The following is a 144,179-nucleotide window of genomic DNA, read 5'->3' as shown; positions in this document are numbered from 1 at the left end:
TGCCAGAGAAGGAAACACATAAGGAAGCCGAAACTGCGACCAATCCTGAACTAAGGCGTCTGCCGCCAGAGCTCTGTGATCTTGAGGTCGAGCCATGAATGTTGGGACCTTGTTGTTGTGCCGTGACGCCATTAGGTCGACGTCCGGCATCCCCCAGCGGCAACAGATCTCCTGAAACACGTCCGGGTGAAGGGACCATTCCCCTGCGTCCATGCCCTGGCGACTGAGAAAGTCTGCTTCCCAGTTTTCTACGCCCGGGATGTGAACTGCGGATATGGTGGATGCTGCTAGCAATGAGGTCCTGCGCAGGCTCAGTATTGAAGTCTTTAACCCTTCCTCACTCCTGCACATTGCAGTACTTTGATCTGCCGTTAGCAGGACTGCAATGCCGCTTGTGTGGCTGATGTAGACCCTGCATCCACATTGGGCTGTAAAGAAGGAGGATGGAGATCGCAGCTGAGAGGAAGTGACAGACCATAGAGAGGAGGCGCCAGACCGGAGAGTAGTGACACTCATTGGACCGGACCACCTCCTAGATGAGTATTATAAAAGTGTTATTTTTACGTTATACAGCGCGACCTGGGCTCTTATATACAGTATTCTGAAATGCTGTATATACAGTGCCTTGCGAAAGTATTCGGCCCCTTTGAATTTTTCAAACTTTTACCACATTTCAGGCTTCAGACATAAAGACAAAAAAAATGCAAATTTTATGGTGAAGAATCAACAACAAGTGGGACACAATTGTGAAGTTGAATGAAATTTATTGCTTATTGTAAACTTTTATAAAAAATAATAAACTGAAAATTGGGGCGTGCAATATTATTCAGCCCCTTTAAGTTAATACTTTGTAGCGCCACCTTTTGCTGCGATTACAGCTGCAAGTCGCTTGGGATAGGTCACTATCAGTTTTGCACATCGAGAGACTGAAATTTGCGCCCATTCTTCCTTTGCAAACAGCTGGAGCTGAGTGAGGTTGGATGGAGAGCGTTTGTAAACAGCAGTTTTTAGCTCTTTCAACAGATTCTCGATTGGATTCAGGTCTAAACTTTGTCTTTGCCATTGTAACACCTGGATACGTTTATTTGTGAACCATTCCATTGTAGAGTTTGCTTTATGTTTGGGATCATTGTCTTGTTGGAAGACAAATCTCCGTCCCAGTCTCAGTTCTATTGCAGACTCCAACAGGTTTTCTTTAAGAATGGTCCTGTATTTGGCTCCATTGATCTTCCCATCAATTTTAACCATCTTCCCTATCCCTGCTGAAGAAAAGCAAGCCCAAACCATGATGCTGGCACCACCATGTTTGACTTTGGGGATGGTGTGTTGAGGGTGATAAGCTGTGTTGCTTTTACGCCAAACATATCGTTTGGAATTGTGCCCAAAAAGTTTGATTTTGGTTTCATCTGACTAAAGCACCTTCTTCCACATGTTTGGTGTGTCTCCCAGGTGGCTTGTGGCAAACTTTAAACAACACTTTTTATGGATATCTTTGAGAAATGGCTTTCTTCTTGCCACCATAAAGGCCAGATTTGTGCAGTGTATGACTGATTACTGTCCAATGGACAGACTCTCCCACCCCAGATCTTTGCTGTTCATCCAGACTGATCATAGGCCTCTTGGCTGCATCTCTGATCAGTCTTCTCCTTGTTTGAGATGAAATTTTTGAGGGACGGCCGGGTCTTGGTAGATTTGCAGTGGTATGATATTCCTATAATTTCAATATGATCGCTTGCACAGTGCTTCTTGGGATGTTTAATATTGTGGAAATCATTTTGTACCCAAATCTTTAAACTTCTCCACAACAGTATCACAGACCTGCCTGTTGTGTTCCTTGGTCTTCATAATGCTAACTGTGCTTTAAACAGAACACTGAGACTATCACAGAGCAGGTGCATTTATACGGTGTCTAGATTACACACAGGTGGATTATATTTATCATCATTAGTCATTTAGGACAACATTAGATCATTCAGAGATCATCAATGAACTCTGGAGTGAGTTTGCTGCACTGAAAGTAAAGGGGATGAATAATATTGCACGCCCCAATTTTCAGTTATTTCTTTTTTACAAAAGTTTAAAATAAGCAATAAATATCGTTCAACTTCACAATTGTGTCCACTTGTAGTTGATTCTTCACCAGAACATTAACATTTTTATCTTTATGTTTGAAGCCTGAAATGTGCGAAAAGGTTGAAAAATTCAAGGGGGCCGAATACTTTTGCAAGGCAGTATAAGAGCTCAGTGGTGGTGGCCGCAGCTTATAGTCACCAAATCTGGTGACAGTTTCCCTTTAATCACTTATAGAACCAGTTACAGTGTCCTATGCTATGTAACAGTAATATATCCATAAAAATCATATGCTAGACTGTAGCATCCGATTTTTTTTCTCACAACCATAGACTCCAATGGATGTATCTCTATCAATTTGGTTGTCAAATTTCAGCAAGCTGTGATTTTTTTTTCATATGCCAAACCAGTATTAGAAAAGCACTTAACATTGGTCCGTGTGCTATCTGATAAAAAAAACGGATAGCACTTCTCCAATTTATAGTCTTAAGGCTATGTGCCCACGGGGAAAGTGTCTTGCGGATATATCCGTAGGACATTCCGCAGGAGCTCCCAGAAATCCGCAGCACAACTTTGTCTGTTTCCATGCTGCGGATGTGCTGCAGTTTTATTGCGGAATGTCCTGCGGATATGCTGCGAGCATTCTGCATTGAGGATACAGTACCATAGCTTCGGCACTGCATCTTCAATGCAGAACAAGTGCTGAGTGATCGGGGAGTTCATACTTACCTTCATCACGCAGCACTTCACTCTCCGGCCATGTCTATCTGCCCATTGCCGTAGAAGGTGGGTGGGCCTGAACTAGCTCCGGCTGTCACATGACCGGAGCTCATGCAGGCCCCGCCCACCTCCTCCTTCCTGCTCCTGGCTCCTCTGCATCGGAGGAAGTGGCTCCAGTGTCTTCTATCAAGGCAGTTAAGTATGGGACCCTGCGGAGAAATCCGCAGGAATAATTCACATGCTGCAGATTTTTCCGCAGGGAAATTCGCATTATTTTCGCTGCGGAAAAATAGCAGCATGGGCACAGCAGTCCCCAAATGCCATAGAAATAGCTGGGGACTCGCTATACTGCGGATTTTTTAAAAATCCGCGGAATTTCAGTGAACAAATCGCGGCAAATTCCGTGAATTTTCTGCAGCGTGGGCACATAGCCTAAATGTAGTAGCATAGAAGACAACTTAGAAAGTTCCTTAAAGTTTGAATTTAGGAAGCATTTTTAGTTCAAAGGTGTCCATAGCTTTAAAGTGTTCCACAAGGACAGTAACAATAGGGAAACAAAGCAATGTCGATAATACATATGTTCAAAGAATGTGTTCAAAGGGACATGAGCAATACACTGAGATATTTCAGTTAGAATAAAACAATGTGATAAACCTGGTCATTATTTGTCAATGTCAAAGCGTTCTTTTAAGTAGGCAGATAAACACGCTACTTTGCTGCATTGAGGTCTGCGCTAAATCACAGTTTCACTCATTAATGAATAGAACAATACAAGTGAACATTCCACAAAAAAAACAATACAAAACATTCTAAGCAGGTGTCAAAAAGAAAAAAGCTCAGCAGCCAAGAATGTACTTTGAACACAATTTTCAACAGGAATCCTTATCTGTATGAAAGTACTTTTAATTATATTGTCTTCCTATCAACCAAGGCTGCCATCATAAATTCTCTTTATTTTCCAAGCTTTTTAAATACAGATTTTAAAAAAATGTGACCTATGCTTGTATAAGGGGCACTTTGCACACTACGACATCGCAAGCCGATGCTGCGATGCCGAGCGCGATAGTCCCCACCCCCGTCGCAACTGCGATATCCTTGTGATAACTGCCGTAGTGAACATTATCGCTACGGCAGCTTCACATGGACTCACCCATCCTGCGACCGTCGCTCTGGCCGGCAACCCGCCTCCTTATTAAGGGGGCGGGTCGTATGGTGTCACTGCGACGTCACACGGCAGGCGGCCAATAGGAGCCGAGGGGCGGAGATGAGCGGGATGTAAACATCCCGCCCACCTCCTTCCTTCCGCATATCCTACGGAAGCCGCAGTGACGCCGGTAGGAGATGTTCCTCGCTCCTGCGGCTTCACACACAGCGATGTGTGCTGCCGCAGGAGCGAGGAACAACATCGGACCGTCGCGTCAGCGTAATCATGGATTATGCCGACGCTGCACCGATGATACGATTACGACGCTTTTACGCTCGTTAATCATATCATCGAGCCTTTACACACTACGATGTCGCATGCGATGCCGGAAGTACGTCATTTTCAATTTGACCCCACCGACATCGCACCTGCGATGTCGTAGTGTGCAAAGCCCACCTAAGTCTTACTGAAAAATACAAATCAAATTATTGTAAACCACATTTTTACTCAACTTTTTATAGAAACCATGGTGTAAGTAGGACACCATACTAAAATAGCCCAGACTGATACTTGTTCTGAATACCGTGCTTTCCGATAAAAGCTTATGTACTTCAAGACCACCTTATCTTCATATTTCTTACAGAATTGGAGGATCATGTGGTACCCTATGTCTTGCTTTCTAGTGTTTCAGCTTTATAGTAAAAATAGTGCAACACAACCTACTGAATCTATGGATCCACTGGATTGCTAATGGGGTTGGTGTTGTGAATACGTTTTCCAGTTTTCGGCTCCCTCTTGTGGTCAGTACTGGCGGTGCAGTTGATTTGTGGAATGAAAGTCACATACCTGCAGAAGACTGGCAATCAGGGTCAGATTGGGACTATATAACTGAGTAGTTTTCTCTTGTTACTTTCCGGTACTCAATGATCTCCTGTGTGTTAAGGACATTCTGTAACGAGCCCTGCTCACTACCGGAACAACTCTCAGATAAGTGGTCTTTGTACCTCTGCTGTTTGTTTTCCACTTTCTTGTTGGTTATTTTTACTGCTTTGATACTAATGTTTGATTCCTATTTTGTCTGTGTAGAGTTCTTGGTGAAATGGGATCATTCCCTGCTGGGAGTGTCTGTATACTTAGTTCCATGATTCTGCAAGGTATTGTGTTTTTCATGCTTTGTATTAATTCAGTCCCTCATCTGTATTAGTGTTTTTTGATCCCAGTAACATTTGAGTGCTGATACAGTGGGGGAGAGGTGGTGTAACCTCAGGATTTTTCCATATCAGAAGTGCTGGTATTTATTAGGTTGTTTTACGGTTGCAGACAGTGCTCCTACCTATCCTTTCCTTTAAAGATAGTTTGGGCCTCATCTTTGCTGAATCTGTCTTTTCTAGCTTTGTATTGTGTTTTTCTATATCACCGTAGCCTTTACATGTGGGGGGCTATCTATCTATCTTTGTGAACTGATCCAAAGCAGATTAGCTTTCTAATATTTCTATCTGTGAGAATATTTAGTTCTCCGGTCTCCGGCTGTGTCGAGACGACTAGGTTATCATAGGCTCGTCCCACGGCTACTTCTAGTTGTGTGTCAGGATTAGGACTGCAATCCGTTAAGGTTCCAGCCACTTTGTTACAATTTGAGATTCCGCATTTTTTGATCCTCCTCAGTCCGTGAATGATAACAGGTTGGCTTAGGACGAGAGTTGAGCAAGGATTGTGATAGAGAGCTTTTGAGTAATGATGACAGACTAGCAGACCTAAGGACAGGCAGGAGACATAAAAATGTAGTCAGCTATGTTAGGCAGTCTTCGGGAAACGATGTTAGACTAGCAGAGGTCAAGGCAAGCAGCAGACAAAAATTTAGTCAGCCATGTTAGGCAGTCTTCGGATAACAACATTAGACTAGAAGAGGTCGGGGCTGGCAGCAGACAAACATTTAGTCAGTTGTGTTAGGCAGTCTTCGAGTATCAACGTTAGACTAGCAGATGTCATGGGAGGTAGCAGATAGAGATGAGCGAATACTGTAATATTCGCATACTATACTCAGAAAAAATACTTTGTAATATTCATGTATTCTTTACAAATAGCGAGTACAATGCAAGTCAATAGGAAATGTGAGTAATTTTCTGCTGGACCCAATAGAGAGGTCTAGGGGTCTGAGGAAAAGGCTGAAATTAATAAGAAAGTGATGAAACTGAAAGGGGAGAGCCTGGAGAATACGCCTGCATGCATTTCTGACTCACATATGGTTTCTGGGAATGAGGAAGTCACAGTATTATGCCACTTATTCTCTCTCTGTCTCTCTGTCTCTCTCTCTCAGGTTCATACTCACCGATCATGGTGCGGAGCGGCTGTCACACTGCTCCCGCTGCCTCCATTATTCTTCCCTACCCACTCATTAGCCTCATTACATATTCACTGCATCCACTCATTAGGCTCATACATATTCACTGCTTCTCCCGCACACCGGTAGCCGTGATTAGTTGCAGTCAGAACTGCCCCCCACACTGAGTGACAGCTGTCTGACTGCAACTAACCACAGCCACTGGTGGGTGGTTCTATATTATACAGCAAAATAAATAAATAAATAAAACTACGTGTGGTCCCCCCAATTTTGATACCCAGCCAAGATAAAGCATCACAGCTTAGAGCTGGTATATTCAGGCTGGGGTGACCCATGTTATTGGGAGCCCCCCAGCCTAAAAATATCAGCCAGCAGCTGCCCGAAAGTTCCGCATCCATTAGATGCGACAGTCCCGATTGCCTGGTGATATGGCAATCAGGTTAATGAGGGGTTAATAACAGCTCACAGCTGTCAACAAGGACAGAATTAGTGGTGGAAAGGGGTCTTTTATGAGACCACCCATAACTAATCCTATAAGTAAAATAAATACACATACACCGAGAAAAATCCTTTATTTGGATGTTTTTGGTCTCTCCAGGCTCAGATGTAGCAGAGCCAGGACCGTCGTGGGACCTCATGTGGATTACGTCGGACTTGGGTGTTATTGGAGTTAATAAAGTGGTGAAAGAGGGAGGTTTTGTATTTTATTCAAAATAAAGGATTTTTCTCTGTGTATTTTTATTGTCCATAGAAGATTATAAGCACCAAATGTCATCTATCTTAGTAATAGGACAATCTTTATTTACTGATGACAGATTTTTACCTGTGAATTGAGAATTTTGAGAATGAATGAGCAGTTCAGGTAGAGAAAAAAGCATATTTCTCTAATTACCTATATTTGAAAGTTTCTTATTTTCATGTGTACTATTAATTTATGAAAAAAATAAAATAAAATGAAAGTTACTCTTTAAATATCCCAATAGGGCACTTGATTAGGATATCTATCAATAAGGCAGAATAGAGTGTCTCTGGAGGATACGGCGCATTTGTGCATTACACAGATGGACAACATGTAATACTTTATTTTCCCAGTGTGGGCGCCATTAAGGGAACTGAACACATGCTGCTAGCTTCTCCTGTAAATTACAGCTGATTGTCCCATTAGCAGCATTCCCTGTCATCAGCTTATTTTAAGGACACATTACACCTATTTTAGAAAATTAGTTTCTTGTATTAGTGGTAATATCTGTCCAGAAGGCATAGCAAAGAAAATACAATATGGCTGTACTAAATGATATTAAAATGAAGCATCCCACTCCCTTCCCTATATTAGGAGCCATTGTTGCATTGTCGTTTCAGCCGCTATTTTATTCATCTTACAGTTTAATCAAGATTTTTAAAAGATTAAATCTGACCACGGCCGATCCGCGCACAAGAGCAAGATGGCAGCGTTATTTATGACAATGTAATTTTCTGCAATTTAACAAGTTGTAAAAATGTCGTAATTTCCTGACATTCAGAAATACAACCGCCGTGGTGGGAGTTATGCAAATCAGTTGGTTACATTACATCTGTGCTGGAGACTATTATGGGGAGATTTAGCGTTCCATTGGCAGGGTACACTGTAATTTTGTTACACCTATTTAATGAAATCACTCAATTTACTAGAGTAAAATACAGATTACTTTCTAAACTTCCTTACAGTTAAAAATACATTTGGTGCTCAAACACACGCGTTTCATGGTATCTCCGCCGCCCCATGCTGGGTATCAGCATGCAATTAGCACTGTGCTAACTTTCCCATTTAGCTTTTTAGCTGAATATGTCTTCTTGCTGCATTTAGCGTTTTCAGATGAAGTCATGTTAAGTAAACGAAAACCTAGAACATCTGGAGGACTGAAGAGGCTTACACGGAGGACACATGGTTTGTTGAAATAAGACATTTGCCACCAGGGCTTTTCTTAAGCTTTATAATAAATATAAATTACTAATCCACCTAATACCTATGCCTACATATATGGTTATGTGATGCCCTAGACAAGCCAGGTAGTCACAGATAGAGCCCCGCACTACACCAGTCCCCTAACAAGGTGTCAGCAGCCAACCATTTAAACCCTAGCCCCCCCCCTCAGGGCTTGATGGACAGCAGGGAGCGGAAGGACGCTCCATATTGGGAGCGGCAGCAGCGCCAGCTGGGCTGGGAGATTGCGGCCCGAGAAAAGCAGAGGTGCTGGCCCGGACCATCCAAGAGAAAGACAACCTCAGGAATGACACCTTCCGGGTGCGGGGCCCGACCTTTGAAGGCCAAGTTCGGCATTTTGACCCCCAAAGAGGATGGGGGTTCATCTTTGAACCGGGCCTGGAGGCGGAGATTTTTGTATCCCGGAGGGACGTCTATCCCCACCTGCCAATGGGTCACCCACACCGGGACCTGGAACCCCGTGAGTTGGTCACATATACCCGGCACTACGGAGAGAGGGGGTGGTTTGCCCTGAGTGTCGGAGAAGGGCATACATGGGTGCTCAGCTGCACGTCCGCCCCTCTCTGCAACCCTCTGACCATAAAGATGAAGAAGAGTATTAAAAGGTAGCGGTTTCCCGACTACCGTCCTGCCCGTCCCAGTTGGGACTCAGTTGACTCCCCTGTTCCAGTTTAAAACCCCATTTTTAGATAGACATGGCTGAGAACTCGCAGGCCACGCAAAAACTTTTGGGCCTTGAAAATAGTCCCTGACCACCCTTTTCATGTGTACAGTCTCCGGAGAGGCTGGTTGGAGGAAGGGCCTGCGGCAGAGGAGGCCGGGGTCCTGTCACCACGTAAACTGGTGACTACCCTCCGGGGCAGAGGTCCCCTGGACGTGGGGCCTCTGAGAGACTGCCGGGTAAGGAACTTATTACCTGGCCCGTATGGGCAACACCCGGACCAGTATCCATTTCCTGGACTGGGGAAAAGGGGTGCTCACCTGTTTTTAGAGGCAGCATCAAGGTTTAGGTTTGCTTGGGTGGGCAAAATGGAAAGGACCCGGTCCCGTCCCGTTCCCGGTTAATAAAATTGTTTGCAACGTTTAAGTAACATGCCTCCCGCAAGGGAAGAAAACAAAAATATCCGTGAAAATGTAAATACTGTTAGTATATCTGTAAATATATTTTATCTTTTTCAGAAAAATAAATATTGGTGGTCGGACAGCCCGCGGACGGTATGTAGTTAACCAAGGGGGAGTGTGACGCCCTGGAAAAGCCAGGTAGTCACAGATAGAGCCCCGCACTACACCAGTCCCCTAACAAGGTGTCAGCAGCCAACCATTTAAACCCTAACCTCCCCTCCCCTCAGGGCTTGATGGACACACCAGGGGGCGAAGACAGGCAGTTGGACACGCCCACCGAGGAGTCCAGAGATCCTGAGGCGGGAAAAGTAGTCAGTTTCTAGTGGGAGTCTGTTAGTGGAGGAGGTCAGGCCTGTGTGACAGGCCTGTAGCAGACTGACAGGTGCCAGGGTAGGAGCCCGGGCACCTTTGGCTATTAGGCATACGGAGGTCTTTGCCTGCAAGGGTTGCCACTCCTCAGACACCCGATGTGTCCTTAATTTGACTTTGGCCTGGAGCTCAGTGACATTGTCATGCTGGATTACAGAGGTACATCTGAAGGTGATGGAGTCTTCCCTGCTGGAAAAGCAGATAATGGGTTATCTCCACAAAGGCTTTCCCTATCCTTCCAGGACTTCACAAAAATTGACATGGTAGACCTGCTCCTGCTTTTGCTGAACCGGCTGGTGTACCTTATAGTTTACTATCCTCACTTGGCCAACTTGGTACAGCCCGTTTTAGTTAATCTCACAGCGAGGAAACATTGCATCTGCCGTAGATTGTTGGGGTTACCCACTATCAATTAACATATTTTCTCTGGCTATCACTTTCCGGGGAATTTTATCCCTCTCTCCCAGTAGAGTGAAGATCATCTCTTTGGCCTGCACCTCTTCCTCAGGGACACAAGGTTCTTTCACCACCAAAATGCAACATGACAGATAATTATGCTGACTCACGTTCACCAGGTGGCACAATTGTTGCCCATAGGGCAGAAAATAATGGAAAATCTCTCCCTACTATCAGATTGTAGTGGAGACTAGCAGCCACTCCCACCTCATGGTATCGCTTCCCAACTGGTGTGCTTATTATTATCAGTGCACTGGTATATTCTTTAAGTCCGTATGGATGCATAACATATCGTTTTTCTGGCCATGAACTCAGTGGGTGATACCAGGTTAGTCCACACCAGGGTAACAAGTCTGAGTCTAGCGGGACCACAGCAGGGGTGCCTTTATTTCAAGTAGACACAAATGTTTATCATTGGGAGCTTTTGCCATGCCAGTCACAGACACTTGTAGCATACAGGGACTGTCAGTACTTGAAGTTTGTGTCCATAGGCTCAGTAAGGTAGGGGCAGTCGGCTTTTACATGGCCTGGCTCCTAGAAGACGATTGCAGTGCGATAACCTTGAGCAGCTCTCCTTAGCTCTGCCCGATGGGATGGGGGTGTGGACATTTGGGACTTTACTGCCACCCTCCCCAGAAGCCTTCCCCGCAGATCCTCAGTAGCCCTGTACCACTCTATAAAGGGAACCATCTGGAGCGCATTATTAGGGGATGTCTCTCCAATCCAAAACTGGAGGGGGTGTGTTAAGGCCCTCCAGAATTCATCAGCCATTATGCAGGCCAACACAACAGTGGGGGACAGTACTTAGTGCGCCTGATACAGAAGTGGTTACAGCCCTAAGTCATAATACTGGGACCTCGCCAGTTTGTAAGGGCTATACTCCAACTAATGCACACACTGGGTCCACACCAACATATTTACGCCAAATCATACCAGGATCTCACCCTTGACGATTGTGTACTCCACCGCTTTCTCAGCTGTTAAGTCGAAATAATTCTGTTGGGGTCTTGACATTAGAGAGTGATGGCATCTGCCCATAGATCCAGAGGTAAACTCTTCCATTTGTCCACTCTCTCAAACATGACAGGTGACGCATGTGCTACATAGCCAATATCTGCTCCGATCGGCAAAATTTAACCATATCCATGCCAAAGTCAAGCTCTGAATTTTAATGATGTCATTGCAAGTGAATCCCATGCACCCACTCTTATCGGCCCCCGAGGCTCAAATGGGGACAACTACAATGTTACTAAGACAACTGTTGTGGGCGGCGGGGCGCTGCGCTCGCTAACGCTCGGGTAGGGTGCTGCTGCTGCTGCTGCTCGGCGGCTCGAGCGGTGGGCCGGATCCGGGGACTCAAGCGGCGCTCCTTGCCCGTGAGTGAAAGGGATAGTTTGGTTTGGGGATTTAGTCCGTGACGCCACCCACGGGTTGTGGTGAGGTTGGGCACCACCGCTGCTGGTGACGGGGATCCCGGGAGCGATGGTAGGGAGCAGCTTGGATGTTGTTTTCCCCCTCCGTGGGTAGGGGTTGGTGGGTCCCGGGGCCCGGTGAGGTGACGGGGAGGCAGGGTTGGCAAGGTGCAGGGTCACCTGGACTGCGCAGCGTGGTGCCGGATGGCACAGTTGTACTCACTCAGCCACAAATGTACGCAAAGTCTCTGGTAAAACAAACGGCTGGATGGACGGGTCCTGCAGCCGGCTGCTGTGGCTTCTCCTGGACAGTTGGTGGTGGCTACCTTTCCCTGCACCTTTGTGTATGTTCGGCTCCGATGGCTTCCAACCGGTAACCCGCTCCCCGGCGTATATATGTGCCGGAGGAGCCCCTTTTGCCCGCAGGCTCTGGCCCTTTGAATTCTAGCTTTGGCGGTAGCTGTATTTCCTTCTGCTGGTCGGACTGTAGCCTTCTATCGGAACTTGGCTGCTAGGAAACCCCTGGGGTTCCGGTCACTGACGGATTTGACCTTCAACGGCGACTCCAAGCCTGGTCGGGGTCCGCAGGTCCTGCCTGTGTGTGCTGGCTTCACTTCGCTTCCCGGTTCGGTACCGGTGGGCCACCGCCCGACCCCGGTCCTATGGTTCCGCATTGATTCTCCTCTCCTGCAGACGGCCACCACCGTCTGCCAACTTTGCTCTTTGTGCCTGGGCCACACACCCGGACACGGTCAGTTTACTCCTCCACTACTACTTCACTCCTCACTCTTGCACTTTCCTAACTGATCTGATCTGACTTCCTTTTCCCGCCTCCAGGACTGTGAACTCCTCAGTGGGTGGGGCCAACCGCCTGGCTCCACCCCACCTGGTGTGGACATCAGCCCCTGGAGGGAGGCAACAAGGATTTTGTGTCTGGCTGATGTGCCTGTCTCTGGGTGGGGGTGTGTGTTGCAGTACCTGTGACGACCTGGCTAGTTCAGGGCGCCACATTCCCCCTTGAATAAATGCAGACCGTCCGCGGGCTGCCCGTCCATCACCGGTTTTATTTTTCTTTTTAACTGTAAAGATATAAAAACAAAACAACAACACAGTATGCTTTTCAAATCTTCCCATTCTCCCATTCATTGGGTTGTATAACATACGGGGTCTTCTCCCATTGGTCATCCAGCTTATGGGATCTTCTCTTTCGCTTCAGCACTACGTCTCCAGGCTGAAAGGGACCTGCAGGAGCCTTCCTGTTGAAGCACTGTTCTTGCTGTCCCCGACTCCGACACAAGTTCTTTTCTACGTATTCTTGGACCTGTCGGTACTGCGCCCTCCGCCGGGCGTTCCAGTCAGCAGTGGAAGGAAGGGCCTCTGGAGCCTCCAAATCCATTTCTAGGTCCACCGGCAACCGGCCTGGTCGGGCTCTCATTAGGTACGCGGGCGTGCACTTGGTAGAGCTGCTAGGAATGTTATCGTACATGTCTACCAGATCGGGCAGCTTTTCCAGCCATAAGTTCCACTCTTACAACAGCAGGGTCTTAAGAAGGTCCAAGACCAGATGGTTCATCTTTTCACACATGCCATTAGTCTGGGCGTGGTACGGGGTGGTCCGAATCTTTTTACAGCCGTACAACTGGCAGAATTCCTGAAACACTTCTGTTTCAAAAGCTGGACCCTGGTCAGTCAGTACTCTCTCCGGGTACCCATGTGGTCGGCAAAAGTAGGCCTGGAAGGCTCTGGCTGCAGTACGCCCGGTCAGATCTTTAACTGGGACAAGCACCATGAATCTTGAATAGTGGTCCACGATGGTCAAGGCATAAGTGTACCCACTTCGGCTAGGGGTGAGCTTAACGTGGTCCAGGGCGACCAGCTCCAGCGGCTGATGGGTAATTATTGGGTGTAGGGGGGCCTTCTGGCTGGCTTCGCCCCTTCTTCTCAGCGTGCAGGGATCACACTCCCGGCACCAGGCCTCTACCGACTCCCTCATCCAACTCCAATAGAACCGTTCCCTCAACAGCATCTCCAGCTTCTTCCACCCAAAGTGTCCGGCACCGTCATGGTATGCTTGCAGAACAGTGGGCACATTAGCCTGGAGAACTACCAGCTGGCGAACCTTCTCATGGGTCTTCGGGTTGATCAATTCCCGATACAGCTTCCCCTGGTGCAGGTACAGCCGGGCTCGTTCCTTCCACAGTTGCTGGGCCTCGGAGGGAGCGGCAGGGTCTATTCCGGCAGAACCTTGTTCCACCAGGGTCTTGACCAAGCGGACGGCAGGCGCCTGGTCCTGGACTTCTTGCCACCCTTGGCTGGGCAGCGGGTCTAAGTTCACCTGTTGTTGCTGGACATGCAACTTCTCGGCTGGCGGTCGGTGGGATGCAGGCAACTCGATTTCTTTGAGGTCATCCTCTTCCGGCCCCTCTCCCAGCAGGTGGGGCATCCGGAAGAGTGCGTCTGCGTTAGCATTTTTACGGCTGGCTCGGTACTTGATGGTGAAGTCATAGTTAGCCAACCTGGCCACTCACCGCTGCTCCAATGTACCCAGCTTAGCTGTATCCAGATGGGTTAACGGGTTATTATCCGTATAAGCGGTGAACTTGGCTGCCGCTAGGTAATGGCGGAATCCCTCGGTGATGGCCCACACCAGTGCTAAGAGCTCAAGCTTGAAAGAGCTGTAGTTCTCAGGGTTTCTTTCCGTAGGTCGGAGTTTCCGGCTAGCATAGGCAATCACCTTCTCCCTTCCGTCCTGGACCTGGGACAACATGGCTCCCAAGCCCACATTACTGGCGTCAGTGTAGAGGATGAACGGGAGGCTGTAGTCCGGGTATGCTAGCATCTCTTCCCCCGTCAAGGCCGTCTTCAACCGGCGGAAGGACTCTTCTTGTTTCTCTTTCCACACCAACGGGGACCCTGGAGCTCTGCCGCCTTTGGTCTGTCCCACGAGGAGATCTTGCATAGGGGCAGCCATCTTCGTGTATCCTTTAATAAAGCAGCGGTAGTAGCCTACCAGACCCAGGAACTGTCTCACTTCTCTCAACGTGGTTGGCTGGGGCCAGTCCTGAATGGCGGTGATCTTTTCGAGATCAGGGGCGACGCCCTCCGCGCCCACCACATGTCCGAGGTACTGCACCCTGGGCTTCAATAGATGGCACTTGGAGGGCTTCAATTTCATCCCGTATTTGGCAAGGGACGCAAACACCTCAGCCAGGTGCTCCAGGTGGGCTTCATACGTCTGTGAGTATACAATTACATCGTCCATGTACAGCAAGACGGTCTCAAAATTCAGATGTCCCAGACAGCATTCCATCAGCCGTTGGAAGGTTCCAGGGGCATTGCACAGCCCGAACAGCATGCTGTTGAACTCACAGAGTCCCATGGGTGTAGCGAAGGTAGTCTTCTCACGGTCTTCGGGCGCCACGGCTACCTGCCAGTACCCACTGGTGAGGTCAAGGGTAGAGAAGTAGTTAGCAGTTCTCAGCGCGACCAGTGACTCTTCAATGCGGGGCAGAGGATAGGCATCCTTATGCATTATCTGGTTAATCTTCCGGTAATCCACACACATTCTCATGGTGCCATCCTTTTTCTTTACCAGCACCAGCGGGGCAGCCCAGGGACTGCAGCTATCCCGAATAACCCCCGCCTCCTTCATTTTCCTCAACATGTCTTTGGCGCATTGGTAGTGTGCGGGTGGGATAGGTCTGTATCTCTCTTTAATGGGGGGATGCTCGCCGGTGGGGATGTGGTGTTGGACCCCTTTAATCTGCCCAAAATCTAGTGAATGTTTGCTGAAAACCTGCTCGTACTCCTGTACCACCCGGTATACCCCTTCTTTGTGATGTGTGGGGGTATCATCAGTGCCTACATGTAACTCTTGACACCACTCATCTAACCGCTATGGGGATGTGTGGTGACTAGCAGAAGGCAGTGAGGTCGGGGGAACGGCCTCCTGGATGTTGTGGGGATCTAAAGTAAGCAGCTTGGCAAGGGTAGCGTACCGAGGAAACCTGACCTCCTCCTCCCCGCAGTTTAACACCCTTACGGGCACTCTCCCCTTCTTGACGTCAACCACCCCTCGGGCGGCCTTTACTGTGGGCCAGTGTTCGGAGGGCATGGGCTCTACCATGGCTGGGTAATCACGCCCCTGGGAACCTACCGCTGCCCTGCACCAAATCATCATTTCACTCCTGGGAGGCACAATCAAAGGGGCCGTATCCATCACTCTCACTTCCCCAATCTCCCCTCCTGTTGAGTTCACTTGCTGCCGATACATCAAGGCCCAAATCTCACGCTGCACAGCCCTCTGTCGGCCTCCTGCTGCGGTGGCGGCTAGCTGCTGCAGTAGTGTCAGCACCTCACTCATGCAGTGCTCCATCACATTAGTCCCTAGCATTACCTTCGGGTTATGGTCACTGGGTTCATTCATTATCACAATCATTCCCTGGTGCTGCAGTTCAGCCCGTCCCACGGTCATGGCCACTTGTTTGTATCCCACTTGGGTCAAGGGGAGTCCATCAGGTGTGACCAGTGTCATGCTACCGTCTGGAGGGGCAAGTTCATCATTCCCCCAATACCGCTGATACAGTGTGTATGGTATCGTGGTTACCTGGGATCCAGTGTCTAGGAGTGCCATCAGCGGGATGCCGTCCACTGGCAGAGGGATGATGGGCCGGGCTCCGATGTACCGGTCCCGCCAGTCTGGGGGGCCACTGGGTTCTAGTCCTGAGGATTGGCCCTTGGCCCAGGGGTTGCTCGTTTAACGGACACCGTCGGGAGTAGTGGCCGGGCTTGCTGCACCTGTAACAAATTGGAGGTCCATACCGTGAGTCATTGGCCCTTCTCCGCTGCATCCAGGGGACGTCCTCTGGGCTGTCGGCGAGCTGCATCCTCCCCGGGGGCTTGGATCTTGTCGGAGGCTGGAGTGCGGCGAGGATCTTGGCGAGGTCTCCATTCATGCGACGGACCTGAGCAGCCAGCTCCTCCATCATTCCGCCAGGGGCTGCAGGGGCCGAGGGAGCTGGGAGAGGAGAGGCTACCAAGATGGGAGCCGTCTCAGCTGGCCATGGGGCCACTTCAGGGACGTCTGATGCTGGGGGCTGCAGAGCTTTGATGGCCCGTTCTTTCAGGATGGCAAAGTCCACGTTAGGGTGTTCTAGGGCCTACAGCCGGAGCTGCTTGCGGTCCTCCGGGGATACCAGTCCCTGTTCGAATTGCTCGACTAACATTTTGTTGCTGTCCGCATCATTAATGGTATCCACCCGCTTCAGTGCATGGAGGGAGGTTTGCAGGCGCAAGGCATAGTCTCTGATACTATCTGCAGGCCGCTGTCGACATTGATAAAACTGCATCCGCAGCTCTGCTTCAGTGCGGGTCTCGAAGGCAATCTGAAGTTTTTCAAAGATGGTGGCCACTGACGACCGGTCCACCTCGGTCCAGGTCTCCGTCTTCTGCTCAGCCGCGCCGGTTAGCTGCCCCAGCACTACCGCTGCATGTTGTCTATCCGTCAGAGGATACAACTCAAGGACCGGGTTAAGCTTCTTCCAGAAGACCTGTAAACTAACGGCAAGGTATATCTCTGTAATCCAGGAACCTAACTTAAATGCCACTATCTAGGTTAAAAACATCCGTATCTGGGCAAAATGCCACTATTTGGACTACAAACCTCCATGTATGGGCAGCTAGGCTCCTGCTATAATGGTTATGAACACAGCCAGGTCTTAGGGCGGAGTGCTCAGTCAGAAAAAGACTCACTAGAAATATCAAAAAACTGACCCGCACATCCAACAAATGTGAACATGTGCTAACTGAAAAGACATAGTAACTATAAATGCATACAGTTGTACATTTTTGGCTTTTTCAATGTGCAACTGTATGCATTTATAGTTACTATGATTTTTCAGTTAGCACCTGTTCACATTTGTTGGATGTGCGGGTCAGTTTTTTGATAGTTCTAGTGAGTCTTTTTCTGACTTGGCACTCCGCTCTAAAGCCCACTTTACACGTTGCAATTAGTTGTACAATCGCATTTGCGATGTGACACGCCCAGGTTGCATGCGGGATCTTATGAGATTGCACGTAGGTCGTTCATTTGCTGTCACACGTGCGTTAGTAGTCTATGTTAAATTGGTCAATTTTGTGTGCGATCCTTTAGATCATGTGTTCTGTGACGTATGCATTGGGTACCTTTTTTTTTTTTTTTTTTATTTATTGACTTGCCAAGCGTGTGTAATGTGTAGGGATGCGTTTTTACTATGTCATCTGCCATTCAGCTCTGCTACATGGCCGCTGACAGCAGACACAGACAGCCATGTAGCAGAGCTGAATGGCAGCTGACAGCAGACACAGACAGAGCCGCACTGTCAGAATGAACTCGGGTGAACTTCACCCGACTTCACGGTCATACTGCGGCTCTGTCTGTGCCGCGTCCTGATTAGCGGTCACCAGTGAAGGACTCACCAGTGACCGCTAATCTCCTAAGTGACTGAAGTTAGCAGCCCTCTCTCATATACTCACCAATCCCCGATCCCCGGCACTGCACGGCATTCACACTGCTCCGGCGGCTTTTACTGTTTTGAAAAAGCCGGCCGCCCATTAAACAATTTCGTATTCCCTGCTTTCCCCGCCCACCGGCGCCTATGATTGGTTACAGTGAGACACGCTCCCACTCTGAGTGACAGGTGTCACACTGCACCCAATCACAGCAGCCGGTGGGCGTGTCTATACTGTGTAGTGAAATAAATAATTAAAAAATTAAAAAAAACGGCGTGCGGTTCCCCCCAATTTTAAAACCAGCCAGATAAAGCCATACGGCTGAAGGCTGGTATTCTCAGGATGGGGAGCTCCACGTTATGGGGAGCCCCCCCAGCCTAACAATATCAGCCAACAGCCGCCCAGAATTGCCGCATACATTATATGCGACAGTTCTGGGACTGTACCCGGCTCTTCCCGATTTGCCCTGGTGCGTTGGCAAATCGGGGTAATAAGGAGTTATTGGCAGCCCATAGCTGCCAATAGGTTCTAGATTAATCATGTCAGGCGTCTATGAGACACCCTCCATGATTAATCTGTAAATTACAGTAAATAAACACACACACCCGAAAAAATCCTTTATTAGAAATAAAAAACACAAACATATACCCTGGTTCACCACTTTAATCAGCCCCAAAAAGCCCTCCATGTCCGGCGTAATCCAGGATGCTCCAGCGTCGCTTCCAGCGCTGCTGCATGGAGGTGACCGGAGCTGCAGAAGACACCGCCGCTCCGGTCACCTCCACGCAGGTAATGAAGACAGCCGCGCGATCAGCTGAGCTGTCACTGAGGTTACCCGCTGTCACTGGATCCAGCGGTGGCCGCGGGTAACCTCAGTGACAGCTCAGCTGATCGCGATACTCACCTCAGTTGCTGCGTGGAGGTGATAGGAGCGGCGGTGAGTATCGCGATCAGCTGAGCTGTCACTGAGGTTACCCGCGGACACCGCTGGATCCAGTGACAGCGGGTAACCTCAGTGACAGCTCAGCTGATCGCGCGGCTGTCTTCATTACCTGCGTGGAGGTGACCGGAGCGGCGGTGTCTTCTGCAGCTCCGGTCACCTCCATGCAGCAGCGCTGGAAGCGACGCTGGAGCATCCTGGATTACGCCGGACATGGAGGGCTTTTTGGGGCTGATTAAAGTGGTGAACCAGGGTATATGTTTGTGTTTTTTATTTCTAATAAAGGATTTTTTCGGGTGTGTGTGTTTATTTACTGTAATTTACAGATTAATCATGGAGGGTGTCTCATAGACGCCTGACATGATTAATCTAGGACTTATTGGCAGCTATGGGCTGCCAATAACTCCTTATTACCCCGATTTGCCAACGCACCAGGGCAAATCGGGAAGAGCCGGGTACAGTCCCAGAACTGTCGCATATAATGTATGCGGCAATTCTGGGCGGCTGTTGGCTGATATTGTTAGGTTGGGGGGCTCCCCATAACGTGGAGCTCCCCATCCTGAGAATACCAGCCTTCAGCCGTATGGCTTTATCTGGCTGGTTTTAAAATTGGGGGGAACCGCACGCCATTTTTTTTAATTATTTAATTATTTATTTCACTACACAGTATAGACACGCCCACCGGCTGCTGTGACTGGGTGCAGTGTGACACCTGTCACTCAGCGTGGGGGCGTGTCTCACTGTAACCAATCATAGGCGCCGGTGGGCGGGGTAAGCAGGGAATACGAGATTGTTTAATGGGCGGCCGGCTTTTTCAAAACAGTAAAAGCCGCCGGAGCAGTGTGAACGCCGTGCAGCGCCGGGGATCGGGGATCGGTGAGTATATGAGAGAGGGGGATAGACTGACATGGACAGAGAGTGAGGGACAGAGATAGTGACCGACTGACAGAGATTAGTGAATGACAGACATTGTGAGGCGCTTCAGAACGCAGCTTTTCAGCTGCGCTCTGAAGCGGACCTTTTTTAAGCTGCGGTGCAGAGCGCACACCTGCGCACATAGCATCAGACACCAAAATCATATGAGGGATGTCACACGTTACAATTCACTAGGTTCGTGCAACAAAACGCTCAATTCTAGAGAATGATACGATGTGTTTGCGATCAACGGTTTTGCGTTCAATCATGATCGCAAGTAGATGTCACACGCAGATACCTCACAAACGATGCCGGATGTGCGTCACTTAAGCCAGCTTTACACCTTACAATTAGGTGTGCGATCTCGTATGCGATGTGACACGCCCAGGTTGCATATGCGATTGAATGAGATTGCACGTAGGTCGTTCATTTGCTGTCACACGAGCGTTAGTAGTCTATGTTAAATTGATCAATTTTGTGTGCGATCCTTTAGATCATGTGTTCTGTGACGTATGCATTGGGCACCCTTTTTTTTTTTTATTTATTGACTTGACAAGCGTGTGTAATGTGTAGGGATGCGTTTTTACTATGTCATCTGCCGTTCAGCTCTGCTACATGGCCGCTAACAGCAGCCACAGACAGCCATGTAGCAGCGGTGAATGGCAGATGACAGCAGACACAGACAGAGCCGCACTGTCAGAATGAACTCGGGTGAACCTCACCCGACTTCATTGTCATGCTGCGGCTCTGTCTGTGTCGCGTCCTGATTAGCGGTCACCTGTGAAGACTCATCGGTGACCGCTAATCTCCTGAGTAAGTGAATTGAGCTGCCCTCTCTCATATACTCACCGATCCCCGATCCCCGGCGCTGCACAGCATTCACACTGCTCCGGCGGCTTTTACTGTTTTCGGGTGTGTGTGTTTATTTACTGTAATTTACAGATTAATCATGGAGGGTGTCTCATAGACGCCTGACATGATTAATCTAGGACTTATTGGCAGCTATGGGCTGCCAATAACTCCTTATTACCCCGATTTGCCAACGCACCAGGGCAAATCGGGAAGAGCCGGGTACAGTCCCAGAACTGTCGCATATAATGTATGCGGCAATTCTGGGCGGCTGTTGGCTGGGGGGCTCCCCATAACGTGGAGCTCCCCATCCTGAGAATACCAGCCTTCAGCCGTATGGCTTTATCTGGCTGGTTTTAAAATTGGCGGGGACCGCACGCCGTTTTTTTTAATTATTTAATTATTTATTTCAATACACAGTATAGACACGCCCACCGGCTGCTGTGATTGGGTGCAGTGTGACACCTGTCACTCAGCGTGGGGGGCGTGTCTCACTGTAACCAATCACAGGCGCCGGTGGGCGGGGTAAGCAGGGAATACGAGATTGTTTAATGGGCGGCCGGCTTTTTCAAAACAGTAAAAGCCGCCGGAGCAGTGTGAATGCCGTGCAGCGCTGCGCTGGAGATCGGGGATCGGTGAGTATATGAGAGAGGGGGTAAGAGGGATAGACTGACATGGACAGAGAGTGAGGGACAGAGATAGTGACGGACTGACAGAGATTAGTGCATGACAGACATTGTGAGGCGCTTCAGAACGCAGCTTTTCAGCTGCGCTCTGAAGCAGACCTTTTTTAAGCTGCGGTGCAGAGCGCACACCTGCGCACATAGCCTCAGACATCAAAATCGTATGATGGATGTCACACGTTACAATTGACTAGTTTCGTACTACCAAACGTCCAATGTATGAGGAATAAACGACGTGTACGCGATCACCGTATTTTCGTTCAATATCGATCGCATGTAGGTTTCACACGCAAATACATCACGAACGATGCCGGATGTGCGTCACTTACAACTTGACCCCAACGACGGATTGAAAGATCTATTGAAGTGTGTAAAGCAGGCTTTACAACTTGACCCCAACGACGGATTGTGAGATATATTGAAGCGTGTGTAGCGGGCTTTAGACCTGGCTGTGTTCATAACCATTATAGCAGGAGCCTAGCTGCCCATACATGGAGGTTTGTAGTCCAAATAGTGGCATTTTGCCCAGATACGGATGGTTTTAACTTAGATAGTGGCACTTAAGTTAGGTTCCCGGATTACAGAGATATACCTTGCCTTTGGTTTCTGGGCTTACATGCATTGGCCAATACATAAACTAAATATCTCTCTTTTGCAGTAATGCAGTGCCATATTTTCCCTTGTACATTTTTGGCTTTTTCAGTGTGCAACTGTATGCATTTATAGTTACTATTTAAGAATGCTCACACGAGCAGCACAAAGTTGATAAGATATTTTAATAAGGAAGATAACAAAGCAGTAGGCAATTTAACTAAGCTATTGTTTCTTTATTTTCTTTAGATGGTCCTATTTTGACAGCGCACATACAGTATATAGGCAATTTAATTTTTGGGTGAATAGCCTCTTTAGGTTTGGATTTCTGGCCTGGTGGGGGGGTCTCCATATGACATCTTCCACAGCATATGTTTAAGTAGTTATTTAACCCCCTATCGCTCTTCCTGCTGCAGGGCACATAGGTTGACTGTAATTACTCCTTTTTTACACTGCTATGTATTTTCTTTCTTTGGAAGAGAAGACCTGATAGAATGATAGAAGGACTTCTGGGACCTCTCTATCAGAGTTAACTGTTCCCGCTGAATTGCTGTAACAGCTACTTGAAAAATCAAATTCTCCAAGTATCTAAGTATGCAAGCTGTAAGTTCAACTCTTAATTCTCCATATCAGCAGGAACAGATATAGCTTTGGTAACTTTACTGATAAAATGGTGCTTTGGCTCTCTTTCCCTATTATGTTTTGAATTGCCTAGTCTTTAAAGCAGTTGTCCACTACTAATACAACCCTTTCTCATTCCACGTTTCCCCCAGTTAAAATATAAAGCTTATATTTACCTCTGTGCCAGCTCCGTTTCAGCAGGGAGTTGGTGCTCACTTTCCCGGTGCTCACATGAGGTTGTGATGTCACGCGAGTGTCGCACAAAATCCCCCCGGTTTCTCTCTCTCCACTCACTTCTTCTTAATTATTTATGTATCTGAAGACGAGGAGAGTGAAGCCAGCACTGACTGAGCACAGGGCGTGTGTGATGTTACAACCTCAAGTGAGTCTCGGAAATTCGAGCAACCAAACCACTAGAATGGCATTAGCACCACAGGTGAGTATAAGCTTTTTTATTCCAACTAAGGGAAACATATAAAATGAGAAGGGGTTGTCCAACTAGTGGACAACCACTTCTCAATCTGAGTGTTTGCCGACCGTAAACAAGGAAAACCCTTATGCTCACTTCTGGTGTCAGCATCGTTCCGGGGGTGTCAGTGTAAAAGGGTGACCTTCGAATTGTACCCAACTGAAGGCATCAACGGTTTTAGTGCATAATGTGGGATGTAAAATGCAAGGTATAGAGTTTCATAAAGTTGAAAATGTGATGCATTATATAATGTAGAGTTATTGTTGCTATGTTCCCTTTATGTGGTCCCAGTACTAATTTCGGCTACAAGATACTACCATTGCCTGGTTTGGCATGGGATGATGTAGAAACAAGCGAACTCTTGGCAGGGGTTAACTGCATAGCCAGCCCACAGAGGGGTGGGAATGGGAACTGATATAGGAAGATGTAGTTGCACTTTAGAGGTGGTGCGTGGACAGCAGTGTGGAGAGTGGGAAGAACACCTGATAGGAGCAGACAAGTCTAGTGACTTGCTGGAGAGTACCAGGGAGCATTAGCTGAAATAAGCGTTAATGATGACAGAAGTGATCACAGAAGCAAGTAGGTGCAACCTGTTTGAGAGCAGTCTTCAACAGGAATGACTCCAGTGTTAGCTGTGAGTGAAAGGAGACCTTGAAAGAGAAAGGAGTTTAACTGGAACATCACAGATACCATTAAGTGCTGTATTATTTGGAGGTTGTAGGGGGTCTGTATTACGCCGACCTGTACGAGCCTTTAGTCTTCTCTGCAATGACAGCTGCTTATATCACTCAATGTACCTCTTAGCATAGGTGTAGGTGAGCACATTATTTATCATGCTAATCTATTTTATTACCTCTCTCTGGGTTTTAAAACCTATATATATGGGCAAAGAGAGACCCGCCGTTAAAGGATTAAACATCTGTGGCTAATAGGAGAGGGGGTCTGGCAGCATGGTCAGTCAAATGGACATAATCCACACACATACCAAACATACAAAAAAGAGACTTAAGGCCCTGTCACACACAGAGATAAATCTGCGGCAGATCTGGGGTTGCAGTGAAATTGTGGACAATCAGTGCCAGGTTTGTGGTTGTGTACAAATGGAACAATACGTCCATGATTTCACTGCAACCACAGATCTGCCAAAGATTTATCTCTATGTGTGACGGGGCCTTTAAGGGTACTTTACACGCTGCGATATCGATATCGCTAGCAAGCGGACCCGCCCCCATCGGTTGCGCGTCACGGGAAAATCGCTGCCCGTGTCGCACAACGTCCATAACAACCGTCACACATACTTACCTGCCTAGCGACGTCACTGTGACCGGCGAACCGCCTCCTTTCTAAGGGGGCAGTTCATTCGGCGTCACAGCAATGTCACTATGCGGCCGCCCAATAGAAGCAGAGGGGCGGAGATGAGCGGAACTAACATCCTGCCCACCTTCTTCCTTCCTCATTGCTGGCGGCCGCAGGTGCGATGTTGTTCCTCGTTCCTGCGGTGTCACACATAGCGATGTGTGCTGCCTCGGGAACGACAAACAACATCGCTACTGACCAGACAATGATTTTGGGTAAGTGAACAACCTCTCACATAGTTCTTACACGCTGCGATGTCGCTAACGACGCTGGATGAGCGTCACAAACACCGTGACCCCGATGATATATTGTTAGCGATGTTGCAGCGTGTAAATGGCCCTTTACCTGCCAAAGCTTGAAACTACTAAAAAATAAAAAATAAAATAATATAATAAAAATTTGAGATGTTTCCATATCAAAATGATCATATTCATACCTGCCCAGTAGCCATGCCACGGCAATCTTTTTGTACTGGGTCCTACTATATTTTACTGTTGCTCACTAGAGTAGGAGCTACTACATTGAAAGTTCCATGACGTGGCTACTGGGTAGGTGATCTTACTGTGATCCAATGTTCTTGGATATGGAAAAGATAGAGGAGCATTTCTCTATCTCCCCCATTTTGTCAGTTATCAAAATCGGACTGCACTCAGATGTCATCCGAGTGCAGTCCAATTTGTTGGATGGACGAATTCACTTGCATGACCCGATTCGATAATTGGATGCAACTTGGACATGAAGAGATTTTTTTCCTTAGAAAATAAAAGGGACTTGCGCAAGGTTATATAGCATAATATTGGCCCGATTGCTTTCCGATGTTTTGATGGATAGCAATAGGATGGAAAATATGGTCATGTGCACGAATCCTACACATACTATTTCAAGAAATAATCAGGTTTTCGGCCACAAATCCCTCTAAGATTTGTATTCAATCCCTCTTTTAATTTTTCAATGTATTCCATCAGCATTGCTGAATATTTAACCCCTACACAGCTTAGTACCGTTATACATCAGAGCTTGTTTCCTTTCACATGGGATTATTCAGCTCCCGTCAGACTTTAACCCCAGGCGTTCATAACCTCATAGAGCCTCATTACTCTCCGCTTTACCTTCTCCTACCACACTCATTTTACACATCTCTTCAACACAAGCTAGCTTAAGTAAATCTGGGAGTGCATTAAAATAAGAGCAGTGGGTAAGCCGGGGTTAATATGCTTCTAGATACGGTCCAATGGAGTTAGTAGGCGATCTTTCCTGACAAATTACTGAAGTGAGAAATATAGGAACGCCTGGGCTGGAATGATTTCTGAAAACTTTCCTCGTACAAAATGTCCAAAAGAAAAAAAAGAAACCCATTAGCAAACCAAATTGTATTTTGTGCGGATAATTTACACATGAACACATTGCTGTGTCTTTAGGTACAGCTCCAAAGTGGTTTCTGAAAAGCCAAAGTCAATTCTATTTTAGCCACTCAACCTCTGGAATTTGGTCTTTATTGTGCTAGACGTCGGGGGTGATATAGGTCAGTTCTGTAGCAAAGACAGAGCAGCTGCGGCGGGCTACCCCATGAAATCACCTTCCATCGGGACAAGGCCTACAATATCATTGTACGCGGTTTCCTATATGAGACGTCTCACCAGATCCAAGTTTAGAGTATTTTTGAATAATACATTCCCATAAGCCATAGACCAGAGATTAATGTATCCCTTCAGGCCTGGTGGGTCGAGGGAGTGTAGTATTGTTATGCAGATGTGCCTTTGGGAACCGCTGCACCTGCCGTATTGTATAATGTAGGAATGGTGATTTTATTAGCATTGCCACCAAAGATTTCGGTTCACATCTGCCCAGTCGTCCGTCTTGCCTATTTTTCCAAAACTCACATTGGGCTACTACTGATATATTTTATTTTCCACAATATTGATACGGTCATTTGTTTTTGGATAATATTTGCTGATTTCGAGACGAAGTAATAGGCAATAAATATTTATTGCCTATTACTTCGTCTCGAAATCAGCAAATATTATCCAAAAACAAATGACCGTATCAATATTGTGGAAAATAAAATATATCAGTAGGGGATAGATAACTATAAAAAAGTATATGTCCATCAAAAAAATTAAAAGGTTGCCCAACAATAGAAATTGTGATGGGTTGTAATTAGTGATGAGAGAGTATGATTGTCACTGCTCGATACTCAATCAAGCATTGTGTGCTCGTGTAGGCTCATTACTCGATTGAGCATTGCGGGTGCTTGGGTACGCTCATTACTTGATTGAGCATCTTGGTGCTCAGTCGCTATGCTCGAGTCCCTGCCCTCATAATTTGAGGGTGTTGGACTGCCAATCAACATGCCAGGCCTGCCTGCCATACACGGTAATGCCGTAACCATGTTGGCTACTGGCATTACTGTGATTGGTCAATCTACTTGCGTCATCTGGTCTTATATAAGACCCAACAGCGAGAAGCTTGGTACACTGTCCTCTGCTTCACGAAAACTGTAGCAATGGGGAAGAAAAATGAAGATTTTACTTTTTCAAACAATTATTTTACTTTAGCCCCAAAGTTTGCATTTTCGCAAGGGTAACAGGCGAAAATCAACCATGCAATTTGTTGTACAATTTCTTCTAGGTAAAGATATACTCCATATGTGATGGAAAACTACTGTTTAGATGCAGGGCAGGGTTTGGAAAGGAAGGAGCACCATTTGAGTTTTGGAACACAAAATTGGCTTGAATCGATATTGGATGCAATGGGAAGGAAAAAAATAAAATTTTACCTTTTCCCACAAAAATTTTATTTTAACCTCATACTTTGCATTTTCAGAAGGGTAACAAGAGAAAATGCATCATGTAATTTGTTGTGCAATTTCTCCATACAGAGATTCTCCATATGTGGTGGAAAAGCACTGCTTAGGTGCATGGCAGGGCTCGTAATGGAAAGAGCGACATTTGACTTTTGGAACTCAAAATTGGACACCATGTCGCATTTGCAGAGCCCGTAATATACCTGAATAGTGAAAAACCCACACGTTACCCCATTTTGGAAACAAGACCCCTCAAGGAACTTATCTAGATGTGTGGTGAGCACCTTGAATCCCTAGGTGCTTCACAGAATTTTATAATATTAATTAAGCAATTTACCTACTCCCTTGCAGACTGACAGCTGGTCTGTTGTAATATTTTCCACCAGAGAGTGTGTTCTACAACCTGTGGTTCCCACTGCGTATGATTTACAGGATGAAATGAACGCCCCAATCCAACCTGTTGTTCCTTTTCCTGTTGTCGCGGTATAGTAGGAGATATCTGCCCCAATCCAACCTGTGACTTCTGTCTGAGGCAATGTAAAAGAAGAGGTGACATCCTTTGCCCTGCAAAAAAATACTCAGTCCACCATGGTGTACTCCGTTAGCGCTATGCACAGGATGATTTCATTTGGAGAGGTTTGTCAGTGACGCCAATCTCAAGTTGGGTGGCATGGGAGAGGGTGAGGTCTCTATTGTCTCTTGCATAGACTCTATAGTAAATCTTTGAACTGTTGTGGCCCTCATGGTGAACAGGAGCGTTTCCATTGAGCAAAAAGAGTGAGATTGTGTGGGAGTGAAATCCATCGCCATCCTTTGAAATTGGTATTCCTGTGCAAGTATCATCTGTCAGTGAGAGAGAAAGTTCCATTGGGGATAACTACAGTTGGATGCAGAGTCATATTCCCCAGAAGACATTTGCTGTGACTCAAGTGGAGGGTTTCTTTCCCTCCAGACGTATAATCCATACTTCAAGTGACAAGTCCATCTTCTCCTTTCTTGGTCACTCAAATATCGACTGACAGGACAGACAGCCAGTGGCGTAGAAACCAGGTGTCGGATGGTTAAGTCCTGAGCTCAGGCTCCGCTACATTAATCATGGTGGGAATGTGCATGCAGACATGACATTTTGGTGCCAAACGAAGTCGGTCAGGCCTAAACATCGTTGCCAGCAGAACAATGTTAGCTGAAGCCAGTTGCTCATAGAATTAAGAAGACTTAGCAAAACCCTCCTTTTGGATAACTACCTTTTGGTGGGAGTAAAAGGAGTGGGTTAATGAATTGTTAAGTTTGTAAACTGCTGTGCTGTACCCTCACGGGTCGGTTCTTTGCACGCATTTGATTACATAGTTTTCCTTAGATTAACTTCTCAGTTACTGCAGGTGGAAGCATTTATAAGGTAAATTGCAGTATATTTGGTAGAATACTTTGGCCTATAAGGTTTTGCGGCACAGGGGTCCTAATCCACTATGACTGGATGAGTCGCGGGCGGGGAGGACGCCACCACTGCTGGTGATGAGGATCCCGGGAGCGATGGTGGGGAGCAGCTGGGATGTTGTTTTCCCCCTCCGTGGGTAGGGGTCGGTGGTCCCGGGGCCCGGTGGTGTGATGGGGAGGCAGGGTTGGTGAGGTGCAGGGTTGCAGGGACAGCGCGGCGCAGTGCCGGATGGCACGGGTGTACTCACTCAGTAAGAGATGCACAAAGTCCTCGGTAAACCAAACGGCTGGATGGTCGGGTCCCGCAGCCGGCTGCAGTGTCTCTCCCCGGACAGGTGATGGCGGCTGTCTTTCCCTGCACCTTTGTGTACTTGTTTGACTACGATGGATGTTCATGAGCAGTTTTTCATTTGGGTGGTAAAAACACACAGAGTCCCTCCGGGGACAACTTGCCGGCAACGGCCGGGATAATCACTGTAGCTAATCAGATGATCTTTTCAGTTGATTAATGTCATTTATTCAAACTGCTGAGGGTCCCAACGGGGACAACTTGCTTGCAACGGAGGACCGCTGCCTATTCCACCTCTTCCTCTGAGGTGGCTTCGACCTCCGCTGTCAGTATTCCAAACATCCGGTGGCAGGCCTGGTGGGAGAAGGCCGCCCGGTATCTGATCCCTCCACCACGCGGTACATAGAAAGATACTGGCGCATTGCTGTTGGGAAGACTCTCACCCGCTTCCTCGGACTCCGAGACCGGTTCTGTGTCAGCCCCCGAGCCGCTGTCATCTGACTCCAGGGGGCTGATGGTGGGACCTGGTAGGTCAGTAACGGTTTCCAGCTGAGCCCAGACTCGTGGCTCCTCAGTGGCAAATGACCCGTCATCAGCCGGTGTACGGAGGCCCGCCATCGGTTCTTCCAAGTCAACCACTCCAGCTATTGGTGGGCGGGCATCCTCTCAGGCCTCCGGGCCCTGGCGGGGCAATACGGACTCCGCCACCTCCATCGGGGACGGCGACCTGAGCGGGGTTGTACGGGCGGTCAACACAGGCGATGGAGCGGGCCCTGCTGGGGCCAGGGGTAGTCCGAATCCTTCAGCCGCAGTGGCCGGTCCTTCAGGGACACAAGGGTGTGGGTCACTCACCAGCTCCTCTAGCATGGCCTCTATTTCATGCGCCCGCACGACCGCTGCCAGCTCCTCCATCTCAGTGGTCCAGCGATTTAGCAGGTCCCATACTTGGGCCCGGTTACGACAGCACAACAGCATCATTTGAGTATTCAGCCAAGCCGCCGTCCCGGGGGCAGACTCCGAAGACTCAGGCCTCTCAGGTGGTGCAGACATGTTGCAAGCGGCTTCCAGGAACAGAGTAGCTTGGCAGAGTCCTGGCGTCCCCGCTTTTATAGCCTCAGCTACATTAGGCAGACACACACCCGCCCCCCCCTTGGTTCTCTTCAGCACTTCCACTTGTTGGGGGCGGGGCTTCACTTTCGCGCCTTCCCTGCTCGGAGAAGACGCTCGAGCGGGAGATTTTCACGCCAAGATGGCGGCGCTTCAAAATTTTTGGCCGGACACCGCCAGCCGAGATAACAAGGTGCACTTCTACTGGTAAGTAGATGGGTTCAATCCTGCTCGTGACGCCAAGTTGTCGCGGGCGGGGCGGGGAGGACGCTGCTGCTGCGCGCTCGTTAACGCTCGGGTCTGGTGCTGCTGCGGCTGCTGCTGCTCGGTGGCTCGAGCGGTGGGCCGGATCCGGGGACTCGAGCGGCGCTCCTCACCCGTGAGTAAAGAGGGTGGTTGGTTTGGGGGATTTAGTCCGTGACGCCACCCACGGGTTGCGGTGAACATGGGCACCACCGCTGCTGGTGACGGGGATCCCGGGAGCGATGGGGGGGAGCAGCTGGGATGTTGTTTCCCCCTCTGTGGGTAGGGGTCGGTGGTCCCGGGGCCCGGTGGTGTGACGGGGAGGCAGGGTTGGTGAGGTGCAGGTTGCAGGGACAGCGCGGCGCAGTGCCGGATGGCACGGGTGTACTCACTCAGTAAGAGATGCACAAAGTCCTCGGTAAACCAAACGGCTGGATGGTCGGGTCCCGCAGCCGGCTGCAGTGTCTCTCCCCGGACAGGTGATGGCGGCTGTCTTTCCCTGCACCTTTGTGTACTTGTTTGACTACGATGGATCCCCAACGGTAGTCCGCTCCCCGGTGTATGGGTGCCGGAGGAGCCTGTTTGCCTGCAGGCGATGGCCCTTGGGTCTCTAGCCTTGGGCGGTAGCTGTATACCCTCACGGTGTGGGCGATTGCCTTCTAACGGGTCTTTGGCTGTTAGGAAACCCCTGGGGTTCCGGTCACACTCGAATCTGACTATTGTCAGCGGCTCCAAGCCTGGTCGGGGTCCGATGGCCCTGCCTGTGTGTGCTGGCTTCACTTCGCTCCCCGGTCGGTACCGGCGGGCCACCGCCCAACCCCGGTCCTACGGTTCCGCGTCGATTCACCACTCCTGCAGATGGCCACCACCGTCTGCCAACCTTGCTGTCAGTGCCTGGGCCACCAACCCACACATTCCTCTCACTTCAACCTCCTGAACTGTTCTCCAACTTCTCACTAACACTTTTCTCGCCTCCAGGCCTGTGAACTCCTCGGTGGGTGGGGCCAACCACTTGGCTCCGCCCCACTTGGTGTGCACATCAGACCCTGGAGGGAGGCAACAAGGATTTTATGTTTGGCTAATGTTACTGTCTAGTGGGGGTTTGGGGGTGTGAGTGTTACCTGTGACGACCTGGCTAGTCCAGGGCGCCACAGATGTATTTGATATATTCCTGTTTACCCTCTTTTAGATGGAGAAACATACATCCAGTTTTCAGCAAAGAAAAGTGTCTTAATTGTGTGTGGTCTTGTTCCTTGTCCACGGTGCACTGTATTCTGGAGAAACCACCTCAGCACACTGTCTACACTACATGAGCCCACACATAGCCTCTCATATACTTTATATTCCAGTCCTCATAGCCCCCTGACAGGATTTCCTTAGCATTGCACAGGTGATGGAATTTATAGCAAGGCATCAGAAACTGCCACAGCTTCCCACTATCAGATATCCACAAATCATAACCTTTTGGAGGCCCTTGAGGACTGGAGTTGAGAAATGTGACGCCCTGGCAAAGCCAGGTTGTCACAGACAGAGTTAATCCTCCTTGATAACCTGATCCCACACCAGTGCAGCAGGACAAACCACCTCCCCCAGTGTGAGAGCAAAACAGAGCAGGAGGGGAGGGGCTGGAGCAGAATGTGTGGAGAGAGAGACAGGAGAGGAGCCGAGTAGTGATGAGCGAGTACTAAAAAGCTCGGGTGCTCGAAGCTCGGGCCGAGCCTCCCAAGATACTCGTGTACTCGGCCCGAGCAACGAGCCCAATGTTATCCTATGGGAGACCCGAGTATTTTTGTGAAATGACCTCCCGGCAGCATGGAGAAACCCTAAAAATGGCACAAAAGTCTCAGAAGAGTGCTCAAATGACATGGCAACAGCATGGGGAAGACCCCTTGAAGCATTTATCACTCAAAAGTCACAGCTGTGAACAATTTTGTCCGCGTTTTACGCCATTTTTACGGACTCACCAGAAAACCTTCCAAAATGACCCCAAAATGATTTTTCATGGCAGAAATGTTAAGGGCACATACCCAATAGTGAGATAGAGCTGGTGTATGTTACTTTTTGAGATTAATACATGAAAGATTTTACGTGAAAACATTGTGTGGCACTCCGATGTCCCTGAGAAGAGACGTACATGAAGGCCTCTTGAGTCTAATGTGCCCATTTTGAGGAAGTGAGTCTTTGTAGTATTTTCCTTTGCCAGGGCAGTCCAAAATTGTGAGGTTCACCAATGTCCCTGGATAGAGACGTGCATGATGGCCTGTAAACCTGAAGTGCCCATTGTAAGGAAGTGGGTCTATTTTAGTATAGCCCTTTGCCAGGGCAGCCAAAAATTGGGAGGCTCCACATTGTCCCTGGATAGAGACGTGCATGATGGCCTGTAAACCTGAAGTGCCCATTGTAAGGAAGTGGGTCTATTTCAGTATAGCCCTTTGCCAGGGCAGCCAAAAATTGGGAGGCTCCACATTGTCCCTGGATAGAGACGTGCATGATGGCCTGTAAACCTGAAGTGCCCATTGTAAGGAAGTGGGTCTATTTTAGTATAGCCCTTTGCCAGGGCAGCCAAAAATTGGGAGGCTCCACATTGTCCCTGGATAGAGACGTGCATGATGGCCTGTAAACCTGAAGTGCCCATTGTAAGGAAGTGGGTCTATTTCAGTATAGCCCTTTGCCAGGGCAGCCAAAAATTGGGAGGCTCCACATTGTCCCTGGATAGAGACGTGCATGATGGCCTGTAAACCTGAAGTGCCCATTGTAAGGAAGTGGGTCTATTTCAGTATAGCCCTTTGCCAGGGCAGCCAAAAATTGGGAGGCTCCACATTGTCCCTGGATAGAGACGTGCATGATGGCCTGTAAACCTGAAGTGCACATTGTAAGGAAGTGGGTCTATTTCAGTATAGCCCTTTGCCAGGGCAGCCAAAAATTGGGAGGCTCCACATTGTCCCTGGATAGAGACGTGCATGATGGCCTGTAAACCTGAAGTGCCCATTGTAAGGAAGTGGGTCTATTTTAGTATAGCCCTTTGCCAGGGCAGCCAAAAATTGGGAGGCTCCACATTGTCCCTGGATAGAGACGTGCATGATGGCCTGTAAACCTGAAGTGCCCATTGTAAGGAAGTGGGTCTATTTCAGTATAGCCCTTTGCCAGGGCAGCCAAAAATTGGGAGGCTCCACATTGTCCCTGGATAGAGACGTGCATGATGGCCTGTAAACCTGAAGTGCCCATTGTAAGGAAGTGGGTCTATTTTAGTATAGCCCTTTGCCAGGGCAGCCAAAAATTGGGAGGCTCCACATTGTCCCTGGATAGAGACGTGCATGATGGCCTGTAAACCTGAAGTGCCCATTGTAAGGAAGTGGGTCTATTTTAGTATAGCCCTTTGCCAGGGCAGCCAAAAATTGGGAGGCTCCACATTGTCCCTGGATAGAGACGTGCATGATGGCCTGTAAACCTGAAGTGCCCATTGTAAGGAAGTGGGTCTATTTCAGTATAGCCCTTTGCCAGGGCAGCCAAAAATTGGGAGGCTCCACATTGTCCCTGGATAGAGACGTGCATGATGGCCTGTAAACCTGAAGTGCCCATTGTAAGGAAGTGGGTCTATTTTAGTATAGCCCTTTGCCAGGGCAGCCAAAAATTGGGAGGCTCCACATTGTCCCTGGATAGAGACGTGCATGATGGCCTGTAAACCTGAAGTGCCCATTGTAAGGAAGTGGGTCTATTTCAGTATAGCCCTTTGCCAGGGCAGCCAAAAATTGGGAGGCTCCACATTGTCCCTGGATAGAGACGTGCATGATGGCCTGTAAACCTGAAGTGCCCATTGTAAGGAAGTGGGTCTATTTTAGTATAGCCCTTTGCCAGGGCAGCCAAAAATTGGGAGGCTCCACATTGTCCCTGGATAGAGACGTGCATGATGGCCTGTAAACCTGAAGTGCCCATTGTAAGGAAGTGGGTGTATTTCAGTATAGCCCTTAGGCAGGGCAGCCAAAAATTGGGAGGCTCCACGTTGTCCCTGGGTAGAGACGTGCATGAGGGCCTCAAAACATTGTTCCCATTGCAAAGGAGCGGGTCTCCTGTCGTTGTAATGTCCATTCTGCAAAGAATGGGCGAAAAAATTTACCACTGGGGGTATACCTGAAACAAAGACCTAACTATTGTAACGGTCATCATGATGGCGCATGAGGAGAAGGAGGAGCAGTCCAGCGATTATCCAAAGTCGAGAAGTGTACCCATGGGTGAGTGGAGGTACATGGCAAACTTTAAACTCCGCTCTCATTTGCTGGTGGTGTGGTGAAGTCTGGCCCAATCCAACCCTTGTTCATCTTTATCAGAGTCAGCCTGTCAGCATTTTCAGTTGACAGGCGGGTGCGTTTATCTGTAATGATTCCACCTGCGGCACTAAAAACACGCTCTGACAAAACGCTAGCAGCAGGGCAGGCCAGGACTTCCAAGGCGTAGAGAGCCAATTCATGCCACGTGTCCAGCTTGGATACCCAATAATTGTAAGGCACAGAGGAATGTCGGAGTACAGTTGTTCGATCTGCAAGGTACTCCTTCAGCATCTGGGCAAACTTAGGATTTCTTGTGGCACTACCCCGCACCTCAGGGGCTGTGGTACGTGAGGGGCTGAGAAAACTGTCCCACATCTTAAAGACTGTTCCCCTACCTCTGGCGGATTGGACTTGTGCCTCTCTCGGCTGTACGCCTCGGTTGTCCACTGATTCCTGACCTATGCCGCTAGCGTTTTGTGAGGGGAATGCTTTGCCTACTTCCGTGAGTATGGCCTTCCGAAACTGCTGCATTTTGGTTGACCTCTCCTCCACGGGAATAAGAGACAAAAAGTTCTCCTTGTAGCGTGGGTCTAACAGTGTTACCAACCAGTAATGATTGTCGGCCAAGATGTTCTTAACGCGAGGGTCACGAGACAGGCAGCTTACCATAAAGTCAGCCATGTGCGCCAGACTCTTAACAGCCAGGACTTCAGTAGCCTGACCAACAAGATGACTGAACATGCTGTCCTCCTCCTCCTCCTCCTCCTCCTCCTCCCCCTCCTCATCTACCCTGTCCTCTGGCCAGCCACGCTGAATCGAGGATATGACTGGTGTGCATGTCATATCCTCAATTTGGCCGGAGAGTTGCTCCATGTCTTCATCCTCCTCCTCGTCATAGTCCTCCACTGCACGTTGTGATGAGACGAGGCTGGGCTGTGTGTTATCACCCACACCCACTACTGTTTCTTGCTGCAACTCATCGCGCTCCGCCTGCAATGCATCATGTTTGTTTTTCAGGAGGGACCGTTTTAGAAGGCAGAGTAGCGGTATGGTGACGCTAATAATGGCGTCATCACCACTCACCATCTTGGTGGAGTCCTCAAAGTTTTGGAGGATGGTACATAGGTCTGACATCCATCTCCACTCCTCAGGTGTTATGTGTGGAGTTTGACCCATTTCCCGACGGCTTAGGTGATGCAGGTACTCAACAACTGCCCTCTTCTGCTCACATATCCTGACCAACATGTGCAGAGTTGAATTCCAACGCGTGGGGACATCACACACCAGTCTGTGAGCCGGAAGATGCAAACTGCGCTGAAAGCCGGCAAGGCCGGCTGAAGCAGTAGGTGACTTTCGAAAATGTGCAGACAGGCGGCGAACTTTTACCAGCAGATCAGACAGCTCTGGGTATGACTTTATAAACCGCTGAACCACGAGGTTGAGCACATGGGCCACGCATGGAACATGTGTCAGCTGGCCTCGCCTCAAAGCCGCCACCAGGTTCCGGCCATTGTCACAAACGACCTTTCCTGGCTTTAGGTTCAGAGGTGTGAGCCAGTGATCTGCCTGCTGTTTCAGAGCTGTCCACAGCTCTTCTGCATTGTGGGGTTTGTCACCTATGCAGATTAGCTTCAGCACAGCCTGTTGCCGCTTCGCCGAGGCAGTGCTGCAGTGCTTCCAGCTTGTGACTGGTGTGGAGGGCACAGTGGATGAGGATGCGCAGGAGGAGGAGGAGGCTGAAGAGCATGACATTCCGGAGCTGTAGAGTGTGGGTGAAACACTGACTGAGGTAGGGCCTGCAAACCTTGGTGTGGGAAGGACGTGTTCCGTCCCTCGCTCAGACTGGGTCCCAGCTTCCACAATATTAACCCAGTGTGCCGTCAACGAGATGTAGCGGCCTTGCCCACAAGCACTTGTCCACGTGTCTGTGGTTAGGTGGACCTTGGGTGAAACAGCGTTGTTCAGGGCACGTGTGATGTTTTGTGACACGTGGTTATGCAACGCGGGGACGGCACACCGGGAGAAATAGTGGCGGCTGGGGACCGAGTAACGTGGGACAGCTGCCGCCATCAGGTCACGGAATGCTTCTGTCTCCACCAGCCTAAAAGGCAACATTTCCAGCGCAAGCAGTCGCGAAATGTTAGCATTTAGAACTGTGGCATGTGGGGTGTTGGCAGTGTATTTGCGCCTGCGTTCAAAGGTTTGCTGAATGGATAACTGAACGCTGCGCTGGGACAAGGACGTGCTTGATGATGGTGTTCTTTCTGCGTAGGCAACTGCAGGTGCAGGAGTGGAGGAGGCTTGTTCGCAGGCAGCATGGACAGAGGATTGGCTCGCATGCACAACCAGCGAAGACGTAGCAGTGACATCAGCAAGCACTGCTCCTCGACTCTGTTGTACTTCCCACAAAGTCGGGTGCTTGGCTGACATGTGCCTGATCATGCTGGTGGTGGTCAGGCTGCTAGTTTTGGTACCCCTGCTGATGCTGGCACGGCAGGTGTTGCAAATGGCCTTTTTTGAATCATCTGGATCCAACTTAAAAAACTGCCAGACTCGTGAAGACCTAACATTTGTACAGGCACCTTGTGTCGTCGTGTTGTTCCGGGGAACGGTTGCCTGACTTCTGCCTGGGGCCACCACCCTGCTTCTTACTGCCTGTTGTGATGCTACGCCTCCCTCCCCCTGTGCACTGCTGTCCTCGCTCTGCATATCCTCCTGCCAGGTTGGGTCAGTTACTGGATCATCCACCACGTCGTCTTCCTCTTCCGCACCCTGCTCCTCCTCCTGACTTGCTGACAATTGTGTCTCATCATCGTCCACCACTTGTTGAGACACGTTGCCAACTTCGTGAGAACGTGGCTGCTCAAATATTTGGCCATCTGTACAGACGATCTCCTCATGACCCACTTCAATATGAGCTGGCGAGAGGCCAGAATGTGTGAATGGAAACGTGAACAGCTCTTCCGAGTGTCCAAGTGTGGGATCATTAATGTCCGAGGAGGACGTGTACTCAGCCTGGTGGTAGGAAGGAGGATCAGGTTCAGAAATGTGCGGTGCAGTATCACGGCTACTGACACTTGACCGTGTGGAAGACAGAGTGTTTGTGGTGGTGCCAATCTGACTGGAAGCATTATCCGCTATCCAACTAACAACCTGTTGACACTGGTCTTGGTTCAAGAGCGGTGTACTGCTGCGGTCCCCAAGAATTTGGGACAGGACGTGCGAGCGACTAGATGTGGCCCTTTGTTGTGGCGAAATTAGAGCTTGCCCACGACCTCGGCCTCTGCCTGCACCACCATCACGTCCACTTCCTTGTTCCTTGCCAATGCCCTTGCGCATTTTGCAATGCTGTGCACTGCTGACGTGTATATTCACTACTTGTGCGTTATATCAAAGTTTCTGGAAATTGCACACAAGTGCACCTGTACGCTGCCACCGACAGGCACACACGTGCGGTTTTTAAATGCAAGCACGGACGCACTAAGAACCTAACACAGGTTTTAGGAGCAAAAATTAAGAACTCTGACACTATCAGCCACTGCTGACTGACGTGTATTATACACTACACTTGTGCGTTATATAATAGTTTGGTAAAAACGCACACCAGTGCACCTGTACGCTGCCACCAACAGGCACACACGTGCGGTTTTAAAAACCAAGCACGGACGCAATAATAACCTAACACAGGTTTTAGGAGCAAAAATTAAGAACTCTGACACTATCAGCCACTGCTGACTGACGTGTATTATACACTACACTTGTGCGTTATATAATAGTTTGGTAAAAACGCACACCAGTGCACCTGTACGCTGCCACCAACAGGCACACACGTGCGGTTTTAAAAACCAAGCACGGACGCAATAATAACCTAACACAGGTTTTAGGAGCAAAAATTAAGAACTCTGACACTATCAGCCACTGCTGACTGACGTGTATTATACACTACACTTGTGCGTTATATAATAGTTTGGTAAAAACGCACACCAGTGCACCTGTACGCTGCCACCAACAGGCACACACGTGCGGTTTTAAAAACCAAGCACGGACGCAATAATAACCTAACACAGGTTTTAGGAGCAAAAATTAAGAACTCTGACACTATCAGCCACTGCTGACTGACGTGTATTATACACTACACTTGTGCGTTATATAATAGTTTGGTAAACGCACACCAGTGCACCTGTACGCTGCCACCAACAGGCACACACGTGCGGTTTTAAAAACCAAGCACGGACGCAATAATAACCTAACACAGGTTTTAGGAGCAAAAATTAAGAACTCTGACACTATCAGCCACTGCTGACTGACGTGTATTATACACTACACTTGTGCGTTATATAATAGTTTGGTAAACGCACACCAGTGCACCTGTACGCTGCCACCAACAGGCACACACGTGCGGTTTTAAAAACCAAGCACGGACGCAATAATAACCTAACACAGGTTTTAGGAGCAAAAATTAAGAACTCTGACACTATCAGCCACTGCTGACTGACGTGTATTATACACTACACTTGTGCGTTATATAATAGTTTGGTAAACGCACACCAGTGCACCTGTACGCTGCCACCAACAGGCACACACGTGCGGTTTTAAAAACCAAGCACGGACGCAATAATAACCTAACACAGGTTTTAGGAGCAAAAATTAAGAACTCTGACACTATCAGCCACTGCTGACTGACGTGTATTATACACTACACTTGTGCGTTATATAATAGTTTGGTAAACGCACACCAGTGCACCTGTACGCTGCCACCAACAGGCACACACGTGCGGTTTTAAAAACCAAGCACGGACGCAATAATAACCTAACACAGGTTTTAGGAGCAAAAATTAAGAACTCTGACACTATCAGCCACTGCTGACTGACGTGTATTATACACTACACTTGTGCGTTATATAATAGTTTGGTAAACGCACACCAGTGCACCTGTACGCTGCCACCAACAGGCACACACGTGCGGTTTTAAAAACCAAGCACGGACGCAATAATAACCTAACAGGTTTTTTTGGGGAGCGACAATTACAGTACAGACAAGTCAGACACTATCTGGACTGTTTTACACTGTGTACACCAGCCCCAGATATGAAGGCTGGTATACGGTCACCACTACCCTGCCTGCCTGCCTGCCTGTATACTGCTACAATAGTCCTGACAAGGACTCTTTTGGTCACTAGCCTGTATTCAGACCTGGCTATACCCTGCCTGTATATAGCAACAATAGTCCTGAGAAGGACTCTGCTACTGTACGCCGACCTGGCTATACCCTGCCTGCCTGTATACAACTAGAATAGTCCTGAGAAGGACTTTTGGTCACACTGTTTGCAGCCCTGCAACTGAAAAAGCTATAAAGGGCCGCAAAGCTTTCCCTGAATCAGCGACACTCTCCCTACACTCACTGTCAGAATAGCTGTGAGCAGAGCACAGCGCGCCGGCCTATATAAAGGCTCGGTGACGCTGTGCAGGCCGGCCAATCACTGCAATTCCACAACTAACAGGGCTGTGGCATTGCAGTGGTCTGCCAGCCAATCCCTGCATGAGGGCTGGCTCTCAAAAGAGCGCCAACATGCAGAAATGAAGACCACGAGTAAAGCACGAGTATCGCGAGATTACTCGGTCCCCGCCGAGCAGCCCGAGTACAGTGATACTCGTGCGAGTACCGAGTAGTGACAAGCATGCTCGCTCATCACTAGAGCCGAGAGTTGTAGCTCCCGGGCTGCTACAGAAGCGTGCTCCAAAAGGGCCGGGACAGGCTGTTAGTGAGGAAGGGGCCAGAGGTAGCCGGGGCAGGGTAGCGGCCCGCCGGTACCAAGGGTGACCCGGATCACTGCAGGGGAGTGGACTCCCCGTTCCCGGCTGAGGAGAAAGAGAAAGAGTGGAGAAAGAGGCACCTGGCTGCAGGGAAAGAACAGAGGCTGCTGCACCGTGTGTGGGACACTAACACCCTCCGTACCGAAGGCTGCGGACTCCGGCAGTTTCTGGTTAATTCCTGACTCTGTGTGAATTTCCTTGCAAAGCGAACTGTGAGTAACAACTTCCCCCGGTCCAACCGGGAGCACAGCTCTCAGACAGTCTCCATCTCCTCCCTGCACCACCTCTCCGGGGTCCCGGGACACCAACACCCTATCCGTGGAGGGAAATCACCACCTTGCTGCCCACCACCATCCCCGGGATCCATTAACCTGCAGCGGCGGTGCTCCGTTACTTAACCGCACACCACGGGTGGAGTCACGGACAATCTCCCTTACCTAATCCCCTTCATACTGTGGAACCTGGGATCACAGACCGGGTCACGCCACCGTGATACCCACAGAAGTGACTCCGTGGCCCGGATCTGAGTACCCCTTGTCCCCGGGCGACACAGAAACACTGCCTTAAACAAGTAGGTTATATAAGTAATTGAAATATGTTATATCTAAAGGTTGCCTTGATTTTCACATACAAGCAAACTTCAATTCTGGATCCCAACAGGTCTTCTTTGTGTCCTACATTGGACAGCGAATCTTCTACCATTGAGTAACCAGAGCTGTGTGCAAAAGGGGCTTTCTGAATGGCTTTGGAATTAATCCAGCCTCTGTTTCTGTTTCAGCTGATGTATAACAGAAAAGGGTGTAGCGCCCTTGAACCATCAGGAGATACAAGGTACTGCATCCTGTCAAAAATGCAGGGCCTACCCCATGGACCCAGAACACTCATACAACCCCTGTTTTCTTCTCCCACAAAACGGTGATAGGCTAGAGTTGGACCCAATGGATGGCCACCTAGGGGTGGGACTGATTGAGTCCACTAACCTTTATTAGCAGTGCACTGATACAATTTAAAAACAGTTAAAACATGTAATGTAGACAAGATCCTGTACCCACAATTTTATGATAATTATAATAATTCAACATTTGCAGTAATATAGCCTCGCCACAAGGGGAGAATGAATTGCAGCCTGGTGTACCACCTGCAGGAGACAAACAGTCCAGGGATATCGCATACAATGAGTACATAAACAACGGCAATAATGAACAACTGGAGGTCAATAACCAGGTACCAAACAAATTAGATAGCTCTATATGAGACAAAAGAAAGCCGTAGTACTCCAGAACACGCAGTGTGGGTCACTATGTAATCCTAGGGGCATCATAGCCCTGCTGGAAAAAGGACACAACATCCACGTAGTCCCTGGCAATCCAGGAATATGGCCAATTCCCAAGTGAGGGAGGAAGGCTCACCTGAATAAAGCAAGGGGAATCGGTTGTAGAAAAACCTGTGCATGCCCAATGGGGCAGCAAAGAGATGTGGAAAAAAGAATACACTGCAGAGTCCAATAAAGAGCATATCCACAATGTGGCAGGGGCACACACCCGGGGTACAAGGATCACCCCACGCGTATCGCCGCCGCTGCGGCTTCGTCAGGGAAAGTAAAGTGCACTGCGGCACAGGTTCATATATAGGAAGACAAGTGAGGGTTACTCACGATCAGCTGTGTTATCGCTGGTGCGCGGTCCGGACCATATGTGTTAAGGCGCAGGCGCGCACGCAAGCGCAGTGCGTCCAGACCGGAATTGGAAGTCATAGTAACATCCAAACGTCATAGACACATGCGCATGCGCCGGAGCAAGTACGGGGGGGCGAAGGGCTCAAAATAGTAAAGCATTGCAGAGACAATGTTAGAGTTCAGAACAGCCTGCACAAACAGCGGTATAATCATATAAGTAATGGCAGTGATTAGAGCCAAAAGATAACAAGGCTCCAGCTGCAATTTGGGACAACTGCATATGTTTATGTGAGGAATGGAGGGAAGGAAAAGGGGGGGGGGAGATGATGATAGGACCAGCATAAGAAAATAATAAAATACAAGCACAAAAATATAATGCATGATGTTTAATATATCATATTTCATTCTTAATTCAACCGGGCCCCAGAGAGTAAGACAACATATGGTGCAAATGTGGCTTATCCAAGCCTACCTGTGCACGTAGCTAGAATGCATCACCCCATATACACAATTAAGTGCACACGAGCTGTGCACTGGCACAGGGGGGATTAGCCATAAAGTGACACATGTGTGTAATACCCACATGTCATGTATATATATAAGTAAATATATGTACATACATGCCTACAGTTGCGGAACCCCACCCAAATGAAGGCCCATAGAACATGATGAATGTAGGTTGGCACGTATGTATGTGTGGGGGAAAGGGGGGTTGGGGTTTTTTTCTATCAAGTGACCCCTGATTTATATGAAGACACGATCTAATATGGTAAACCAATCCCAAATGGGAAGAAGGGGTAACAAGATCATGTGCCAGTAATAACTAAGGACCGGGGGGGGAGGGGGGGTGGGCACGGCAAGAGCAATGGGGTGGTGGGACGCACAACCCATATTGTACTATGGGTTGTGCGTCATATGCAATGTCTTTTCTCCTTTTTTAACCCCTCATGTGCTCCATTGCATTATCAGCACCCCTTTGTTTTGTTTATCTGGCTATTGTGGTGCATTCTCCTCCCCTTGCTGCTGATTGAGTCCACTAGACGACAACTAGGGAGGAGGGGCCAGACAGTCAGTAAGTGGAAGTGAAAGGAGACGGACGTAACTCTACTGATGGGGGAGTGTAGCAGTGACCTGTCAGGCTCAGGAGTGTGGTTGCCGTACGGTGTAGTACTCTCGGAACCGTAGCACTGACGGGGTGCAGAGCCCTAGGTAAATTAGATGCTCCAGGAAGACCTGATAAAGTCTGCACTGTCAGGGGACCATCCAGGACCTCACCGACGGTAAAGTTCGGGGCACAGCAGTGACGGGAGAACATGGGACCGGGAACAGAGAACTGACAAAACAGGGTTTAAACTGCCTGCCGTACGGACTAAGACTGAAAGACAACAAGGAGGGGACCCCTGGATGCTCCAAGACACGGGGTCCCATCAACCAGAGACAGGTGTGCAGGTGGAAATAAGCCACCAGGTTACCACAGCGGCACTGGATCTAAGGGGACCAGTGGTGAGGGCCAGCCTCCAAGCAACATCTCTGTGAGTAAAGAACCAGTTACACTGCAATCCCTTGTGTGGCCTACCTTATTTCCGCGCCACGGTATTACTAACGGACATAAACAACAACTACTATCATTTACCTCTGGGGCTCAGCCCTACTTGCGGAGGGCCATAACATCCAGGCTGCCATTAACATCAGCCCCAGCAGTAAGAGACTGGAGCGGCGGCTCCATCTATATAGCCGCAACCCGCAAGTGGCGTCATGACAAAAACTTTAGTAATAATCCCTGTAAATACTCCCCTTTTAAAAGTGACCCCCCCCCCCCCGGGTCACGGAACCGGGCACCGGCCATTACACCCATGACACTTCCCAGTGAAACCAGGCCCGGGATCGAGTACCCCATAGCCCTGGGGTGCGACAAGGGTATAGGCCGAGCTTGTAGTGTTTCATATTTAATGGATACTTGTAACCTGCATAAGGTCCTAATTTAAAGAGACGTCTAAATTGACAAATTAATCTGAATCTGGAGCTTTGCATGGGCTATACTCCCTATAAATATTGTACCTTAAGTTTAAACAAATGTGCTAATTAGTTTGCTCAGTGCATCGTGGTATGGCCAAGAGGCTTTGTGCAATGATGTCCCTTGACAAAGCCACTACGTCGGCAAAACGCTCATCGAGGTTCCTGCTCACCTGTGCATTGTACTAGCGCTCTGGCTACCATGTCTACAGGTATTTAACCCTTTATCCATTATGTTTGTCTGATTTTTGCGCCTTGACTATTTTTCCAACTGCTTGTGCTTTTCCCTGAGATGGATAGTGATCTGCTTTGTAGGGTAGAATTAAGTGCTTGATATTATGTGATATTAACTGAATGGTGACGTGTTCTAGTTATATATGCATATCTACCTACACTGCATTCCCGATCGTCACCATCCAGGGATTATGCTGATACACACACATAGCATCTGGGGAATTTGCGCTATCTTCAGTGCCTCCTTTCTGTTTACAGTTAATGATAATACTGTATATGTTTGCACTATTCTTGCTTTGTATGTATTATTCCAAATACATTTATTTGTTGCAATTATTCATTTTTTGTCCTCTTTCTTTGATTCCTTATGAGATTATTGCACCATATTTGAAGGACCAACAGGATTTTCATATATAAAGTAAAGCCAGGGCTATACTGACACTAGGATGCTGAATGTAAGTATACTTTTCATTCTGAGATTGGAGGTTTTATTTCAGAAGTATATGCAAGTAAATGTCCAGCAATGTACTGCTATTTGAATGACAGGTGCAACAGGAAGGGAATATGTGGGTCAGGTTTTGTTCTCTATTCTCACTCCTGTCTGCTGCCTGGCCTTCCTCCCCATGTCACCATCATAGATGTTAATTCCGGCGTAGGCAGAGAGACAGAGGCTGAAATAATAGCTAGACCCGACCCACATATTCCCTTCTCGTTGCACCTGTCAATCAAAAAGCAGTGCATTGCTGGAACTTTACTTGCACATATTACTGAAATAAAACATCCAATCTCTGAACAAAAGCTATGCTTACATTCAGCATCCTAGCACTAGTACAGCACTGGCTTTACTTGATATATAAAAATCCTACTGGTTGATTACCTTTAACATTTGGTTCTAGGAAGTTTTGCCCCCAGGTTTTTGCCCCCCGCATATCACCCCCAGCATTTCGCCCCCAAGTACATTTCGCCCCTGCACATTTCCCCCCTTCACATTTCGCTGCCAGGATGATTCGCCCCCCAGTATTTTGCCCTCCCAGAAATGTTCACCCCGGATGTTTCGGCCCCAGCATTTCGCCCCCGGATGTTTCGCCCCCCATATTTCCTAATTGTGAGGATCATGAAATTTTGTCTGTGGGCTGCAGGGGTTTATGTGCTAGGGCTGCTTTTTAAGGCTGCTTTACACCAGACAATCTATCGTGCGATAGATCATCAGGGTCACGGTTTTTGTGACGCACATCCGGCATCGCTGGCGATGCCGACCTGTGTGACACCTCCTAGCGACGCAGTATCGCTCACAAATCGTGAGTCGTGTACTGCTCGCTAGGTTCCATAATATCGTTTAATTTAGTTGTTCATCGTTTCCGGGGTAGCACACGTCGCTCCGTGTGACACCCCGGGAACGATGAACAGCAGCTCACCTGCGTCACGCGACCGCCGCCAGCTATGTGAAGGAAGGAGGTGGGCAGGATGTTTACGTCCTGCTCATCTCCGCCCCTCTGCTTCCATTGGCCGGCGGCCGTGTGACGTCGCTGTGACGCTGAACGTCCCTCCCACTCCAGGAAGCGGACGTTCGCCGCCCACAGCGTGGTCGTACGAGAGGTAAGTATGTGTGACGGGGGTTACTGACTTTGCGCGACACGGGCAGCGATATTGATTGTGAAATTGCACAATCGGTCGTACCGTGTAAAGCAGCCTTTAGTTCCAGTCCAGCCCTGCTAACAATTGACCCCGTATCACCCCCTATACGCCCCATAACTCAGTTTATGGGGCATATAGGGGGTGATACTGCTTCTTTAATTAAATTGCTTTTATAGAATGTTAAAAGTTGTCATGTAGAAGGAACTGCTGCTGGATGCCATTAATATTGATCTCCTGGAACTGCTGGGGGATAACAAGCTGATCAAGGGTTTGAGGCAACCTTGGGATATTACCCAGTTGCCTTGATAATCTTATCGCTCTCTTCAATGAGTCTTTTTTTGGGAGAAGAGCGAGAACATTACATGAACATTACAATGAGCTCCTGAAATAACTTCTGCAAGAATCTGTTGTGGGGTCTCCTGCGTTCTCCTTGCCCTAGTGACCGCTTGATTGACAATTTGGATTGCTTCAGGTCTTGCTGCTTGTGCTGCATGGTTGTGGGGAATGATCACTCTCACAACTTCACCAGAAATTCCGATGGTCCACACACATCCCTTGCAAGTCAAACGTTTTTCACACACCCAAATAGCATGCACGTTGTTAGCCGTTTGTTTCGAAAATAGATAAATATGATTTTCATAGACCAACTTCTTCTTCCCACGTTTGGATAAAACTGAATCCATAGGTGAATGATAAAGGTTGTGGAAGGTGCCTGCTTTTCTGTGCTGGGGTCCTAGACACTGCTATATTCTGATGTACAGATGGAATAAAAACTCATCTAAGAACTTCCAAGGCACCTGACATGCTAATTCTTACAAAAGTTGCAAACAAATACAGGTGAGAACTGGGTCAGGTAAAGGTAACAAAATGTTTAGATTTGAGGTCTTGTGCACACATGTCTGCATGTACATAACAGATAAGCAAAAATGTGCATGAAATTACAATATAGGGGTATGCAATACCCTTTTGTTAGTTGTTTTTTTTAACCTCATGTGTACCTATGATATATGTGTAGACACACATGTGAACGAGGCTGTGGAGTTGCTCACAATCCCACCTTCATCTACAATCATCTTCACCTACAATCTTGATAGAATTCCTGAAGTAGCCAGGTGATGAGGAGCTGCACAGTTAAAGGGCTTGTCGGGGTGAAATGTGGGGAGCACATGTTTTGCATATTTTCCCAGGGGGCCTTGTTCTAGTGTCACTGCGTTGAGAAACACGTGATGGTGTCTCCACGGTGTTGGATATTGATCTCCCCGAAGTCAACCATCCTTACCCATGTATGCTTCTCAGTCTTTGGGCTGAATTCTGTGTGGTTTTGGGACTAAGTCCAAAGAGCAGGGCAACTGCGCATGCATTAAGTAAAGTAACGGAGTTTTGCACTAAGTGTGGTTTAATCCATTCTGAGCATGTCTGCCACGTGGTAGTCGCCCATTGGCTATCGGTGACGTCACAGATGATGCGGGGATCACATGGTTCTTGGTGTGTGACGTGGCATTGCCTGATTGGCCGCGGGTGACATCAATGATGACGCACAGGCGTCTGGTTGTGGTGATGTCAGTGATGATGACGCTCTCTCATCACATTGGTCCAGGTTCAGTCTTGCCCTGGATGTCACTATCTTGTATCTTGTGGGTTGTTCTTAGCTAATAAAAGCGCTCAGTCATTCTTGTGCATGCATGAGGTAGTCGCCCATGTATGTGCTCTCCTGCTAAACTATCGTAGTGAATCGCTACCTATACACTGGTGATTCTATACTACCACTTCAGCAGCTATTTTTCCCCCTGCTCTGCATTGGCTGGTTAGGCACATTCCTCTGGGAGTAGGGTCTGGTTGTGGGTTTCACACAGGCTGTCAGGCAGGTGTAGGTAGTCAGCGTACCACCATATGGTGTGGTTAGCACCTGGTACATGCAGGTCAGTGTGGTTAACACTGAGCCAGGATACAGCGGGTATGGTTAGTGCTGCTGTTATCTATCTTTATACTGTGTGTGTGTTTAAACACACAGTATTCTATACTTTACACTTTGCCTCTGTGAGGCAACAGAGGCAATATTGATAGGACCTCCGTGACTGTTAACGGGGTCCTTTTCCTATTACACATTGGTGTCCTCTGTGACGTAACAAGAGGTTCACTTCCTTTTATACCCACGTGTTCGGTAGTCGCTGTACGTTTAATAGCGTACTACCTTATTTAACATATATTCTAATTTACTTATCTCCGTGAACTTATGGAGACTACTTTAGTTTTGTTATTGCTGGCAGCCAGCGGTCTACTATCACCGCACGGTGGACTCTGGATGTCTGGATATTTAACATCTATATTATATCAGACAGTACCCCCATAACACAGACTCTCTTTTAATAGAGACTGTCACTAGTTTTTGCTATGTAATCAGAGAACAGCAATATGAAGGGGACTTGACTTTGATTTCCATTAAACTCTGTAAGCAAGTACTAAATACCCAAGCATCAAAATGCTCATTATGCTTACCGAGCACCCGAGCACTGAGCAGTTCTCTCATCCCTACCTATGTGTCATGTCTCCACCAGAGTCAGCTCCTGCGACTTCTACTTCGGTCACCAGGCCCAACCGTATTCCCACCATGGGCAGTTCTGGTGGTAGGGGAGAAGTCTGTACCAGTGGCTCTGGTGGGTGCAGGCTCCACTCATCCACTAAGCTGGGTTTTCCTCGGACCTACAGTACCACTGGCTGCGTGTAGGTGTGTGCCTCCCAGCTGAAGTTACCACTTTTCAACCATGGCCAATGGGAAGGCACCACACCCTTCTTATTCCTCCTCTGGTCTGCTGATCGCCGCCAGATATAGTCTTTGTAATTTTACTTCTGCGTCTCTGGTTCACACTTTGTTCTTTGTTCTCTTGCCTGCCGTTTTTGTACTTTGCTGCCATCTCCAGTTTTGACCTTAGCCTGATTTCCTGACTACGCTCTTGCCTGCTGATTTTGTTCCTTTTTGTGTACCTCCTGGTTTTGACCCTGCCTGATGAATACTCTTCTTGGGGTTGCTGCCTTCCATAGGCAGTAGTCTCCTGGATCCTGTTGTAATTCCAGAACCGTGTACAGGGGTTGAAGGGTTTCGGGCTTCTCGGGATCCTGCTGAGTGGGCGTCTAGCTTCTAGACTGTCCGTTACAGCCAACCTAAGTCTGTGGTCACACTATGATATTTATAAAAACTAATAAGTGTTACAAAATGATGTGCACAGCATATATGTTACAATAAAGTGGACCATCCCAAATATCAAGCAATATATTGTCTCCTATATGGGAAGAACTGTGCATTTAATAGTTCTGCATATTGTGGCTGTGGACGATCAGGCACAAATAAATATGTAGAGAGGGGGCTTTGCTTTGAACATTGTTCAGGGCCTTTGGGTAGTTTTAATCCATTACTGCAGACACGTCAGGATTAGCTCCAAATATCTCAATTTGCAGCATAGAAGTTAATTATCTTTAGCTAATAATGTCTTTGAAATGTAACGGCTCAAACAATTAGCCTATGTCTGTGAGGACTGTTAGACACTTTCCTCAACAATACGCAGTGGGTAATCAAATTTTACTGCTATTTAAGGATTTTAACCGAGCGCGTACATTGGAGCAGCAGAAGTGTCAGGTCAAATTCGAGATCTGGGGAGGTGTCCCCTATACGGACTGATACATACCTTACTCTTATGGGAAAAAAATCCCATCTTTCTTATACCAGCTCAGAGACAGCCGGTTTCAACGGCCTAAGAAATCTCACCCTCCATTGATTTCTGCCGGAAAGGAAGTAAGAAAAAACCCTGCAGAGAGATGAAAGAATCTGCTAATTGGAAGCGACACAGAACATGCTGCTTCTACCCCTTTTGTACTTATGGTGTCTGTCTGCTGGCAAGAAGCCGGGATTAGGGGAGGGGGGCAGAGGTGAGCGGAAAACTTAACCATTTGAAAGTATCATTTAAATTCCCTGTTTTATTTTAATGCTTATATTATTACATTCAGATACACAAAGGTTTATTTTTTTTATACTCTAGGCTTTGTTGACTCTGAACAGGAAAGACTTACTCATACGAGCTCCAGCCGACGGTAAATATGGGGAATCTGTAAGCTAAATGTCATAGGTATTAATATGGCTTCATCGCATTCACACAATAACTGTTTCAAAAATAATCATAGAGCTGAGAAAACAAAATATGAAAGACTCTGGTCCAGTGTCCACATCTGTACATTGCAGTCGGACCTTACAACACAAACTGCCTCAGCTGGCACTTGAATTTTGGCATCTCAAGCACCTCCTGTGATTACTAGGGTCCCATGTTGTGGTGGTACGATGCATTTCATGATGTTATTTGAGGCCTAGCAACCACAAAAGATGTGAGGTCTAGCAACCACAAGAAATATGAAGCCTAGCAACCACAAGAGATGTGAGGCCTAGCAGCGACAAGTGATGTGAGGCCTAGTAGCTACAAGAGATGTGAGGCCTAGCAGGCATAAGAGATGTGAGGCCTAGCAACCACAAGAGATGTGAGGCCTAGCAACCAAAAGAGATGTGAGGCCTAGCAGCCACAAGAGATGTGAGGCCTAGCAACCACAAGAGATGTGAGGCCTAGCAACCAAAAGAGATGTGAGGCCTAGCAGCCACAAGAGATGTGAGGCCTAGCAACCACAAGAGATGTGAGGCGTAGCACCCACAAGAGATGGTGAGGCCTAGTAGCTACAAGAGATGTGAGGCCTAGCAGCCACAAGAGATGTGAGGCCTAGCAGTCACAAGAGATGTGAGGCCTAGCAACTACAAGAGATGTGAGGCCTACCAGTCACATGAGATGTGAGGCCTAGCAACCACAAGAGATGTGAGGCGTAGCACCCACAAGAGATGGTGAGGCCTAGTAGCTACAAGAGATGTGAGGCCTAGCAGCCACAAGAGATGTGAGGCCTAGCAGTCACAAGAGATGTGAGGCCTAGCAACTACAAGAGATGTGAGGCCTACCAGTCACATGAGATGTGAGGCCTAGCAGCCCCAAGAGATGTGAGGCCTAGCAACCACAAGAGATGTGAGACCTACCAGTCACATGAGATGTGAGGCCTAGCAGCCCCAAGAGATGTGAGGCCTAGCAACCACAAGAAATGTGAGGCCTACCAGTCACATGAGATGTGAGGCCTAGAAGCCACAAGAGATGTGAGGCCTAGCAGCCCCAAGAGATGTGAGGCCTAGCAACCACAAGAAATGTGAGGCCTACCAGTCACATGAGATGTGAGGCCTAGAAGCCACAAGAGATGTGAGGCCTAGTAGCCACAAGAGATGTGAGGCCTAGCAGCCACAAGAAATATGAGGCCTAGCAGCCACAAGAGATGTAAGGACTAGCAGCAACAAGAGATGTGAGGCCTAGCAGTCACAAGAAATATGAGGCCTAGCAGCCACAAGAGATGTGAGGCCTAGCAAACACAAGAGATGTGAGGCCTAGCAACCACAGGAGATTGAGCCTTGCAACCTCAAGAGATGTGAGGTCTAGCAACCACAAGCTGAGAAAGTTTGCACTGCAATGCTCCCACTGCCACGGAGTACCACTGTAAATATTGGACTAAGGTCTTGCAAATCTTTTTGCTCAACTCTAATAGCCATTATTTATTACTTCCAAGATTACTTGCAACTTACATGGGGTGGAGGGGGTTAATAAATGAACGGATAACTCAGTTACACAGGGTTTTTTTTTCCACTTTAAGATCATGTTCACACGTTGAGTATTTGTGAGATTTTGACCTCAGCATTTGTGGCCAAAACCAGGAGTGGGTGATAAATACAGAAATGGTGCTTGTGTTTCTATCATATGTTTCCTCTTATTGTTTCACTCCTTGTTTTGACTTCAAATACTGAGGTAAAAAACTCATCAGATACTCAGTGGTGTGCATGTGGCATGAGTTCTTGTAGGCCATGTTCACACATTGAGTATTTGGTCAATTTTTCTACTTCAGTATTCTTAACCCATTAATGACATACTGTATGATGCAATCTCTGACATCGGGATTTGAGGGGCGCGTCATTCTATGTGCCCATTGGCGATCCCATGACATGATCGCGGGGCGCTGATGGGTTATCATGACAGCGAAGGGTATGTCAAAGACCGCCATGCCTCCATTATGATTCTCTTGTGAGCGCCAGCCATGGACCATCTCATAGGAGTGATTTCTACTATATATAGCGGTGCTGACGCTGATGCACTGCTCTGTATAGCAGACTTGATCGGATAATCATAGCTTCAAGTCCCCTAAGAGAACTATTAAATATAATAAAAAAAAGTTTTTAAAAATATGAAAAAAATAAAAAACCACAAAAGTTCTAATCATCCCTCTTTTGCCCCATTAAACATAAAACTGTTGATACAAATACACATATTTGCATTGCTCAAATGTCTGATCTATCAAAATATAAAATAAATTAATACAATTGGTAAATGATGTAACGAGAAAAAAAAAATATAACTCCAGAATTGTTTTTTTTTGATCAGCGCAAACTTGCAATAAAAGATGATAAGAGGCGATCAAAACACTTTATCAACCCCATGATGGTATCAGTAAAAACTTCAGCTTAAGGCACAAACAATAAGCCCTCGGAATGCCCCAGATCCCAAAAAATGAGAACACTATGGGTCAAGGAATCTGGCAACACAATTTAAAATCTTTTATTTGCAAATGTATTTTTTTTTAACTACTTAAAGAAAAAAAAGTACATGTTTGGTATCTACGTCCTCGTACTGACCTGGACAATCATACTGACGGGTCCGTTTTACTGTATAGTGAACATGGTAAATTAAAAACCCCAAACACAACTGTGGAATTACACTATTTTTGCAATTTCAATGCAACTTGAATTTTTTTTGCCATTTTCCAGTACAATATGGGGCCGAATGAATGGAGTAATACAACGTACAACTCATCCCGCATAACACAAGTCCTCATTTGACTATACTGAAGAAAAAATAAAAAAAGTTATGGCTCTTGAAAGAACAGGAGGAAAAAGAACAGAAAAGGGCCATGGCATGAAGGGGTGAAGCCAAAACCAGTAGTGGGTAAAAAATGCAGAAGTGGTGACGTGTTTCTATTATACTTTTCCTCTGATTGTTCCAAACCTGGCTTTGACGTACAACTATTGAGGTAAAAAACTCACCAAATACTTAATGTGAGCACGTAACCTTAGGAGTTTTTTTTTAGCTTAAACTGAGTGAAATCTCTCCAATTCCAGAAAATTTCTGCAAAAAAATAACAAAAAGACAAAGGGTCCAGTTCATCAAGATTGGTGTTGTTCACGTCTTTCTTGATGAGGGGACATGCTGGAGGCGCTGAAGGTGCTCCTGATTCATGAGAGATGGCTAGCACCCCTGCACACTTGGCCAGAAATTTCACTCTAGTCAGGTACTGGAGTGAGATTTCCTGCACAAGAAACTCCACAGCTTGCCATAAATTAGATGAGATGTGACGTTCTACCCCCTCAGCTCCGCCCATTTTGTCATTTTGTCAGTGATAGCGTGAAAGGGTTAAAGGGGTTTGCTTGCTTATTTTGCTTTTTTCTTGTCATTTCACTATTGGGCTATATTGGGGCAGGTAAGTAGATAGTGACTACCTACCTGCCTTGCTGTCAGCCCCTCTCCCCCGGCTCAGAGCATCATGTGACCGCTCCTGCCATGATTTTGCTACTTCCTGTGATGTCATGTTGACAGGGGCAGGAGCTTATGCTTGCCTTGTAGACGGGCATCACAGCCAACATCATGTAGCTGTCCTGCTGGGCAGGTACAGTATGTGGCATGCCCGACCCCTTCCCTGCACCCTCCCACACATCCCATAGTGTAGTGGTCTCACTGTTTTTACACATGCAGCCCCAATGCTGCTTGTGGCGCACAGGCCCGTGGCCCCCTTTCTGATCACTGCCTTTGCTTGTGTGATGCCCTGGACTAGCCATGTAGTCACAGGTAGACCCCCTGCACAAACACCAGCCCCTAAAAAGGTGTAACCAGCCAACCTAAAAACCGTGAGTCACCCCTCTCAGGTCTTGACTTTCACACCCGGGGGCGGAGCCAGGTGGTTGACCACACCCTCTGAGGAGTTCAGATAGCCTGAGGCGGGAAAAACACAAGCAAGATGAGTTGTGGAGGTGAAGGAGAGCAGTAGTAGTGTGTCAACGTCTGTCAGGGATCTGGGTAGGAGCCCGGATACCCTGTGACCAGGAGGCAGACGATGTTTGCCACCTGCAGGAGCCGGGAAGATGGCTGGTGGAACCGTAAGGGTAGTGGCCCGCCGGTACCGAACTGGGGAACCAACTAGAAACCGGAGCACCAGGAGGGGTACTCAGACCCAGAACGAGGTCCAAAAGCCACTGGACCACGTCGAATTCACTGATTGAGGTCTGGACCTTAGGTCCTTTCCCATCCCAAGACCCGAAAGATGGCAACAGCCCACCGAGGGGGATAGAAAGCCACCGCACAGGCAGAGAGATCCCACGGGCCAGCGCCTGCAGGCAAACAGGTTCCCCGACACACATAAAGCCGGGGAGCGGACTACCGTTGCTGATGCATAGGCAGTCAAGTTCTACCACTGAGGTGCAGGAGAAAGGCGGGAACCAACAACCTGAGTAAGGGGCAAAGCGCAGCCGGCTGCGGGCACCAACCACCATCCTTTTTGGTTTACCAGAGACTCCGGTGTATCTGTCATAGTGAGTACAACAGTGCCCTTGGGCCGCGCACCGCACCGCACCATCCCGCCCGCACCTCACAACCACCGGGTCCCCCGGGACGATCCCCCCCTGCCCACGGAGGGGTCAACACCAGGCTGCATCACACCGTCCCCGGGAACCTAGTTAACGGCAGCGGTGGTGTCCACATTCACCACAACCCGTTGGTGGCGTCACGAACTTACATCTGTAAATGCTACGGCCTCGATCGTGAACCTTCCCCACCGAAATCCGTACATGTAGCGCTAGCTTCCCTTCAGAGCGATGTGACCCCCGGGTCCGGGAGGAGCTCGAGCCACCCACCGACGAGCTCGGATCCGAGAGGCTCAGCAGCCGGCCGAGCCCCGGGGCGGTACACTTGCAGCCGCAGCTTTAAATCAGATGACTGATTCCCGGGCGCCGCTCAGATACCAGCTCTGTATACAGCTATGATCAGCCGCCGGCCAATCAGAGGCTAGCAGCAGATCACTGGAGAAGCTGTATACAGAGCTCATCCCTGCACAGCACCTGGAAATCAGTCATCTGATTTAAAGTTCTGTCAGCAGTGGCCCCTGCTCCAGCAGCGATCAGCAAGGAGGGGGTTGCGGCCGCAATAGGCAGGACACAGGGCACAAAGGGAATGAGGACAGGTGACAATTATTTGTATTTGGTTTTCTTTTGCATGTGTGAAGACTGGGACACTAGGGGGCAATTCTACAGGACAGAGCATTGCTGCAAGAAGAGAACCCCAAGGGGACATTACTACAGGATGGGCACAAGGAAGGGGCACATTACTATAAGATGGGCACATTACTATAAGATGGGGACAGGGATGGGCACATTACTACATTATATGTGCAGTGGATGTGATGTGATTGTGCTAGCATAGATGAGAGAAGCAGGATCACTGCTCTATATTTCCAATGATTAGATATACAGAGCAGTGATATCTCATCTGTCACAGCACAATCACCTCACATCCACCTCACATATAATGTAGTAATGTGCCCATCTTTTCTGTAGTGATGAGAGGTCAGTGCTGGGACAGAATACTGACAGCCAATGAGTGTGCAGGGAACGGGGCTGGACAGTGAGGCTGAGCGGTGCCAGCTTTGACTGTGAGGTTTGGCATAGGAATATTTCATGTTTGGTTGAGCTGCAGGTAAATAAAGAGGCTGCAGAGAATAAAGTGATAATTTAAGAGGAACAAAAGCTGGAAAACAAACAAAAATATTGTGTAGGGATGTTTTATATGACAATACAGCACAGATTAGCTTACATTTTTTTTGGGAGTTTGTCGGAGAACTCTTTTAAGTTCAATATTAATTGTTCATTTTTCATAGGGTACAGAAGCATAAGTAATATTATAACCCTAGCTTCAGAGAAACCTAAGATTATGTTGTTATTAAAAAGATAAGATTGCTAAAGTGTCACTGAAAAGAAAGCTACAACAGATGTATGGAGAGGTCACCGAGAGTAGCACCAGACAAGGTGTGTTTGATATGAAGGACGCGGTTAAAGCATCACTCCACCATTTTTTTATTTCCCCGCTGGAGTGGTGGTTTAAATGTAAGTTCCCTGCCCTTTATCTCATACTCCCCTGCTCGTCATCATCTTCTATCACTGTTGCTCCAGTTGGTCTCCATCTAGAGGTGAGACATTATAAGAATATAAGTAAAAGGTTACTGTATGCAGGATGATTTGGTAAGATAGGTTGCCCGGTAACTGACTGCAGGGCAAGAATCAGTTAAGTTGCGGGATTAGCCAACATGGGAGAATCCTGTCCATATGGAAAGGATAGTCTCCATCGTAGAATTCAGATAGCGAACGAATGAACAGTCTGTCGAGTCGTGTTTTGGTCACATTCTGTGAAAGCTGCAATGTTAAGAATAAACAGTGTGAGGGAACGAACAGTCACACAGAGGGAGATTGTAACCCAAAATGGAGATCAGCAACTGAACCTGAGACTGGTAGAGGCTAAACTTGACCCTTTTGGGTAGGGTCTGGAGACGGATGTTTAGTAGCAGGTATGAGGAACTTACAGTTGTGAGGTGATAGGCCAGAATGGTGTTGGATGCAAAATATCAATCCCATCTCTCTGGCAGATCTAAGGGGTACTTTGCACATTACAACATCGCTACTGCGATCTCGTCGGGGTCAAATCGAAAGTGATGCACATCCGGCGCCATTAACGACGTTGCAACGTGTAAAGCCTAGATGAACCGATAAATGATCGCAAAAGCAGCGTAAATCGGTGATCTGTGTAGTGTCGGTCATTTTCATAATTTCGCTGCAGCGACAGGTACGATGTTGTTCCTTGTTCCTGTGGCAGCACACATCGCTGTGTATGAAGCCGCAGGAGCGAGGAACATCTCCTTACCTGCCTCCAGCAACTATGCGGAAGGAAGGAGGTGGGTGGGATATTTACGTCCCGCTCATCTCCGCCCCTCCGCTTCTATTGGCCGCATGCCGTGTGACGTCGCATGACCCGCCCCCATAGGAAGGATGCGGGTCGCCGGCCAGAGCGACTTCGCAGGGCAGGTAAGTGCGTGTGAAGCTGCCGTAGCAATAATGTTCGCTATGTGACGCCCCAGGACCTGGTCGCCACAACAGCATTGCCCCTCCAAAGGGTTAATGCTGAGGCTGGAGGCAATTGGGAGGTCTATTGGCCAGTAAGTTTAACATCCAACGCAGTTTCTCCCTCAGGCCAGCAGGGGGAGCTCTGAACCTGGAGTTCCAGGGAGCATTCCTTAAGTCTGACCTGAGGGAGGGGTTAGTGTGCAGTCTGTGGAAAGAAAGCAGAGAGAGCAGACGCAGAGTAGTGCTGTCCTGCGGACTGGGGCCTGGAGCTGGAATAGCTTGGCCCAGTGAAGCAGGAATAGCAGAGAGGCACAGAAGAGACTCGGACATCGGAGTCTGTGGCCACCAGGGCCTAAAATATTCCTTGGTAGCCGAATCCGAAGGGCAGGAGAGCTGCAAGCACCTGGCCCATGAACAGCCCGAAGGTACAGCTGCATCACCAGGGCCCGGTGTGGACTCCAGCAGAGAAGCACCAGAGAGGGCCTGCGCAGCCTACCACACAGGGAGAGGGACGTACCACCGGTCCCAGCAGCAAGAGGGCCATTGCTAATCCAGAGAGCATGGTCCTATAACAGTAAAGAAAGAACAGGAGTAGGCCTCATACTCATCTGGCCAAAAAGATACCTCAGTTACTTCCAGGCCGGCCGGAGCCCTCAACCACCTGTAACGGTCTCCCAGGACTAACCGTTTGCAAAGTAAAAGAGGAGAAGGTAAAGAGACTGTTTGTGTCCGGTCCTTTCACCGCCTGTCGGCCCTGCACTACACTTCAACTGCATAGACACATACAAGCACCAACTGTGCCCCAGGGTCCAGCCCCACCTGTGGGGATCAGTACCACCATTGCTGCTATTCCATCACCCCGGAGGCCCCATACAGCAGCGGCGGCTTAATAGCCGCAAACCACAGGTGGTGTCACGACAAATATACACTTTAATTGACACCCACCTGGGTCACGGAGCCGGGCCCCGCCACCACTGACGACACCTGGACTAGTCCGGCCCGGCACCGGGTGTCCCATAGCCCTGGGGTGGGCGAGTCAACTTTGGCGTCACGAACAGGATTTCGTGCTTGCTCCCACCGGGTACTGTGCGCCTGCAGAAACTGTGCTTAAAAGACTGTGTTACTGTTTGAAAACTGCTGCCGCCATTAGCCTCCATGAGCGCAGGAAGAAGGGGGGCGTGCCCGAAAAAGAGAGCGAAGGGAGCGCGCCATCAGAGCAGAGCGCTGTTAACCCTGCGCGACCCAGAAGGGAATTTGAAAAGAAAGCGGAGCCTGGTAAGGTCCACTAAGGGGGAGGAAGATGTCCGATTCAGAGGGAGAACAGGTGGCTGTGATAGCTCAAGACGCAGCAGCACCGGCCAATGTAATCCCAGTCGCCGTCGCCCCAGCCCCCGCTGTAGCGCCGGTAATGCCGATGACAATGCCGTACATTCCAGGAGCAGAATGGCTGCCGCAGTACTCCGGGGAGTCACATACCCTGAGCGACTTCAGAGAAAGGCTGCACAGCTTGTTTAGAGTGTATCCTCTGACTGAGAGCCAGAAGGTGGGCATACTAATGGGGCAGCTAGCCGGCGCGGCCCAGCGTGAAGTGAAGTCCTGGCCTGATACAGATAAAGGGACAGTAACCTAGATACTGGCCAAGTTAAAGAGTACTTTTGACACCCGCACTGCAGCAGAAATAAAAATGAGATTCTTTGGGTGCAAACAACGGGCCACAGACAGCATAAGGGACTATGCCTTAAACCTGCAGGAGGCCCTGAAAGCAATTAAACAGATGGACCCAGAGAGTGTATGTGGCGCCCCAGGACCTGGTCGCCACAACAGCATTGCCCCTCCAAGGGTGATGCTGAGCCTGGAGGTAATTGGGAGGTCTATTGGCCAGTAGGTACCAACACCCAACACCATCCTCTCACAGGCCAGCAGGGGGAGCTCTGAACCTGGAGTTCCAGGGAGCATTCCTCAAGTCTGAACTGAGGGAGGAGTTAGTGGTCAGTCTGTAGAGAGAAAGCAGAGAAAGTAGACGCAGAGTGTGCTGTCTTGTGAAACTGGGGCCTAGAGCTGGAATAGCTTGGCCCAGTGAAGCAAGATTTGCAGAGAGGCACAGAAGAGACTCAGACATCAGAGTCTGTGGTTGCCAGGGTGTAAAATCCTTCCCTGGTAGCCGAATCCGGAGGGCAGGAGAGCTGCAAGCCCCCTGGCCCAGAAGCAATCTGAAGGTACAGCTGCATCCCAAGGGCCCGGTGTAGACTCCAGCAGAGAAGCACCAGAGAGGGCCTGCGCAGCCTACCACACAGAAAAAGGGACGAACCACCGGTCCCAGCAGCAAGAGGGCCATTGCCAATCCAGAGAGCAGGGTCCTATAACAGTAACGAAAGAACAGGAGTAGGCCTCATACTCATCTGGCCAAAAAGATACCTCAGTTACTTCCAGGCCGGCCGGAGCCCTCAACCACCTGTAACGGTCTCCCAGGACTAACCGTTTGCAAAGTAAAAGAGGAGAAGGTAAAGAGACTGTTGTTTGTGTCCCGTCCTTTCACCGCCTGTCGGCCCTGCACTACACCTTACACCATAGACTCTCACGAGCACCAACAGTGTCCCCGGGGCACCGCTCCACCTGTGGGGATCAGTACCACCATTGCTGCCATTCCATCACCCCGGAGGCCTCATACAGCAGCGGCGGCTTAATAGCCGCAAACCACAGGTGGCGTCGCGACAAATATAAACTTTATTCACCCCAAGTCACCAGCCATATTAATTGACACCCACCAGGGCCACGGAGCCGGGCCCCGCCACCACTGACGACCCCCGGACTAGTCCGGCCCGGCTCCGGGTGTCCCATAGCCCTGGGGTGGGCGAGTCATGTACGTGAAGAAGACAAACTCCTAACTGAGCAGTTCATAGAGGGGCTCCTGTCAGATGCTCACAGGACACAGCTGCGTATCATGGTCCTGCAGAACCCTGCTCTGGACTTTGCAAAGTTTAAGGACCAGGCCATCCGGGTACTGAGAGAATCTACACCGAATGACACAGTACCCCTCCGGCCTCTTGCTATCACGTACCCAGGGGTGGTGCCTGCGACACGAGCCGCTGCAGGGGTTGAGGCGCAGACCCTCGATAAGGATCCCGCTGCAGAGCTCAGACAGCAGGTCCAGGAGCTGACCAAGACTATGGCTGCCCTTGCCAAGACCGTGCAGTCTCTACAAGTGACCCCATCGCCTGCAAGAATCGAGTTGGCCTCCAGCCCAGATGACGTCCCATGGATGCGACAGAGGAGGATTCCGCCGACCCGAGGAAAAGACACAGACCGGTATGATTCAACTGGACAACCGATCTGCCGCCGCTGCAGCCAGGCGGGCCACATTGCAAGACACTGTCCTTTAAATGGGCCGAGCCTGGGGCCAGGAGCCAACCCCCAGGTGTAAGGAAGCCTGTCTCAACCCCCAGCCGCAGCAAGTATTTGGGAGGACGACCGGTCCTTCCTATTGTGCTGGATGGGATCCCTTTGAATGCCCTCCTGGATACGGGGTCCCAGGTAACAACCATCCCTTATAAACTGTACAAAAGATATTGGGTTGATTCAGACATTGACCATGGCCCAGATGCTGATTTAACAATTGTGGCCAGTAATGGTCAGCCCTTGCCCCAAATTGGGTATAAGGAAGTAACCATTAAAGTGGGGCGGGTAGAATTGCCATGTCAGGGGATGATAATTGTAGATATTGATCGCAAAGAATCTAACCCACTGCTAACCATTGGTACAAATGTGATGGAAAATTGTCTTGCCGAAGTGATAATTTTGTTGCAGCAGGCGTCTGAAAGTGCCAGGAGGAGAAATTGGCAGTGTAAGGGTAAGTGACCCTCTCCCCATTGCAATTCCCCCAAAAAGTGAAATGTTGATATGGTGTCGGGCAGCAATAGGCCTCAAGGGTCAAGATTACCAGGCCCTGGTGGAACCTGTGTATTCAGAAAGTAGGCCTGGAGTCCTGATAGCCAGAGGGGTAGCAGACGTCCGCAAAGGAAGAGCGCCCGTCCGCATCCTGAATTGTGGGTAGGAGGAAGCCAAATTGCCCCGGTACGCCACTGTAGCAAAACTGTACACTGTCAGTAACAATACCATCAAAGCAATGGAACCCTTGATCCCGTCCGACCAGGCGGAAGACAATGGCTCCAAGGGACTGCTGGAAGACTGGTGCCAAAAATTACATGTGGGCACCGACTCCACCCCCTCACACCAAAAGCATGGGGTTTACCGGGTGGTACAGGAGTACGAGCGGGTCTTCAGCAAACACCCCCTAGATTTTGGGTAGGTAAAAGGGGTTAAACATCAAATTCCAATGGGTGATCATCATCCAATTAAAGAGAGATACCGCCCTGTACCCCCAGCACAGTATCAGCATGCCAAAGAAATGTTACGGGAAATGAAGGAGGCTGGGGTTATCAGAGATAGTTGTAGCCCCTGGGCAGCTCGACTAGTGCTCGTAAAGAAAAAAGATGGTACAATGAGAATGTGCGTAGATTACAGACAAATTAACCGCATTACACATAAAGATGCTTATCCACTACCCAGAATAGAAGAGTCACTAACAGCCTTAAAATCAGCTAATTATTTCTCCACCCTGGATCTCACCAGTGGGTATTGGCAGGTTCCCGTGGCAGAGGCGGACAAGGAGAAGACTGCATTCATGACACCAATGGGCCTCTGCGAGTTCAATTGTATGCCGTTCGGGCTCTGCAACGCCCCAGGGACATTTCAGAGATTGATGGAGTGCTGCTTGGGCCATCACAACTTTGAAACCGTGCTATTGTACCTGGATGACGTCATAGTCTACTCCAAGACCTACGAAGACCACCTGAGGCACTTAGCAGAAGTGTTTGAGTCCTTGTCGGAGTATGGCCTGAAGATAAAGCCGTCCAAATGTCACCTCTTGAAGCCAAAGGTACAGTACCTGGGTCATGTGGTCAGCGCAGAAGGTGTGGCACCTGATCCAGAGAAAGTCACCGTAATCAAGGACTGGCCAAGACCCACCACGGTAAAGGAGGTGCGGCAGTTCCTTGGGCTGGTGGGCTACTACCGAAGGTTCATTGATGGTTTCACCAAGATAGCAGCGCCTCTTCAAGATCTCCTGGTGGGCCAGCCAAAGAAGGCTAAGAAGCAAAGCCCTCCATTTGAATGGAACAGCCAAATAGAAACATCTTTTGTCCGGCTGAAAGGGGCTCTCACGGGAGAAGAAATTCTGGCCTACCCTGACTACAGCCAGCCGTTTGTACTGTACACAGACGCCAGCAACGTGGGACTGGGAGCAGTTCTGTCCCAGGTGCAGGGAGGCAGAGAGAAGGTGATAGCTTACGCCAGTAGGAAGCTTCGTCCCACAGAAAGGAATCCAGAAAACTACAGTTCCTTCAAGCTGGAGTTCCTCGCTATTGTTTGGGCAGTGACTGAACGCTTCAAGCACTATCTGGCGTCGGCCAAGTTCACCATCTTCACGGACAACAATCCGTTGACACATCTGGCAACAGCCAAGCTAGGTGCGTTGGAGCAGCGATGGATGGCCCGGCTGTCTAACTTTGACTTTACCATCAAGTACCGGGCTGGCAAGAAGAATAACAATGCTGATGCGCTGTCCAGAATGCCTCACTTACCCGAGTCTGGAGAAGACCTGGATGAACTCGAAGAGATAGAGTTACCGGCTTTCCATCACCAAGATGTTTCCCAGTGTGAGCATGCTGTAGGAGAGAAGCGCTCGAGCCAGCACGAGGTCTCGGTCAACCCATTACTCCACCATAATTGGGAAGAGACACAGAACGGTGACCCGGCCGTGCGATTGGTCAAAGAAAAGCTAGCCCAAGCTGAGACCCATCTCGGTCCAGACGCTCCACAAAAAGCCCAGCAGCTGTGGAAGGAGAGGGGACGACTGTTCACCTACCAAGGCAAGCTATGCAAGAGATATGTCAACTGGCGAACGAATGAACTCGTCTGGCAGATAGTGGTCCCACAGAGGGATGCTCCAATGGTCCTAGCAGCTTACCATGATAAAGCAGGACACTTCAGGTGGAAGAAGTTGGAGACCCTACACCGCGATCGGTTCTACTGGGTGCACATGAGAAAGAAAGTCGAGAAGTGGTGCCGAGACTGTGGTCCGTGTAACCTGAGGCAGAAGGATGATGCCAGCCAGAGGTCTCCCCTACAGCCAATTGTCACGAAGCAGCCCCTGGAGTTGGTGGCCCTGGACCACGTGAAGTTAACACCAAGCTGGTCAGGCTATGTGTACGCCCTCACCATTGTGGACCATTACTCTCGTTTCCTGGTAGTAGTGCCTGTGAAAGACCAGACAGCCAGAACAGCAGCTATAGCATTTCAGGCATACTTTTGTCGACCTCACGGTTATCCGGAAAGGGTAGTGTCTGATCAAGGTCCTGCATTTGAGGCAGAAGTGTTCCAAGAGTTCTGTAACATGTACGGCTGTAGGAAAATCTGAACAACACCGTACCACCCCCAAACCAATGGATTGTGCGAAATGATGAACCATGTGGTTATTGATATGCTCAAGACTCTACCTCTGGAAGAAAGAAACCAATGGCCATAGAAGTTACCAGATCTGGTAGACCTGTATAACCATGTCCCAGTAAACTCGACCAACTGCAGCCCTGCTTACTTGATGCGAGCAAGACCTGGCAAGTTACCTGTAGACTTTGAGATGGGAACTGTGTCACCTGAAGCGGTTCAAGAGATAGAAGATTGGGATGCAGAGCGACAACAGCAGTACCGCAAAGTCCAGGAATGCGTAGAAAAAAGCCTGTCCCAAGCAAGAACGAGACAAGAACAGAACTATAATCAAACAGCCCCAGCAACTCCCTTAGCACCTGGAGAACAGGCCCTCAAGAAAAAGCGGAGGGCGCATAAATTAGATGATCAGTGGTAGAATGAACCCTACACCATTTTTCCCTCCAACTTTGACAATAGTAAAGTGTGTCTCATAAGCAAAGATGAAGGAAAGACCTATCAAGCAGTTTCTAGAGACCGCCTGAAAGTGTGCCCTGAACGGTGCAAAATCCAAAAAGAGGTAGAGGAAGTACAAGAAAGTCCCCAAATTAAAGAAGAAGAGATGATCCAAACAATCCTTGAAAAATTCCCCAAAACTTGGACCCGAATAAATAATGCTATAGTAGTACCAGTCTTGACGTTCCCGCAGTTGGTCAAGCCAGAAACAGAAGAGGTTCCAGATCCACCTAAGGAACTGTCCGCCCCAACACCAGATGACACGCCAGCAGTGGAACAGGAGAATCAACCCCTTGCCAGTGGTGAACCTGTTGTACCCTTGGCGAATCTCAGACCACGTAGGCAACCATCACACATACCTCTCAGGGTTAGGCCTACCAGGGGCATTGAGGTAGTGCATACACCAAGTAGTCAGGGACAAACACCAGAGCTACGCAGGTCCCAACGCAGCACTCGGGGACAGCCCCCTCCAAGGTATAGAGAGTAAAAAGAAAAGTACCTATTAGAATGTATATAGTTATTTAAAATGTCTGTAATGTTGTGTATAAATTGCTTTTTATTTAAATGGTTGAGTATATGGACAACTGGGTCACTGGACTGAGTGGCCAACACTTTAATTGTTCATAGTTAGAACCAGTGTGCTCAGCACCCCTGAAGAAAAACCCGTCCGGCGTGCATAGAGTGGGGTCATCAATGCTCTGACGCACGCCCAGAGCCTACGTTGGGGGTTTTGTCGTGGTGGGTCCCCCATGGAGCAGTGTAATGGACACCCGGCAGGGAGCCACACTGGACTCTTATAGTATTGTTTAAGTTTGTAACGAGTTAAGAAAATGTGCCTCCCACAATGGGATGAAATGTTCTAACATGTCTTGTTTTGTTTTCTTCAGTCCGGGAGAACTGAGTTTAACTAAGGGGGAGTGTGGCACCCCAGGACCTGGTCGCCACAACAGCATTGCCCCTCCAAAGGGTTAATGCTGAGGCTGGAGGTAATTCGGAGGTCTATTGGCCAGTAAGTTTAACATCCAACGCAGTTTCTCCCTCAGGCCAGCAGGGGGAGCTCTGAACCTGGAGTTCCAGGGAGCATTCCTTAAGTCTGACCTGAGGGAGGGGTTCGTGTGCAGTCTGTGGAAAGAAAGCAGAGAGAGCAGACGCAGAGTAGTGCTGTCCTGCGGACTGGGGCCTGGAGCTGGAATAGCTTGGCGCAGTGAAGCAGGAAGAGCAGAGAGGCACAGAAGAGACTCGCACATCGGAGTCTGTGGCCACCAGGGCCTAAAATATTCCCTGGTAGCCGAATCCGAAGGGCAGGAGAGCTGCAAGCACCTGGCCCATAAACAGCCCGAAGGTACAGCTGCATCACCAGGGCCCGGTGTGGACTCTAGCAGAGAAGCACCAGAGAGGGCCTGCGCAGCCTACCACACAGGGAGAGGGACGTACCACCGGTCCCAGCAGCAAGAGGGCCATTGCTAATCCAGAGAGCAGGGTCCTATAACAGTAAAGAAAGAACAGGAGTAGGCCTCATACTCATCTTGCCAAAAAGATACCTCAGTTACTTCCAGGCCGGCCGGAGCCCTCAACCACCTGTAACAGGACTAACCGTTTGCAAAGTAAAAGAGGAGAAGGTAAAGAGACTGTTGTTTGTGTCCGGTCCTTTCACCGCCTGTCGGCCCTGCACTACACCTCAACTGCATAGACACATACAAGCACCAACTGTGCCCCGGGGTCCAGCCCCACCTGTGGGGAGCAGTACCACCATTGCTGCCATTCCATCACCCCGGAGGCCCCATACAGCAGCGGCGGCTTAATAGCCGCAAACCACAGGTCGCGTCACGACAAATATACACTTTAATTGACACCCACCAGCGTCACGGAGTCAGGCTCTGTCACCACTGACGACCCCCGGACTAGTCCGGCCCGGCCCCGGGTGTCCCATAGCCCTGGGGTGGGCGAGTCAGCTACAGCAGCTATCACAAGAGATCGCATCTGCGACGGGGCCGGGACTATTGCGCTCGGCATCGCTACAATCGGCTTGCGATGTCGCAGCGTGCAAAGTACCCCTAAGAGCGGGGAGGATGCAGAACCGGTGGTGACAAGAATGACTTTCACGTGCCGTTCTGTTATAATAAGCTGGGTGGTGGCAGGAGGTCTAGGAACATCTATGATAGCATCATCTAAGGTGAATTTGAAGGAAGTGCGTCTGTTGATACTGTACTCAAGATATCTTGTGTATAATTGGCAACCAGAGACTGCATAGTAAAGAATAGTATAAAAAGAACTATTAGAGTCTCCATTGCTTCCACAATCCGATCCCATCTTGTCCAAAACAGCAGCATCATGTGGCCTCCTGAAAGGTATAAATAGCACCGCACCTATCCACACACCCAGCCAAGACCAAAACACTTTCCCTTTGAAGTGGGCCAGGGAACCCACGGGGAATCCCTCTCCCAGGACTACGGCCCGTGCTTCCTTTACATCTTTGCACTCTCTGACCTTAGTACTGTATTATTTTCCTAATATGAGAAAAAGCCGTCATCTTCACACGACCAGTGAGCTTTCGCTTTGCCTGTTAAATGTACAATAGTTTCTAATGGAAGAAAATAAAATGGATGGATTTTACAGAACTAGTGCTGCTTCTGGGAGCCTATCAGGGGTCACATAATAGTTGATATTCTATATTTTTTCATCAATGTATAGTTTGTTCCTTTTCTAAAAATGGTAAATTTGGATACATTAATTTCATCTAACGGTGGAGGAACGTATTGTTGACCTATGCTTAAAGGAGACTAAACACAGACTATGCAAAAAAATGTGAAAAATTTCCAAGAGACTTGTTCCAAAAATGTATTTTGTTTCATCCTATTTTATCTCATATCTCCATTGTCCGGTTCCGGTGCCTCCTCTTTAGGCCATCTTCATCCTCCTTCTGAAGCTTGTGTGCATGATACATCCTACATCATACACACTCGCCTGCGCCTGCGCAGGACCTCAATACCGGCCTGTGTGTATGACGTACGATGCATCATGCACATAGCCTTCAGAAGGAGGAAGACCAAGATGGCCGGAAGAAGAGGCGCTGGTCCCAGAGAACGGCGCCACCCATCTGACTGTTGTGCGCCTGAGCGACCTTCTAGGTGAGCATTATAAAGTGTTTTTTATGTTCTACACAGCGGCCTTGGCTCTTATATACAGCATGTTAGAATGCTGTATATAAGAGCCCGGTGGTGGTGGCCACAGCTTATAGGCCGAAAAACTTGTGACAGGTTCCTTTTAAGCATTCCTCCTTTCTTGCTAAGTAGGGAGAACTTCACCCATTTACCAATAGTAGATGGAATTGATCAAAATGAGAGCTCTGCCTGATTTCTTCTTCAGGTTTTGTGCTTCCTTAAGGAAATGTCTGCTCATAATTGTTTACTTGATTTCTTCCTTATCCCATCAAGAACAATGGATTTCGGCAAACAAAATCTATGTATGCCGTAAGATTTTAAAATATATTCTGTACCTTGACACAACCATAAAAATCTCATCAATATAACACAATTGTACAGTATTAAAATATCTTTCCATAAGAAAAATTGCAAATATGCACAGAAGCCATATTCCCTAATCAACTAAATTACTGTGAATCATCTCAGTGATTTATTTTTACCATTAAATAGACTTGTCTTAGATATCTCATTTTATTACAATTGAGATCCTTCGACTGTATTAAAACTGCAGTGACTTAACCTAACAACATGATGCCATGGCCTGGATTCACAAATTGCATCCACCCCATATTATTAGTTGTCATTTTCCAAAATTTTTGAAAAAAAAAAAAATTGTAGCCGCTTCACAATGATTTTCTGAAAACTATGACGATCATGTGAATAAGTCCTAAAGGGCACTTTATACACAGCGACATCGCTAGCAATGTCGCTGGTGAAAGCACCCGCCCCCGTCGTTTGTGCGTCACGGGCAAATTGCTGCCCATGGCGCACAACATCGCTAAGAACGGTCAAACATACTTACCTGCCTAGCGACGTCTCTGTGGTCGGCGAACCGCCTCCTTTCTAAGGGGGCGGTTTGTGCGGCGTCACAGCGACGTCACTAAGCGGCCGCCCAATAGAAGTGGAGGGGCGGAGAGGAGCGGGTGGAACATCCCGCCCACCTCCTTCCTTCCTCATTGCCGGCGGCTGCAGGTACGGTGATGTTCCTCGTTCCTGCGGTGTCACACATAGCGATGTGTGCTGCCGCAGGAACGACAAACAACCTGCGTCCTGCAACAGCAAGGATAATTGGCAATAGAACGACGCATCAACGATCAACGATAAGGTAAGTAATTTTGATCGGTAACGGTCGATCGTGCGTTTCACACGCAACGACGTCACTAACGAGGCCGGATGTGCATCACGAATTCCGTGACCCCAATGACATCTCGTTAGCGATGTCGTTGCGTGTAAAGCGGCCTTTAATGTTGTTCATGGTTCATCACTTTTAGGAGTATATACATTGACTCCTTAGGCTTAGAGGTTTCCACCTCTGTTGAACAGAGTAGGAATGAGGAGTAGGAATGTCAAATATCTAGAAATTTGGGTGAAAAAAAATTAAGCCCATTGGGTTTTTCTGAGATTTGCCTAATCTATGAAATTATGCTAAAATAGGTTCAGATCAGTAGAGATGAAGAATGTAGTCATGTGTGCTAAATGTGCAGACTCCCTCTATTCTCCATAAAATGTCTCATATCAATAAGAACAAAGGCTTCTTTTTAAAGATGAATAGCCACATGCATATATCAGATCGAAATATAATTTTATTTATCTATCTTAAGAACATTTGACCACTTGCTGCCAATTTTTCAAGAACACCACTACTGCAACCACCAATTTTGTCATGAACATTACTCCATGTCTGCTCTTCATCGGATAACCTGCTAAAATTACTTGTTCACAGAGGGGGGGTGCAAGCAACGATCAAATACCCCCAGCCTTGGATCTATATAATTCATATCTCCACTGTTATCACTGTTGTGCTTGTTATGCTATCATTGGTACAAGTCAATGGTAATTTTACTCTGTAACTGCTCTACTAGTCTCTATTTAGTGAGATCCCCATACAAGGTAAAGTTCATATGACATTCTGTCGTTTACTCTCTAAAAGAGAACTGTTCACCAGTATGACAAAAATCTTTAGGGATATTCCAGCAACTTCGACCAGAGAATTATAAAATCAAAGACTTTTATTCCAAAAAATTAAAAACAGGTATCATGTATAAAATACATATGGTTCACCAATGTGAAGAACGCTTACGCTTTTCGAACTGGAGGGTCCTTACTCATAGCATCACCAGTATGAGTATGTTGGTTGCAGAGCTGAATAAAACATAGTTTTTATTTTTCTATACGTTGTGGAGATCGTAGCTTGTAAATTTTATTTCTTAGTGGAAAAAAGTAAATGCCCCTCAGAGAATGTCAGAAGTGGCTATCTCTGTGTGATATGGAAAGACTTGTAATAAGACACAGCCCTGCTCGCCTAACTGCTCTTACTACCAATTTCTACTGAGATTACAAGACAGGGATGAGATTATAGCAGAGCTGTGTGTTATTAAAAACACCTCTGCATCTCGAGCTTTTCTCTCGTAGTGCTGTCAGCTCTACTCTCACTCGCCCCACACTGATAGTGCCATAACATAAGAGCTAGAGATGCAGAAGTGTTTGTAATTACACTTATCTGTGCTCTTCTCAACTATCCCCACACTGACAGTGGTATTAGAAGAGAGCTACAGATGCAGAAGTGTTTGTAATTACACTTATCTGTGCTCTTCTCAACTATCCCCACACTGACAGGGGTATTAGAAGAGAGCTACAGATGCAGAAGTGTTTGTAATTACACTTATCTGTGCTCTTCTCAACTATCCCCACACTGACAGTGGTGTTAGAAGAGAGCTACAGATGCAGAAGTGTTTGTAATAACACACAGCTAGCCTCTTCTCCAATCCCCCCACATTGGCAGTGCCATGAGATGAGAGCTACAGATGCAGACATGTTTGTAATGATACACAGTCTACTCTATTCCACTCCTTCGTTTGTAATCACTATAGGTGCTGGCAGTGAGATCAATGAGGAGAGCAGGGTGAGGAGTCTGTACAGTATTTCCATATCACAAAGAGAAAAGTATGTTATGACATTATCTAGTGGCATTTTTTTTTTTTACATTTAAACTATACAAGCTAATATCTTTAATATTACTTACTAAATGGGAAACTGCTGGGGAAATCAGACATGGAAAAAGACTTAAGGCCGCTTTACACGCAGCATCATCGCTAGCAATGTCGCTAGCGATCGCACCCGCCCCCGTCGTGCGTGCGTCATGGGCAAATCGCTGTCCGTGGCGAACAATATCGCTACTACGCATCACACGCACATACCTTCCTAACGACGTCACTGTGACCGCCGAACAAACTCTTTTTTAAGGGGAAGGTTCATGCACCATCACAGCAACGTCACACAGCGGGCCACCAATAGAAGCGGAGGGGCGGAAAGCAGCCGCATTAACATCCCTCCCACCTTGTTGCCGGAGGACACAGGAACGCTGTTGTTCGTCGTTCCCAGGGTGTCACACGTAGCGATATGTGCTGCCTCAGGAACGGTGATCAACCTGCTTCCTAAAAGATCAACGATTTTTTGGAAAGGAACGACGTGTCAACAATCAACAATTTTTCCCTTTTTTCGGACCATTAGCGGTCGCTCGTAAGTGTCACACGCAATGACGTCGCTAACGATGCCGGATGTGCGTCACGAATTCCGTGACCCCAGCGATATCTCGTTAGCGATGTCGTTGCGTGTAACGGGGCCTTTAAGCAGCTTAGTCAATAAGAAGCTAAATTGGAGTGTCCAGTGTCAGGCAGCTGCCACCAAAGCAAATTGAGTCATGGGATGTATTAGAAGAGGTCTGAGGGCACGAGATGAAAACATAATTCTCCCTCTGTACAAATCACTCCTCAGTCCACACTTGGAGTATTGTGTGCAATTTTGGGCACAGGTGCTCAAGAAAGACATTACTGAACTTGAAAGGGTTCAGAGGCGGGTTACTAAAATAATAAATGGAGTGGGTGCATTACAATACCCAGAAAGGTTATCAAAATTATGTCTATTTACTCTAGAAAAGAGAAGACTTAGGGAAGACCTAATAAATATGTACAAGTATATCAGAGGGTAATACAGAGATCTCTTCCATGATCTCTTTGAAGCAAGGACTGTTACAAGAACAAGGGGGCATTCTCTTTGTTTGGAGGAAAGAAAATTTCTGCACCAGCATAGAAGAGGGTTCTTCACGGTAAGAGCAGTGAGGCTCTGGAACTCTCTTCCTGAGGAAGTGGTGATGGCCAACTCACTGAATGAATTTAAGAGAGAAATGGATTCTTTTCTTGATAGCAACAGTATAGAAGGTTATGAATAGCATAATATTACAGGTAGATAGTTGACCCAGCTTAGGAGTCGGGAAATATATTTTTTCCCTGTGAAAAAAATTGGCTTCTACTCTGTGGGTTTTTGCCTTCCACAGGTTCAACACTGGAGAACAGCGGCACTAAAATAGGCTGAACTAGATGGACATAAGTTCTTCCTTCAACCTTAGAAACTATGTCACTATGTTACTATGTAATATATCCACAATAGAGATGAATGATTAAAAACTATATTTTAATTAACTCTGTAGCCACTATGTGGCTAGTTTGTCATTCTAAAACTAGCAAAAAGTTCTCTTTAATGACCTTGTATTGGTGTTTAACATTAATGGCCTATCTTTTGAGTAAAGATCGATCTTTGATTGGTGGAGTTGTGATCTCACGGTGAGCAGCACAATGAATGTTCATGGCGACATCAAGATCTATATCCCGTTTATTCTTTACACAATGACCCATCTATCCTGTAACTTTTCACCTTTATTTCATTCATTGATGGTGGTCTCAGTGATTGCCCAAACATTCATACACACTCACACAGGGTGACGTAGTGTTACAGCCATACGAGAGAATCACTAAGTATAACGCTCCCTAGTCCTTTCTACCACCACTTTAAAAAGCACAATATTCTGGTCCCCATAGACTTATATGGGGTTCAACATCCGGGCAGATATTTGGGATTAATTCTGATCTCAAACCGGGTTTTCTTTTTAAATTCGGTTGGATCCACCAATCCCAAATATCTGTGGATTTCACCATCTCTAGTTACTATATTTTTTATTTATTTTAGGAGCATTAAAGGAGTTGTACATGTTTGTGATGAGTCTTCAGTAGAGACGAGCGAACCGGTCCTGGTTCGGCTCGAGGTCGGTTCGTCGAACGGAGGTCCCGTTCGAGTTCGGTTCGTCGAACGTTCGACGAACCGAACTCGAACTGCATAGGAAACAATGGCAGGCAATCACAAACACATAAAAACACCTAGAAAACACCCTCAAAGGTGTCCAAAAGGTGACAAACAACTCACAACACAACACAAACACATGGGAAAGTGACAAGGACATATACTCATGCGAAAACAAAACAGCTGGACAAGGAAAAAGAGGAGGACACACAGATATAGGCATGGCACGCCCTTCTAAAATCATGTAAAACACCGCAAGGTGACTCCACTTGTGCCCTAGTTGTACACTTCACAGCTAGATTTGCATCAAGCACATTCAAAAATACGCCATACTTAACCGTCCCCAGGATGACACCAGGGTAGGTAGCAAAGTCTTTCCTGATCCCAGCTCTGTTCATCTTGGCTTCTTTTAAAAACAATGTAAGCAAGGGTTACTCCAAGCGGAGTCTCCCTTTTTTCCAAAAATTGGGCCCCACACACACCCACCCCTTCAGTGGCAGCAGTTGTGCCCCAGTTGTACACTTCACAGCTAGATTTGCATCAAGCACATTCAAAAATACGCTATTCTTAACCGTCCCCAGGATGACACCAGGGTAGGTAGCAAAGTCTTTCTTGATCCCAGCTCTGTTCATCTTGGATCATTTTAAAAAAACACAGCAAGCAAGGGTTACTCCAAGCGGAGTCTCCCTTTTTTTCCAAAAATTGGGCCCCACACACACCCACCCATTCAGTGGCAGCAGTTGTGCCCCAGTTGTACACTTCACAGATAGATTTGCATCAAGCACATTTAAAAATACGCCATAATTAACCGTCTCCAGGATGACACCAGGGTAGGTAGCAAAGTCTTTCCTGATCCCAGCTCTGTTCATCTTGGCTTCTTTTAAAAACAATGTAAGCAAGGGTTACTCCAAGCGGAGTCTCCCTTTTTTCAAAAAATTGGGCCACACAGACACCTTATCAGTGGCAGCACTTGTGCCTTAGTTGCAAACAGGATGTTTTGATTTGCATCAAGCACATTCAAAAATACGCTATTCTTAACCGTCCCCAGGATGACACCGGGGTAGGTAGCAAAGTCTTTCCTGATCCCAGCTCTGTTCATCTTGGATCATTTTAAAAAAACACAGCAATCAAGGGTTACTCCAAGCGGAGTCTCCCTTTTTTTCAAAAAATTGTGCCCCACACACACCCACCCATTCAGTGGCAGCACTTGTGCCCTAGTTGTACACTTCACAGCTAGATTTGCATCAAGCACATTCCAAATCCACAAGCCTTTACTCTCCCCAGGATGACACAGGGGTAGTAAATTCCTGGTGGATCCATGACTTGTTCATTTTGATGAACGTTAGTCTGTCCACATTGTCACTGGACAGACGCGTGCGCTTATCTGTCAGCACACACCCAGCAGCACTGAAGACATGTTCAGAGACAATGCTGGCAGCTGGACACGACAAAATCTCCAAGGCGTAAGTGGAGAGCTCTGTCCATTTTTCAAGATTTGAAGCCCAAAATGAGCAAGGCTCCATTTGCAAAGTCATGGCATCGATGTTCATTTGGAGATACTCCTGTATCATCCTCTCCAGGCATTGACTATGTGTCAGACTTGTTGTCTCTGGTGGCCTTGCAAAGGAGGGTCTAAAAAAATTATGAAAAGATTCCATAAAATTGCTGTTACCAGCACCAGATACAGTCCTACTGGTACGGGTAGACTGTTGAAGATGACTAGACCGTCCCATGGTTGTCAAGTTACAACTGGGAGAATCACTCCCTGCACCTGCATGGTTGTTTGGTGGAAAAGCCGAGCTAAGATCGAGTAACAGCTTCTGCTCATACTCCTGCATACGTGCATCCCTTTCTATAGCTGGAATTATGTCAGAAAATTTGGACTTGTACCGGGGATCTAATAGTGTGGCAATCCAGTAGTCATCATCACTTCTAATTTTGACAATACGAGGGTCATGTTGGAGGTAGTGCAACAAGAAGGCACTCATGTGTCTTGCGCAGCCATGCGGACCAAGTCCACGCTGTGTTTGTTGCATAGAGGTGCTACCCGTTCTTTCTTCCTCTGACATCTCCCCCCAACCTCTTTCAACTGAAATTTGACCAAGGTCTCCCTCATCTGCTGAGTCTTCCATGTCCATGGACAGTTCGTCCTCCATTTCTTCATGTTCTCCTGCACCTTCCTCAACATTTCGCCTGCTACTATGCGCCCTTGTTGATCCCTGTCCCCCATGGTCCCATGCCTGCTGCGTTGGTGATGATGAACGTCTGGACCTTGGTGATGTTGTTGTCCCTTGCGCATATGAATGCTCCTGTAGTTCCTCCCCTTCCTGTTGTCCCACCCCCTGACTCCGAATAGTGTTTAGCGTGTGCTCCAGCATGTAAATGACTGGAATTGTCATGCTGATAATGGCATTGTCAGCGCTAAACATATTCGTCGCCATGTCAAAACTGTGCAGAAGGGTGCATAGGTCCTTGATCTGAGACCACTCCATCAGGGTGATCTGCCCCACCTCTGCATCTCGTTGGCCCAGGCTATACGTCATGACGTATTGCACCAGGGCTCGGCGGTGCTGCCACAGTAGCTGTAACATGTGGAGAGTCGAATTCCAGCGTGTCGCCACATCGCATTTCAGGCGATGAACCGGCAGGCCGAAAGACTTCTGGAGAGATGCAAGTCGCTCAGCTGCGGCGCTTGAACGGCGGAAGTGAGCAGACAGTTTTCGTGCCCTGGTCAGAAGGCCATCTAGGCCAAGATAGTGTGTTAAGAATTGCTGGACAACAAGGTTCAACACGTGAGCCATACAAGGCACGTGTGTCACCTTGCGCAGGCGAAGGGCCGCACCCAGGTTTGCAGCATATTCGCACACGGCCTTACCAGGCTGCAGGTTGAGTGGAGACAACCATTTATTAAACTCGGACCGCAGAGCTGACTACAACTCCTCAGCTGTGTGACTCCTATTCCCAAGACATGTCAAGCTAAAGACCGCCTGATGCCATTGCGCTCTGCTGCCAGCATAGTAATGAGGGGTGCGTGATTCCTTCTGCGCAGTGAGAACGCTGGTGGCCTGACCAGGCAGGCTTGGGGCGGAGGTGGAGGACCCAGATGAGGTGAAGGAGGCAGAAACAGTGGCGGAACTTGGACAAACAGAGGATTGACACACAAGTCGTGGGGACGGCAAGACTTGTGGAGCAGACCCTTCGCCATCTATCACCATAGTTACCCAGTGCCCAGTCAGCGACATGTAACGTCCCTGTCCATGCTTACTGGTCCAAGTATCGGTGGGGAAATGCACCCGTTCACACACAGAGTTTCTCAAGGAAGCGGTGATGTTGTGTGCGACATGCTGGTGTAGCGCGGGCACACCTTCCTTAGAGAAGTAGTGGCGACTAGGCATCTGGTACTGGGGCACAGCGACAGACATAAGGTCTCTAAAATCCTAGTAGGTGGGATCTAGAACTTCATCATCAATTGTTGTGTTTGCACTCCCCTCCCCCTCAGACCGAGCCTCTTCTTGCCCTGACCGAATATTTAAGTTGTCATCCCAATCTGGTATCTGGGTCTCATCGTCATCAGTATGTTCCTCATTGTCTATAACCACAGGTGTTACAGTTTGTGACAAAGGGTCAACATTACGCTCAGGAACTTGGTCCTCACGGCCTGAATCAGAGTCACAAAGGTTCTGGGCATCACTGCAGACCATTTCCTGGTCTGTACTCACTGTAGCTTGGGAGCAGACCTCTGATTCCAAGGCTATAGTGTGACTGAACAGCTCTGCAGACTCAGCCATCTCAGTTCCACCATACTGTGCAGGGCTGATGGAGACTTCAGAGCTGGGAGAAAGCAAGTTTGATTGGGATGACAACTCAGAGGACTGGTGTTTTTTGGATGCGGTACTTGAAGTGGCTGAGAGGGCACTTGTTGGACCACTTGAGATCCATTCAAGCATTTTCCTTTTTTGGCCATCATCTAGCTTTGTTCCTGTTGTTCGTGTCCGTAAAAAAGGGAGCACATCGGATTATCCACGGTAAGTAGTAGACATCTTACTTTTGCTGGTAGATGGTCTCTCTTCAGCAGATGATAATGGAGCTTTGCCACCTTCCCCACGGACAAACCCTTTTTTTCCTTTTCCACCACGCCTCTTCCCCTTTCCACCAGCATCTGTCATTTTGCCACTCATGTTGATTGCGACAAGATTGTGCACTGAAAATGTGGTAGTAAAAATTGAGAGGTGGTGTAGATTACAGCGGTGGTCTATCTTTATTAACAGCAGAATAATAAAGAATAAATATCCCTGACAATGCAACTACGGCCCTTAAACTGGCAGCATAAATTGCTAGTATAATGGCTTAGTAACAATGAGTTGGAGTGTGCAATGCAGGCAGACGTGCTGCAAATATCTTTGCACTAGTGGGACTATACAGAAGTCCAATAGCCACGTTTAGGATGCCACTAGGTACACTCAGTGTTTGCTAGTATAATGGCTTAGTAACAATGAGTTTGAGTGTGCAATGCAGGCAGAGGTGCTGCAAATATCTTTGCACTAGTGGGACTATACAGAAGTCCAATAGCCACGTTTAGGATGCCACTAGGTTCACTCAGTGTTTGCTAGTATAATGGCTTAGTAACAAAGAGTTGGAGTGTGCAAAGGGCAGGAGGGTAGTGCCAGGGTTGTGGGTCTCTGGGTAGAGGAATGGAAGCCTGCCTTTCTATCCCTCCTAATGGGAAAATGCAGCGAGGAAATCCCTGACCTTAGCTACACAGACGCTGTCATCTTGTGTAGCTGTTAAACTCTGTTTTCAGGACCTGTCACCTATGGCTCTGACCCTGCTCGTATGAGCCCTTAAAAGGACTGATAGAAAGTGCTATCCCTATGCTGTACAGTGCTGTGTATGGAGCGCATACAGCAGTATCGGCGATAGGACTCAGGACGGAGCTGCGCCAGTGATGTCTGACACCAAGGACGCAGAAGAGAAAATGGCGTCCGGACGGGCAGATACTCGTTTTTATAATGCAGGGACATGTGACATGGACATCCTATCACACATGCCGTTGCTTCTCTGGCTAAAAGTCCACTTAGCTGTGTGTGTGTCTGGGATTGGTTGACATGCTGGCCCTCCCCACTACACGCGCGCGCTTAGGGAAGAAAGACAAGGAAAAAACAAAAAAAATGGCGATCGCCATTGTTCATACAGCAGTGATCTGAATGCGCTGTTCCCGCACACTATACACTGAAATGTCATAATAGTGTGAGTCACAGAGTGACTTACACTATTACAGCGGAAAGCCAGCTAGGAATTAGCTGGGTTTTTTGCTGCTAGAACCGTTCTCGAACGTATCTAGAACTATCGAGCTTTTGCAAAAAAGCTCGAGTTCTAGTTCGATCTAGAACAGCCCCCAAAATCACTCGAGCCGCGAACTGGAGAACCACGAACCTCGAACCGCGCTCAACTCTAGTCTTCAGTAACTCTAAGGGGTATTTTACACGCTGCGACATCGCTAGCGATATATCGTCGGGGTCACGTAGTTAGTGATGCACAGCCGACGCCGGTAGCGACATCGCAGTGTGTAACACTAATGATCGACGATCAACGATCGCAAAATCATTCCAAAACGGTGATCGTTGACACGTCGTTCATTTCCTTAATATCACTGCAGCCACAGGTATGATGTTGTTTATCGTTCCTGCGCCAGCACACATCGCTATGTGTGACACCGCGTGAGCGACGAACATCTCCTTACCTGCGTCCACCGGCAATGCGGAAGAAAGGAGGTGGCCGGGATTTTCCGCCCACTCATCTCCGCCCCTCCGCTTCTATTGGCCGGCCGCTTAGTGACGCTTAGTGACGCTGCAGTGACGTCGCTATGACGCCGAACGCACCTCCCCCCAATGTGAGGGATTGTTCATCAGTCACAGTGTCGTCGCTGACCAGGTATGTGCGTGTGACGCTTCCGTAGCGATAATGTTCGCTACGGCAGTGAGCACCAGATGTCGCACGAGTGACGGGGGTGGGAGCTATCGTGCTCGACATCGCTAGCACTCGCTAGCGATGTCGCTGCATGTAAAGTAACCCTAAGTGTTTGCAGACTTCTGAATTCTCACAGAGAGCACACTGAAGACTGTTAGAATTCTATGGTGTTGGTGGTGAAAGTGGGAGGTCATGAAACCGCAAGTATGTAATTTGTATACATGCAGTCATGTGTCGACTAGACATGCTTGGCCTTGCTCAATGAAAATGAACTGAGCGAGGCTAGACACGTCTAGTTGGCATGTGGCCAGAAGTAAGGAAAACCGCATACTTGTGCTCACATGACTGTCCACTCTTGCTACTGGCAAATGACAATCCTAAAAGTGTGGAGAGCATGCGCTGTGAGAATTCAGAAGTGTGCCGTCACCTTCAGTGACTGCAAACTTTTATCTAAAACGTGAACAAGACCAATTCTAACACCATGTAATATAATCATTGTCAGGAATGAGCTCTGATTGCTGGTTCCGGCAATCATAACATGGCCACTTCACTTACAGTGCCTACAAGTAGTATTCAACCCCCTGCAGATTTAGCAGGTTTGATAAGATGCAAATAAGTTAGAGCCTGCAAACTTCAAACAAGAGCAGGATTTATTAACAAATGCATAAATCTTACAAACCAACAAGTTATGTTGCTCAGTTAAATTTTAATACATTTTCAACATAAAAGTGTGGGTCAATTATTATTCAACCCCTAGGTTTAATATTTTGTGGAATAACCCTTGTTTGCAATTACAGCTAATAATCATCTTTTATAAAACCTGATCAGGCCGGCACAGGTCTCTGGAGTTATCTTGGCCCCCTCCTCCATGCAGATCTTCTCCAAGTTATCTAGGTTCTTTGGGTGTCTCATGTGGACTTTAATCTTGAGCTCCTTCCACAAGTTTTCAATTGGGTTAAGGTCAGGAGACTGACTAGGCCACTGCAACACCTTGATTTTTTCCTTCTTGAACCAGGCCTTGGTTTTCTTGGCTGTGTGCTTTGGGTCATTGTCTTGTTGGAAGATGAAATGACGACCCATCTTAAGATCCTTGATGGAGGAGCGGAGGTTCTTGGCCAAAATCTCCAGGTAGGCCGTGCTATCCATCTTCCCATGGATGCGGACCAGATGGCCAGGCCCCTTGGCTGAGAAACAGCCCCACAGCATGATGCTGCCACCACCATGCTTGACTGTAGGGATGGTATTCTTGGGGTCGTATGCAGTGCCATCCAGTCTCCAAACGTCACGTGTGTGGTTGGCACCAAAGATCTCGATCTTGGTCTCATCAGACCAGAGAACCTTGAACCAGTCTGTCTCAGAGTCCTCCAAGTGATCATGAGCAAACTGTAGACGAGCCTTGACATGACGCTTTGAAAGTAAAGGTACCTTACGGGCTCGTCTGGAACGGAGACCATTGCGGTGAAGTACGTTACTTATGGTATTGACTGAAACCAATGTCCCCACTGCCATGAGATCTTCCCGGAGCTCCTTCCTTGTTGTCCTTGGGTTAGCCTTGACTCTTTGGACAAGCCTGGCCTCGGCACGGGTGGAAACTTTCAAAGGCTGTCCAGGACGTGGAAGGCTAACAGTAGTTCCATAAGCCTTCCACTTCCGGATGATGCTCCCAACAGTGGAGACAGGTAGGCCCAACTCCTTCTAAAGGGTTTTGTACCCCCTTGCCAGCCTTGTGACCCTCCACGATCTTGTCTCTGATGGCCTTGGAATGCTCCTTTGTCTTTCCCATGTTGACCAAGTATGAGTGCTGTTCACAAGTTTGGGGAGGGTCTTAATTAGTCAGAAAAGGCTGGAAAAAGAGATAATTAATCCAAACATGTGAAGCTCATTGTTCTTTGTGCCTGAAATACTTCTTAATACTTTAGGGGAACCAAACAGAATTCTTGTGGTTTGAGGGGTTGAATAATAAATGACCCTCTGAATAAACTTTTCACAATTTAAAAAAAAATAAAAAAAATGACATTCTTTTTTGCTGCAGTGCATTTCACACTTCTGATCTACAGTCCAAATGTCACAATGCCAAGTTAATTCCGAATGTGTAAACCTGCTAAATCTGCAGGGGGTTGAATACTACTTGTAGGCACTGTGTTACGGGGGGACCGGCAGATTAGGACCAGGGGGTATATATCCTAATCGCCAGTCGGGGCCCACCGTGCTCCAGATGACAAAGGAGCTGCTGGCACCTGAGGGTTAGGCGGAGACCATAGAGCTGGATGGCTCTGAGATAACCCAGGAACTCTGGGAACCGGTCACGTGTGTTGGGACACGTCAGACAGACTGGACGACAACCCGATTAGCGTTTTGGTGCACCTAGCGCTACACCAACCACGTGTGCAGGAAACACGTCAGGCCGGGTGGTAACCAGGTAGCGTTGACCGGAAGACCGCCACGAAAGCGCCCTGTCGGCCACGTGTGTAGGACACGTCAGGCCGAGCGGTCCTCCGATTAGCGTTTCTGGCCACCTCTCGACTGGCCACGTGTGTGTAGGACACGTCAGGCCAGATGGGTACACCAGTAGCGTTGACCGGGAAGCCAAGGAAAATAAGGAACACCCTGTTAACTCCACAGGGGTCCTGGAGTACGCTGTCCGTGCGCGTAGGGGGCACAACCGGACAGGTGGCGCAGCAGGTGCGTTGTCCATGTGCGTAGGGGGCACAATTGGACAGGTGGCACAGCAGGTGCGTTGTCCGTGTGCGTAGGGAGCACAATCAGACAGGTGGCGCAGCAGGTGCGTTGTCCGTGTGTGTAGGGGGCACAATCGGACAGGAAGCACAGCAGCCGCAGCCCAGTTAACGCTACTGGGCTGCTATAGCAAGACTGGAACGGCAGGAGGGAAGCACGGCGCCTGACCCTGATGTGCCGAGCCACGAATCTTGGCGTGACAGGCACCGTTCGCCTAACCCTACCTACCGCTTCCCAACATAGGCTTATGCCGCAATGAGGCTCTAACATGGAGGTGTGCTCTGACTGAGCAAAAGTGAAGACTGCGCACCTCCATGTTGTCTCCAGCCCCTTTTATAACCTGGGTCCGCCCCAAACCCAGGGTGGAACCACCAAGGTCCAATAGCAGGGTGCCATGTCATCAGTGACGTCACATGCGACCTATCCGGAACCGCCACGTCATTGATGACCTCATGGCAGCCACGCCCCAAGCACTTCACCAGTCATCGTCTGACGACCAATACTGAGGTGCCAGATCATAGGGGCGGGCCTCTGCGAGCCAGTCCGGAGTTGCCACGTCATCAGGACACCTGACACCCTCTGCCCTATCAGGGCCTGCCACCTCACAGACATGCTCAGTGAGGTCCTTACTGGACCTAGCCTCTGATGCACTAAGTGCCTGAGCATGCTCAGTAGCCTGAGCCACAGGCTTAGAAAGCAGACTATCAGTTTGAGCATGCTCAGTAGGCACATCCCAGAACTTAGACACAGCACGAAGTCCAAGTACCTGTGCAAAGAGGCTGTTAGGGTTAATTGTGGGAGCTTGCTCAGTAGCCTGAACTGAGGACTTAAGGCTGCTTTACACGAGTCGATCCATCGTGCGATTTATTTTGCAAAGTCTTTTTTTTTTTTTTTGTTTGTATCGCTGATAGGTAGTTGTCCATGTGTCACACGTTGAGTGTTGTCAAACGACCACAAAGCGCTCATCGATATATTGATTGGCCATGGCGGACGTCCAAAAGGCTTCACACATGTTTTCCTTTGGTCAATCTGTCTTTTGTATGGGCGTAATTAGGCAAACTATACACCCCTCCGTGACGTTGTCTGGATTGTTGCACGCCCTGAATTATTCTGACCTGCTCAATCCAGTTCTGCTAATGTGGTTGATTGGTTACATCCCATATATATAGTTTCTCTTCTGCGTCTGTCTTTGTTGCCTCGTGTGTCCTTAGCATCATTCTTGTTTGTTGTTTGTGGTCTGGTTAATGTCGATTTTGATCCAAAAAGGAAAGATTGGCATATAACAACTTACCACAAAAAAGGGATAACAAGGAGGGCGGAAAATCCAGCGAACAAACTAACGTAAGAAAAATTAGGAGTAATGCACTATAAAACACTGTGCATGACGCCAAGGCTGAATGTTCACACATCATGACTACAGCTCCGTATTTTATAACAGTAATAACCAATCAAAACGCATCTGCTACAACCAATCCGATTAGATTAGGCGTGATTATTTAAAACCACAAATACTCCCTGAAGGTTTAATGACGTCACAAATAACTACGAGGATGGCCGATTACACGGTGTCACACTTTGCAATGTGTCGTTCATTAAGACTAAACTGACCGATTTTATGGAATTAAATGATGAGTACACGATGGCCGAATTTCAAACGATTAGGCAGCGGTTGGACTCGCAAGGAGCTGTCACATGAGGAGATGTCGTTACGAATGACGGAAGTGCGTCACAAAATCCGTGACCCCAACGATGCATCGCACAATATATCGACTCGTGTAAAGCAGCCTTTAGTCTCAGACATAACACAATCAGGCTGAGCATGCTCACTAGGCAAAACATCGGGCTTAAACTCTGGCTGGGGTAAATCGGCGCACGCATGTGCACTAGCCGCCTCTCCACACTTAGACGTGGTGGAAGGAACAGCCAACTGGACGACCCAAGGCACGGCCAAGGACGGCAGCCGGCGCCTGGGCGCAACAGGAACCGCAGCAGGCTGCTTGCGGCTATGGCGGCGCCGGTTCGTAACACACTGTATGTGCGATTTTAAGGCTTATGGTCATTTGACAACTGGCTTTTCTTCCTGCTTCTCTCAGATGTGACTAAACACTGAGAGAATTAGGAAGAGCAGCTTGTCGTGACTGTAAATGTGCAAATCACATAAGAATGAGTGGTCACGTGATGACTCAACTGCTTGGGAGGGGGGTGGGAGAGCGCCAAAATGAATACTTGCCCTGGGTGCCAGAAAAGCTAGATCCACCTCTGATTATGAGAACCAATAACTAGTAAATATCACTAATGAAAAGTATGTAGAATAAAACCCATCCTTTCCTAATGCTTTATTTTTATATTTCACGTAGAGTTTTGTTTGGCCTTTAATACAAAATTCAGAAGCTCATAAAATCCTTGATTCCAGTTTAGTATACAGCAAAATGACTCAGCTCGAGTTTATAGTGTGATCTTTAATACAATGCACGTACTAAAGTTCTGTATCCCAGGCCATATTTCAAGGAAAATACAACTAAATTACATTCTTCGTAAAGTAATAATGACAAAAGAAATAATAAGTTTTGTTGTTAGCATCATATTACAATTATACTAAAATAATATATATATACTGTAGAATATATTGTCCTACAGCAATAAAATTGTATAAATAAAATAAAAAAAATAAAGGAAGTTTACTTTCTCTCTGGATGGAAAAAAAAAGTCCCACATTTTACTGTATGCAGTTAATATGCAAAGTTTAGTGTTTTCATGATTACAGACTACAAATTAACATCATCTATAACCATGGTATCACATAGGTGTTCGCAGGAGCTGTATACACAGATAACAATTAATAAACTGTTATATAATCATCTTTAAAATCTTGCACAGCTCTGAGATGACAATTCATTGGCTAGGTTATATAATCAATATTGCATCCATTGGCTAGGTTATATCATCAATATGGCATCCTTTGGCTAGGTTATATCATCAATATGGCATCCATTGGCTAGGTTATATCATCAATATGGCATCCATTGGCTAGGTTATATCATCAATATTGCATCCTTTGGCTAGGTTATATCATCAATATGGCATCCATTGGCTAGGTTATATAATCACTATGGCATCCATTGGCTAGGTTATATCATCAATATGGCATCCATTGGCTAGGTTACATCATAAAAATGGCATCCATTGGCTAGGTCATATCATCAATATGGCATCCATTGGCTAGGTTATATCATCAATATGGCATCCAATGGCTAGGTCATATCATCAATATGGCATCCTTTGGCTAGGTCATATCATCAATATGGCATCCAATGCTAGGTTATATCATCAATATAGCATCCATTGGCTAGGTTATATCATCATTATGGCATCCTTTGGCTAGGTTATATCATCACTATGGCATCCATTGTCTAAGTTATATCATCACTATCGTATCCAATGGCTAGGTTATATCATCAATATGGCATCCTTTGGCTAGGTTATATCATCAATATGGCATCCTTTGGCTAGGTTATATCATCAATATGGCATCCATTGGCTAGGTTATATCATCACTATGTCATCCATTGTCTAAGTTATATCATCACTATCGTATCCATTGGCTAGGTTATATTATCAATATGGCATCTATTGGCTAGGTTATATCATCAATATAGCATCCATTGGTGAGGTTATATCATGAATATGGCATCCATTGGCTAGTTGATATCATTAATATGGCAACCATAAAGATCTCATTGCTACGGCCAATGATTGGCTCAATATGGTGACTCAATGGCTAGCACTATCACTATGTAATTCTGAGGTCTGAGGTCCTACATTGAGTATCAATGCTCTATTTTGAGTGTACATTTTATTTTTTGCACACCATTATTGTAGATTCATTAGCTTCCTTTCAAATTGGCCCAAGTGTGTAAGACAAAGCTCCCAAGCCCTGTGCTCTGCATAGCTAGCTCCCTTGATCCCTAGCTCTTGATCTGGTGTCCAGTTTCGACTGTACTTCTCAGCTCTTCTGGTGCTCGAAATGGGGCACACAACTTCATGACAATGATAATAGACTTGTCAGTGACAAGGCCTCACGTGATGTCATAATGTTAGAGATCAAAAAGTGCTTAATGGTGGGCAACCACCAAATTATAGGGATCTACTGGAACACACGAAAAATAGGAATTACTACTTACCGGTAATGATGTTTCCAGGAGCCAACATGACAGCACGGTAGGAGTTGCTCCTTTGACCTTTACAGGGACAGGAAACGCAAGAAGTTAAAAGCCCCTCCCCATCCCCCTTTCCTCAGTGTTTTTTAAAGTACCACACCAGGATGGGAGATAACACCATTTTATTAATGCAGAACGTACAACACCGTACATAATCAGACGGGAGGGAAATAAGGGTGCTGTCATGTTGGCTCCTGGAAACATCATTACCGGTAAGTAGTAATTCCTATTTTCCAGGACGCCACATGACAGCACGGTAGGAGAATGCCAAAGTAATCCCTATGAGGGGGGGACCACAGCCTGCAAAGCCCTTCTACTGAACAACATGTGCTGATCGGTGAGAAGGCCCAGTTTATAATGCTTACAAAACGTGTGGGGATCCGACCACGTTGCCGTACGACAAATCAGAACCAAGGAAACCCCCCGCCCTCACCACCCAAGAAGTGGACAGAGCCCTGGCAGAGCGGGCCCTAATGCGAGTTGGGAGGTCCTGACCCGCGGACTGGTAAGTAGCCGAAAGAGCGGACCTAACCCACCGAGACAGAGGTGTCTTAGACACCGTCTTCCCTCGGTACTTTCCCGCAAGGTGCACCAAGAGGGCAGAATCTATGCGCCAGCTCTGGTAGCCTCCAAATATGCCAGAACTGCTCGCCTGGCGTCCAAAGAGCGAAGGAGCTCTGCATGTTGGGAATGAGAATAAATGAGGTAGACAGCTTACACTACAGCGACCAGAGACAGTGAGACATACCCGAAAAGGGGTTAATGAACAATCGTAACACCGCAACTATAGAATAGAAGTTAAAGTCCTGAACAGCCTATCAAGTAATGAATAAACCACAGCCCGATAGAAGACCACCGGCTAGATCAGGAATAAACCTGTCCGAGCTTATTAAACCAGTTCAGTACTGACATCAGCTCTCCTAGGTCCAAACGATTACCCCTGGTCACAGACCAGCCCACCGTATCGTCAGAGTTCATATTCTGGCTCCAGAAGCCCAAGATGACAATGCATAAACTACTGGACCTCGAGTAATGAGAAGGACCATCATGAAAACTAAAGACATGAAGAGTTGGAGTCCGGAAGGCACGTCGTCCGATATTAGCAAGCCAAGTACATCATCCGACCACTTGAAGGAAGCATTGTTCCCAAGATGCAGATGCCAAGGACAGCGGGGTACGGAATCTGGATGGGAGGAAAGTGTCCCAGAAATGTAGGTGGCCAACCTCATAGATACACTGTATACATTATATATATTGGAATTTAAAGAAGTGGTTTGCCATATCCGTGGCAGCAAACACAGGAGACTAGTGTTGCCCTGAGCTGGTGGAAAGAAACCACTACCACCTGGGCAGACTACCCAACCAGAAATGCACTATACTCCATTAGCATGTAAGTACCACTATATCGGACACTAGCGTAAACAGACCACACCGTCTTCCATAGTGACCAGGGAACATCCTCCAGAGGAGTGAGGGCCTCCAATAATCACAGAGTGATAGTTCATTTGACAGTGGTGAGACCCTGGATGTTTTCTCGTGAGAACAGTGAGCCTATGAGGGAGACTATGGAGCTCCCTGCCACAAGAGGTTGGAAAACCTCACAGGGTATTTACAAGATTCTGGATTTTGAACAATGGCCAGAAAACCAGTCCAATTGCCATCAAAGGACCCGTCACAGTAAAACGGGGCTATTACCATGATCGGCTACATTCAGTTCTTTCCACCATAGGATGAACCCGATAAACATTTCTCTTTAGTCATAAGTTATAAATGAAAGACCAGAACTAAGCAACTAAGCACCGCTGAATACTACTAAGTAGAAAAGAAGGACCGTAGCTGAACTCAGATTCCAGTTCTGAGCCATAATAAGGAGAAAACTAGGCCAACTCAAACATGGTTGCCTATCACGGCTAAGCCAAGTGCCATTCCAGAAGTGTGAGGCCCCTCTAACCAAAGCCGATGCTAGATACCCAAGATGCGAAGTATGCAGCCCGAGGCGCAAGGGACGAGGCTACTGCAAGGCCAAAGGCGCAGAGGCGCAAGGCCACGGTGCAGAGGCATAAGGTCCAAGGCGCAGAAGCGCAAGGCCCAAGGCGCAGAGGCGCAAGGCCCAAGGCGCAGAGGCGCAAGGCCCAAGGTGCAGAGGCACAGAAGCGCAAGGCGCAGAGGCGCAAGGCCCAATGCCAGACGCGCAAGGCCAGAACAGGAAGCGCAAGGCGCAAGTCCGGAAGCGCAAGGCCAGAGGCGCAAGGCACAAGACCAGAGGCGCAAAGCCAGAGGCGCAAGGCCAGAGGCCAGAGGCGCAAGGCACAATGCCAGAGGCGCAATGTCAGAGGCACAAGGCATAATGCCAGAGGCGCAATGCCAGACACGCAAGGCCGGAACATGAAGCGCAAGGCGCAAGCCCCGAGGCGCAAGGCACAATGCCAGAGGTGCAATGCACAATGCCAGAGGCGCAAGGCGCAATGCCAGAGGCGCGAGGCGCAAGGCGCAATGCCAGAGGCGAAAGGCCAGTGGCGCAATGCCAGAGGCGCAAGGCCAGAGGCGCAAGGCCAGAGGCACAAGGCGCAATGCCAGAGGTGCAAGGCCATAGGCACAAGGCGCAATGCCAGAGGCGCAAGGCCAGAGGCACAAGGCGTAATGCCATAGGCACAAGGCCAGAGGCACAAGGCGGAATGCCAGACACACAATGCCAGAAGCATGAAGCGCAATGCGCAAGCCCGGAGGCACAAGCCCGGAGGCATAAGGCACAATCCCAGAGGAACAAGGCACAAGCCCAGAGGCACAAGGCACAAGCCCAGAGGCACAAGGCACAAGCCCAGAGGCACAAGGCACAAGCCCAAAGGCACAATCCTTGAGGCACAAGGCACAAGCCCAGAGGCACAAGCCTAGAGGCACAAGGCACAAGCCCAGAGGCACAAGCCTAGAGGCACAAGGCACAAGCCCAGAGGCACAAGGCACAAGCCCAGATGCACAAGCTTAGAGACACAAGGCACAAGCCCAGAGGCACAAGCCCAGAGACACAAGGCACAAGCCCAGAGGCACAAGCCTAGAGACGCAAGGCACAAGCCCAGAGGCACAAGCCTAGAGACACAAGGCACAAGCCCAGAGGCACAAGCCTAGAGACACAAGGCACAAGCCCAGAGGTACAAGTCTAGAGACACAAGGCACAAGCCCAGAGGCACAAGCCTAGAGTCACAAGGCCAGAGGCACAAGCCTAGAGGCACAAGCCACAAGGCCAGAGGCACAAGGCTAGAGGCACAAGCCACAAGCCCAGAGGCACAAGCCTAGAGGCACAAGGCATAGGTCCAGAGGCACAAGCCCAGAGGCACAAGCCACAAACCCAGAGGCACAGGCCTAGAGGTACAAGGCACAAGTCCAGAGGCACAAGCCCAGAAGCACAAGCCACAAGCCCAGAGGCACAGGCCTAGAGGCACAAGGCCCAAGCCCGGAGGCCCAAGGCACAAGCCCAGAGGCCCAAGCACAAGCCCAGAGGCCAAGAGCCAGTGAAGCCAAGCCATGAAGGGCAAGGCTGAGAAACATCAAGCCCAGAGACGTCAAGCAGTGAGGCCTTGACAGACCCAAGGTGCCAAGCCAACGTGTGGTCAGAGCTGTGTGGCGTGTGGGCTGAGGCCAAAGCTGTGAGGTGAGACGCCGGAGCCCCAAGTTGTGAGGTACAAGCCAGGAGGCGCGAGGCCAGAGCCTGAAGTCATGAGGCGCGAGGCTGGAGACAGGAGGCCAGAGCAGTGAGGCGTGAGCCAGAGTCATCACGAGGCCAGAACCCTGAGGCGCGAGGCCAGAGATGTGAGGCCCCATCAGAGTTACCCCTAAGAGTGTAATTCACCTGTGAACTTCAGGATACACCTACTGCATGAGTGGTATCCTAAATGCCAAATTAGTCACACCTGAACCAAATAACTCATCTGGAGGTTCAGCTGGAGGGCAAGTTCCAAGTGCGAGATAATGTGTTATATCCACAATTTTCCCTCCTATAGAAGGAGTAAATCAGACAAAATCCGGTCTGGTGAGATAATAGTGGAATCAAATGTGTTATTAACCACAACAGGAGGATCCACATAAGGTTCCATCAACAGGTAAATTCTGAACTTAAACATTGAGGGCTGCTGATCCCAGCAAAACATCAGGCAGCAACCTCACCATGCAGCATAATCTACTTAGAAAGTTCCAAGGCTAAATTTCTAATTTTAGTGCAGGACTCTGACAGATGTGAATGACAGACTGCACACTTTTTTATTCTGGCCGACTTCCTCTGAACTTTTTTAAGGATAGTGCCTGTGCGTGCCGTGGAAGAATCCTAAAGGAAGGGGAGACCGAATCAGGCTCTACCCACACCATTACAGGTCAGATTCCTGATACCTGCACTTACGTGACCCTGGGATTCGTCAGGGGGGCTAGCATCTGACCTGTCACCTTCATCCATTGTAATAAGCAGTGAGTAGGTCGTTATACAGAAACGCACAGAATGCACACTTCCCCGTTCCCAAGGTTTGATACCTGTTTGGGCGACGACAGGGCCCGTTCCCGCCTCCAGTGTTCCGTCCCGGATCACACGCCGCCTTCCAGGGCGCCGCCATATTCCGACCAGGAAATGCGGAAGTCTTTGCACTGCACATGCCTCAGCGTGCGTGTCAGGCTGGAACGCATGGCGCGCGCACACCCGGAAGTGCCACATGGCCGCGGCAGACAGCGGGATGCCGAGAGCCCTCACCTGAGGGAAGCGGCTTTTGCCGGGAACTCCTGCTCCTCCGGCCGGCTGAGGGACCTCTCCTTTAGAGGTGTCGGCCAGGGGCTGCTTGACAGGCCGGAAGGAGAGAGCAAGCCCCCCCGATCCGCCAGGACCCCGTACATCCCGACGGTAAGACTTGCGTCCGTCCTGTACAGGGACAGGAAAAACACTGAGGAAAGGGGGATGGGGAGGGGCTTTTAACTTCTTGCGTTTCCTGTCCCTGTAAAGGTCAAAGGAGCAACTCCTACCGTGCTGTCATGTGGCGTCCTGGAAATTAATGTTAAAAAGGAGGCAAAGAAGTGTTCAAAAGTCAGTGATCACCTGTGACTTCATTATGATGATGACAACAGATGAGTGAATTGATCCACAGGTAATCGTATTTGAGTTGAATTTCCTAAAAGTTCCGTTCGCATTCGAAGAATTTGAGATTCGGTAAAAAATGGTGGCTGGCACCATTCCCTACATTGGTGAAGCATCAGAGCATGGGCTTATGTTGCTTTCTATGGCTGTGCAGGATTTCTCAAATGCCTGTCAGTTATCACATTATTAAGCGACGTTTTCTGCATTGTACAGTGTTGGTCAGTATACCACCGGGGCATCGGAGAACAGTGTTTCCCAGTATAGCTCAATCAGGCACAAGACTGATAGTATGTACAACAGAGTTGCATTCCGTTTGTAGATGCATCGAATAGTCGGATCATATTGAAACAAAATATTATTCTTGTGGACTCTGTCATTTGTTGTAAAGCAATTTTTTGTGGAAAAGTCTTACAAGCCAACAAATTCGAATTCAAAAGATCCATTCATCTTTACTTTGTTCTTCACAACAGAGAATATGATGTTGCTTGATTCCTAATAAGTGACCTCTTGAAATATCATGACACACGTAACCCAGCATTGTCATGATGTCATGAGAAGTGTAGTAAAACACCAAAGAGCACCGTGAACAAGAAAGACCAGATAGAAGGGAATGAACTGCATGGAGGAACTTTTGGATAACTGTGAAGAGGGGTGTTACGGGGGGAGCGGCAGATTAGGACCAAGGGGTATATATCCTAATCGCCAGTCGGGGCCCACCGTGCTCCAGATGACAAAGGAGCTGCTGGCACCTGAGGGTTAGGCGGAGACTATAGAGCTGGATGGCTCTGAGATAACCCAGGAACTCTGGGAACCAGTCACGTGTGCTGGGACACGTCAGACCGGGCGACAACCCGATTAGCGTTTTGGTGCACCTAGCGCTACACCAACCACGTGTGCAGGAAACACGTCAGGCCGGGTGGTAACCAGGTAGCGTTGACCAGAAGACCGCCACGAAAGCGCCCTGTCGGCCACGTGTGTAGGACACGTCAGGCCGAGCGGTCCTCCGATTAGCGTTTCTGGCCACCTCTCGACTGGCCACGTGTGTGTAGGACACGTCAGGCCAGATGGGTACACCAGTAGCGTTGACCGGGAAGCCGAGGAGGATAAGGAACACCCTGTTAACTCCACAGGGGTCCTGGGGTACGCTGTCCGTGCGCGTAGAGGGCACAACCGGACAGGTGGCGCAGCAGGTGTGTTGTCCGTGTGCGTAGGGGGCACAATCGGACAGGAAGCACAGCAGCCGCAGCCCAGTTAACGCCACTGGGCTGCTATAGCAAGACTGGAACGGCAGGAGGGAAGCACGGCGCCTGACCCTGATGTGCCGAGCCACGAATCTTGGCGTGACAGGCACCGTTCGCCTAACCCTACCTATCGCTTCCCAACATAGGCTTATGCCGCAATGAGGCTCTAAGATGGAGGTGTGCTCTGACTGAGCAAAAGTGAAGACTGCGCACCTCCATGTTGTGTCCAGCCCCTTTTATAACCTGGGTCCGCCCCAAACCCAGGGTGGAACCACCAAGGTCCAATAGCAGAGTGCCATGTCATCAGTGACGTCACATGCGACCTATCCGGAACCGCCACATCATTGATGAGCTCATGGCAGCCACGCCCCAAACACTTCACCAGTCATCGTCTGACGACCAATACTGAGGTGCCAGATTATAGGGGCGGGCCTCTGCGAGCCAGTCCGGAGTTGCCACGTCATCAGGACACCTGACACCCTCTGCCCTATCAGGGCCTGCCACCTCACGGACATGCTCAGTGAGGTCCTTACCGGACCTAGCCTCTGGTGCACTAAGTGCCTGAGCATGCCCAGTAGCCTGAGCAACAGGCTCAGAAAGCAGACTATCAGTTTGAGCATGCTCAGTAGGCACATCCCAGAACTTAGACACAGCACGAAGTCCAAGTACCTGTGCAAAGAGGCTGTTAGGGTTAATTGTGGGAGCATGCTCAGTAGCCTGAACTGAGGACTTAGTCTCAGACATAACACAATCAGGCTGAGCATGCTCACTAGGCAAAACACCGGGCTTAAACTCTGGCTGGGGTAAATCGGCGCACGCATGCGCACTAGCCGCCTCTCCACACTTAGACGTGGTGGAAGGAACAGCCAACTGGACGACCCGAGGCACGGCCAAGAACGGCAGCCGGCACCTGGGCGCAACAGGAACCGCAGCAGGCTGCTTGCGGCTATGGCGGCGCCGGTTCGTCACAAGGGGCAGGTGAGGTGTAGAGATGAGTGAATCTTTTGAAATATAAATTCGCCAACTTTGCAAATTTTCACCAAACAAATCAATTTCTGTCAAATAAATTTGAGCAAATTTCAATACTCAAAAGCTTGTAATTCCTTATAAAATATACATGGCGGAAAGAAGAGTGAGAGAACCTCGCTGACCACAAGAGCTTAGACTTTACAGAAAAGAGAGACTTAAGGCCGCTTTACACGCAACGACATTGCTAATGCAATGTCGTTGGGGTCACAGAATTCGTGACACACATCCGCTCTCATTAGCGACGTCATTGCATGTGACACGTACGAGCGACCGCTAACGATCAAAAATACACACCTTTTCTTTGATCGTTGACACGCTGTCCAGTTCCCAAATATCGTTGCTGTTGCAGGAAGCTGGTTGTTCGTCGTTCCTGCGGCAGCACAAATCGCTATGTGTGACACTGCAGGAACGAGGAACTACATCGTACCTGTGGCTGCCCGCAATGAGGAAGGAAGGAGGTGGGCGGGATGTTCGTCCTGCTCATCTCCGCCCCCTTCATTTCTATTGGGCGGCCGCTTAGTGACGTCGCTGTGACGCCGAACGAACCGCCCCCTTAGAAAGGAGGTGGTTCGCCAGTCACAGCGATGTTGCTAGGCAGGTAAGTACTGTGACCGGTCAGAGCGATGTTGTGCGCCACGGGCAGCGATTTGCCCATGATGCACAACCAATGGGGGCGGGTACGCATGCTAGCGATCTCGCTAGTGAGATCGCTGCGTGTAAAGCGGCCTTTACCCAGTGACTCTGGAGATGGAAAATGATTCTGCCATACAAACTGTGCTCCACTGGGAATGCTGATCTGTGATGGCACAGGTACTGACCACCACTGTACAAGGTCTGACAATTCGTAGGATTTCGTAGCTGCAGGACATTATGGGAAAGCCGTCCGGTACTTCCAAATTACATTATCTGGCTCTCTGATCCTTCAGCAAAGTGGAAAATGGTGAAGGGCAAGTTTATGTTTTTCGCGAACAGCAAATCAAATCTCAACATTTTTGAATTTTTGTGAAATCCGGAAAGTCAGGAAATTCTACTTGAATTTGATCCTGCACAATTCAATCCACTCTTCTCTAGTGTAGAGAGTATTATTATTTTTAGTCTAGAAAGACCTCAGAGTATTTTAAGACATACTCAATTCACACTGAATAAATTCAAGACAATTCAAATTTGCCAAATTTGAATTTTAGGAGATTTGCTCATCTCTGTTGATAATATTAACACCTAGAAATCTGTATTGATGTAACTTCAGCTCTAAGAATCTTGACTAACAATCATCATTTCCAACGATATCATGCTCGATAGAACAGTTTCCATCTGTTCCCCATATTTTATTATTGTTTAATAGTTTATGCAATTAGTCAGAAGACGAAGGAGATGTGACCTGGATTAATTGAGCACGGCATTGTCATTAGCCGGCATTGTACATTACATCAGTGCCTGAATAATCTAGATCTTAGATACCAAAGTATGGAATTCAGTAACAGGTGTAATATGAAAGTCATGCATAACAGGGATTAATATACTAGATGCAGAAGACGTGAAGTACAGAGGTTCAGAGGAAACAGGTATCTTAACAAGAAATCCAATAGGACCAATTTAGCCGATAATAATTCCAGACATCCTGGCCCTTCGTAATGAGCCATATGTTATGGTAAACAACTTGTACTTAATGAGATATAAAGTTTCTGCTTGCCGTCATTGCATAATTTCTTTTATGAAATAGCCAGATACTCTGTTCACTGACAACCGATTAGAGAAGCAATTTACTTCCTTCACATGGACTTGTCATCTTTCAGCATTTCTTTATGCTTTACTAGACATTGACTTAAAACATAGATTGAAAAAAAATCAGCAGTGAGTTTCTTCAACACTCAGTGCACTTGGTAAATCAAGCAGCAGAACTAGGTTTTGGAGAGTCAACGGAAAACGGAGTCAAGTAGCGCGATCAATAATCTCCTTACCAAGGGACAAAGGCCTTGTCATTAATGGGTTGATAATAGCCTGATCACAAAACATCCTCTAAAAAGGATATCAAAGCTAGAGGGGGGTGAAAGGAGAGCAACTAGCCAATTAAAGGGTTAATCCTTCATAAATCAAGTTTACACCTATCTAAAGCATACGTTTGTTGGGGGTTTGATGGCAGTGATGCCCAGTAATCTTGAGATCGGCAGCTAAAGGCTGCTATCAAAGCAACCTCGGCTTTCATGACACCTGAGTAGTCACAGGCTGATTGCCTTCATGCCACGCCGCATTAATGCAGAAATTCATGCAAAAGGACTTTTCAGTAGGCGCCAACATTTCTGTGATTAAAATCATTTTTTCAGTTAGTCTTATATAATATTTTAATTTTCTAAGATAATAACTTTTGGGTTTTCATTGGCTGTAAGCCATAATCATCAACATCAGCAGAAATAAACGCGTGAAACAGATTACTCTGTGTGTAATGACTCTATATAATTTATAGCAATAGATCCCTCTGTGTGTAATGACTCTATATAATATATAGAAATAGATCCTACTGTGTGTAATGGCTCTATATAATATATAGGAATAGATCTCTCTGTGTGTAATGACTCTATATAATATATAAAAATAGATCCCTCTGTGTGTAATGACTCTATATAATATATAGAATATATAGGAATAGATCCCTCTGTGTGTAATGACTCTATATTATATATAGAAATAGATCCCTCTGTGTGTAATGATTCTATATAATATATGCGTTTCCCTTTTTGTATTGAATTACTGAAATAAATTAACTTTTTGATGATATTCTAATTTATTGAGATGTGCCATTGACTTGAATTTCTCACCAAATGTCACTAATAACCCATCTAATGTACACAAATAAATTAAACTATAGATTTCCCTACATTTAGTGATATGTAATAATGAGAAATGACACAGGGAAGGTGTATTAAACACATAAAGAAAGAAAGATGCAAAAAACCCTTTAAAGTCATGGCAATAGCTGCAATCTATCAATAATTAGAAAGCAATCCTACCAACTGGTTCATCTGATGGCCTATTAAAAGTTGTCCCATTACCAAGGTGCCACACAAGAAACATCTCATGATGGGTAAAACCAGTGAGCTGTCTCAAGATCCTCCCAATCTCATTGTTGTAAAACATAGTGATGGTATTGCTTACAGAAGAATTTGTAACCTACTGAAGATTCCAGTGAGGACTCTTGGAGTCATACATTGCAAGTAGAATTAACATAATTTCACCATAAACCAGCCACAACCATGTTCTTTGCAAAATTTCAGAGAGAGGGGTAAAAAGAATAATCAGAACAGTTGTCCAAGAGCCAAGGACCACCTGTGGAGAGCTACAGCTAGTCTGTGTTAGAACACTGTAAACTAAGTGATACATCATTGGATTCAGTATTTCTTTGCCTACATAATCCTGTTTTCAGATGAGCTAGCAAAAGCATGCTGAGAAAGATTCCCTTTAAAGAAATTATTGAATATTTTAATTTTGATACATTTGGTGTTTAAAAGTCTATGAATGTTGTCAAGGTAGAGTAGGTGTTCGGAAGGTAATATTTAGAAAAAGAACCGCAAGTTACCATAAATATGTGCTACTGAATTTGGTGTTCTTCTTTTGTCATTTGCCTATCCATTCATTTGATTTGTTCCTGTAACGCCTGCCTGGATCCACAGACTCAGACGGGCTGTAATGGACAGGCTAGAGGGAAGCCACTCACCAAGCAGGAACCCCAGAACCCTGAAACCCTTTAATAACTATACAGGGATTTTGAATTACACAGAGCCCTGGAGATCACTACCTGTGGAAGGCTGTAGTCTGAGAGAGTAGTCGTCAGGCAGGGTCAAACCAGGAATTGCAGAACAGGGACAGAATCAGCAGGCAAGGACGTAAATCAGAAACAAGCAGAGGTCAAAACCGGATCGGGCAGCGAGGTACAAAAACAGCAGGCAGGAGGGTAGAAAGGAAACAAGCGGTAATCAGCACATGAAATCACAGAACAGGACGAAACAGGAGCCAGAATTTTCGGGAACTATCTCTGGCAGAGGTCAGCAGACAGGAGGGGCATTCAAAAGGGTGTGGTGTCTTCCCATAGGCTGTAGCTGATTGATTATACTTCAGCTGGGAGACACCCGCCACCTATAGTCAGCCAGTGGCACTGCATATCCCCAGGAAATCAGACCAGTGGATGAGCAGAGCCTGCGCCCACCGGCGCCGCTGGCATCAACTCCTCTCACCAGCACTATCTGCGGCAGGAACACGACGTCGCCTAGCAATCGGAGTAGAAGTCGATTGAGCGGACTCCGGTGGTGACGTAACAGTTCCCTATACATGTAAATCTGGGGTTGTTAGCCAAGGGTTGTAATCCTCAAGTCTTCTCCGGGGGAATCTTTTTGAGGATCATACCCCCTTGGCTATCAAGGCTAGATTTACATGCAGGGAAGAGGGAGTTAAAAAAAAACAACAATACCGAATTAAGAAAAAGTGCATCAACTACACAAAATAAAAATCATATTTATGGCACGTGACAGATACTCGTTAAGAAATTCAATACAATTGATGGGTCGTTAAGAAGACATTCTTCTTCTCCTGTGATGTTATCTTATATGGACCAAGAAGCAACAACATTGGAGCTTCTGGCCACGACTCAGAGCCAGTTAATGGAGTTTTTGTTACTCTGGTAGGAATGAAGTCAGGTATACAATCAGCTATATTTGCAAGTGAAAGCTTCCCTCCAATGGTCTGGACTATCTTCCAAGTCTGTATATGAAGCTATCTGTCTAGAAGATGCTGAAGATGAATGGTTGTAGATTTGGAAAGTCCCGTGCCGGTAGCTTTAAGTAACAACTATTAAGATTGATGTTTGGCCACAATCTAGTGGTGAAGGGAATCTATTCTCAGGGGAAAAATCATTGCAACGGATAGGATTTTTTATTTTGCCCAACTGATTCCGTAACATATATTCCCCAAGATAAGTAACCAGAAGTATCTTGCGGTAACTTTATTTTTTTTAGGATTTATTTTACATGCACACCGCCAAATCAAAATTCCATGATAATGGTGTGACATGTTTTAGGACAAGGTGTATTTTTTTGGGGGGTAGTCTATATAAAAGAAAAAAGCAATTTTCTCACTTTTGTTTACTTGGTTTGGATAAAAATAAGATATCAAAAAGTGTTTATGTTTCTTGTTTTTTAGGTTTTGTTTAACACAATTCGTTTTTACAGTTGTAGATGGTTTTTTACATTTTTTTTTAAAACTAATATAATATTATATACATCACATAAAATGCACGGTGTGTTCCCCAACTCCACATAGGTAAGGATGGTTGACCTCAAGGAGATCAACATCCAACACCGCAGAGACACCATCATGTGTTTCTCAACGCAGTGACTCTATAACAATGCCCCCTGTTTTGCACATTTTCCCAGGGGGCCTTGTTCTAGTGTCACTGTGTTGAGAAACACGTGATGGTGTCTCCGCGGTGGTGGATGTTGATCTCCCCGAGGTCAACCATCCTTACCTATGTAGTCTTCTACTAGGCATTGCTCCCACTAGGTATTGGAAAGGTATTTCCTGTCCAGCAACACGTCCAGTGATGGTTTGATTCAAATTTCATTTTATTTTAGAAAAAAACATAAAACTAACATGACGTTAGATGGACATCCAAAGCAGATAAAAAAACGTCTTTCGCGTGTCAAGCCAGTGTCGCTCTTAATCTTAGACATATTCTGTTTGAATAAGACACATACATACATATTGTGTCTTATTCAAGCAGCATATGTCTAAGATTAAAAGCCACACTGGCTTGAAACGCGTAAGACGTTTTTTATCTGCTTTGGATGTCCATCTAACGTCATGTTAGTTTTATGTTTTTTCTAAAATAAAATGAAATTTTAATCACACCATCTCTGGTCGTGTTGCTGGACAGAAATACTTTCCAAAACCTGTTGCCATTCCACTCCTGAACACGGAGACCACCTTCTTGCTCCGTCCTGGACAAAGGAACCAGTTCTACTGATTACCGGGTGAGCTGAAAAAAACTTTTTTACCTTTATTGCTCCCACTAGCCAGTTTCCTACTCCATACTGATGAGGGGCAAATACCCCGAAACAGCTGTCTGTGGATGGATACCATGTTTTGGTATAGGCGGTTTCCTTGACTGGAGACTGCCCTTCCCATGGTTGTTCCTTCCCAGTGAAAGACCTGGCTAGTTTTCTGCCAGCGTTGAGAAACATGTGATGGTGTCTCCGCGGCATTCTTGTTTTGCATGTTCCCCAACTCCAGTCTTCAAAAGCCACCAACAGATCATGTTTGAGGACTGGAGGTGGAGAACACTGTTTTAAGGGATACATATTTAAGATATGCCCTGGCAAGTGTTAAAAGGGTATTTATTTTTTATTTATTTTACTCACTTATATAGCACTATTAATTCCACAGCATTTTACAGATGTGATTAATACTGTTCCCATTGGGGCTCACAATCTACATCGAGTTCAAGTTTCAAAAGATATCCCCTATCCATTAGATCAGGGTTCCCCAACTCCAGTCCTCGAGGGCCGCCAACAGTGCATGTTTTCAGGATTTCCTTAGCATTGCATGGGTGTTGAAATCATCAACTGTGCAGGTGATTAAATTATCACATGTGCAATACTAAGGAAATCCTGAAAACATGCACTGTTGGCGGCCCTTGAGGACTGGAATTGGGGACCCATGCATTAGATAGATGAGAACTGCCTAATTGCTGGGGTCTGACTGCTGAGACCCCCACTAATGCTGAGACCTGGGCCCATGTGAATGAAACAGTGGTTCATCTTGTGCATTACAGGTCCTTTCATTCTTAATGGGACGGCCGGGAATAGCTGAGTGCTGCACCTGGCTGGTCTCCAGGTCTTCTAAAGGAATGAATGGAGCAGAGGTGCGAATGATCAGTGTAAATGACCTCTTTAGAGCTAGGTCTCAGCCATCGGGAAGCTATTCAATATTCCATTGATAGATGATAGAGGATACCTTTCAAAGTTGAGAATTACCCTAGTCTGCTCTATGATCTACCACTGAAAGGCCATGGTGTTCATAATGCTCGGGTGCATGGGCAAGCAGCAAACCAAGTGTGCCCAGTGGAATTACATCATATCTATATAGGTCAGGATGTGGGAAGAGGCCATTCCCATGCAGTACAGCACATGTACATGATCTTGTGGAAAGTGATTATGTAGAGCATAAGAGGAATGGACATGCTAAGGGTGCAACCTGTGGGCCTACTCACCATACACTGTGAGTGTCTTTCTACCTTTGTAACATAAGGGGGTGTTAGATGATGAAATACTAGATAACTAGGGGCCCATACATTCTCTTGCATGAAGGCCACCAGATGGCTGTGTCCATCTCTGGAACATAGCATGTATGTCTTCTTTTCAAAGTATTATTTTGTATGTATTAATACTTAAAATTATAATTAATTGGCTCTCATTATTATTTGTAGCACCCAGAGCCCCAACACAGCACCTCTGCACGCTCTCACTCCAAGGCCGAGGCGGGGGAGCCGTTGTCTTCACCTGCCCTCCAGTCCCTTGTGCTCCGTTCCTGCTCCCGGGGTCTGCCATGGCCTCCTCCTGCTTCTAGGCCACATGTAGGCCTTTTGGGGGTGTCCATATGGTGTACACACAGCCACGCCCCCTTTTTTAAAGGGCCTGCGTTCCATTACCTGGAAGTGATCCTTGAGGTTAGCTATCACCCTAAAGGTATTTAAGACTGCCTCCCCTTAGAGGAGGTGACTACTACTGTGTCTAGTTCTGTGTTTCGTATCCTAGTTCCAGTTGCTTGTACCGCTAACATGTGTCTCTTCTTAGAGCCTTCTTACTGCCACTACCTCCATGCTGCCACATTCAAATTACCACATATATCAGTGATGGCGAACCTATGGCACGCGTGCCACCAGGGGCACGCTGAGCCCATTCTGCTGGCACGCGTGCTGTCGCCCGATCCTGCAGCTTTGGTCTGCTAGTGCAGTCGCGCCGGCAGATCAAATCTGTGTTGGAGCGGAGGAGACATTTCTCCTCCGCTCTGACACTCCTCCTCCCCAGGCTGCAGGTGTGTTGCCTAGGAGATGGAGGAGCGTCAGCGAGCGGCGCCGGCGTCGTCTGCTGGCCGCGTGGGAACTGAGGACCCAGCAGCGCGCAGCGGTGGAGCGGGTGCAGGAAGGTAAGTTTTGTGTTGCTTTTTTTTTTTATAACTCGTGTGCAGCTGTGCCAAGGTGGGGATGGGGGGGCAGCTCCAGCATGGGGTGGGGGAACGCTCATGCCAGCGTGGGGTGGGGGTGGGGGAATGCACATGCCAGCGTGGGGTGGGGGTGAACGCACATGGCAGCGTGGGGTGGGGGGGAACGCACTTGGTAGCGTGGGGTGGCGGTGGGGGAACGCACATGCCAGCTTGGGGTGGGGGAGGGGGAACGCACATGCCAGCATGGGGTGGGGGAGGGGGAACGCACATGCCAGCATGGGGTGGGGGAGGGGGAACGCACATGCCAGCATGGGGTGGGGGAACGCACATGCCAGTATGGGGTGGGGGAACGCACAGGCCAGCATGGGGTGGGGGAGGGGGAACGCACATGCCAGCATGGGGTGGGAGAACATGCATTCCAGAATGGGGGGGACATGCATGCCAGCATGGGGGGGGGGGCATGCATGCCAGCATGGGGGGGATGACATGCATGCCAGGATGGGGGGAAATATGCTTGCCAGCATGGGGGGGGCATGCATGCCAGGATGGGGAACAATGCATGCCAGGGTGGGGAACAATGCATGCCAGGATGGGGAAACATGCATGGCAGGATGGAGGAAACATGCATGTCAGGATGGAGGAAACATGCATGTCAGGATGGAGGAAACATGCTTGCCAGGATGGAGGAAACATGCATGCCATGATGGGGAAACATGCATGCCATGATGGGGAAACATGCATGCCAGGATGGGGAAACATGCATGCTTTGATGGGGAAACATGCATGTCAGGATGGAGGAAACATGCATGCCAGGATGGAGGAAACATGCATGTCAGGATGGAGGAAACATGCATGTCAGGATGGAGGAAACATGCATGTCAGGATAGAGGAAACATGCATGCCATGATGGGGAAACATGCATGCCACGATGGGGAAACATGCATGCCAGGATGGAGGAAACATGCATGTCAGGATGGAGGAAACATGCATGTCAGGATGGATGAAACATGCATGCCATGATGGGGAAACATGCATGCCAGGATGGGGAAAACATGCATGCCAGGATGGGGAAACATGCATGCCAGGATGGAGGAAACATGCATGTCAGGATGGAGGAAACATGCATGTCAGGATGGAGGAAACATGCATGCCAGGATGGGGAAAACATGCATGCCATGATGGGGAAACATGCATGCCATGATGGGGAAACATGCATGCCATGGTGGGGAAACATGCATGCCAGGATGGGGAAACATGCATGCTTTGATGGGGAAACATGCATGTCAGGATGGAGGAAACATGCATGCCAGGATGGAGGAAACATGCATGCCAGGATGGAGGAAACATGCATGTAAGGATGGAGGAAACATGCATGTCAGGATGGAGGAAACATGCATGTCAGGATAGAGGAAACATGCATGTCATGATGGGGAAACATGCATGCCATGATGGGGAAACATGCATGCCACGATGGGGAAACATGCATGTCAGGATGGAGGAAACATGCATGTCAGGATGGATGAAACATGCATGCCATGATGGGGAAACATGCATGCCATGATGGGGAAACATGCATGCCATGATGGGGAAACATGCATGCCATGATGGGGAAACATGCATGCCAGGATGGGGAAACATGCATGCTTTGATGGGGAAAAATGCATGTCAGGATGGAGGAAACATGCATGCCAGGATGGAGGAAACATGCATGCCAGGATGGAGGAAACATGCATGTCAGGATGGAGGAAACATGCATGTCAGGATGGAGGAAACATGCATGTCAGGATAGAGGAAACATGCATGTCATGATGGGGAAACATGCATGCCATGATGGGGAAACATGCATGCCACGATGGGGAAACATGCATGCCAGGATGGAGGAAACATGCATGTCAGGATAGAGGAAACATGCATGTCAGGATGGATGAAACATGCATGCCATGATGGGGAAACATGCATGCCAGGATGGGGAAAACATGCATGCCAGGATGGGGAAACATGCATGCCAGGATGGAGGAAACATGCATGTCAGGATGGAGGAAACATGCATGTCAGGATGGAGGAAACATGCATGTCAGGATGGAGGAAACATGCATGCCAGGATGGGGAAAACATGCATGCCATGATGGGTAAACATGCATGCCATGATGGGGAAACATGCATGCCAGGATGGGGAAAACATGCATGCCAGGATGGGGAAACATGCATGCCAGGATGGAGGAAACATGCATGCCAGGATGGAGGAAACATGCATGCCAGGATGGAGGAAACATGCATGCCAGGATGGAGGAAACATGCATGCAAGGATGGAGGAAACATGCATGCCAGGATGGAGGAAACATGCCACAATAGGGTACATTTACCAGGAAGGGGTACATTTACCTGGATGGGGGTAAATTAACCAGGATTGGGAACATTTACCAGGATGGAGGACATTTACCAGGAATGGGGTACATGCCATGATGGGGGAACATATACAAGGATGGGCAATATATCAGGATGGGGTACATTTACCAGCATGGGGGAACATGCCAGAATGGGTAACATTTACCAGGATGGAGGACATTTACCAGGATGGGGCCATGATAGGGACAAATATACCAGAATGTAGGACATATATATCAGGATGGGGGACATGTTTACCAGGAAGTGGCCGAGGAAGGGGACAGAACTACACAATGATGGGGAGGGGAGCAACTCGTACGTCTTTATGGGATTTCAGGATGTTCAGACTTTGAAATGTAGATGTGGATTACAGGGTGACATCTGATTGCATTCCAGACTAAAATCTCTGTCTAATATGCTGCAATTTTTTCCAGAAAGATCAATCCAACTGCTGTGTCTGGAAAGGGCAGGGGCTCAGCTTCAATGTGTGGTAAGCATGCATGAGCGTGATGTCCCCTGCTGAAGAGAAGACGGCAAAGGTAAGATTAAAATCAATTCTTTATATAATAGGATTGGTTGGCACTTCGGAAAAAAAATTGGGTTTAGGGCTACAGTTTGGGCACTCGGCCTGTAAAAGGTTCGCCATGACTGACCTATATACTGCCACGTCTGAGTCACCATCTGCAAGCTGCCACGTCTGGTCCTTCACATCCGTGCCTCCACATCTGAGCAAATCTGTACCGGACATCTGACTCACCAGTCCATCAGAGCTGACTCCACTAGTCCTGGCTGCTGTGCATTTAGGCCCCCTGGTGATGCGCCTGCCAAACCCTGTATAGGAGTTATCTCTGTTAGTTCCTCCAGGGGAGTCCGGTGTACGGCCCAGAGGGACCACTCCCGGACGATCTCCGTTCCTCGGCAACTGTAAATTTATTATTATTATTTTTATTATTAATTGTCTTATATTTGGCCTGTAGTTACCATTTTTATGGCCTTTTAACGAAGACCTTTTTATACATATTGTTCACATTCAGAAGTCTTTGAGTTATGACTTCCTGGACAGCAATGTCTATGCCATGTCATGCATGTAAAATATATTCTCTATACATAGTATGGCTTTATGTTGATAGCCTATGAACTGTCCTTTTCTTCTTTTATCTTCTGTTTGAGCCTGACATTTGGTAAAGGACAAAAAGAAATCAGAGATATATTTGAAAACTCTTAAATAAAAGAAGCAAAAAGAAATGTGTTCTCAGAAGCATTGCTATTTTCAGTGATGGATATACCTGGGGGTGAGGAGGGCATACATCCAGAGCAAGTTGGCAACTATTTTAAAATTTAGTCTTATGGCAGTGGTCTCCTCCTTCCCTTTAATTCCATTGCCCTGACAGTAGTGCCCAAAGCAGCAGCTGTGCATAGAGATACACACATAGGCAAAGAAGTAGGCTCTTATTCAGAAAGTTAATCCAAGGGAATTTAAAATTTAATGTAAATTCGAAAGGACAAGGTGGTCATCCAAAACATTTCCTGGCAAGAAGAAGTCTTTTGTGGCAGTCAATAGTTTTTAGATGTTTGTTTCAAACTCTTGAGAAAGAGCACAGGCAAGACAAAACTGATGACCAGGAATGCAATGGTTGGCAATGAAAATTGCGCAGAAGTAAAGAGAACTAAATTATACCGATCGAATCACCATTGCGATCTTTTATGAACTTTGAGACATCATGTTCACCCGAAACAGAAGGTCCCCAAAAAGTTGAAATTTCTCTTGTAACAATAAATTTTGCATTAAAAACTCAAAGTTTGTGTTTTGGAAAGATGAGCCACAATTATACAGTTTTGGTCCAAATGTATTACTCCTTAGAGAATAGAGGGAATAGCTGTAGAGCAGCAGATTGATGAGGAGTAAAGAACAACAGAATGATGACAAACCATTGAAGATTTGGTCTCAATCTCCAGGTAATATGTGCTTCAGCAAGACAATGACCTCAAACACTCAACCAAGGTCATAAAAAATATATAAAATAAGATTTGCTGTAAAACTTAACTGTGATTTTTTGAAATCTAGAATTTTGTAATATTTTTATTAGACATAAGCAAATTGCTTCAAGATGAGTTCAGCTAGCCTAAAATTTCCCCCAAAAATTGGATTCACCAAAATTTGAATGTTTTGCAATTTTATTAGTGATAATCCAGCAAAATTGGAATCCGCTGGTCACAATTCTCCTGGATTTGAAAAGGAGGCTCACCTGTCTTCTTCAGTCCCATCACTGGTGGGATGTTCAGTGGGTGATCTTCAAAATCTTCTAATACCTGGCATACTTAACATCTCCTTGGCTGACTAGACCACAATGTCATGACCTCATGGCCAAGTCAGTAGGAAATGACGAAGAACACCAGAAACAAGAAGATGATGAGTATGGCTTAGTAAAGACTTTCTTGTGACCAAGGGAGAAGACAGCTTAGAGCAGGGCCATGCAGCAAGACAGGTGAGGGTTAAGTGAGCAATTAAAAAATATTACATGTTTACTGTGCTCTAGGGCCATGAGAGTTTAATAGTGATCAGTGTATCTCTTCAAGGCATACTGAGTTCACCTAAAATTTTTTTTTAGTGGCGAGTCTAGTGTTCTCGTCGGCATACTCATTAGACAGGGTGAGTTTAGGGCCAGCTGAGGGACCCGGGTATCCTGCTTGCCGACAGGTTGAAAGAACCTGTATAGGGACGCTAGGGAGCTCAGGATTCAGCTTGAGGTGAGTGCAGGAGGTGTCCCCTCCCCCTGTCCCTAGTGCTAGGGACCTCCGTTGTATTGTTACTTTGGTGTTTCCCCCTTTTTGTGGTGTTTTTTGGTAGTGCGTCAGACACACGTTGGTCTGATCGCGTGTGTCACACGTTACATATGGTCACTCGGGAACACTAAATGTGGAACTGTGTAACTGATACTGGTGGATTTCCTGATGAAGAAATGGGGTTACACTTCGAAACACATTTATTAAATCACCTTATATTTTACTTCTCATGGATGTGTGTCGTATCTCCAGCAGCGCAGTAACAGTTCCACATTTACAGTGTTTCTGATGTTTGGCTTCTTCAGCACATGGAGTCTGCAGCAGCTGGTTACAGGCTTTACTTCTGGTTGTGGGATACACAACCCAATAAGGTGAGCACATTCCCTTTGTTAGTGAGAACTCATATTAAGGTTCACGTGTTAACTAATGCCTGACCTAATTAATGAGCATCAAGTGCATGCTTGAAAAATGACATCAGACACACACAGTCGGATGTTCATCTTTCCTTGATCAGAGGTGACCCAAAAACAGCCTCATTTATTCCAAGAACATGCCCTTATATAAACTAGGAAAAGGGGCATAGTTGGCTCTACAGTGGGCATGCCCGGATGTGTTCATTGGTCAGTGGTCAGTCAGTTCAACCGAACAATGTGTTAGTCCATGAGCTAATTGGTGGGCATCATCGTAGGTGGGTCAATGACGTCATTGGGGAGGATCTGTGGTGATACTCATGGGCAGGTCTATGATGTCATCGGGGTGGATCTAGGGTGATGCTGGTGGGCGGGTCTGTGACGTCATCTGGGCCATCTTGTATATCTCTGAAGACTGGCTTATGTATAGAGAATCGATTTCATTGAACACACTTCCCACAGTCCTCTATGTCCAGAGGTTAATTAAGTATTTGATTCAATGGTTCTCCTCAACACCTTATTACTTTTAATCCTTGTTACTGGGTAAAACCCTACTGCACTCTTTTCCCTCCAGCTTTTTGCACGTTATATATGGACATCTTTTACTCCGTGCGTGACACTGGTCACCGGTAGGCTCCATTTTTGGCATCTACCACCACCCAGATTTTTTTAAGTCTCTTGGACTGACTATGCCACAACAACATGATGCTGCGTGATAGTGTGACTTCAAGGTCTAGTCAGCACAAGAAAGATGAAGACATTAAGGATGGCTCAGTGAATATGGTACTGGTGATCAAAGAAGTAGGTCTGGAAAAGTACTGGTCAACTGAGGGTTAGGTGAGTAATTTTTTCCATTTTTTTACATATGTTTATTATGCTTTCTTGTCTGAAGAGAAATCAGAATATCATAATGTACATTTGATTCACATCATACTTGCACATTTACATTTTGGTAGATTTTCTCATTACTGATTTTTAACCATCACTGCTTTATGGTCTCAGTACTACTCTCATGAATGCATGACGTGGGGAATAATTTTTTTCAGATATAGTTTTCACATGAAAAATGTACATAAACTAATATTGTCACTACCATTTACCCATTTAATTATACAAGGCTGGAGTGAAAGTCCTAAGCCCTCTGCCAGTTTGTTTCTCTAAGTAGAAATAACATTTGACCCCATCTCTTGTCGTTTTTGATTAACACAGCACAGACCACATCAAACGCACTGTATAAGAGAGCCGGAGAGCGATACTGAGAGGATCTGACAGGATGAAGCTCCTACTGAGCCAGAGACGCGTACAACCATTTTCAAGATCACTGAGCAAATACTTATAAATTGGAGACACCCTGGACACCCTTGGCATGGAAGCATTGGGACTGGATGATGTGCCAAAACCACACCTGAGGGCATATAAAAGGGACAGTAATGTTAGGCGGCATTGTTCCATTACACAACCGTAATAAAAGGATCACTGTAGACCTCAGCTAGACTATGATGTAAAGGCTTTTTTTTAAAGAGTGAGAACACGGGGTCGTGAGGTAAAATGAATTTTATTCAGAAAACACCAAAACAAGAAATAAAAGGCTGACAAAGAAACTTCACTGACGGTTATAGGCTTCTCGAAGAGAAGCTCTGAACAACTATTACTTGCAGGTCATAGAATGAAAAGAGTGATAAAGTTATCCATGAAGAGCAAAAATCTCAACCACAATAGACAATCGTGTGGCTTCAGTGGTTTTCCACTACTAGAAATGGGCTAACCCCCAAACCGTGAATGGATAAGCTCATAATGAAAGACATTGGAGGGGTCATGGTGCTACAATGAGTACAGCAACACCTTCATCGTGAGGTTAGATCACGACGACCAGTGATCTGACCTCGAGCTCCAACTGTCTGTCACAATGGGGGCAACTCAAATGTTCTCTCTTCAAAGTGAAAGAAAGCAATAAGTCAATGATAGGGCTTTTAACAATATTTAGGGAGACAAATAGCCCAGGCAATGCTCCCTAAGAAAATAGTATGGAAATTAGCTTTAAATCAAGAGGAAGAAAACTGTTTCTCGGGGGGGGGTTACCTATCTGAGGTAGCTACTAGAGTTGAGCGCGGTTCGCGGTTCGCGGTTCTCCAGTTCGCGGTTCGAGTGATTTTGGGGGCTGTTCTAGATCGAACTAGAACTCGAGCTTTTTTGCTAAAATTCGATAGTTCTAGATACATTCGAGAACAGTTCTACCAGCAAAAAGCAGGGCTTTTTACAGCTACAGTGTGCAGGAGCCATCGCTGGCAGCCTGCCAGAAGCTGGTAACCAAGATAAACATCGGGTATCCAAGCAAAGCGCTTTGGTTAGTAACCCGATGTTTATCCTAGTTACGTGCAGGAAACCCACACTTCCCCGCTCAGCTCGCTCCGCCCCCTCCTGCCCGCGGCATGTACACACACACACACACACACACACACACTCTGCACACACACTCTGCACACATGGTCCCGCTCGGCTTACCTGCGGTAACGAAGCCCCGCCATCCCGACCTCAGCGCTGTCACTGTCCTCCATGGCCGCCGCTTGTCACATCACCTTCTCTCGCTTCCGACCTGAGACTGACTAGCGGTGACGTCACGGGCCTCTCGCGATACCTGGCTGTGAAGGCGGCGGTCATTGAACTCAGTGACAGGTGCTGTCAGTGTGCTGGAGATCAGCGCAGGTAATGTACCTCGCTGACAGCAGCACTTGTCATGCCCTGTAGTGACCTGGGCTGACCCATTGATGTTAGCTCAGGTCACTGCACTGCTCTCCCAGCCAATGGGGAACATTCTGCTCTTCATTGACTGGGACAGTGTGGATCGTCATGGCAACCCCTTGGATTACACCAGACCTGGATTTGTTTTTCTTCCTAATAAATTGGTTAAAGAGGGAATGTTTTGGGGAGTGTTTTTTCAAATAAAAATGTGTTTGTCGTCTATTTTTTTTTATTACTGACTGGGTTGGTGATGTCGGGTATCTGATAGACGCCTGACCTCACCAACCCCAGGGCTTGATGCCAGGTGACATTACACATCTGGTATTAACCCCATATATTACCCCGTTTGCCACCGCACCAGGGCGCGGGATGAGCTGGGGCGAAGCACCAGGATTGGCGCATCTAATGGATGCGCCACTTCTGGGGTGGCTGCGGCCTGCTATTTTTAGGCTGGGGAGAGTCCAATAACCATGGACCTCCCTAGTCTGAGAATATCAGACCCCAGCTGTCTGCTTTACCTTGGCTGGTGATCCAATTTTGGGGGGACTCCTACGTGTTTTTTTTTTTAAATTATTTATTTAATTTAAAATAACAGCGTGGGGTGCCCTCAGTTTTGGATTACCAGCCAAGGTGAGGTTGCCAGCTGTGGTCTGCAGGCTGCAGCCGTCTGCTTTACCCTAGCTGGCTACAAAACTAGGGGGAACCCAACGTCATTTTTTTTTTCATTTTTTTGGCTAAATACAAAGCTAAGCACCCCTTAGTGCCACATGAAAGGCACCAAAGGGTGCAAAATTACAAAATGCAGGAGAGTGGGACATTATGTGTCTTTCTGCCATTATAATGACAGAAAAGACTGATATGAAGTGCACAAGCACAAGAAAATCACCAGAGCGCTCTACGCTGTGAAAAGCAGTAGAAAATGGCACTGGAGTGAACATGTGACCGCCTCATGTAGGATGAAGCTATGGATCCTGGGTAAATTTATGCATTTACCCTCCTTCAGTTTTTTTGCAGTACACAAAAAAAACGGAAGGCACACGGATGACAAACAGATGACATACGGACCGTCTACGGAACGGAAACGGATGCCACACGGATGCACCCGTGAAAAAAAAACGGACTGTTTTTTGCAGACCGCAAAAATGGATCGGTCGTGTTAATGTAGCCTTATTCTGATCTGCCGTTTATAAACAGCAGGCAGAAATAAGTGAATAACGCCCCCCAGCGTCAGAAAATCTCCGGGGTTTCAGAGCTAGCTGAGACCCTGGAGATCATGATTCAGGACGGTTTTTCCGGTCCCCGCTCACATGATCACAGGTATACACCGTACACCGATGATCACATTACAGTAAATGACAGCGCCGGTAAAAAATTATTTATTTCCCATCTGGCATGAACAAACACTTCTTCTCCACTTCTTCTCCACTTTTTCTCCACTTTTTCTCCATTTTTTCTCCACTTTTTCTCCACTTTTTCTCCACTTTTTCTCCACTTTCTCTCCATTTTTTCTCCGTTCTTTTTCTATGGTCGGTCTACCCATTAGCTCTGCCATGCATAGTGTAGCTCTACACCTACTGCACATGTTACTTTATGATTGACATCTCTTTCGTACCAGAGCTGTCTAAGCCTACTCTGACCCCATATTTGTCATTACTATATTGTCCTTGTACTGTATTATGACATTTGTATCATGTGTTTCATTTCTTGCTGTGTTGCAATTTTTTTGCTGCATCCCAATTGTACCTCTACATTGTTCGAGTTTATGTTATTGTTCTCTCACTCTTATGCGATACTGATTATTGTCATTTTTCATGATTACATGCAGATAAGTCCAATCTGACGAAGGCTCAGGCCGAAACGTCATTTGTAACTTGTTTTGGACAAAAACATATATGCTTATGAAAAAATTTTTTTTCTTAATACGGACCAATAAAGAGTGATTTTGCATTACTATCCATTGTGACTTACTGACTTAGTCTGGGAGATTTAGAGTGCCGAGGTTACTCACTAATTTTATCTATTATTACCTCTGAGCACCTATATACCAGTGAGCAGAGCTTCCTCTACAGTAGTTCTCCTGATTAGGCATGCCCTTACCTCATGAGCAGGGCATTGCAGCTTTGGTAGCAACCATTACGACATGGACTCTGCTGCTGTGGACCCGGGGAGAGTGAGTGCAGATTCATTGCACCCACACTTCTCACATGAAGGGTCCGCACTCCTAGAAAATGGGGGATACGTTCCCTGAGTGTCTCCCCCCCATATTCTAGATGGTCCAGAGTCGTCGTGGGCCCCCTTTATTTTTTTTCTTACAATAAATTGGTGAAAGAGGAAATGTTTTGGGGACTGTTTTTTCAAATAAATTTCTTTTGTCGATTTTTTGTTTTTGTTAGTACTGACAGTTTATGATGTTGGGTATCTAATAGACGCCATGACATCACAAACTGCTGGGCTTGATCTCAGGTGACTTTACAGCTAGTATCAACCCGATTTATTACCCCGTTTGCCACTGCACCAGGGCACGGGATGAGCTGGGGTGAAGCGCCAGGATTGGCGCATCTAGTGGATGCGCCACGTCTGGGGTGCCTGCGGCCTGCTATTTTTAGGCTGTGAAGGCCCAATAACTATGGACCTTCCCACCCTGAGAATACCAGACCACAGCTGTCCGCTTTACTTTGGCTGGTGATCCAATTTGGGGGGGACCCTACTTTTATTGTGTAATTATTAATATTTATAAAATAATTATAAAAAAGAGCCTGAGGGGACCTCCACATTGGATCCCCAACCACGGTAAAGCTGCCAGCTGTGGTTTTCAGGCTACAGCCGTCTGCTTTACCCTAGCTGGCTATCAAAAATGGGGGGACCCAACGTCATTTTTTTTTTTAACTATTTTTTAAATAGAAATTAATGGGCTTCCCTGTATTTTGATTGCCAACCAAGGTAACGGCAGGCAGATGGGGGTGGCAACCCATAGATGTCTGCTTTATCTGCGCTGAGAATCAAAAATACCGCGGAGCGCTACGTCATTTTTTTAAAGATTTATTTTTACAGCACTGTGATGTCCAGCAATCAAAATACAGGGAAACCCATTTTGTTATTAGTTATTTAAATAAATAATTAAAAAAAATATATATGGGCTCCCACTGCATTTTTTGTATTGCTAGCTAAGGGTAATCCAAGCAGCTACTGGCTGCTAACCCCCACTGCTTGGTGTTACCTTCACTGGCAATGGAAAATCCAGGGAAGAATTTTTTTTTTTTTTTGCCAAAAAACTACAAAAAAAGGATGTGAGCTTCGCCATATTTTTGTATGCTAGCCAAGTATAGCAGGCAGGTGCTGGAAGAGTTGGATACAGCGCCAGAAGGTGGCGCTTCTATGAAAGTGCCATTTTCTGAGGCGGCTGCAGACTGCAATTCGCAGCAGTGGGGCCCAGAAAGCTCAGGCCAACCTGTGCTGTGGAATCCAATCCCCAGCTGCCGAGTTGTACCTGGCTGGACACAAAAATGGGGCGAAGCCTACGTCATTTGTTTTCTAATTATTTCATAAAATTCATGAAATAATACAAAAAGGGCTTCCCTTTATTTTTGGTTCCCAGCCGGGTACAAATAGGCAACTGGGGGTTGGCGGCAGCCGTACCTGCCTGCTGTACCTGGCTAGCATACAAAAATATGGCGAAGCCCACATAATTTTTTCAGGGGGGCAAAAAACTTCTGCATACAGTCCTGGAATGGAGTATGCTGAGCCTTGTAGTTCTGCAGCTGCTGTCTGTCTGTATGGAGAAGAGCAGACAGCAGCTGCAGAACTACAAGGCTCAGCATACTCCATCCAGGACTGTATGCAGAAGTTTTTTGCCCACCAAAAAAATGACGTGGGCTTCGCCATATTTTTCTATGCTAGCCAGGTACAGCAGGCAGCGACGGGCTGCCTCCAACCCCCAGTTGCCTATTTGTACCCGGCTAGGAACCAAAAATATAGGGAAGCCTGTTTTTTTTAATTATTTCACTTATTTTATGAAATAATTAAAAAACAAATGACGTGGGCTTCGCCCCATTTTTGTGTCCAGCCAGGTACAACTAGGCAGCTGGGGATTGGAATCCGCAGCACAGGTTAGCCCGAGGTTTCTGGGCGCCTCTGCTGTGAATTGCAGTCCGCAGCCGCCCCAGAAAATGGCGCTCTCATAGAAGCGCCATCATCTGGCGCTGTATCCAACTCTTCCATCAGCCCTGGAGCCGGGTGTCTTGTTTTGTAATCATGAGTTAATACTGGCTTTGATTTACTAGCCAGTATTAAGCCAGAGATTCTTAATGTCAGGCACGTTTGACCCGGCCATTAAGAATCTCCAATAAAGGGTTAAAAAAAAAGACACCACACAGAGAAAAAATACTTTAATAGAAATAAATACACAGACACATTAGAGACTCCATCTTTATTACCCCCTGTCAGCCCTCCACGATCCTGCTCTTCTGTCTTTCTCGTTTAACAAATGCAGCTCTGCTACATCACTGCTGCATGGGGGAGGACGCTGCTTCCCGTGGAGCATTCACTCCGTGAAAGCTGCACGAGAAGCAGCGTGCAGCCTTCACTCCGTGAGTGATCAGTGCTGCTAGCGGTAACAGCGGTAACGCTGACAGACGCATTATCATAGCAACGGTGCTCCCGGAGCCGCGGTTAGCGGTGACGTCACCGTTAACTGCGTTGCTATGGCAACGGTGATCTCCGTTAATGACCGGCTGTGTCAGCCGATCCCTAACGGAACGGGGAGTCGACTGTGTGCTAGAGCATGTCGCCGGTACACGGCGATACACAAATGTGCACCGTATACCGGAGAGATGCACTCGCAGGTCCTACATGACGCGTCATAGTCATGTGACCAGTCTGTAGCCAATGAGATAATAGCCACGTGACTGGTCACATGGCTATTTTGACGTCACGATAGGTCCTGCATGACTGCTGGCAGTGCCGGTCACCGGGAGGATTCAGCGATCATCGGATGGAATAGCGGCAGGAGACAGAGTGCAGGAGGGATCGCGGGGACCGGTAAGTGTTATGGCAATGTTTATTAACTGTATGTGTACATTTATAATGCATTTTTATGTGTTTGTGATTGCCTCCCGTTATAACCTATTGGTTCGAGTTTGGTTCGTCGAACGTTCGACGAACCGAACTCGAACGGGAGCTCCGTTCGGCGAACCGACCTCGAGCCGAACCGCGACTGGTTCGCTCATCTCTAGTAGCTACCATGTCTAACCTTGTAACAACTTTGCCACAGGACTTAGGATATTTAGCCAAAATAGAGTGTATCCCAACAAGAAACAACAACATACAGTTATTTTGGGTCCTTGCCCCCCAATGTTGGAAAGTAGAATACTATTATGCTTTTTGAGAGGCCTTTGATGGAGTATTATTTTTTCTTGTGATGACCATGAAGCTCATATAGGGCAATTTATAGCCTAGGCAATATTTCCTGGGAAAACTTCTAGAGGACGAAAGCTCACCTTCTGGTGCCACGTACTGAAGGTAGATATCATGAGAATCATATATCAAACCATATGTATGTACAATATATCACAAAATTGAGTACACCCACAACACTGAAGATCTGACACTCATACAAAGTATAGTAGTCAGTGTACAGCTTGTATAACAGTGAGAATTTGATGCCCTCTAAATAACTCAACACACAGCCATTAATCAAAACCGCTAGCAAAAAGATGAGTACACCCCTAAGTGAAAATGGCCAAATTGTGCCCAAATAGCCCTTTTCCCTCCCCAGTGTCAAGTAACTCATTAGTGTTACAAGGTCTTAGGTGTGAATGGGGAGCAAGTGTGTTAAAATTGGTGTTATCTCTCACACATTCTCTCATAGTGGTCACTGGAAGTTCAAAATGGCACCTCATGGCAAAGAATTCTCTGAGTATCTGAAAAAAAGAATAGTTGCTCTACATACACATGGCCTAGGCTATAATAAGATTACCAACACCCTGACACTGATCTGCAGCACGGTGGCCAAGACCATATAGTGGTTTATTAAGACAGGTTCCACTCAGGACAGCACCTCGCCGTGGTTGACATAAGAAGTTGCACGTACTCAGTGTCATATCCAGAGGTTGTATTTCAAAATAGACGTATGAGTCCTTCCAACATTGCTGCAGAGGTAACAGAGGTGGGGGTCTACATGTCAGTGCTCAGATCATACGCCGCACACAACATCAAATTGGTCTGCAAGGCCAATCTTAGAAGGACTCCTCTCCTAAAGATGACGCACAAGAAAGCCCATAAACAGTTTTCTGACGATAAGCAGACTCAAGCGGGCTTTACACGCTGCGACATCGCTAATGCGGAGTCGTTGGGGTCACGGATTTTGTGACGCACATCCGGCCGCATTAGCGATGCCGTTGCGTGTGACACCGATAAGCGATTTTGCATCGTTGCAAAACAGTGCAAAATCGCTAATCGGCGACACGGGGGTCCATTCCCAATTATCGTTACTTCAGCAGTAACGAGTTTGTTCGTCGTTCCTGCGGCTGCACACATCGCTGCGTGTGACGCCGCAGGAGCGAGTAAGCTCTCCCTACCTGCCTCCCGGCCGCTATGCGGAAGGAAGGAGGTGGGCGGGATGTTACGTCCCGCTCATCTCTGTCCCTCCGCTGCGATTGGGCGGCGGTTTAGTGACGTTTCAGTTACGTCGCTGTGACGCCGCACGGACCGCCCCCTTAGAAAGGAGGCGGTTCGCCGGTCACAGCGACGTCGCCGGACAGGTAAGTATGTGTGACGGCTCTGGGCGATGTTGTGCGGCACGGGCAGCGATATGCCCGTGTCGCGCAACAGATGGGGGCGGATACCCACACTAGCGATATCGGGACCGATATCGCAGTGTGTAAAGTAGCCTTTAGGATATGTTTTAATGGAACCATGTCCTCTGGTCTGTTGTGACCAAGATAAACTTATTTGGTTTATATTGTGTCAAGCATGTGTGGCAGCAACTAGGTGAAGGGTACAAAGACAAGTGTATCTTGATTACAGTCATTCATGGTGCTGGGAGTGTCTGCTTTTAGGCTGCATGATTGCTCCTTACAAGTTGAGTTATTGTCTGCTGGGCTGGGCAGCTACTGCTTTCACCTCTTACCTGTTGCTCTAGACCCAGGACTTCTAGGGCTTGGTGAAAAATATGAACTCGTCCACATAAAGCAATGAAAGTGATGGTCATTTTAAAAAGAACCTGTAATCAGGATAACCAGTTAGTCAAAGGGTTGGAGCTCATAATCTAATTTCCCTATCAGTATGTCTTTGGAGTGTGCGAAAAAGCCGGAGCACTCGGAGGAAACCCATGGAAACGCTAGGAGAACATACAAACTTCTTGCCGATGTTGTCAGAATATGTCACACAATTGACACCTATTGTCTTGCACTTTTTTTTTATACCTTCTACACCCCTTCTACAAATTTGTGTGATGTTACCACTTAGGCGGGCTTTGCACACTACGACATCGCAGGTGCGATGTCGGTGGGGTCAAATTGAAAATGACGCACTTCCGGCATCGCATGCGACATCGTAGTGTGTAAAGGCTCGATGATACGATTAACGAGCGCAAAAGCGTCATAATCGTATCATCGGTGCAGCGTCGGCGTAATCCATAATTACGCTGACGCGACAGTCCGATGTTGTTCCTCGCTCCTGCGGCAGCGCACATCACAGTGTGTGAAGCCGCAGGAGCGAGGAACATCTCCTACCGGCGTCACTGCGGCTTCCGTAGGATATGCGGAAGGAAGGAGATGGGCGGGATGTTTACATCCCACTCATCTCCGCCCCTCCGCTCCGATTGGCCGCCTGGCGTGTGACGTCGCTATGACGCCGCACGACCCGCCCCCTTAACAAGGAGGTTGGTCGCCGGCCAGAGCGACGGTCGCAGGACAGGTGAGTCCATGTGAAGCTGCCGTAGCGATAATGTTCGCTACGGCAGCTATCACAAGGAAATCGCTGCTGCGACGGGGGCGGGTACTATCGCGCTCGGCATCGCAGCATCGGCCTGCGATGTCGCAGCATGCAAAGTACCCCTTAGTTTCTTTATATCTGTCCATTTATCTGTAGGCTACTTTATATATATATATATATATATATATATATATATATACATATATATACATACCCTATTCAAGTAAATAGAATTCTTCATCAATTCCTGAAACAACCTATGGACAGATGGCACTATACTGTATATGCGCCTAATTTAATATTCTTACTGCTTGCAAATCTATATATATAATTGCCTTATTCTGTCTGTCTGTCTGTCTTGCTCCAAAATTGTGTCACCGTGACAGTGTCATTTAAGTGACAACTGTCGGATTGGCAGCTGGACTCGGCCTGGCTCCGCCCCCCGCATGGATTAGCCGCTTGCCCTGGCCCTCCGCATGCATCGCCCGCTCCAGCGTACACCAACTCCCGGTACACATGTGCAGGGAGCCGGCACCGGCCCTCCGCACGCATCGCCCGCTCCAACGTACACCGGCTCCCGGTACACATGTGCAGGGAGCCGGCATACGCTGACGCCTCGCCCGCTCACCCCCGCCACACGTTGGCACACTCGGCCCCGCCCCCGGTGGACATAACCTTGCGATGCTGGGATCGTGATGGAGCCGGTGTACGCTGGTAACCATGATACACATCGCGTAACTATAGGAACCGCTTCCCTTAGTTACCCCATGTGGATCATGGTTACTAGCGTACACCGGCTCCCGGTACACATGTGCAGGGAGCCGGCATACACTGACGCCTCAGCCCCGCCCCCGGCACACACGCCCCTGGCGGCCCCAGCATGGGGGATGGAGCACGATGGGGGGTGTGCAGCATGGAGGATGGAGCACGATGGGGGGTGTTCAGCATGGAGGATGGAGCACGATGGGGGGTGCGCAGCATGGGAGATGCAGCATGATGGGGGGTGCGCAGCATGGGGGATGGAGCACGATGGGGGGGTGCAGCATGGGGGATGGAGCACAATGGGGGGTGCGCAGCATGGGGGATGGAACACGATGGGAGGTGCGCAGCATGGGGAATGGAGAACGATGAAGGGTGCGCAGCATGGGGGATGGAGCACGATGGGGGGTGCGCAGCATGGAGGATAGAGCACAATGGGGGATGTGCAGCTTGGAGGATGGAGCACGATGGAGGTGTGCAGCATGAGGGATGGAGCACGATGGGGGTGCGCAGCATGGGGGATGGAGCATGATGGGGGGTGCGCAGCATGTCGGATGGCGCACGATGGAAGGTGCGCAGCATGTCGGATGGAGCACGATGGGGGGTGCGCAGCATGGGGGATGGAGCACGATGGGGGGTGCGCAGCATGGGGGATGGAGTACAATAGGGGGTGCGCAGCAACACGATGGGGGGGTGTGCAGCATGGGGGATGAAGCACGATGGGGGGTGCGCAGCATGGGGGATGGAGCACGATAGGGGGTGCGCAGCATGGGGGATGGAACACGATGGGAGGTGCGCAGCATGGGGGATGGAGCACGATGAGGGGTGCACAGCATGGGGGATGGAGCACGATGAGGGGTGCGCAGCATGGGGGATGGAGCATGATGGGGGGTGCGCAGCATGGGGAATGGAGCACAATGAGGGGTGCGCAGCATGTGGGATGAAGCACGATTGGGGGTGCGCAGCATGGGGGATGGAGTACAATAGGGGGTGCGCAGCAGCACGATGGGGGGTGTGCAGCATGGGGGATGAAGCACAATGGGGGGTGCGCAGCATGGGGGATGGAGCACGATAGGGGGTGCGCAGCATGGGGGATGGAACACGATGGGAGGTGCGCAGCATGGGGGATGGAGCACGATGAGGGGTGCACAGCATGGGGGATGGAGCACGATGAGGGGTGCGCAGCATGGGGGATGGAGCATGATGGGGGGTGCGCAGCATGGGGAATGGAGCACAATGAGGGGTGCGCAGCATGTGGGATGGAGCACGATTGGGGGTGCGCAGCATGGGGGATGGAGCACGATGGGGGGTGCGCAGCATGGGGGATGGAGCACGATGGGGGGTGCGCAGCATGGGGGATGGAGTACAATAGGGGGTGCGCAGCAACACGATGGGGGGGTGTGCAGCATGGGGGATGAAGCACGATGGGGGGTGCGCAGCATGGGGGATGGAGCACGATAGGGGGTGCACAGCATGGGGGATGGAACACGATGGGAGGTGCGCAGCATGGGGGATGGAGCACGATGAGGGGTGCACAGCATGGGGGATGGAGCACGATGAGGGGTGCGCAGCATGGGGGATGGAGCATGATGGGGGTGCGCAGCATGGGGAATGGAGCACAATGAGGGGTGCGCAGCATGTGGGATGAAGCACGATTGGGGGTGCGCAGCATGGGGGATGGAGTACAATAGGGGGTGCGCAGCAGCACGATGGGGGGTGTGCAGCATGGGGGATGAAGCACAATGGGGGGTGCGCAGCATGGGGGATGGAGCACGATAGGGGGTGTGCAGCATGGGGGATGGAACACGATGGGAGGTGCGCAGCATGGGGGATGGAGCACGATGAGGGGTGCACAGCATGGGGGATGGAGCACGATGAGGGGTGCGGAGCATGGGGGATGGAGCATGATGGGGGGTGCGCAGCATGGGGAATGGAGCACAATGAGGGGTGCGCAGCATGTGGGATGGAGCACGATTGGGGGTGCGCAGCATGGGGGATGGAGCACGATGGGGGGTGCGCAGCATGGGGGATGGAGCACAATGGGGGGTGCGCAGCATGGGGGATGGAACACAATGGGAGGTGCGCAGCATGGAGGATGGAGCACGATGAGAGGTGCGCAGAATGGGGGATGGAGCACGATGAGGGGTGCACAGCATGGGGGATGGAGCACGATGGGGGGTGCGCAGCATGGGGGATGGAGCACGATGGGGGGTGCGCAGCATCGGGGATGGAGCACGATGGGGGGTGCGCAGCATGTCGGATGGAGCACGATGGGGGGTGCGCAGCATGGGGGATGGAGTACAATAGGGGGTGCGCAGCAGCACAATGGTGGGTGTGCAGCATGGGGGATGAAGCACAATGGGGGGTGCGCAGCATGGGGGATGGAACACGATGGGAGATGCGCAGCATGGGGGATGGAGCACGATGGGGGTGCACAGTATGGGGGATGGAGCACGATGAGGGGTGCGCAGCATGGGGGATGGAGCACGATGGGGGGTGCGCAACATGGGGAATGGAGCACAATGAGGGGTGCGCAGCATGTGGGATGGAGCACGATTGGGGGTGCGCAGCATGGGGGATGGAGCACGATGGGGGGTGCGCAGCATGGGGGATGGAGCACAGGGGGGGTGCGCAGCATGGGGGATGGAACACAATGGGAGGTGCGCAGCATGGGGGATGGAGCACAATGAGAGGTGCGCAGCATGGGGGATGGAGCACGATGAGGGGTGCGCAGCATGGGGGATGGAGCACGATGGGGGGTGTGCAGCATGGGGGATGGAGCACGATGGGGGGTGCGCAGCATCGGGGATGGAGCACGATGGGGGGTGTGCAGCATGTCGGATGGAGCACGATGGGGGGTGCGCAGCATGGCGGATGGAGCACGATGGGGGGTGCGCAGCATGGCGGATGGAGCACGATGGAGGGTGCGCAGCATGGGGGATGGAGTACGATGAGGGGTGCGCAGCATGGGGGATGGAGCACGATGGGGGGTGTGCAGCATGGGGGATGGAGCACGATGGGGGGTGCGCAGCATCGGGGATGGAGCACGATGGGGGGTGTGCAGCATGTCGGATGGAGCACGATGGGGGGTGCGCAGCATGGCGGATGGAGCACGATGGGGGGTGCGCAGCATGGCGGATGGAGCACGATGGGGGGTGCGCAGCATGGGGGATGGAGTACAATAGGGGGTGCGCAGCAGCACAATGGTGGGTGTGCAGCATGGGGGATATAGCACGATGGGGGGTGCGCAGTATGGGGGATGGAGCACGATAGGGGATGCGCAGCATGGGGGATGGAACACGATGGGAGATGCGCAGCATGGGGGATGGAGCACGATGGGGGTGCGCAGCATGGGGGATGGAATACGATGGGGGGTGCGCAGCATGGGGGATGGAGCACGATGGGGGTCCACACCTCCCCCCAAAACACACACACCGCCACATGCGCACCGCACAACACACCACACACACACTGGGAACCACAAACACCGCCCTACACAGACACCTACATACACACAGACAACGCCGCACACACCCAACACCCAACACACAAACACCGCGGCATACATAAATATACGCACATACCGCGCAACACACACACTGCACAAAACATACCTCCCCCCAAAACACACACACGCACTCCACACCCACACAAACCGCGCAACACACAGCACCACACACACAGAACGCTGCAGACACACAGCGCTCCACAAACAACGCAACACACACAACGCAACACACATACAACACCGCTCTCACATACACCCACACCCAGACAACACCCAGTACATTTACAGCGCCCTACACAAACACTTGGTAACTACACACAACAACATATATATATATATATATATATATATATATATATATATATATATATATAACAAAAATCATACATTAACTACTCAATACGTAAATTCTAGAATACCCGATGCGTTAGAATCGGGCCACCTTCTAGTAGAAGATAATAGCCTTATACTGAAGCTTCAGAAGCAAGGACTAGAGAAAACTATATGTTAATAGGTAAGGAATTGGCTAAAAGATAGGAAACAAAGAGTCATCATAAATGGTACATTCTCTAAATGGGCTATAGTCAGCAGTGGGGTGCCGCAGGGATCTGTGCTAGGACCGATTATTTTTAATCTCTTTATTAATGACCTTGTGGATGGGATTGATAGTAAAGTGTCAGTCTTTGCTGATGACACCAAACTATGTAGGATATTAAAAACTTACCTTGATAGTACAATATTACAAAATGATCTGGATAAGATGTCAGAATAGGCAGATACTTGGCAAATAACATTTAATGCTGATAAATGTAAAGTAATGCACCTAGGACGGAGTAATCCTATAGCTGCGTATACATTAAATGGAAGTAAACTCGGGACTACAGAACAGGAGAAGGACTTGGGTATTCTCATTACAAATAAGCTGAGCAGCAGCACTCAATGTCAAGCAGCAGCTGCAAAAGCAAACAAGATTCTAGGGTGTATAAAAAGAGAGATTAGATCCCGTGATCCCAACGTATTTGTCACGCTCCCCGGGTCCTCGGCTCCCCTCCCCGGGTCCTCTGCTCCGCTCCCCGGGTCCTCAGCCCCGCTCCCCGGCTCACCTGCCACGCTCCCCGCTCTCCAGCCTCCGGTGCCCGTCCTTCCCAGGCCCCCTGGTCTCCGATCCCGGCGCCCGACGGCTTCCCAGGCCCTGGCCGGCTCCCCTGCGTCCTCCTCTCAGCTTCCTTCCCTGGCTTCTGGCACCCGGGCTGCGCGCATGCGCATTAGGGCGCGCGCGCGGTCACTGATCCTTTCTTAAAGGGCCAGCGTCCATTAACAGGAAATGAGGCTAAACAGGTACAGGGTATAAAGGGGTTTATTGTTCAAGGGGGCGGGGCCTGATCTTCGTGTTTTCCAAGCTAGGAGTCAGGTCTCCTTGTGTCTTCTTGCCATACTCACGTATCTCTCTTCTAGAGCTGATCCTGCCTCGCCATCCGGTCCTGCTGAATCCCGAACCCCGCACGCTGTCCGTCTGCCATCTGACAGTCCGTACCCTCTCGGATCCCTGCGGTGACCCGTCATCTCGCTCCAAAGGTTCCGGACCCCGCCTGACATCATCTCGGCTTCCGAACCTGAGCTACGTCACCCGGACTACCATCTGTGACTCCGTGGTCCCAGGGACTTCTCCGTTACACTCACTTGCACGGACTGTTCTGCTGCCCATAGTGCTTCAGCTACCGGACTCCTTACCACCATCTTAGAGTTTGGCCCAGTGGATCCACCTCCTGTGTCTACCCGACCGCCTGGCCCTGACAGTAAGATCAGGCCATGGATCCCGCTGCAGCACTAGCGGCCTTGCAAGAGGAACTCCAACGCCAGCGTGAAGTCCAGACCCGCATGCTGAACTTTATGACTTCCGTGGACGCCCGCCTGAACACGTTACAAGCGGCAGTTACGCCTTCAGCATCCCGGGCCTCCACTAGTCAATCCACGGCTCCCGCACCCGTGGCAGCCTCTTCGGATGCTTCCAGACTCCGTTTGGCTTCACCACCTCGTTATGCCGGAGATCCCAAGACCTGCAGGGGCTTCATAAACCAATGTTCCCTTCATTTCACGCAGCTGCCACATTTGTTTGCCTCCGACCAAGCCAAGGTCGCCTTCATAATGTCTCACCTAGAGGGCGAGGCACTGGCGTGGATGAACCCCTTGTGGGAGAAGGAGGACCCTATGACCAAGGATCTTCAAGAGTTCCTGCAGGCCTTTCGCAGCACCTTTGACGAGCCGGGACGCGCCTCTGCGTCTGCTTCATCCCTTCTCCGCTTACGTCAAGGAACACTGACGGTGGGCCAATACGCCATCCGTTTCCGCACTTTGGCTTCAGAACTCGGGTGGAATAATGAGGCCCTAACAGCCGCCTTCTGGGAAGGACTCTCGAGTCGCATCAAAGATGAGTTGGCGGGTCGTGACGTGCCCTCCACCCTAGATGCCCTGATTGCCCTAGCAACTCGAGTGGACATTCGTTTTCAGGAGCGCTCCAAAGAGCTGTCTCGTGAGAGACGTCCGGTACGGCATTCCTCTCCTCCACAGAAGCCCTCCGTACTACAGTCATCAACAGCTGGGAATCCCGTCCACGAGCCCATGCAGATCGACCGAGTACGGCAGTCTGAACAACGTCGAGCAGAGCGGCTCGCCAAGGGTCTCTGCTTTTACTGCGGAGAGGGCACACACCTCCTACGCTCCTGTCCGGAAAGGCCGGGAAACTCCAAAGCCTAGGGTTGGTAGGAGAGGCCACCCTAGGTGCTGGGACTCTCTCAGACCCGGTTACGTGGACTGTGCAAGTGACAACGGGAGAGACGCGCTTCACGGCTGAGGCATACCTCGACTCTGGAGCAGCAGGCAATTTCATCCAGCAGGCCACGGTGGACAAGTACCAGCTGCCTGTTACTCTACTCGATAAGCCCCTAGTGATTGCCTCTGTGGATGGGAGACCCCTCTCTGATACCATCTCCTGGGTCACCAGGCCGGTCGAACTGCGTATCGGTGCCCTGCACACCGAGAACATCGCTCTCTACGTCCTTCCACACATGTCCCATCAAATTCTGCTGGGACTTCCCTGGTTGCGGACACACGAACCATCAGTCAGCTGGGGTACTGGCGAAATCACCCGATGGGGCTCTGCCTGTCATGAGAAGTGTCTGAAGTCCATACAACCCATCCGACGTCCTCCGGTTCCAGAGAACCTACCGGAACTGCCCTCGGCCTATTGGTCCTTCGCAGACGTTTTTGACAAGAAGGAGTCCGAGGTACTTCCGCCACACCGTCCCTACGATTGCGCCATCGACCTGCTCCCAGGAACAACACCACCTCGAGGACGGATATATCCGTTGTCTCCAGCCGAAACCAGGGCCATGTCTACCTACATCACAGAGAGCCTGGCAAGGGGATTCATCCGGAGATCCTCCTCTCCTGCGGGAGCAGGCTTCTTCTTCGTTAAGAAGAAAGAGGGTGACCTACGCCCATGCATTGACTACCGGGGTTTGAATCAGATCACCGTAAAAAACAAGTACCCTCTGCCGCTCATCCCCGAATTGTTCGACCGGCTCAGAGGAGCCCGTGTGTTCACCAAACTGGATCTTCGGGGTGCCTACAACCTAGTTCGTATCCGCTCTGGGGACGAATGGAAGACCGCGTTTAATACTCGCGATGGGCACTATGAATACTGCGTGATGCCCTTCGGCCTGTGTAACGCACCAGCAGTCTTCCAAGAATTGGTGAACGACATTTTCCGGGACCTCCTCTACATCTGTGTAGTAGTTTATCTCGATGACATCCTTGTCTTCTCTCCGGACCTCCAGACCCACAGAGAGAACGTACAGCTGGTTCTACAAAGACTGAGAGAGAATCGTCTCTACGCCAAATATGAGAAGTGTGTCTTTGAGCAGTCTTCTCTCCCTTTCCTGGGATACATCATCTCGGGTACTGGACTGCAGATGGATCCAAAGAAGGTCTCCTCCATTCTCAACTGGCCTCCCCCTTCTGGACTGAAGGCAATCCAACGGTTCCTGGGATTCGCCAACTACTACCGCCAGTTTATTCCTCACTTCTCGGCTCTGACTGCTCCTCTCTCCGCTTTGACCAAAAAGGAGGCTAATCCAAAGGACTGGTCACCTGCGGCCGACGCCATGTTTTGCTCTCTGAAGCGAGCATTTGCCTCCTCTCCTGTACTCCACCGACCGGAATTAAACCGCCAGTTCACCTTGGAGGTGGATGCCTCCTCCTCGGGAGCCGGAGCAGTGCTCATGCAGAAGTCCTCCTCCGGTAAGATGGTGACTTGCGGTTTCTTCTCCAAGAGCTTCTCAGCGCCTGAACGTAATTACACCATCGGTGACCGAGAACTATTGGCGGTCAAACTGGCTCTGGAGGAGTGGCGCTACCTCCTGGAAGGAGCAGTGTACCCCGTGGTTATCTACACGGACCACAAGAACCTGGAATACCTGCGGTCCGCTCAGCGACTGAACCCACGGCAAGCCAGGTGGTCCTTATTCTTTGCCAGGTTTGATTTCCAGCTCCATTTCCGACCCGCGGACAAGAATGTACGCGCTGATGCCTTGTCTAGGTCTTTTATGCCCATGGAGCAGGAGGAAGAGACTACCCAACCTATCATCTCTCCTAGCAAGATTATTCCGGTGGCTCCTGTCACCCTGGCCCAGATACCGCCCGGGAAGACCTATGTCTCTGAGACCGACAGGCAAAAAGTGTTACACTGGGGTCATGCCTCAAAAACAGCCGGTCATGCAGGCCAGAAGAGAACATGGGGTGCGATTGTACGCCATTACTGGTGGCCATCCCTTCGCACGGACGTCGCTGCTTTTGTCTCTGCCTGCTCCTCTTGTGCCAGGAACAAGACGCCCAAACACCTGCCCTATGGCCGTCTTCTGCCTCTGCCGATACCCTCAGTTCCGTGGCAACACATAGCGATGGACTTTATTACGGACTTGCCATTATCCTCCGGGCACACAGTCATATGGGTCGTGGTGGATCGGTTCTCCAAAATGGCTCACTTCGTCCCTATGGCCGGACTGCCCTCTGCTCAGGAACTCGCGGAAGCCTATATACATCACATCTTCCGCTTGCATGGCTTTCCATCCCACATCGTGTCCGACAGAGGAACTCAGTTCACCTCCCGCTTCTGGAGGGCGCTCTGCAAACATCTGGGAGTGACTCTGGACTTTTCTTCTGCTTACCATCCTCAGTCTAATGGCCAAGTGGAGAGGGTCAATCAAATCTTGACCTCCTTCTTACGTCACTATGTCAACGCCCATCACGACGACTGGTCCACGCTTCTGCCTTGGGCTGAATTCTCCCATAACCACCACATCAGTGAGTCGTCCTCCAAATCTCCCTTCCATGTCGTTTACGGACTTCAGCCCTCCGTCCCATTGCCTATATCCCCTTCTTCGGATGTCCCTGCTGCTGATACTGTAGCCCGTGACTTCGCTACCATTTGGGACTCTGTCAAGGCGTCCCTTGGGCGCGCTTCCCAGCGGATGAAGAAACACGCTGACAAGAGGCGTCTGGACCCTCCGTGTTTCTCTCCTGGTGACCTGGTCTGGCTTGCTTCCCAGTACATCTGATTGAAGATACCATCCTACAAGCTGGGTCCTCGCTACATCGGGCCGTTTAAGGTCCTCAGCAAGATCAATGAGGTCTCCTACAAACTGCGGCTTCCGGCCACGATGAGGATACCCAACTCCTTCCACGTCTCTCTGCTCAAGCCGGTTTTCCTTGGTCCCTTCTCCGCTGCTGCCAGTCCGGCTCCTCCTCCTATTGCTGAGGACGACATCTATGCGGTAAGGGATATCGTGGCCATGAAGACCGTTCGAGGCCGACAGTTCTTCCTGGTGGACTGGGAAGGGTATGGTCCTGAGGATAGGTCCTGGGAACCCAGGGAAAACGTGGGCACTCCTCTGATCCGTGCCTTCATGTCCCGGTTGCGGGGAGGGGGGCGTGGGGGGGGTACTGTCACGCTCCCCGGGTCCTCGGCTCCCCTCCCCGGGTCCTCTGCTCCGCTCCCCGGGTCCTCAGCCCCGCTCCCCGGCTCACCTGCCACGCTCCCCGCTCTCCAGCCTCCGGTGCCCGTCTTTCCCAGGCCCCCTGGTCTCCGATCCCGGCGCCCGACGGCTTCCCAGGCCCTGGCCGGCTCCCCTGCGTCCTCCTCTCAGCTTCCTTCCCTGGCTTCTGGCACCCGGGCTGCGCGCATGCGCATTAGGGCGCGCGCGCGGTCACTGACCCTTTCTTAAAGGGCCAGCGTCCATTAACAGGAAATGAGGCTAAACAGGTACAGGGTATAAAGGAGTTTATTGTCCAAGGGGGCGGGGCCTGATCTTCGTGTTTTCCAAGCTAGGAGTCAGGTCTCCTTGTGTCTTCTTGCCATACTCACGTATCTCTCTTCTAGAGCTGATCCTGCCTCGCCATCCGGTCCTGCTGAATCCCGAACCCCGCACGCTGTCCGTCTGCCATCTGACAGTCCGTACCCTCTCGGATCCCTGCGGTGACCCGTCATCTCGCTCCAAAGGTTCCGGACCCCGCCTGACATCATCTCGGCTTCCGAACCTGAGCTACGTCACCCGGACTACCATCTGTGACTCCGTGGTCCCAGGGACTTCTCCGTTACACTCACTTGCACGGACTGTTCTGCTGCCCATAGTGCTTCAGCTACCGGACTCCTTACCACCATCTTAGAGTTCGGCCCAGTGGATCCACCTCCTGGGTCTGCCCGACCGCCTGGCCCTGACAGTATTGTTACCCCTCTATAAATCACTTGTAAGGCCACGTCTGGAATACGGGATTCAGTGTTGGGCTCCACATTTTAAATAGGACATTCAGACGTTAGGGTCAGTTGAATGGCGGATAACTAGACTACTACAAGGAATGGAGGCCGCCTATATGATGACAGGTTGAAAAAGTTTGATTTGTTTAGACGTCTCAGAGGAGATCTCATTTATATGTATAAATACATGTGTGGTCAATATAAAGGACTGGCACATGACTTATTCCTTCCAAAGACAATATTAAGGACCAGGGGACACTCACTGTGAGGCCTGTTTCACACGTCAGTGAAAAACACAGACGCTTTTCACTGACGTGTAAAACATGCACATGTCCCTCCGTGTACCGTGAATCACGGCACACATGGGTTGTCCATGTGCAATCCGTGATCCGAGATTGCATATGGACGTATAGTCACCTGTCCCGTTCCTGCTGTCCATGGTGCTGAAGTCTCCAGCTTTGCTGCATCCGGTTTCCGCTGCCTCTGCTCTCTGCAGCTACTTCCGGGTCAGCTCCGGTTGCATAAATGAATATGCATGCCATAATGAGCCAGGCAGGAAGCTGCAGAGAGCTGAAGCTGCACAGAGCGTCGCTGGAAAGGTGAGTTAAAAATGTTTTTTTTATTTTCAATGTCTGTGTGTTTTTCTGGTACGTGTTTCACTGATCACACCATAGTGTTCCGTGGGACATCAGTGATGCCAGAAAAAAATGGACATGTCTCCATGCGGCAATCATGGACATGCGTGTACGCCGCATGTACACACGGTCAGTGAAAAATCACTGATTTGTGCGCAGACCCATTGATTATAATGGGTCTGTGTATGTCCATGATTCTGGTACATATAAAAAAAAGCACATACGTGCCAGAGTCACTGACATCTGAAACAGGCCTGGGTGTAAAAAAGAACAGCTAAATAGGAAAGGGTTCTTTACAGTTAGAGCAGTCAGACTGTGGAATGCCCTACCACAAGAGGTAGTAATGGCAGACACATAAAAAAAGGCTGGATGATTTCCTCACTATACACAACATTGTTGGTTATACATGACTTAATGACAAAATGTATAATTGCTGGAGGAAGGTTGAAGTAGATGGACCGGGGGCTTTTTTCAATCTATGTAACTAGATTTCTTCCTACAATGAAATTGCTATGATCATGAAGGATTTTTGCAAATGATGAAAATGAAAGGTAAATGAAAAAAATAAAGGTTAAAGAAAATATGAATAGAAGATTGACAGCTCCGGAGACAGAAGTCTATACATACATTAAATATATATATACAGTAACTGCAGTGAGATGGTTCATCCTTAACACAAAGGGAAAAGAATAGCAGCCAAATAAATACGAATAAAAAGTAGGATGTGAGGTTACATGATATGCTTTTTATATCTCCCCTATCTGTCCGTCATTATTTTTGGACCCCCCTGTTGTTTTTATCTCATGATGCCATTTCATCTCATCAGATGTTGCAGTTGTGCCTCGATCTGTGCATCCGGGCCCGGATCTGTCAGACGGCTTTCCTTTATCTGCCTGTCTCGCTTCTCAGCCGTACAGCTTGTGGGTCATAGACGCAGAGCTTCATACTGTTATGCTTTGTATCTGTACAGTCTTCATGCTGTGTGCAGTCCTTCCTTCTCTTTTTATTATTTTTTTCATTATTCTCTTTTTTTTTACCTCCTGTTCCGCAGCAAAGCATCATGAGGACACCATTATATTTGACAAAGTAGGAAAAGGGAAACCGTCTTCTGAGAGCAAGCTGGTTGTATAGCAACAGTCATTCTTTTGTGTTACGTGGGTTTTAGGTGCATAAAAAATAGTATTTCTTTTTTTACTTGTATTTTTGACTTTTTATAGGGTTGCAGAAAATTTGCGTCACCTCCTATAAACTGGAACTGTTGGAGAAAGCTGAGGGCTTTACTCATCTATCTCTGGTTGTCCCATAAACAGCAATGCTCATGCTCGTCATTGGGGTCCCCACCATAACCAACTTATCACCTAGCCTCTAGTGTTAATCCTGGTATAACCCCCTTAACAAAAGATGGGAGCAAAATAAACAGAGTACAAGTTAAAATTTTTAAATGCTGGTCCAACATAAGAAGAACATTCCAATTTGAGCAGTCATCGGGACGATAGGTTCTGGGCATGCTGCTACTATGGAGAGATGTCTAGTGCCATCCAGGCAAGCAATATGGATGCGTTCAGTCCATCTGCAGTGTTCAGCTTAATGCTGTGGCCAAAAGGAAAGCACCTCACTATAGTAAAAATCCCAGGTAACTGCAGGGAGTTGCCAGTTATAGGCTATAATACCTCTGGTTCACACTTAATAATAATAAGAATAATAATGATAACTAGCTGTAGTACCCAGCGTTGCCTGGGGTGGTAACTGTCTCTCTGTCTCTCTGTCTGTCTCTCTATCTGTCTCTCTCTATCTCTGTCTGTCTCTATCTGCTTGTTGCTCTGTCTGACTATTTGCCTGTCTGTCTCTGCATCTTTTTGTCTGCCTGTCTGTGTCTCTCTCTATCTGTCTGTCTGTCTCTGTCTGTTTATCTATCTCTATCTGTCTGTCTGTTTCCCTGTCTGTCTCTGTAATTTATTTGTCTGTCTGTATCTGCCAATCTGTCTATCTCTGTCTGTCTCTTTGTCTCTCTCTTTCCCGGTATCTCTCTCTGTCTGTGTGTATTTCTGTCTCATTGTTTCTGTTTGTGTCTATGTGTCTGTCTGTCTCTGACTGTTTCTGTGTGTGTGTCTGTCTCTGTGTCTGTCTGTCTCTGTGTGTCTGTCTGTCTCTTTCCCTGTCTGTCTGTGTCTTTATCTGTCTGTGTCTTTCCCTGTTTGTCTATTTCTCTATCTCTCTATCTGTCTTTTTGTCTGTCTGTCTCTGTCTGTATCATTCCCTCTCTGTCTCTTTCCCTGTCTGTCTGTATCTTTCACTATCTGTCTCTTTCCCTGTCTGTCTCTGTCTATCTTCCTCTGTCTGTCTCTTTCACTGTCTGTCTGTCTCTGTATGTCTTTTTCCCTGTCTGTCTGCCTCTATCCCTATCTGTTTGTCTCTTTCCCTGCCTGTCTCTTTCCCTGTCTGTCTCTTTCCCTGTCTGCCTGTCTCTGTCTTTCTGTCTTTTTCCCTGTCTGTCTCTTTCCCTGTCTGCCTGTCTCTGTCTGTCTGTCTCTTTCCCTGTCTGTATCTTTCCCTGTCTGACTGTCTCTGTCTGTCTCTTTCCCTATCTGTCTCTTTCCTGTTTGTCTCTTCCCTGTCTGCCTGTCTCTGTCTGTCTCTATCTCTCTGTCTCTTTCCCTGTACAGAGGTTTAAGAGTAAAGGACAGGGCTTCTCGGATATAAAGAAATATATACTGTACATAACTATACAAAAGAAATGGTGCTAGAGTAGAGGTTCAGTTAAGAGCATTAAAATAAATCCTTTATTAATTTTTCTAAAAGAGGAATCCACTCCCTCAAAAAAATTCTCAATTCACAAAGCCTTCACCATGTGTAATCCGTGCGTGCCCGTTTCATGCCGCTTTTAGAATATCATGGTGGAAGCCACTAGTTCAAAAACAACTGAATAAACCAACATAATAAACAAACACAATATGTTTATGCCAGATATGGATTTTTGGTCCAATTTGATAGAAAAAACGAAGGCATAAAAACTAAATAAACCTAACACAAATTCACCATGTTCTTATAATGGTACTGACAACGGTCAGATATCGCATTATTGGTACATGTTAGGCATATAGCCAAATTGATTCAAAGACAGTGAACACACTAGTTCAAAAAACTAAATAAACCAACAAAAAAAACAAACACAATATGTTTATGCCAGATATGGATTTTTGGTCCAATTTTGATAGAAAAAACTAAGGCATAAAAACTAAATATACCTAACAAAAATTCATTACCATTATAAGAACATGGTGAATTTGTGTTAGGTTTATTTAGTTTTTATGCCTTCGTTTTTTCTATCAAATTGGACCAAAAATCCATATCTGGCATAAACATATTGTGTTTGTTTATTATGTTGGTTTATTCAGTTGTTTTTGAACTAGTGGCTTCCACCATGATATTCTAAAAGCGGCATGAAACGGGCACGCACGGATTACACATGGTGAAGGCTTTGTGAATTGAGAATTTTTTTGAGGGAGTGGATTCCTCTTTTAGAAAAATTAATAAAGGATTTATTTTAATGCTCTTAACTATACCTATCAATTGGGATTGCTGTATTACCTAGAGTAGAGGTTCAGTCCAAAATATTAAAGGGAATCTGTCAGCAGGGTTTTACAATATAAACTGAGGACAGCATGCTGCAAGGGTTCAAAAGGAAAAAAAAATAACAACTGTGCTTCTCTTATCTATGTGAGATCTATTTTTTACTTAACCTAAAGGGTTTATCACTTGGGGATTAACATTGCTCTGGCTGACTTGCATGTGACAGGTGCCTACCACGCCTCCTGCTGTGCTTGACACCTCACAGTCCATGCACAATCTAAATTGAAAGTCTGGTGTGGGCTAGGAAGCTCTAGTGTTTTCCTGTATTTAAATTCTTTGATTATGTGAGAACGGCTGCACCCAGTAATCTAAGTTTAACATAGTTAGTTTCCTAATCTCTTTTCCTGCAACATGGTGCTCTCAAAAGAAAAATCTGCTGACCGATTCCCTTTAAGATAAACATTCGGCACTCAGAATGCAGCAATGAATGAAAGTGAGTTTAATATGGTAATCTAGTAACAATTAAATAGGACGTTTCGGTCCACATTCCGGACCTTTATCAGAATTTAAAGCCTTCAGGTGTCCCAGACAGCTTGGAGCACCATTGAGAACATTTTTTCTTCTCTAGTAGATCAGTAGTCTTGCATTATGTTATTGTCAGGGTGGAATCTAAGGGAAGAACTTTTCTCCTTGTGTAGACTGACAAACCAATCTGGCTGTCAGTGGTGAGGAGTCTTATAGCTGCAAAGCTCCTCTGGGATATATTCAAATTGTCTCTTCAGGGAGAAATGAGACAAACTCTAGTGCCACCTATTGGAAGTTGCAATCGGAAAAGTCAAAAGTGACCATTTAACGAGCCCTTTCATATGACCTAAGATTTATGCCAGATAAGAACCTCAATTTGCAGAAATTTGCAAATTGAGGTTCTGATCTGGCATAAATCCTAAATCATATGAAAAGGCTTGTTAAAGGGCCACTTTTGACTTTTAGGATTGCTACTTCCAATAGGTGGTACCAGAGTTTGTCTCCTTCCTCCCTGAAGAGACAATTTGAATATATGTCAGGGTGGAAAGCACTATTAAAGCTGCCAGGTGACCATAGACAAAGACAAATTACAGTTTTAAATCGGAAAACAACTACTGTGAAAGATGAATGGGGGTCAAGTGGTGGATCCTGCACCTATAAAGTATTTATGGCATATCTTGTGTAAAATAGGAATATTAATTTTAAAGCTGCCCATGCATATCATGCATGATATTGAAAATAAACGTCACCAATAAACAACATTAGAGTTAAAATCATATTTTGCTGTTTTTATCATGTCGTGGGCGGAGGGGTTGGGAACGCCGCTCGCCTGGGGAATCGCTGGCGCTCGGGTCCGGTGCTTCAGCTCTTCGGTGTCTCGAGCATGGGGCCGGACCCGGAACTCGAGCAGCGCCTCCTCGCCCACGAGTGAAAAGGGGGGAGGTTTGTGGTGGGATGTCAGTCATGATGCCACCCACGGGTTGTGGTGATGGTGGGCACCACCGCTGCTGGTGACGGGGGAACCCGGAAGCGATGGCAAAGAGCAACTGAGGTGTTGGCCACTCCGTGGGTAGGGGCTGTTGGTCCCGGGGTCCCGATTGGGGAGTGGAGGTATGGGTGCAGGTGCAGGGGCCGGATGCGGGGAGGCAGCGTGGGCGCGGGTGCAATGTTGCAATGCAGCGCGGTGCCGGATGGCACTGTTGTACTCACTCAGACACAGAAGGACAGAGTCTCTGGTAAACCAAACGGCTGGATGGACAGGGTCCACAGCCGGCTGCGGTGTTCTCACTCTCCCCAGATGGGTTGATGGTGGCTGTCGTTTCCTGTACCTATGTATGTGTGTTTGACTCCTATGGCTTCCCACGGGTAGTCCACTCCCCGGTGTGTACGTGTCGGGAGAGCCCGGTTGCCCGCAGTCGCTGGCCCTTGGATCTCTGGCCCTTGGCAGTGGCTCTTATCTGGATGTGTTGGGCTGTTGCCTTCTGACAGGACTTGGTTGGGAATGAACCCCTGTGGTCCAGACCGCAATCAGAGAATTTGACCTTTTCGGCGGATCCTAGCCAAGTCGGGGTCTGAGTACCCTGCCTTGGTATGTGACTTCAATCTCCTCCCCGGTTCGGTACCGGGAGGCCACCTCCCGGCCCCAGTCCTACAGTTCCGCTGACCTACACCACCTCCTGCAGACGGCCACCACCGTCTGCCGACCTTGCTGATCGTGTCTGGGCTCCAACCCAGACACCGACAGTCTTTACTCCTCTCACTTCCACTGTCTACTACAATCTGCTGTCTTTTCCCACCTCCAGGCCTGTGAACTCCTCCATGGGTGGGGTCAACCGCCTGGCTCCGCCCCACCTGGTGTGGACATGAAGCCTGGACGAAGGCAACAAGGATTTTGTTTGACTGGTGTACCTGACCAGGGGAGGGTGTGTGTGGTGTTATTCTATGACCCCTGGGGGTCCAGGGCGTCACAATCACATGCAAGAATATTGTCAGTAAAGCAGTATATACAGTGCCTACAAGTAGTATTCAACCCCCTGCAGATTTAGCAGGTTTGATAAGATGCAAATAAGTTAGAGCCTGCAAACTTCAAACAAGAGCAGGATTTATTAACAGATGCATAAATCTTACAAACCAACAAGTTATGTTGCTCAGTTCAATTTTAATAAATTTTCAACATAAAAGTGTGGGTCAATTATTATTCAACCCCTAGGTTTAATATTTTGTGGAATAACCCTTGTTTGCAATTACAGCTAATATAATCGTCTTTTATAAGACCTGATCAGGCCGGCACAGGTCTCTGGAGTTATCTTGGCCCACTCCTCCATGCAGATCTTCTCCAAGTTATCTAGGTTCTTTGGGTGTCTCATGTGGACTTTAATCTTGAGCTCCTTCCACAAGTTTTCAATTGGGTTAAGGTCAGGAGACTGACTAGGCCACTGCAACACCTTGATTTTTTCCCTCTTGAACCAGGCCTTGGTTTTCTTGGCTGTGTGCTTTGGGTCGTTGTCTTATTGGAAGATGAAATGACGACCCATCTTAAGATCCTTGATGGAGGAACGGAGGTTCTTGGCCAAAATCTCCAGGTAGGCCGTGCTATCCATCTTCCCATGGATGCGGACCAGATGGCCAGGCCCCTTGGCTGAGAAACAGCCCCACTGCATGATGCTGCCACCACCATGCTTGACTGTAGGGATGGTATTCTTGGGGTCGTATGCAGTGCCATCCAGTCTCCAAACGTCACGTGTGTGGTTGGCACCAAAGATCTCGATCTTGGTCTCATCAGACCAGAGAACCTTGAGCCAGTCTGTCTCAGAGTCCTCCAAGTGACATGACGCTTTGAAAGTAAAGGTACCTTACGGGCTCGTCTGGAACGGAGGCCATTGCGGTGGAGTACGTTACTTATGGTATTGACTGAAACCAATGTCCCCACTGCCATGAGATCTTCCCGGAGCTCCTTCCTTGTTGTCCTTGGGTTAGCCTTGACTCTTCGGACAAGCGTGGCCTCGGCACGGGTGGAAACTTTCAAAGGCTGTCCAGGCCGTGGAAGGCTAACAGTAGTTCCATAAGCCTTCCACTTCCGGATGATGCTCCCAACAGTGGAGACAGGTAGGCCCAACTCCTTGGAAAGGGTTTTGTACCCCTTGCAAGCCTTGTGACCCTCCACGATCTTGTCTCTGATGGCCTTGAAATGCTCCTTTGTCTTTCCCATGTTGACCAAGTATGAGTGCTGTTCACAAGTTTGGGGAGGGTGTTAATTAGTCAGAAAAGGCTGGAAAAAGAGATAATTAATCCAAACATGTGAAGCTCATTGTTCTTTGTGCCTGAAATACTTCTTAATACTTTAGGGGAACCAAACAGAATTCTTGTGGTTTGAGGGGTTGAATAATAAATGTCCCTCTGAATAAACTTCTCACAATTTAAAAAAAAAAAAAAAAAAAAGAAATAACATTCTTTTTTGCTGCAGTGGATTTCACACTTCCAGGATGATCTACAGTCCAAATGTCACAATGCCAAGTTAATTCCGAATGTGTAAACCTGCTAAATCTGCAGAGGGTTGAATACTACTTGTAGGCACTGTAGCACCTGTCTATCTGCTTGTTCTCCTTATAATCATTGTCGCACTGACTGACTATCTTTTAAACACCCAACAACATCATAATGTTGGCAAATGCCAATTTACCAAAAAATGACCTATTTACACTTCATTTATTTACATCTACACTTGAGCCAAATCAGTGTCTCGCAGGCCGCATTCACAGCTCCCAACTTGCTTAAGTTGATTCCGTTGGTTTATAGTGCAACAGCGGGCATAGTAACCGATAGTCGCATCCACCTGTCAACTAAAAATACTGACCGACTGACTGGAACATAAAGCCAAATCAAATATTCCTTTTTTTGGTGTATTCTCATACACCCCTTCTCACCCCAAAGATAATATACAGTTAGGTCCAGAAATATTTGGACAGTGACACAAGTTTTGTTATTTTAGCTGTTTACAAAAACATGTTCAGAAATACAATTATATATATAATATGGGCTGATAGTGCACACTCCCAGCTGCAATATGAGAGTTTTCACATCCAAATCGGAGAAAGAGTTTAGGAATCATAGCTCTGTAATGCATAGCCACCTCTTTTTCAAGGGACCAAAAGTAATTGGACAAGGGACTCTAAGGGCTGCAATTAACTCTGAAGGCATCTCCCTCGTTAACCTGTAATCAATGAAGTAGTTAAAAGGTCTGGGGTTGATTACAGGTGTGTGGTTTTGCATTTGGAAGCTGTTGCTGTGACCAGACAACATGCGGTCTAAGGAACTCTCAATTGAGGTGAAGCAGAACATCCTGAGGCTGAAAAAAAAGAAAAAATCCATCAGAGAGATAGCAGACATGTATGGAGTAGCAAAATCAACAGTCGGGTACATTCTGAGTAAAAAGGAATTGACTGGTGAGCTTGGGAACTCAAAAAGGCCTGGGCATCCACGGATGACAACAGTGGTGGATGATCGCCGCATACTTTCTTTGGTGAAGAAGAACCCGTTCACAACAGCAACTGAAGTCCAGAACACACTCAGTGAAGTAGGTGTATCTGTCTCTAAGTCAACAGTAAAGAGAAGACTCCATGAAAATAAATACAAAGGGTTCACATCTAGATGCAAACCATTCATCAATTCCAAAAAATAGACAGGCCAGAGTTAAATTTGCTGAAAAACACCTCATGAAGCCAGCTCAGTTCTGGAAAAGTATTCTATGGACAGATGAGACCAAGATCAACCTGTACCAGAATGATGGGAAGAAAAAAGTTTGGAGAAGAAAGGGAACGGTACATGATCCAAGGCACACCACATCCTCTGTAAAACATGGTGGAGGCAACGTGATGGCATGGGCATGCATGGCTTTCAATGGCACTGGGTCACTTGTGTTTATTGATGACATAACAGCAGACAAGAGTAGCCGGATGAATTCTGAAGTGTACCGGGATATACTTTCAGCCCAGATTCAGCCAAATGCCGCAAAGTTGATCGGACGGCGCTTCATAGTACAGATGGACAATGACCCCAAGCATACAGCCAAAGCTACCCAGGAGTTCATGAGTGCAAAAAAGTGGAACATTCTGCAATGGCCAAGTCAATCACCAGATCTTAACCCAATTGAGCATGCATTTCACTTGCTCAAATCCAGACTTAAGACGGAAAGACCCACAAACAAGCAAGACCTGAAGGCTGCGGCTGTAAAGGCCTGGCAAAGCATTAAGAAGGAGGAAACCCAGTGTTTGGTGATGTCCATGGGTTCCAGACTTAAGGCAATGATTGCCTCCAAAGGATTCGCAACAAAATATTGAAAATAAAAATATTTTGTTTGGGTTTGGTTTATTTGTCCAATTACTTTTGACCTCCTAAAATGTGGAGTGTTTGTAAAGAAATGTGTACAATTCCTACAATTTCTATCAGATATTTTTGTTCAAACCTTCAAATTAAACGTTACAATCTGCACTTGAATTCTGTTGTAGAGGTTTCATTTCAAATCCAATGTGGTGGCATGCAGAGCCCAACTCGCGAAAATTGTGTCACTGTCCAAATATTTCTGGACCTAACTGTACGCTACATGGTTTATTATTTTTCTTGTCCTCCACTTCTTACACTATATAAACAGGCTTATAAACATGCTGTCCTCATTCAGAATTTTTACTTGGCACAGACATGATCAAAATCATATTATTGTAAACTACAATCACATCTCCTTCCATATTTAAGTTGATTCCAGGGGTTTTTAGTGCTGCCGGGGGCATAGTATCTTGAAAAATAAGAAGAGATTGTGCACCGCACTGCTTACCTATACTGGAGGTAGTGTGGTATTTCTGTCCCAAACACTGTTCAGTGTGGAGTTGCCTTGATTATATCCATTAGATTTTCAGATGTCACAGAAAAACATTTTTTCTCATCTTGATGGATCCAACAACGTCCATTACCGAGGTGCTATTGCCCAGTTTAAACAAATATATCCATAGAACAAAGAGAGACAGGGCAGCACTCACCGATAAACTAGGACTATTTTATTTTTTAATGCTGACAGGTGAGACGGACATGAGGGAATGCAGGGAGGGGAGCACGAGCACGACGGTACCGTTTCGCACCACTAGGGGTGCTTTCACGGGTCCATACCATGTATGGACCCGTGAAAGCACCCCTAGTGGTGCGAAACGGTACCGTCGTCCTCGTGCTCCCCTCCCTTCATTCCCTCATGTCCGTCTCACCTGTCAGCATTAAAAAATAAAATAGTCCTAGTTTATCGGTGAGTGCTGCCCTGTCTCTCTTTGTTCTATGGGGGCATAGTATCTGATAGGCACATCCGCTTGTCAACTGAAAATACTGACAGGTTGACTATTCTCAAAATGAACAAGGCCTGGATTGGCCGCGACTTCTCATCTCCAGTGGGTTACATTAGAGAAACCTAAAACCAATTCAAATGTTCTTTTTTTTCTGGTGTATTAACATAGCAGCAGCAAGGTCTGTAATGCTAGAATCCCTGTCTACATGCCTCTAATACACTATCCCTTCTCCAGCATCTTCCCTACACTACAGTTTTTTTCCAAAAATCAGACATTGTCTTATACTTATTTTGCCCCTCAAAAAAGCACTAGGGCTTATTTTTGGAGGAGGTCTTATTCTTGGAGAAACATGTATGTTAAACCCCCAAAAAAGCAGTCCCCCCCCACTTCCCAGGAGACTCATAGTTACCAGATCCAGATGTCTGCGTGGCTCGCAGGTCCTCCCTGTGATCTCCAGTGGGTGCTGCATGCCGTCCTCCCCTGCTTCTGGCTGACACACTCACACACATCAGATCACACACATATCAGATCACAGATTCACTCATCACATCCAGTGTTAAAGAATGCTTCCGGCCACAGGAAATGATGGAAGGAAGTCACGTGTCCACAGGTCCTGTAAGCTAGCATTGCGGTAGTGTCACGCTCCTGATGCCTCGGCATCGCTCCTTACCTACTGATCCAGTCTCGCCATCGCACCACCGCTTCTTGCTCACTGGTCCAGTCCATGCGTCCACCAGTCACGCCTGCCACTCCCGCTCTTGCTCCCCTGAGTCCTGTTCCAGGTCTCAGGAGTCTGACTCTGACTGATGACTCTGTATAGGACCAGGCCGCGCCCACTCACCTGGTCTTATAGGGCCAGCACTGCTGCAACAGGAAATGACCTGAGGCTGTGCTGGGTATATAAGACTGGCCTTTCCATGTGGGCGGGGCCTGATCATTGCTTGTGTTTCTTTGCTTTGTCTTGTGAGCTAGGTGCTCAGGTCCTTTTTTTCCTGTTTCCTGTATTACTGCCTTAAAGTACGCTGTGACGCTAGTGACCTGGTCCTATCTTTGCTTCCTGTTACCTGCATGACCCTGGTGACCTGGTTCTTCCCATTCCTGCCACGCTAGTGCTCCAGCTACCGTGTACCCTGCTCTCCAGGTGGGGTGATCGGTCCAGTGGATCCACCTCCTGGGCCTACCAGTCCTCCCCGGCCCTCACAGGTAGGTCCTTGCGCTCCAATGCACAGTCTCTCAGGATTCTGCCGGCGAGAAGAAATCAGTGTTGCTGGATGTGGTGATTGTGTGTGTGATCTGATGTGTGTGTGATCCGGTGTTTGTGTGTGTGATCTGATTGTGTGTGTGTGAGATCGGATATGTGTGGGGGTGCGATCACTGCAGGTCCTCTGCTCGGCGTCTGGAAAGTGTGATTGTGGGGTGTCCGCTGTCTATAATGAAGTGTCCTGCAGTATCTTTAACTTTTTTAGCTGCACAGACACTTAATTATTAAACCGCAACTAGATATTTAAGCCTTGCTCCGAAAATGCTGAAAATCCCTGCTAGGGCTTCGTTTTGGGGATGGTCTTATTTTTGGAAAAACACGGTAAATGGTGATAAGAGCAGTATTATTATAAAATGGAATATATTTTTTATGTAGCAGCAGCAATGTCTGTAAGGCTAGAATCCCTGCATACAGTTAGGTCCAGAAATATTTGGACAGTGACACAAGTTTTGTTATTTTAGCTGTTTACAAAAACATGTTCAGAAATACAATTATATATATAATATGGGCTGAAAGTGCACACTCCCAGCTGCAATATGAGAGTTTTCACATCCAAATCGGAGAAAGGGTTTAGGAATCATAGCTCTGTAATGCATAGCCTCCTCTTTTTCAAGGGACCAAAAGTAATTGGACAAGGGACTCTAAGGGCTGCAATTAACTCTGAAGGCGTCTCCCTCGTTAACCTGTAATCAATTAAGTAGTTAAAAGGTCTGGGGTTGATTAGAGGTGTGTGGTTTTGCATTTGGAAGCTGTTGCTGTGACCAGACAACATGCAGTCTAAGGAACTCTCAATTGAGGTGAAGCAGAACATCCTGAGGCTGAAAAAAAAGAAAAAATCCATCAGAGAGATAGCAGACATGCTTGGAGTAGCAAAATCAACAGTCGGGTACATTCTGAGAAAAAAGGAATTGACTGGTGAGCTTGGGAACTCAAAAAGGCCTGGGCGTCCACGGATGACAACAGTGGTGGATGATCGCCGCATACTTTCTTTGGTGAAGAAGAACCCGTTCACAACATCAACTGAAGTCCAGAACACTCTCAGTGAAGTAGGTGTATCTGTCTCTAAGTCAACAGTAAAGAGAAGACTCCATGAAAGTAAATACAAAGGGTTCACATCTAGATGCAAACCATTCATCAATTCCAAAACTAGACAGGCCAGAGTTAAATTTGCTGAAAAACACCTCATGAAGCCAGCTCAGTTCTGGAAAAGTATTCTATGGACAGATGAGACAAAGATCAACCTGTACCAGAATGATGGGAAGAAAAAAGTTTGGAGAAGAAAGGGAACGGCACATGATCCAAGGCACACCACATCCTCTGTAAAACATGGTGGAGGCAACGTGATGGCATGGGCATGCATGGCTTTCAATGGCACTGGGTCACTTGTGTTTATTGATGACATAACAGCAGACAAGAGTAGCTGGATGAATTCTGAAGTGTACCAGGATATACTTTCAGCCCAGATTCAGCCAAATGCCGTAAAGTTGATCGGACGGCGCTTCGTAGTACAGATGGACAATGACCCCAAGCATACAGCCAAAGCTACCCAGGAGTTCATGAGTGCAAAAAAGTGGAACATTCTGCAATGGCCAAGTCAATCACCAGATCTTAACCCAATTGAGCATGCATTTCACTTGCTCAAATCCAGACTTAAGACGGAAACAAGCAAGACCTGAAGGCTGCGGCTGTAAAGGCCTGGCAAAGCATTAAGAAGGAGGAAACCCAGCGTTTGGTGATGTCCATGGGTTCCAGACTTAAGGCAGTGATTGCCTCCAAAGGATTCGCAACAAAATATTGAAAATAAAAATATTTTGTTTGGGTTTGGTTTATTTGTCCAATTATTTTTGACCTCCTAAAATGTGAAGTGTTTGTAAAGAAATGTGTACAATTCCTACAATTTCTATCAGATATTTTTGATCAAACCTTCAAATTAAATGTTACAATCTGCACTTGAATTCTGTTGTAGAGGTTTCATTTCAAATCCAATGTGGTGGCATGCAGAGCCCAACTCGTGAAAATTGTGTCACTGTCCAAATATTTCTGGACCTAACTGTACATGCCTCTAATATACTAGCCCTTCTCCAGAAGCTTGCCCTACACTAAATGCAGATAACATTGTTATTACTATACTGTAGAATAGAATAGAATAGAACAGATTTTGTATGTAGTAGCAGCAAGGAATGTAAAGCTGGTGTCACACATAACGACAACGACATCGCTGTTACGTCACCATTTTCTGTGACGTAACAGCGACCTTGTAAGTCGCTGTTATGATCGCTGCTTAGCTGTCAAACACAGTGACGCAGCAGCGATCATAACGTCGCTAAATGTGCAGAGAGCAGGGAGCCGCGCACACTGCTTAGCGCTGGCTCCTTGCTCTCCTAGCTACAGTACACATCGGGTTAATTAACCCGATGTGTACTGCAGCTACATGTCACAGTGCAGAGAGCAGGGAGCCGGTCACACTGCTTAGCGCTGGCTCCTTGCTCTCCTAGCTACAGTACGCATCAGGTTAATTAACCCTATGTGTACTGCAGCTACATGTGCACAGAGCAGGAGCCGGCACTAGCAGCAAGAGCGGCTGAGGCTGGTAAAGAAGGCAAATATCGGGTAACCAGGGAAAGGTCTTACCTTGGTTACCCGATGTTTACAGTGGTTACAGCTTTCCGCAGCTGCCAGACACCGGCTCCTGCTCCCTGCTCGCTTCATTTCGTCGCTCTCTCACTGTCACACACAGCGATGTGTGCGTCACAGCGGGAGAGTGACGACGAAAAAATGAAGCAGGACATTCAGCAACGAGCAACGACCTCACAGTAGGGGCCAGCTCGTTGCTGGATGTCACACACAGCGACAGCGACAGGACGTCGCTGCAACGTCACAGAAAATGGTGACGTAGCAGTGACGTCGTTGTCGTCGTCGCTGTGTGTGACACCACCTTTAGTCTAAAATCCTTGTCTACGTGACTTTAGTACATTATCTTTCCTCCAGCAGCCAACCCTACACTAATTGCTGCTAGAGAAAAGATTTAAATCAGCCCTGAAAAGGACTTTTGTTGCAGCAAGGTTTGTAAGGCTAGAATCCCTGCAAACATGTCTATAATACACTTTCACTTCTCCAGCAGCTTGCACTACATTAAATTCACATGAGAGCAGTATTATTAAATAATAGAATATATTTTTTACATAGTACCAGCACGTTTTTAAGGTTAGAATCTCTGTCAACATGACTCGAATACACTATTCCTTCTCCAGCAGCTAACTCTACACTAATTGCATTCAAGAGCAGTATTATTAGAGAATAGAATAGATTTGAATTATCCCAGAAAAGGACTTGTGCGTTAAGGTAGCAGCAAGGTCTGTAAGGCTTAAATCCTTGCCTACATGCC

This window comes from Anomaloglossus baeobatrachus, chromosome 4, assembly GCF_048569485.1.
Source record: "Anomaloglossus baeobatrachus isolate aAnoBae1 chromosome 4, aAnoBae1.hap1, whole genome shotgun sequence".
Lineage (NCBI taxonomy): Eukaryota > Metazoa > Chordata > Amphibia > Anura > Aromobatidae > Anomaloglossus > Anomaloglossus baeobatrachus.
Note: the sequence above shows the minus strand (reverse complement) of the source record.